Genomic DNA, 144,179 nt, shown 5'->3' on the forward strand with positions numbered 1-144,179 from the left:
TGAAAGAAATAATGGAAAAATTCGAAGCCTACTGAAGCCCTAGGAAAACATCGCGTGTGAAAGATACCGATTTTTTTAGATACACGCAAGGCAATGACAACGTTAGTCAGTACATAAATGAGCTGAGAAAACGAGCTAAATCATGTGAATTTGGAGAGCTTAAAGAATCACTCACCCGAAGTAGAATAATTTGTGGAATCACAAATGACGCTTTGAGAGAACGGCTTTTGAGAGAAGTTGATCTCATGCTGGAGAAAGCAATAAATATCTGCAGGGCGGCAGAGACAATGAAATGCCATATTAAGCAGGTGACAGAAGATGATAAGCTGCACACGGTCAAGCAGTTAGATGCAGTTAAACAGAAACAGCCCCAGGAAAGAACAAATAGACAGTCCGAATGTAAAAAGAACAAAACTGCTATTGGAACATTCAAATGCAGCCGATATGGATTGGAGCATTTACCACATAGTTGCCCAGCCTACGGAAAGCAGTGTAAGAACTGTGATAAACTGAATCACTTCACTAAGATGTGTAAATCAAAATAAGTGCGCACAATTGATGCTGACGCTGGTCAGGATTTTCCGGCCTCCTCTGCGGGCGAGATGGTGTCCCAGCAGGATTGGAAGATCCCGACGGCAGGCGGGCATGGAAAATCCCACCCTCTGAAAATGAACTTTCCGTTGGTGCAGTAACAACAAATTCCAAAGAAGACGAATGGATGGTTGATTTAAAAATTGCCAACATGATGGTGAATTTCAAGCTTGGCATAGGTGCACAAGCAAATGTCATCCCCATAAGCCTGTATCATAAGATAAGCAAAGAGAAACAGCTAACTAAAACAAAAGTGAAGCTGTCTACTTATACAGGTGAAAAACTTGCAGTCGAAGGCAAGTACACACATTTGAAATGAACAATAAAAACAATCTCAAGCAGTTCCATTCATCGTGGTGAAAACTGATGCAAAATCCATTCTTGGTAGCAAAGGTTTTGAAAATCTGAAGCTAATCAGGAGAATAATGACTGTCACCGCTGATTACATCCTGACTGAGTATAAAGATGTGATCCAGGGATTGGTTGCCTAAAAGGAGAACACACCATCGAGACTGATGGAACTGTGACACCCAAAATTGCACCCGGCCAGGAAAATAGCAGTAATGTTAAGAGGCCAACTGAAAACAGAGTTGGACAGAATGGAGAAATTTCAGATCATCAAGAAAGTTAAAAACCAACCAAGTGGATTAATCCAATTGTAATTGTAGAAAAATCAGATGGGAGTCCGCGAGTCTGCTTGGATTCCAAAGACCTAAAACAGGTAGTACAAAGAGAAAATTACCAGCTATCCACAGTAGAAGAGATCATGTGTAAGCTAGCTGATGTTAAATACTATTCAGTCTTGGATGTGAGTTCAGGCTTCTGGCAGGTCAGGCTGGATGAAAACAGCTCCTATCTCTCTACCTTCAACACACCACATGGGCGATACAGGTGTTTACACTTACCTTTTGGTATTAATTCAGCTCCAGAGGTGTTCTACAGGACAGTGTAGCAGCTGTTTGAGGGGTTAGAGAGCATGGAAACCTATATAGAGGATGTGCTGGTCTGGGAAGCTTCATGAGAAGAACATGACCACAGAGCGAGGCAGATGCTGGCCAGAGCTAGAGAAAGGAACCTGAAGCTGAAGAAGGAAAAGCACAAAATGGGTCTTCACAAAATCAAGTACTTGGGACATGTACTAACTAGTGCGAGATTGAAGCTAGACCCGAGTAAAATCAAAGGAGTTGTGAACATGCCCCCCCAGAATGTAAGAAATACTTGGAGAGGTTTTTGGGAATGGTGACCTATCTCGGGAAATTCATTATGAACATGTCAGACCTGACAACACCTCTTAGAGGACTTCTACAAAATGATGTGGGATGGTATTGAGAACAAAGTCACCAGGAAGCTTTGACCAGCCTGAAGAGAACACCGACCCAGGCACCAGTGTTACGATGTTGGTCAACCAGTCAACCCAGTGGACGCTTCAAAGCCTGGCCTGGGAGCTGCCCTCTTGCAAAATGAGGCACCAGTGACTTATGCTTCAAAGGCAATGACTGAAATACAGCAGCGATATGCTCCAAATAGAGAAAGAAATGCTGGCAATTGTGTTTGGCCTAGAACACTTCCATCAATTTGTCTATGGCAAAAACATAGAGGTAGAGTCTGAACGTAAGCCTTTGGAAGCTATACTTAAAAAGCCCCTGAACTGTGCACCACCAAAAATCCAAAGATTAATAATGCGTCTGCAGAAGTACCAGGCTTAAATACAAACCGGGCAATGAAATTCACATCGCAGACACTCTGTCACGTGCATACCTACCCAACACGGAGGAAGAGGATAAAGAAATGGAAGCACAGGTTCACATGCTGACAAAGAACTTACCTGTGGCTGTGACCAAACTGGATGAGATCAGGGAAGCGACCAAGAATGACACAACCCTGAGAAAAGTGCAGCAGATTGTGCAAACTGTCTGGACCACACATCGGAGCGGAGCCCCTTCTGCTGTACAAGAGGACTGGAACTTCTGTGAGGAACTTCATGTAGCAGAAGAAATACTTTTCAAGGAAGAAAAGATCATGATTCCTGCAACACTGAGGAAAGAAATGCTGCAGCACATACATGAAAATCACCTCGGCACAGAAACATGCAGGAGAAGAGTTTGAGATGTAATGTATTGGCCTGGAATGGGAACACAAATTGGGGAAATGGTGAATGCATGTGCAGTGTACCAAAAGTACAGTAAATCACAACAAAAAGAACCATTTCAACTGCACAGTGTTCCAGAGAGGCCCTGGCAGAAAATTTGAGTGGACTTGTTCACATTTAATAACAGTGAGTACCTACCAGCAGTAGATTATTACTCAAACTATGCTGCTGAGAAATGATAGTAAGAGCATCACTGTAATACATTATTTAAAATCAATTTTTGCTTAGCATGGCATACCTGAAGTGCTCATCTCAGGTACGGTCCACAATTCTCAGGCATTGAGTTTCCCAAATTTGCACAGGATTGGGAGTTTTGCCAAACTACATCAAATCCCAAATATTCACAATCCAACGGAATGGTGGAACGTACCGTGTAAACCTTAAAACACCTGTTGAAGAAGGCAAAGGTGGACAAAAGAGACCGCTACCTGGCTCTGCTGGATTTCAGGAAGGGAGGGCATCAGAGGGCATTGGGTCATCTCCAGCACAGCTTCTGATGGGGAGAAGACTAAGAACCAAGCTTCCAGCTGTGCCCCAACTGTTATTTCCAAAGCCAGTGAGGTACAGCATGTAGGATCAGCTCAAACTGAGACAGCAGAAGCAGAAACAGCACTTTGATCAAGGCACCCGACCTCTGCCTGACCTGAACATTGGAGAGACAGTGAGGATTCAGCATGAAGGGATCTGGAATCCTGCTGTTGTCTCAGGAATTTCAGGAATCACAGGAGAACCAAGGTCTTACATAGTGCAGACTCCAAACGGACAACAGTACAGGAGAAACAGGAAATTCTTATGGAAAACAAATGAAGAACTACCCTGCTCTGAACCAGAAAGTGTGGCTGAAGATCAAAAACCAGAATGTACCAGGGAAGCAACAGATAACCAGACAAAGCCTGAGAGTCCTGAAAACTATCCAAGGGGTGATAGTGACACAGAGCTGGAGAAAGCCACTTGTCCTTCAAAACCACCACTGTCACCATTCAAAACATCCAGAGGAAGAATTGTGAAAGAAACCATAAAGAAACAGAGATGAGTAAAAGACAAAACAGACTGATCAAAACAGAATGAGAAAGAATAGATAACAGACTTTGTGTACTTGAGTTGTATAGAAATTTTTTTAAAAAATGGGAATGTCCTGACAATAGTTGATTGTGGTGGTGGACTCCAGTGTTAGATACTGTATGGTACTCTGCACTAGATGGGAGTCACCTGACAAGGGAGTTGAAGGTCAGATAGCACATGTTGGAGCCTGTCTTGATAGAATTCAGTTACCGCAGATATGTGTCTATGTTAGGAAAATGTATTAGCAATAAAGTTAACACAGCTACGATGTCGACAGCCTGTGTGCATCATTGAGACAAAAAACAAGACAATACTCACCTCTACCATAGTTGCCCTTAATACAATGGTGAAGAATATTTTCCTTTGATGTCTGTTGTATGGATACTAGGCAATAATCTTCTTATATCCATTTTAGGAATACCAAGGGAAGCTGGGAGTTAGAAGTTGCAGAAATGACTATCGTTGTGCACGATAATAAACTTTATTGTCTGGACATATTCAAAATCTACAAGCTTTGTTAAAAAACATCACAGCTACAATATTAAATATGCATAAAATTTGTAACTTATTATATTATATTATAGATGATGTCCCAAAATTGGGAGCGAGGGGAATGTTTACTTTAGTGCACAGTGTGTACAAGCTTGGTCACATTCTGATACCTTACACTGTTTACCTATTGACACAATAGAAAGACCTGGAAACATAGAAATTTACAGAAGGAGGCCATTTGGTCCATTGTGTTGTACACAATAGTAGGAGATGCATGGTCAGAAGCAGGTAAATATTGTAAAAATAAACTTATTGTTGTCCCCAGCAGATGGAAAGGGTCACACCACTGGGATTTTCTTTTTTACCCCAGCACCTCTCCTTAATTCACTGATCTCTCCTCGAATTGAATCATTGTGAGCCTGAACAGTGAGTGTCAGTCAGTCACATCCCTATCAGGTGTATGCACACACATGCACACACACACTTAGACGTGCACACACGCATGTACATGCACGCACACACGCACACACACGCACGCGCACACCCACATACATGCACGCACACGCACACACACAAACACACACACACAAACATACACACACATACACACACACACACACACACACACACACACACACACACACACACACACACACCTTTTAAGGATTGGCAGGGCAGCAATCAGGAACGGCTGAATCTTTTCCCTCACCCTAACCACTGGGCTCTGAGGCCAACTGTAGCACCTTTTCCGGCTTCAGTTGACTTAGCATCGGCTGAGAATCAAACCTGATGTATTGCTTCTCTGCAAGGCATAGGTCTACACTGGTAGTACCCACTGAACCACTGGAAGAGCAAAGGTGTTAAAATGACTTCCAATGCAACCTGATCACTTGCAAAATTCAGTATTTACAACGGAAAATAGAAGTCAGTCACAAAGCAGGTTCAGATTGTGTTGCTGTTGACTCTCTAATGCACTTCTTACATTCAAGGACTTAACAGCTCACAGCATTCAATGTTATACTTGGCTTGTCAAGACCTGCCCTTACATGTGTCCCTTACATGTGGCTGTCTCCAACACCTGTTTCTCCTTCGCTGCTCTCAGACACACTAGTCTGGGTGAACTGCTCCATTGGGATGGTTCTGTGTGCCTGCATCTCCATCATGGGCGTTGTGCTCAGTTGCATGCTAGAAGTTCTGGTATCACTGTAGTAGGAGCTGCTGCAGATATAACTGTTAGACCTGGGTTTCGGGCATTTCCCCAGTGATTTGAAGTGCTTTCCAAAAACGCAGCCATTACATTCAAAGTGATTTACCAACAGCCAGCACCTCCACCGCATTTTCAATTCTGCTTGAACCTGCCGGAAAAATATAAAAGAGCAAGTGGTTGATTTGAGATTCTGGACATAACTAATTATGCAGAGCATCAACTAAAGTGGAAATAGTTTCAATCAAATATGAATGCTAAGAACATTGATGAAATTTCAAAGCATGGCTTTCTAATGCTGCAATTTAGCAGTCCATGATTTCCACACATTCACAGGATTGGGAAACCTTAGCCATAAGTGTAGGCTCTATTTTGCAGTCAGAATAATGGTGAGGCTATCACCATTCTTAAAGTGCAAATCAGACAGCAACTTCCAATGACTGTGCATGTGCAGCTAAATGCAGAAATCAGAAAGTTGCTGTCTGAGCTGCCATGCTCCTCCAGAGGTTTTGCTATGACAGTATCTTGCTGAGAGACTCAACGTTGAAATACATGCAATGGTGTGAATTTGCTGTCCTCACCAACTAATAACCATGCCAGAAAACATTAGGGCAGATCCATTCCAGTGTAAATAAATTTATAACAACTTGGTAGGGTTTAGCTGTCTTATTCAGGAAAGTCAGGTGGTAAAGGATAGAACTGGAACCAATGTTTAGACACTTTTATAAGCATTTTTATACAGTGGTATGCATGACAAATATGCACTTCTTAAAACAACAACTGCAATTTCAGTCTGTTTCTATTTATACCTCTTGATCCAACCAGAAGGTTGCCAGTAAAGAGAAACTAAGTTCCCCTTTTGAAAGGGGCACAACTAATATACTGTAACAAAAAGAAATCCCCCAAAACATTAATCTGATTAGCTAAGCTTCCCTTTAAAGTGACGCTCTCAAAGTTGATGATATACTCCAGTCCACCCGCCTCCACACACCCCCCCACCACCCCCCACCCCCACCACTGACTCCCACACCCCAAACCCTGGTGCCCACTTGTCACTGAAGGCCTCAAGCATGTTGGTGGACACCACAAGCTCCCTCTCCATCGATACCTGGACGAGAGGCAGGCAGTCAGGCCAAGTGACTCCCTCTATTGCCCATTACCTGGACCTACTGATGACCTGTTTTTATTCATAGGGGATTAAGTGAATCCCAGTTAATGCCTATAATCCATGCATATTAAATACACTTAACATACAATGAACATTAACCTCTCTGGCACTGAAAATTAACTTTAACAAATGTGGAAGTCCCGTTCCTTCAGATTTTAATTATTGTTGCAGATCTTAAAAAATAAAAAAACATGTTTTTTTTTTACTTTTTCTTTTAGCTCTCTCCCTTAATCCCATCTTTCTTTCTCTCTCTTTATTTTGCTTTCCATGCATGATTTTACATTGAATTAAATATTCTAGCTGACAATTCGAGTTTCAGACTTTGCACTCTGCATTAACTATTCTTCAGTTTGATGAATTAAGGAGGTACAAAGTTCACACAGATGAGATCCTCTATAAAAGGCATTGTACCAAAATGGCTTACCAAGCAGAGCAAGTACCAGCGCAAAAACCACAACAATGACAGCTTGTATTTATGTAGCATATTTACTGCAGTAAAATATCTAAGGCACTTCACAGGAGAGGTACTCAACAAAATTTGACACCAGGTCGCAAGGGGCTGCTGACCAAAAGTTTGGTTAAAGAAGTAGGTTTTAATGAGAGCCTTAATGTAGGGAAAAGGATGAAAAAAGGCAAAGCGGTTCAGGGAGGGAATTCCAGATCTCGGGGCCTTGGCAATTGAAGGCCACCAATGATGGAATGATTAAAATCAGAGACACTCAAGAGGTCAGGATTACAGGAGCTCAGACATCTGGGAGAGTTGTGGTGCTGGAGGAGATTACGGAGAAACGGAGGGACAAGGGCATGGATGGATTTAGAAACATGGATGAGAATGTTAAAGCTTAACTGGGAGCCAATGAAGTCAGGGAGCAGAGGTGAGAGGTGAATGGGACTTGGTGCAAATTAGGATAGGGGCAGCAGAGTTTTGGATGACTTCAAGTTTACAAAGGGTAGATGATGGGAAGCTGGCCAGGAATGTGTTGTAATAGTCAAGTCAAGAGGTAGCAAAGGCATGGAGGAGAATTTCAGCAGCTGATGCAGGAGCAGGGAAGTGTTATGGAAGTGAAAATAGGCGGTCTTAGTGATGGTGTAGATGAATGGTCGGAGATCCAACTCTGGTCTAATATGACACCAAATTTGCAAATAACCTGGTTAAGCCTTGGACAGTTGCTCGGGAGAAGGATGGAGTGGGTGAATAGGGAACAGAATTTGTGACAGAAGCTGAAGAAAATGGCTTCAGTCTTCCAAATATTGAGATAGACAGTGGGGGGGGGGGGGGGGTTGGTGTTGAGACAATGGCGGCAAGGTAGAGTTGGGTATTGTTGGTGTGCATGTGGTGCTGTGTTTTTGGCTGATTTGATCTAAGAACAGTAACATATAGTAGTGAGCAAGGATAGATCTTTGGGAGACACCAGAGGTATTAGTGGGGGTTGGTTAACTCAGTTGGCAAGATGGTTAGAGTGTACTGCAGAAGGGAGCTAACAGCACAGGTTCAATTTCCGTATTGGGAACCAAATCCCATATCAAGAATCAACCCGAGTTAGCAACTGCCTGGCCCCCAGAATGAAAATCTGGCTGTTCGGGGAAGCTTCTCCCAAGTCATGTTTGCAGAGTTGGGAAATTTCCTCGCTCTGCTCACCTGACTCAGGAGTGAAAACTTGTACCAGGGAGTCTGGAGAAATGGATCATTACCAGGTTAGCAAACTGTAACCAGTGGAGTGCCACAGGGATCAGTGCTGAGATCTCAACTAATTACAATCTATAGTAATGACTTGGATGAAGGGATCAATTCTATTGTAGCCAAATTTGCTTATGATACAAACATAAGAAAGTAAGTTGTGAGGAGGACACAAAGAGTTTGCAGAGGGACATAGATAAGTTAGTGGGCAAAAATCTGGCAGATGGAGTATAATTTGGGAAATTGTAAGGTTGTCCACTTTTTTGGGAAGAATAAAGAAGCAGAATATTATTTATTTAGACATAGACCAGAAAATGCTGCAGAACAGAGGAATCTGGGTGTCCTTGTACATGTATCAGAAAAACTTAATATGTAGAAACAGCCAGTGATTAGGAAAGCAAATGGAATCTTTGGCTTTATTGCAAGGGGGATGGAATATAAATGTAGGGAAGTCTTGCTACAACTGTGCAGAGCATTGGTGAGACCACACCTGAAATACTGCATACCGTTTTAAATCTCCTTGCTTGAGGTGGGATATATTTGCATTGGAGGCAGTTCAGAGAAGGTCCATTAGGTTGATTCCTGGGATGAAAAGGGTTGTCCTATCAGGAAAGGCTGAGTCTATACTCATTGGAGTTTAGAAGAATGAGAGGTTATCTTATTGAAACATATAAAACAAGATTTGATAGAGGTATTCAAAATCATGAGGATTCTGGACAGAGTAGATAGGGAGAAACGTCCTACCCGTGAAAGGATTGAGAATGAAAGGGTACAGATTTAAAATAATTGGGAAAAGAAGGAAAGACAAGATGAGGGAAAAAATATCTTCACGTGACGAGTGGTTAAGGTCTGGAAGCATTGCCCCAGAGTACGGTAGAGGCAGGTTCAATCAAAGCATTCAAAAGGGGGATTTTAATATATAGATAGACTGAAAAAATCAGGTGAGCAAAGAGTTTCTATAGATAATTAAATAGGAAAAGAGTTAACAAGTGAGTGTTGGACCTGTACAAAGTGAGTCTGGGGAATTCATAATGGAAAGTAAGGACATGACAGATGAATTGATGTATTTTGCATTGATCTTCATTATAGAGGAGACAAGTAACATCCCAGAAATAGCTGTAAATCAGGAAGTGGAAGGGAGGGAGGAACTCAGGAAAATTACAATCACCAGTGAAGTGGTATTGAGAAAATTGTTGGAACAGCAAGCTGACAAATCCTCAGATCCTGATGTACTTCGTCCTAGGGTCTTGAAAGGAGTGTTTAGCAAAATAATTGATAGATTAGTTTTAATTTTCCAAAATTTCCTAGATTTGGGGAAGCTTCCATTAGATTAGAAAATAACTAATGTAACTCCTTGATTCAAAAAGGGAGGCAGACAGAAAGCAGGAAACTACAGGCCAGTTAGCTTAACATCTGTCAGAGGAAAAATGCTAGAAGCTATTATTAAATGTGTTATAGCAGGGCACTTGGAAAAAACTCAAGTTAATCAGGCGAAGTCAACATGGCTTTTGTGAAAGGGAAATCATGTTTAACCAATTTATTGGAGTTCTTTGAAGGAGTCACATATGCCATGGATACAAGGGAACTGGTGGATACACTGTACTTCGATTTCTAGAAGGCATTTGATAAAGTGCCACATCAAAGATTATAATGGAAAATAAAAGCTCATGGTGTAGGGGGTAACATATTGGTATGGATAGGAGATTGGCTAGCTAACAGGAAGCAGAGAGTAGCCATAAGTGTGTCTTCTTCTGTTGGGCAGGATGTAACGAGTTGTGTGCCACAGAGATCAGTGCTGGGACCTCAGATTTTTCACAATTTATATAAATGACTTGGATGAAGGGACAGATGGTTTGATTGCTAAGTTTGCTGATGACACAAAGATAAGTAGGAAAGTAAGTTGTGAAGAGGATATAAGGAGGTTGCTAAGTGACATCGATGGGTTCAGTGAGTGGGCAAAGATCTGGCAAATGGAGTATATTGTGGGTGAATGTTAAATTGTTCATTTTGGCAGGAAGAATAAAAAGGAAGCTTATTATCTAAATGGTGAGAGATTGCAGAGCTCTGAGATTTAGAGGGATCGGAGTGTTGTAATGCATGAGTCATAAAAGGTTAGTATGAAGGTACAGCAAGTAATTAGGAAAGTTAATAGAATGTTATCACTTATTATGAGGGGAATTGATTACAAAAGTAGGGATGTTACGCTTCAGTTATACAGGGCACTGGTGAGACCACGTCTGGAGTATTGTGTACAGTACTGGTCTCCTTGTTTAAAGAAAGATGTAAATGCTTTAGAAGCAGTTCCGAGGAGGTTTACTAGACTAATACCAGAAATAGACGGGTTATCTTATGAGGAAAGGCTGGTCAGGTTAGGCTTGTACTCACTGGAATTTAGAAGAGTAAGAGGTGACTTAATTGAAACTTTTAATGTCCTGAGGGGTCTTGACAGGGTGGATGTGGAGAGCATGTTTCCTCTTGTGAGAGAATCTAGAATTAGGGGTCACTGTTTGAAAATAAGGGGTCGCTCATTAAAGACAGAGATGAGGAGAATTTTTTTCTTTCAGAGGGTTGTGAGTCTTTGGAAATCTCTTATGCAAAAGGCAGTGGGAGCAGAGTCTTTGACTATTCTTAAGGCAAAGCTAGATAGATTCTTAATTTACAAGGGGGTGAAAGGTTATCGGGGTAGGCAGGAGGTTACAAATCAGATCAGTATGATCTTATTGAAGGCGGAGCAGGCTTGAACAACCGAGTGACCCACTCCTGCTCCGTGTTTGTATGTTTGTATGTTTGTTTGGAATTTGACTGTCATATGAAAAGGAAGATTGTGCAGGGTTACGGGAAGAAGGCCAGTGAATGGCACTAGATGAATTGCTCATTCAGAGAGCTAGTGCAAACATGATGGGCTGAATGGCTGTAATAATTATGTGGTTCTGTGATTGTACTGAAATTCTGAGGGGGCATGACAGGGTACATGCTGAGAGGATGTTTCCCCTCGTGGGGGAATCTAGAACTAGGGGGCACAGTTTCAAATTAAAGGGTCTCCCTTTTAAGACTGAGGTGAGGAGGAATTTCTTCTCTCAGAGTGTTGTTAATTTTTGGAATTTTCTACCACAGAAAGCAGTGGAGACTGGGTCGTTGAATATATTATCAAAGGTCAATTAGAAAGATTTTTGACCTACAAGGGAATTGAAGGTTATGCAGGACAGGCAGGAAAGTGAAAGTGAGGCCAGAATCAGACCAGCCATTATCTTATTGAATGGCTGAGCAGACCTCGATGGGCCTACTCCTGCCCCTATTTTCAGGATGATCCCAGAATATTGAGCAGTTTTGCCAGAGAGTGAGAAAATGCTTTACGGTATTTGTGTGGTTGGTCGAGAACAAGGATTTTAAGGGGCTGGAACACCGAGATTCTCAAAGGAGCTGAAAGTGCGAGAGAGTGCACAAGAGGCAGACCAAGGTGTGATTTAGCAATAAGAGCCACAACACAGTCATGACAGTCTCAGTAGGGCAAGTGGGGGTAGGTTTAGCCAGGTAGGGAGGCTTCATTTAGGGGGAATTGTATCCAGCCTTGGTGAGACCTGAAATATTGGGCACAGTTTTGGTCTCCTTATCTAAAGAAGGATGTACTTGCCATAGAGGGAGTTCAACAGAGATTCACCAGACTAATCCCTGGGATGACAGGATTGTCTTATGTGGAAAAATTGAGGGAACTGGGCCTGTATTCCCTCCAGTTTCAAAGAATGAGGTGATCTCTTTGAAACTTACAAAATCCTTACAGGGGGAATGTGGATAGGGTGTGTCCCCTGACTAGTGAGTCTAGAACCTGGGGACACAGTCTCAGAATAAGGGGAAGGCCATTTGAAACTGAGATGAGGAGGAATTTCTTCATTCCGGCAGTGGTGAATCTTTGGAATTCTCTAGCCCACAGGGCTGCGGAGACTCAATCACTGGGCATGTTCAGGACAGAAATTGATAGATGTTTGGATATATAATGGCACCAGGGGATATGGGGGTAGTGGGGAAAAATGGCATAGAGGCAGATGATCAGCCACGCTCTGCCTGAATGGTGGAAAAGGCTCGACAGGCCAAATGGCCGACTCCCGCTCCTATCAAAGTGTCATCACCCCTCAGCCAGGTTTCTGTCAAGGTCATACGATGTGGATGCAATCACCAATGCTGAGCTCATGGAAGGCAAGGGCCTCATTCACAATTGAATGGACATTCTGGAGGGAGACGTAGAGAGAGGGGGTAATAGCTGATCCTCCAGCAGGGCTTATAGGGCCAGAAGTGGAAGGGGTGAGTTGGACAGGGAAGGAGATTAGGCCCTAATTGCACTGGGTTGGGAAAGTCAGCAAGAGAGTAGGCTGGGCATCTGGGGTTGCTGCTCATGCAGAGGCAGCGATGAGCCCTTGATGGGCCCTTTGAAGGATGTCAAGAGGGAAACATTGTTAGCTTATCTAAGAGGGAGTCAAGCTTGGGATAGGGGCAGAGGAGTAGGAAGGTCAGGGCCTATTGAAGGTTTGAGGTAGGAATTTGGGAGGGCAGAGCACCTGGGTGGGGGGAAATGAAAGGAGGCATGATACCAGGGAAGATGGGCCTAGGAAGGATGAAGAGAAGAGTACAAAGTGCAGATAAAATCATGGTCAGAATTTTACGCTCTGCCCACCGCCCACCCCCCCCCCCCCCAGTGGGTTTTGAGGCTGGTGGGGGGAGGTGGACTGTGAAATTGTATGGATGGGGTTCCCGCTTCCCGCCCACCCTGATCTCGCTGTGATGGGGTGGGCAAGGCCTCAGCCAGGAGTTAATGGCCACTTAAAGGGCTGTTTACCGCCCAGCCTCAACTTTTAGGTTGGTGGGCAGATCGAAGCTCTGTGGGGAAACCCAGAAATAAAGAAAGTTAGACCTCGGGCAGGAAGGGAGGGTGGGGTGTGCCTCCATCAGAAGCCCCCAATGACTGGGGGTGCCCTCCCCTTAAGGCCCAGTGACCCCCGGACTCCCCTCACCTACCCCACTGAGACCCCTATCACCCCACTCACAACCCTCCAGGCCTTCCCAACCCTCCCCGCCCTGGGACCCCTGACACTTACCTGGGTCTCCGGTTCCTGGGATGTGGCCTCAGGCAGGCCCATGCAGTTCCTCTTCTGGCCACTGCAGTGCTGTTGCTGCAGGGACTGGCGAGCTGCCGGCCAATCAGGTTGGCTGGCAGCTCTCCAAGGTGGGACTTTCTCCCAAGTGAGGGGCCAAAGTCCTGCCTGCTGCCAATCAGTGCTCATGTGAGCGTAAAATGGCTGTGGGGCAGCCGGAGTCGGCAAGGATGTGTTCCGAGCCCCCAGCATCCTAAAATTTCAGGCCCATGGCTCAGGTCCAGGATGGCAGCAAAATCCTGTGGGTTAATGGACACAGGAAAAGCTCATAAAAACAAAAAAACTGCGGATGCTGGAAATCCAAAACAAAAACAGAATTACCTGGAAAAACTCAGCAGGTCTGGCAGCATCGGCGGAGAAGAAAAGAGTTGACGTTTCGAGTCCTCATGACCCTTCAAGGGTCATGAGGACTCGAAACGTCAACTCTTTTCTTCTCCGCCGATGCTGCCAGACCTGCTGAGTTTTTCCAGGAAAAGCTCAACTTACATAGGCTCGGTTAAGTAGCAAAATTAGGAAACATATACTGGTTGTAAAAGGGAAATAGAGAGGAGATAATAGGAATGATTCCAGAGCAGCATGAAGTTGACCTAGGTAGAGTTCGGAGAGCGAGTGAAGCCATGAAGCTATTTGAAAGGGAGAGTATCGGAGGGCAGGCTGCTTGCCATCCCACGGAAAGTCTGTGGGCAAGTAATGAACAGCTGGCAAAGTATGCTTGCCGCTGGAAGCAATATTCTGCCTGAGTAAAGGGTGCAGGTTTATGGGATGTAATGAGTTGAGTCCTCTAGAGGGAGCTCTTGCACAGGACATGCAGGTGAACACAAAGAGACGCAGAATGATAGACATGGAGAAAGAGGCAGGCAGACACACTAACATACAAGAACAGTCCAGCTTTATTTTGTTCTTAGACAGAAATTGCTGACAGCAAGATCACTGTGAAAATGTATTATGTGGCTTGCGTTAACATCAGTAAATAAGCACACCGATGAACCAAATACTGATGAAATATTTGGTACACCTTCAGGCAAGTACAACTTCAGGCCTATCTACAGCATGTCCAAAAATATGTTCCAAAATCCGAAAAAAAAACCTTGGATCTGCTTAATGTTAATACAGGTTTTGAAGTACAAGGGCCTTGCATTTCAGGCATACTCTTCCACTAATTACTGACTCATTTCCCTCTCCTTGACCCAGGGCACTGAGGCCAAGCCTCAGCTGAATCAGCTGACTTAGTGCCAATCAAGAGTGAAACCTGGAGTAGTCTTGGTTCACTGTTAAGGAACACAAATATTATCGTCACGATAAACACTCTTATTATCATGGAGACTCTCTTACAACGAGACTGCATTCGGTCAGTTCCTTACCTCTCCATTGGCAAAACAGTACAGCAAAGCCACCAGGAAACCCTGCAGAGGAAGAAACGAGTGTACTTTGAATTATCGCTATAGGCTCTCCTTATTACAGTGAATATGGCACAGATTAGTCAATTATAGTTTTCCACAAACTGAAGATATCAACAGTAATACATATTTTGCTCCTTCACAGCTCATTATTGCATTCCTAGGGCAACTAAGGAGAGGCAATAAATGTAACCATGCATCCCACATTCTAAGATCAAATGTAAAAAAACGACCCAGCAGGCATCCGCCTGTCGTAGCAGGCTTGTATTGTAACTACAATCCCATTTTACCACTTTAAAAAAAAATCAACCAGGTTTAAGCAAGTGTCCCAGAAGCCCCTGGCTTTTCTTACTTTGTTATTACCGTAACCATAATGTTCAATTTCCTACAACCTACATAAGTGAAACATGGGGCAGAATTTTGCCCTTGGCGGGCGGGAGCAGGTGGGAAGCTGACTGCCGCCTGCAATCGGCATCGCACCCGCAATTTCATGCCCAGCGTCAAACGCGAGCGGCAGCGCTGAGCGCTGCCTGTGAAGCGGGGTTGGGGGGGTGGGGGTGGAGAAAGTGCGTGTGGCTGATCACTGCATCATCTCCCTGAGGCATGGAGCTGCCTTGGGGAGATGATGAAATATATTGAAAAAAATTTTAACAATAAAAATGTAATAAAACATGTCCCCTCATGTGACTCTGCCACATGAGCAGGGACATGTCATCCATGAAAAATTAAACTTTTTATTTTATTTTTATTTGCTTCTGGAGACCTTATCCCGCCCGTGGATGAGGTTTCCAAAAAAACACAAAGGCCCCTTGGCCTTTTTGCCTGCCCTGCCCACCATAAGGTTGAACAGGCAGCAAAAACTTTATGTTAATTGGTCAATTAACTTTATGTTAATTGATAACTTAATGGCCTTAAGAGGCCTTTCGATTGTCGGTGGATGTGCGCTGGAGACGGCAGCGCGCCCGCTGACTGAACTATCGCGCGGCTGCACATTGACGTTGGCATGCTCGGCTGATGTTAATGCCCGTCATTTCACGCTCGAGTGGGTCAGGCGCGCGCCTGCTAGCCCAGCAAAAATTTCTGCCCATGGAGTCATCTATTATCATGTTCTCACTGACACAGTCTTCGGTTTAGTTTGGACTAAAGTTATCAGCCAAAGGTTCAAAGTGTGACGCATATCACTTAACAACTGTCAAGTGTTTCTAACCCACCGAGAAAAACTCTATGATGGTGCAATGGCACAAGATGTAAGGATCAAATCTGCTCCAAATGTTCATAATTCCAATTCAGTGATCAACTATCAGCTGCTTATTAAGGGAGTATAAATACTGCTACTTTCTGTATGCTGTGGAACTGATGGATAATGCCTAAATAGCAATAAAAGGTACAATGAACACTTCAGTCAAGTTGTAAGGCTCTCCATAAGTTGGCAGAAGCCCTGACTACAGCATCAACTTAATGTCAAAGTTGATGTGTCAGCCTTGGTTCAATTAATAACACTCTTGCCTCTGGGTCAGAAGGTTTAACTAAATAATCCAGCTGACATTTCAGTGCAGCAGTGCTGCACTATTTGGAAGTGCTATCTTTAAACTGAGGCCCAATTCGTGTGCTCAAATAGATGTAAAAGATCCCAGTGCACCATTCAAAGAAGAGCAGTGGAGTTCACCCAGTCAACCAATACCACTAATAGACATTATCCAATCATTTATGTCATTGCTGTTTATGAGACTTTGTGCTGTTTGCAAGTTGGCTGCTGTGGTTACAACAATGACGTTACTTTAAAAGATACCTCATCAGCTGTGAAGCGCTTTAGGAAGTCCTGAGGATGTGAGAAGTCCTATCTCTGTAAATACAAGTCCTCTCTTATAGAGTTAACCATGGCTAAACAATGTGTTAGTCCTTTGAGTTACCCTTTTGGAGGACAATGCTGACTAATAACTAAAAGCAAAATACTGCAATGCTGGAGATCTGAGATAAAAGCAGAAAGTGCGAGAAAAACTCAGCAGGTCTGGCAGTATCTATGGAGAGAGAAACAGAGTTAACATTTCAAGTCCAATACTCTTCTTTGGAACGTGAAAAAAGTCACATTAGACTTGAAATGTTAACTCTGTTTCTCTCCCCGCAGATGCTGCTAGACCTGACTCATAACTAGCCCCACATCTTTTTACTTCATCTAAATTGTTCCAAAATCACTCAAGATTTTGATGAAGGATGTTTGCAGAGGGCCAGATGTTTGTAACATGGTCGCTGCAGATCAGTGCAAATAACAATCGTTAACTAGTGCCTTTTGTTTAAAAACTGTTGTTGAATTGTGATGTCCTAAGCGAGATGGACACGGTCAAAGTACTTAAATGGTGGGATGGACCATCACTGCCCACAGAGGCAATGGCTTCCATATGACGTGTTCGTTTTCTTGATGACTTTGCATGTACTAGCATTGCTGTGCAGAGGCGAGGAACATAATTTACCAAATTCAATTATGAAATGTAAAAGGGTGCTATCCTTTTATTCACTTCTTCCAATGTAGTGACAGTTGATTTTATTGGCTACTTTTAACTGAATGGGTAGGATTTTTACTTCGTCGGGCAGGTGTGGTGGGCAGACCCGATAGTGGACGCGATATCGACCGCTGCCTGCGATCGGGCCCCGGCCACAATTTCACGCTGGTTGGCCAATTAACAGCCCAGCCAGCGTGAATCGCGTGCTGTAGCGCTCAGTGCTGCCGGGGTGGGGGGGTGGGAGGAGGACGAGCGCGGGAGTTTGTACAGGCACGTGGGAGTGCACGCAATGAAAGCTCCCTGAAGGCACAGAGCTGCCTCAGGGAGCTGAAGGTTTATAACATCACAAATAAAGATTTAAAAAAATAAAGGTTAACATGTCCCTTCGTTTGACTCTGTCACATGAGCAGGGACATGTTATAAATGAGACTTAAACATTTTTATTTTACTTTTAATTCTTGTTGGAAACCTCATCCCACTCGCTGAGATAAAAATTCCTTCCGGCCTATGATTCTTTTTGGATTTTTTCCACCCCCCTGGACTTCTTCAGTCCACACACAGCCTGTGACTGAGATGATACCAAACAGCTTCTTCGCGATGATTCAATTTACCTTTATAGATAGGATTAAAATCAAGCACCAGTGAGAGGTTTGTGTCAGAATTAAAAGAATCTTTGACTTCACTCACATGATGGTACTGATCTAATTTTTATTGAGTTATTCCTTATCTAACATTGCCTACTTTGCTATTAAGATTGCAAGCCTAGTGGTTTGACATCTGTTGGTACTGTGTACCACAGAGGGAATATGGTCTGTCAAATAAACATACTAGTGTTACTGCATTTCTTCAGTAAATGGATCCCACAAGTGCACAACATCAAAGGGTGAATATTCCACCAGTTTAGTTGGATTGCATAGAGCGTGCAGTCCCTCTTAATAATCTTTCCCTGCTGATGCTCACAGGTGACTGGAGAGGTTTTTTTTTTCAATATTTTTTGGGAATATGAATTTCAGTGCTGGTGGGATGCCAGGCACATAGGCCATACATCCCAACAACTGGCAGATTTGTATCAAATAGCATGACCCTTCAGCCGCTCACAATAGGCAGAGTACTGACTGGACTCTGTACACTGCTTGCAAAACTCAGAACATAATGCCTAATATTAGATGTGATTCTGCAATTGCACTTATTGAACAATCACGAGTGTGCTAGGAATTGCACTAATAGCCAATTTAAGATTATCAGGCAGGCTCACAATGTAGCTCACTTATGCTTGTTGGAAGCTACATATATTCATACGCAGGGACCTGTCTTCTGCAGGCAAAAGGAACATGTCCAGGCATGTCAAAGCCTTGGGGCTAATAGTTTTATGGTGCATTCCCCATGGCAACACTTCAACCAATTAGAGTCAACTAGCCAAGCAATCAGCACCCTTTTCTCATGTAGTATAAAATGCTACTCCCTTTGAAATTTGGCATTCTTGAATCTGTCCTGATGAGTGCAAGATGAAACGCTTTGACAGCATGTCTCTTTTTTGAGCAATACTTAATATGTGTTCTTGGGATATTGACATTGCTAGCAAGGCCACATCCCTAGCCACACAGAAAGAGTGGTGATTGCTTTTACAAGTACTTAACCAGCCAGGCTACTTTAGAGAGCATTAACGGGCGATCACTCAGTGTGAAACTGGAAACATATGCAGGCCAAACCAGATAAGGATAGCAGGCGGTAATGGATAGGTGTGAACCAGTCGGGGTTTAAGAAAATTTCTAACACACTTTGTGCTTATTTTTTTCCTGGTGCAAAGTTATAGATTACCATTTTTTTGGGGTGTTCAATTTCATAACTTGTCATGGTTGCTTTTGAAATGATGACTTCTAGGTTGTACCATAGCTGCACAGCTACTGCATCTCAACTGTTTAGTCCCTCATTTGAGAAAAGGTTAAACATCAACAACCCCCATTATACTGTGGTTGCAGTTTGTACTATCAGTACAATGCATGGCAGTAACTTGCTTCCTGAGCTACACCTCCCAAATCCATGACCTCTGTAACCTAGAAGGACAAAGTTACAGGTGCTTGGAAAGACCATTGTGCCAAAGATCTCCTCCAAGTCTGGCACCATCCTGACTTGGACATACCGTGTCTTGTGTAAAAAAGAAACTGTTGTCAAATTGTGATGCCATAAGTGAGATGGACATGGTCAAAGCAGGCCAACACCACCGCTGGGATCTTCTGGCCCTGTCGCTGGTGGGACCCAGCCGGATGTCCATTGACTTGTGACGGGATCAGAAGATCACGCTGGAGGGTGGGTGTGGAAAATCCCCTTGCACATATCACCATCCCTTCTTTGTCACTGAGTCAAAATCCTAGAACACCCTACTGAGAAATATTATGGGAGCATCTTCACCACAAAAACTGCATCAGTTCAAGAGGAAGGCCCCAGTCTCACAATCTCAAGATCAACTAGGATTAGGCAATATGGGTCTTGCTAGCCACTTCCACATCCCAAGAATGAATAAAGCAAATAAATCATTTTCACCCTTGAACATATATTAATCTAGGAACCACGGTTGAAATATGAGCCCATGATCCCTTAACAGAAAGATAAAATAAACAGCCCTCTGCCACTCTTAAAATTGCGGGTAAGGAATGAATTCCCATAATGCACATAAAACCGCCAAGGCTATTGTTGAAGAATTCTTGCTTGTACCTGAAAGGAGCTGATCGCTAGCTGAAGAAAGAGTCGGATATGTCGCAGGAAACCCTGAACTTGCTCGTCTGTCAGGAAGATGAATACAAACTCGTGGATCCCAAGCAATGGTATCAGCACCAAAGTCGATCTGGCCAATCTAAAATATTGGGGGGAAAAAATGATTTTTTTTTGGGCGGATTCTTTATTTTATTTTGGAAGTCTCAATTCTGGAAAAATTGCACATTTTGAAATACTCCCTTTGACAACGGCCATATCCATGTTGGGGAAGTGCATCACTTGAGTAACTGTTCAACTCTATTTCCAGAGCTAGTAATATACTATTCCAAGATAGCGATGCCAATCAAACAGCAAAATACGGAAATATCCTGAAACTCAGCCAAGATCATTTCCTCTAAAATTTATGGTTCTAGTTGTTACCAGTCATTTTGCTGTAAGCATATTCTGCAAAAACTGTTCTACATGTTTTAATGATAAATTACAGATTCCTCTTGTAGTTTATACATGGATAATAAACACCAAAGCCTTGAGAATATTTATTTTCCTCCCTTTTGCTTCTCAAGTGATTGACTCATTCCTGGGCCTTGGTTCCACAGTGTTGCAGCTGTTTGGCATCTCACATGAGTGGCCATACTTCATGCATGAACTTGAACAGTGAGATAGGCTATGAGGGCCACTATGGCAATGCCTGTACATGCCTTCTCCCGCTTGTGCCACTGATACGTGATGTGAAGTGAGGGCTGAACTTGCCCTTCCCATGATCTGGAGTGGCACTTGCATTCAGCATCTTTTGACCGTTAGCAACTGAGTGAAGCTGACATGAAGGCTGTCCAAGGTTAAAATGGAGGAAAAACACAAGCATTGCTTCTTGGAGCTTTCAGTTATAATGTAATCCTATCATTGGTATTTGGCATCTGGCACTGACTTCATCAAAATTTCCCCAAATGCTCTCCCTTCACTCTATTCTCTTAAGGCGAGAACATTACTAAGAAGGAATAAACCATATCAACCCACACAGCACAGGACATTGGTATGTGAAGCAGAGAGACTGTGTGGAGGTTAAATTCAAGGGCCCCTAAAACTGGGCTCTGGAATTGTGAATGATTAACCTGTGCCTGTCAACAACAACATAGGTAGCATATGAACTTCATGCGACCTGCTGTTTTAAATGATTTCAGCAGCCTCGCCAATGCTAACCACGCTGTTGATTGGCTGGATGCTGGAGCAGAGGGCCAACGTCGTGAGTGGCCAGGGTGGGAGTTGAATCTGACCTGGGAAATAATGGCAAAAAAATTGGGTAAGAGTGCGCTCCAAAGTTTTATGACATTTGTGCTGGATGCTTTAGTGAAGGAGATGTAAAGGAGGAGAGGTGTTCTGTATCTGCAGGAGGCTAGGAGGTCTGCCAGACACATGCTCAAGAAGCCGTGGGAGCAGATAGCTGTGGAGGTCAATGCCAGGACTAAAGCTACAAGGACTTGGATGCAGTGCTGCAAGAAGTTCAATGACCTCACACGAGTGGTCAAGGTCAGTGAATGCAATTTCAAATGCCATATCCTGCCAACTTGTGCAATTAGCATCAAAACTGCTTCTCGCACCACTGCCACATCACTTACCTAGAAACAATCTCTATCAATCAGGATTCAGACATGACATTCACTTACTACACCTCAACCTTACACACATAGCTCTGCTACAAGCCTCACACCCAATTCTCACAGCTTGCACACGCCAGGGACAGCCTCACCAGCTGAACAGATTGCCCGACAGTCACTGATACACTTCCCTCTTTCTTGCAGGGCAAGGTGGCGCCCAATTGGAAACAACAGAGGGATCATCATCTGCATATCCTGACTCTCATGGAGGAGAGAGTGCCTTGGATGCTCATTTTTGAGACTATGGCCAGTGAAGGTGCTAAAACCATTAAAAATGATGATATTTTCATACCTAATAATCCTCTCGCAACTCGTCTGCCATTCATCCCTCTCACCACAACCCTACTCCTGTGCTTTTCTCTTTTCACATGCCCACGAAATGTAATCTGGCCAGGAAGTGCACGAGGCACAGGAACATCAAGAAGGTGGTGATGATAAACCATCACTTGATCAGCTCTGACACTGACGCTGGGTGTAATTTAGAGGATAGAAAGCTGTGGCCATTTCTGGAAGCCGTGATGGAATTAAATGTCAACCAGACCTACCATCAGGATTTCCACACCTTTAAAGGCACAGGAACCCGCCTCCAACAGCTGTCAGCCAACCAGAGCGCTGGCATCTCTTTAGTCCCAACAGGGCCACAGGGATTGGTGGCCACTTCTGGTACTGCAACAGGCCACAGAGCAGCCACCATGGAGGAAGCTCCAGAAGACAGATGAATGGTTCGGGCCGCCACTCAGGCAGGCTCCGACATAGGGGAGGGGATGTCGGTGTGTGCAGGGCAGCGGGGGTATTCTTTCAGCAGGGGTGGTCCTCCATGGGCCACAGGATGCCCGATCAGGAAGGCGCCTCAACCCTTCAGGGAGGCCACCAGTGTAAGGCCAGTGGAATACCAGTGGCAGTGGAAGGAGGCCCTTAAGGGCCTGAATTGGCCATGCCCTCCTACCCAATTACACACCCGCTGCAACCCGGCTACCTAAATCCCAACCTGCTCCCGGGGGAGGGGGTTGGTGGTTGGGTGGGGGGAGGGGGGGGGGGATTAGTTAAATTCAGCTCGGTGAGACACGAGGCATGAATGATCTGGAGTCAGGGCAGGCGGTAGTATTGCAATAGCTGGAGGGCAAGGCCACACATGAGTTCTTCTGCAGAGGGCTGGGATAAGCAGTTTGATGGGGCTTGTGTACAGAAGGATGATGGACGTACAAAACAGAATGCTTTGTGTATTAGGAAGCCTGCCAGAAAGCCTGCATTCAACTTTGAGCATGGCTGGGTGGGGGCGGAGGGGGGGGGGGGGGGGGGGGGGGGGGGGGGGGGCGTCTGGCACCAACATGGCGCAGGGCTTTGTGCACAGCTTGTGGACTATCTGTTCCAGGGTGGAATTGGTGGCTAGCTCCATCTGCCCACTTGCGGACTCAGCCATAATGCAGCATCTGTTGGCCGATGACGTAATTCCACAGCGGCACCAGCAACCACAGAAGTCTCAGTGTCGCAGTGCAAGCTCAGACCGCAGGCATGCATGATCAGCTTGCTGCTATTCAAGCTCAGACTGCTTCCATCATTACTGTGGGATGGAGTTTGTCAAGGCACTTGCAGGGAGTCACAACGGTCCAGCAATCCGTCCTCCAACCAAGATTGCTGAGGCACTGCCCCAGGAGAGAGGCAGTGGCTTCATGGTGTACAGGTTTGGTGTCCTCTCTCAGGCTCAGGTAGACAGTGTTTGTCCTGCTACTCTGCCAGTGTCCCTGCTGTTGCCTGTCAGCTAGCCCAGACTGCTGCTGCCCATGCTGAGATGGTGCAATTTGATACACAAATTTACACCGGAGTGTTCATTTTGTGGTAGCTTTCATTTCTGTATTGTGGCCAAGTGGGTTTTGTGATGGTCAGTGACAGAGGAAAGACAAGGTGTAGGACTGTTGGTGAGTGGGGAATTAGGATTTTGAAACCTGATATCACACTCCGATGGGTTCTTCCCAGACAGCCCAGGAAGAAAGGGGCTGTTAATGTTGCCTCTTCCCTTCCTCTTCATTCTCCTTCTACTCCTCCTCCTTATGCACCTACTCCTCCTCCTGAGCTCTTTGTCTTATTGCTGGTGGCAAGAGCTTGTCCCCTCAAGATGGCGAGGTCGTGCAGCAAACCACAGTGAATCTTGATGCCCGCTTGGCTGAGTACTGCAGGGTTCTTGGGGAATGGTCTAGACGAAGGAAGCATTGATTCAGCACACCAACGGTCTGCTCTGCCACATTTTGTGTGACAAGCATGGCTTTCATTGTATGCATGTTGGCTACGTGTGCATGGGTTGCACATCAGAGTTATCAGCAATGTGAATGGTGGATAATCCTTGATGCCCATCAGCCACCCTTTGGTTACTTGTGCTGGCTCAGATGCTGATGGCACAGAGGGTTGCCACAGAATGAAGGCATCATTACTGCTGTCAGGATACTGTGAATCGGCCTGCGTGATTCTCAGCAACTGGACTCCGAGAAAATGGAATCTCTTTTGCTTGTGGTATGGAGCAAAAGTGACATGTCAAAGTACGCAGTTAATTGTACCCTACATCTTGTGGAAGCCTGCAATTCTCACAAAGCTGCATGCTCACTCTGTCTGCTTCTCTTTGGCAGGAGAGAGTGAAATGTAACAGATCTAAATAAGCACATCCGTACTGTAGTGTAGACATTGCACACATTGTTTCTCTCTGAGATCGCTCCTTGTTTTCCTTTACTATTAACTTGCTCCCTCCCCCCCTCCCCCCACCTCCTCACCTTTGGATATTATGTGGACAACCAAGTGGACAAATGAGTGGCTGCTTGAGAAGGCCGGTGTTATGAGGAATTTGTTTGAGGCAGTGATATGAAGGAAGCTCACAGATTTTGGACACGTGATGTCAACAGGAGGGGAGTGTTTGGAAAAAGAGGTAATGCAAAGCAAAACACATGGAAAACATGCACAAGGAAGACACAAGTTGACCTGGATGGATAATATCAGAACATGGACTGGTCTCTGTATGGGACAGGCAGTGAGGACAGCGGAGAATAGAAATCAGTGGAGGAAGATCGTTCAAACTGCGGCCAACCCTTGGAAAAGGATGAATAAAAGAAGATCTCTTTGGAAGGTATCAACATGTTGCTGGATTCAGTTCCATAAGATACATGTCGACCTTCAATATCAGTCTAAAGGATACATGTGAGCTACATAGTCGGTGTAACCAGGCAGCTCAAATTTCAAATATATGCATTTTTACCTGATCTTGGTCAGCAATCAAGGCAGAAAATCTGACCAAAATTCCTCTCCTTAATCCAAGGACGCAGCATACAATTATACAGTCCTTACTGCCAGCTTCTAACCTGATACAGGCTGGAGTGCAGTTCCTCACTGCTGTGACCAGCTGAGCTTAGGATAACCATATCCTTCAATTGTTACCAGACAAGGAGTGGTTGGGTTGATAGAACAGCATGAATACCCTTGAAACCTCACCCACCTAATTAAACAATTATCAGAAGAAGCCTTAAAACATTTCAAAGGAGAAAGGACGTTTTGAAATTTGGTTTTAAATCAATTTGAAATTTGGTTAGTACAGTGTCTGCATTGGGCAGGAGGGTCCCGGCTTTGAACCCTAGTCTATACTGGGTCAGCTGATCCTAGCAAGGCCACTCAACATTCTGGGTTAGAAAGGGGAGAGAAAAAGAAAATTAGTGAGGACTCATGCCCTGATTATTATCCAGTCACCTCTTCTGGAAGATACGCCAGGAGACATCCAGTGAAGGTGTAAATGGCTGCATTGTTCCCCTCCCCACCCATGATTTAACAGGATTCTGACACTCATACGTGAAGATAAAAGTAAAATACTGCAGATGCTGGAAATCTGAAACAAAAACAGAAAATTCTGGAAAGACCCAGCAGGTCTGACAGCATCTGTGGAGAGAGAAACCGAGTTAATGTTTCCAGTCAGTATGACTTATCATACAGGTTTGAACATTAACTCTGTTCCTTGCTCCACAGACACTTCCAGACCTGCTCAGTTTTTCCAGCATTTTCTGTTTTTATTAATTCATACATGAAGGATGGGCATGAGGCCATGATATTGGATGGTAGCTATTGCCTGAGGAACCATAACCTAGTGAAAATTAGCACCTTAGAGAGTGAAGGAGACGGGATCTTTGAGGATTCTTTTATTGTGTCTGTGATGTGGGTACATCCTAGTTTCCATTATAAAGATGGTTAGCTCAGTTGGCTAGATGGCTGGCGTGGTTCAGAATATTGGCCACAGTGAATGCTAAATTCCTTTTCCAGTTGTGGTAGACTTGGGTCGTGCTTCCTTGCCTTGCCCCATGCTTGATGCAGAGTGATCCCCTCAAGCTATGTAACCACTTGTCTCTCCCTAACAGAGAGAGATGGTCCCTCATGGACTGTGGCTAATTACCTACCCATCTATTATAAAGATAGTAAACCACATATAACCCTAAATGAAGGCACATACCTGTACTTGTAGTCACTGAATCGCATTTGTTGGGCTTTAAGTTTGGAAAGCAACATTTTCAAAATTTTTATGAAGATGTAGAAATTCATCTGCAAGAAAGAATAAAACACTCAGTTACCATTATTACATATTCATTTATTATGTAAATGAAGCAGCTACCATAAATAACTGTGAATGATAAGGGTGGAATATTGGTTAGGATATCGGGAGAATTTGTTCCTCTTCAAGTAGCACCGAGGAATCTTTAATATTCATCTGAAGCATTGGAACAAGTACTTTGGGGTAACATCTTATCCATAATAATGGATGTATTGACAATGCACCCCTGCCTTATATTGGAGAGTTAGGAGGAGGGCTTCAGGTCACAGTATTATGACTCAGAGGTGATGGTGTTTACTCCCAAGCCAAGTTGACACAACCAATGTAAGGAATTAGTGCAAATATTTTGAGCTTTGTTGGCAAAATGTTAGATTCAGTTGCTAAATTGCCAATAGTTTTTCTCTGATGGCACCTACAAGTTGTCACAAATTTGAAAAATATGAAGATTAGCTATGATAAAGTGACAGAGTCTTCTGACGCAGACCACTACTAGCCGTGTGAAAGCAGAGCACGGTCCAAAAGCATCCAATATTTATCTGTGGATTTTGAAGAGCCTTCCTTAAACTATATTATGACAAGAACACTTTCCCTGAACAGTAACAGCAGAATAGTAGGCTTGGATTGATAAGGAGAACGCAAAGTTCAATTTAAAATTACTACCAATGTTGTAAAGGTGAGAGCAAGTTAGACAGTGGATGAATATACTGTTTAGACATCTCCCACTGGCCACAAGCCAAGTTCATCTCACTGCTCCCCCTGGTCATAAATTGTGTCACTGAGTGTGATTCATTCCAGGGGTTTTCAAACAGGGGTCTCCGGCCCTCTAGAGGACTGACAGTCAGTTTCAAAGGGTTTGTCCCATTGCCTCATCACAAGGACAAAGTTCATCTCAATTAGTACAAAAATATTTAAACCCAATGGGCAAATTCTAAGCATAAGCTTCTATCAACAGAAATAATCTTTGTAAATCCTGCCATTCTGTGGCATTGATTGGCCAGTTTCCAGCCTGTTGAGGAGCTGGTGGGAAAATGGATTGGCTGCAGCACATGTCACTCAGTGTACCTACAGTTTCAACAACAAAAACTTGCATTGACATAGCACCTTTAATCCAGTAAGGCATCTAAAAACACTTCACATGAGCTCATCAAACAAAATATTGACACCGAACTACATAAGGTGATATTGGCACAAGTTTCTAAAAGATTAATCAGAAAGGAGGGTTTGAAGATATGTTTTAAGGGAATGAAGAGAGATGGAGACAGAGAATTTGAGGGAGGGAATTCCAGAGCTTTGGGACCAGCCAGCTAAAGGCACAGCTGCCAATAGTGCCACAGTGAAAATGCAGGATGTGCAAGAGGCTAACATTATAGGGCTGCAGAGATCTCAGATGGTTGCACAGCTGGATGAGGTTACAGAGGTAGAGAGGTACGAGGCCAGGGAGTGTTTTGTAAGCAAGCCAACAAATTTCACATTGGTTTGTTATATCCAATATTTAACGAGCAGAAGTTCTTTTCAATTAAATATTTGGGAGTCTGAGGGCGGAATGTTCCGTGCCTGTTTGTGCCGGTTGTCATGGCGAGCATGAGCGGACAATATGGCAGGAAAGCCAAAAATTGGTTTCACGACATCGTGAAACCAGTTTGCAATCGTCCGCTGCACCTGTCAATGACAGGCTGTGTTTTCTGTTGCTGCATATTGGAAATGTCATTTTAATATATCTGCATGTTATTTTAAACTCAGCTCACCAGAATCATCCCCCCAATGCTGGATCATCCGAGCATGCCGGTGTGATTGCACACCAACGTGTCTCACAACTGAACATAAACAAAGTGCACTTGGCGAGCTGCACTTCCCTCGAGACTTAGTGTCTACCTAGCTGTGGGCAGCACCTGTGGTCATCAATGCCAGGCTTCGCAGGCAGCACCACATCACTTATAGCGAGGCTCACGGGCAGGTCTCTACTTACCAGACCAGCTGTAAGATGGGGGTGGCTTTTCAGCGGCTGCATGGCTAGGGTTTGCTTGGGGAAGGGGGAGAAGAGACCTCAGGCAAAGAAAGAGGCTGCAAGGCTAGGGCATTACTGGGGAAGGGAAAATCCCAGCATGTGTGTGGGGGCACATGTTAATCTGTGCAAGTGGCCTCAAGAGGCTGAGGAGGCAGTCTCCAGAGGAGGTGAGGTCAGATGGAGATATGAGGTTGCGTGTGAAAGAGTGAGTGGTGATGTTTCTTGAACTGGCAGTGAGTGAGATGACAGTGAATGTGTGATGGCCTTGTGAGTGTGTGAGTTCAGGATGATGAGATGGTTGCCTTACCCTGGTGGCACGGATGAGATCAACCATCCTTTATCTGCACTGGATGGTGAACCTCTTCTATACAGGGTTGGCACTGACCATCTCTGCCACCGCCTCCCAAGGTGGACTGGTGGCTCTGATGGGTCTCCTGCGGCCAAGGCGGGAGTAGAGAGGGCATTGTGCAGGCTCCAGCGGTGTCCAGGAGGTGCCTCAAGGATGCGTCACTGAATTGTGGAGCTGCAGTCTTCTTGCCTATAGGGGCCATGTCTCTTGTGCAGCAGTCCTGGGCTGGAAGCACTGAGAGGTGTGCACATGGCTGCACTTTAAATATGGCACCCGGCGTGAGGAAGTAATGAGGTGACGGTGTGGCGGCTGAATTGGAGGCAGCCCGCCAGCGAAACAGCCTGTTTCCTGAAAATGCATGATTATTGAAGTGGGATTGGATCAATACGGCGTGAAAAGCCACCATTGCAGCCGGTGAGTAAAACTGGCCCACTATCACACTTAGTGCAAATCTGGGACAATTCCGCCCTGAAGCTATTGTATTTGGTCCCTGTCTCAAACACTCTTCACTTCCCTCCCCCTCCCTTGCAACTGTCTGAGGCTGAACCAAACTGTTGGTAACACTGTCATTCTACTTGACTGAGTTTCTTACTCTCTGTCCCCTCCACCACCAAGACTGTCTGATCCCCCATCTCTAACATGGTCATCTCCATTCTTGCCACTGCCCATCTGCTGCTGACAAACTCATCCATGCCCTTGTTACCACCAGACTTGACTGGTTCGATGCTCTCCTGGCTATCCTCCATCTACCTCCCTTCATTAGCTTAAGCCAATCCAAAGCCCTGATGTTAACACCCTTTAGTCCACTGTTAGTGGTTGTGCTTTCAGTCGCTGAGACCCTAAGCTTGGTAATTTTCTCCTTGCACCTCTCTATCTTTCCACTTCTCTCTTCATTTAAGTTATTTCTTAAAACATACCCCTTTGACAATCTTTTAGTCACCTCCCATAACATCTCTTGGTGTCCATGTGTGAAGTATCTTTGGATGTTTTACTACATTAAAGATGTTAAATAAATGAAAGTTGTTTACAACTTTCCAAAACAGAGTTTATCAGATGAATAGCATTCCCTCAGAGACTAATTACCCTCTAACTTCTGCATTTGTAGTTAAATAATATAGTCTGAATCAGTTCCAGATGACCAGGAAGTGATTGTACCAAGATTGCGACTGTTGTATATTGCTGATTCCCTCCAAGTCATACACCATCCTGGCTTGGAACTATATCATCATTCCTTGACTGTCACTCAGTCAAAGTCCCAGAACTCTCTCCCTAACAGCACTGTAGGTACGCCTACACGATATGGACTGCAGCGGTTCAAGGAGGTAGCTCACCACCACCTCAAGTCAGTTAGGGATGGGCAAGAAATGCTGATTTTGCTAGCGATGCTCATATCCCATGAACAAATAAAATAAAAATTGGATGACTCCCGGCAGCCAAAATGAATGGCAGGGCATTGAGGAGACTCCTCAGCAAAGGGACTGAAACGTTCTGTGAAAACAATGTCATAATGCGAACAGTGTAGTACAGTCAGGCGGGACCTAGAATCAGTGGAAAGAAGGACTGTAGATTAGGTTGAAAATTGCGTAGGCTATCCAACCATTATGGTATGTGCATATACACGTACAAACTGCTTAATCTTGACCAACCTTGGCCATCGTGCTTTGAGACGTTGGAAGCAGCAGGACTGATTGGAAATTGTTTTTCTCAAAATTGCTGAATTGTGACTTTTTGTCTTGAGGAGGAACTTGTTCCCCTACAAAGCTCATCAGGACTAGGACAAAAGAAGCTTATTAGAAAGCTTTAAAGTAGGCCTTGGAAATCTGGAAAGGTAGATGCGTGTGTGGCTCCCTGAGACTGTATAAGCACAACTAACTACCAGCTAACAACCAAATACCCTGGACAATTTCCCACATAGTCGGTCTGAACCAGGTTCTGCCAAAGAATATCTGGAAACTGAGGATCCATCACCAACTTAGTACATGGTGATTTTAACTATATAGAAAACAATCAATTTTGAATTTGGTTAGTGCAGTCAAGAGGGAGAAGTGATCCGGCCAATCACTGAAGCCTACAATCAGCATAGACCTGACGGCATGAATGCTTTGTAAGTATAAACTCCTTGCAACTTCATGGCCAGGATTTTATGCTTCCTCCCCACCACACGCTCCACCCCAGCGGGATCTGAGGCGGTGGGGGTGGCAGGGGGAGTGTGAAATTGCATGGTCAGGATTCCCTCCCACGCCGACCTTGGAGCGACTTTATGTTGGGGCGGGCAGGACTTGGGATGGGAAGCCAGCCTTGCCTCAGTTAAGGCCTTTGAGTGGCTGCCTAGCCCAGCCAGGCCTCAATTTCTAGGCTGGTGGGCGGTTAACAGCTCGGGGAGTTGGGGAAGGCCGTAAATAAAGATTGTTGGATCGGTGCGGAAAGGGGGGGTGTGTCTCCATCAGAAGCCCCCTTCTGCTGCTGGGCACCTACCTCTTAAGGCCTGATGACCTCCGGACCTCCCTCCATAACCCCCTGGCCTTTCTCCCCCCACCACAAGTCCCCGATCGCCTCCTATGGTAACCCTCCAGGCAATCCCGACACTCCCCTCCCTGGGACCCCTGCCACTTAACTTGTCCTCTGGATCCCGGGACTTAGTGCCAGGCAACTCCCTGCAGTGCCTCTTCCGGCCACTGTAACGCTGTGCCCGGAGGGACTGGAGAGCTGCCGGCCAACCTGATTGGATTTTGGATTTTGATCTCTGTTTTGTGTATGTGAATGTTGGAAGCTTTCTATGAACGCAAGTCTGTTCACCTCTGTGCATGTGTGTGCTCTTCTCTACAGAGCTGAAAGTTGTTAACCCTTTGTGGTCTTGCCTTGGATGTTGTTTTAAGTTTGTGGATTTGTCCATGTGAATACAAAAGCATGAATTTGATTGTTAAGTCTGATCATTTGAACTTAAGATCGTGCGTCCAGATTTGGAAAAATATAAAGCCTGAAATACATTTTAAATTAAAGTGGCTGGCTTGAGTGTTATTTTTATTTAAAATTTAGCTTTGTAACCGTGGAAAAGCACTGAACAGTTTGTCATGTAAGAAATAAGCTTCATTCTTGAAACTTGAAGATGCCTACCAGAAATCCGATTTGAACTTTACCATACATAAGTGACACTGCCCATCGAACAAACATGAAACGATAGGATGGGTGATGATTAAACTGTTCAAAAATGATTTTAATTGCATATATACCAAGAGAAGAATGCTTTGATACTCACTATAATTGCAAATATCACTGGTCCCCTGATGATCCACCAGATGCCCATGTGTCTGTTTATTCCCCAGCACCTAATACACAATAAATTTACCAGTAAATATAATCATTATTTCTTGTAAAATATTATGGCCTGAATTTAACCTTTGGTGGGCCTGGGATCGGATGGGAAACGGGCCCCCGACTACGATTGGCCCTCGACCACAATTTCGCACTGGCTAGACAATTAACGGCCAGTCAGTGTGACACGCGTGCTAAAAAGCTCAGAGGTGGGGGTGAGAAGGGGGTGGGCAATGATATTTCCGCGGGCGCTGCTGGGGTGGGAAGGGGGCGGACAATGATATTTCCGCGGGCGCTGCAGGGGTGGGGGTGGGCAATGATATTTCCGCGGGCGCTGCTGGGGTGGGGGCGGGCAATAATATTTCCGCGGGCGCTGCTGGGGTGGGAAGGGGGCGGGCAATGATATTTCCGCGGGCGCTGCTGGGGTGGGAAGGGGGCGGGCAATGATATTTCCGCGGGCGCTGCTGGGGTGGGGGCGGACAATGATATTTCCGCGGGCGCTGCTGGGGTGGGGGTGGGCAATGATATTTCCACGGGTGCTGCTGGGGTGGGGGTGGGCAATGATATTTCCGCGGGCGCTGCTGGGGTGGGGGCGGGCAATGATATTTCCGTGGGCGCTGCCAGGGTGGGGGTGGGCAATGATATTTCCGCGGGCGCTGCCAGGGTGGGGGACGGGCAATGATATTTCCGCGGGCGCTGCTGGGGTGGGGGCGGGCAATGATATTTCCGCGGGCGCTGCTGCGGTGGGAAGGGGGCGGGCAATGATACTTCCGCGGGCGCTGCCAGGGTGGGGGACGGGCAATGATATTTCCACGGGCGCTGCTGGGGTGGGGGCGGGCAATGATATTTCCGCGGGCGCTGCTGGGGTGGGGACAGGCAATGATATTTCCACAGGTGCAGGTGAGGGCTGCGAGAAAGCTCCCTGAAGGTGGACAGCTGCCTCAGGGTGCTGCATGCCTGAAAATGATCAAACAAAGGCTTTAAAAGCTGAAAAAAGGGTCCATGCGCCATGATCAATCATCTGAAAATACGGCTGATCGAAATGCTGCCCGCAGATATTTATTTTTATTTTATTTCATCACAGACATTTCATCCCGGCCCTTGGATGAGGTTTAACGAAGAAATGCAAAGGCTGCCAACCGTAAGGTTGGGTGGGCAGCGAAAAATCAGAATCAACGGCGCTGTCAATGCGCTTACTTGCTCTCTTAATTGTCGGCGGGTGCACTTCCGGCTTTTGCACTCGCCCGTCGTGCGAGTACACGATGACGTCGGGATGCTCGCCCGACATCTTCTCGCCCGATCGGGTCAGGCATGCGCCTGCCCATGGGATGTAAAATTCCGCCCTGTATCTTAGGAATTTTTAAAAAGAATTCACTGCCTTGCTGTTGTTAATTTTCTCCCCATGCCTTTTCCTCTCTGATGGTAAGCCAGCGTGGGCTCAATGGGACATATAGCCAACTTCTGTGCCGTAAATGAATCTATGACCCTATGACTCTCACATCGTGCTTTCCTTTCACACTTTGGACTCTGTGAGGAAGGTGGAGTTCAAGCAGATTAAGCAAGGTCGTATTGAATGGTTGAGCAGGCTTAAAGGACCAAATGGCCTGCTCCAGCCCCTATTTCTAATGTTCTCATATTCTTTGTGTATACTTGTGTGTGTGTGTATGTGTGTGTGTGTGTTAGTTCATTAGTGTCTACATGTCACAGCTAAGTTTACATATGATTTGATATCTGGTACATTAAAATTATGTGAAAGAAGAATATTTGAAGCAATGTAAACAACAGCGAATATCCAGATTCCGGAAATCTGAAATAAAAACGGAAAAACACTGGGAATATTCAGCAGGCCTGTCTGCATCCATGCAGAGAGAAACAGGTCGTGGACCTGAAATGTTAACTCTGTTTTTCTCTCCACAGATACTACCAGACCTGCTGAATTTTCATTATTTTATTAACTTTAAATATTATTATTTTAGCATTAATTTCCTCCAGTATTTTCTGTTTTTAAGCACATGAGCAACACCATATACGCAAAGTTTAGAAGGCCACCATTAAAATGTCTGGAAACATCTCTTGCTTGCTAAATGTCAACTTGGCTGTTTAAGTTCCCCAGTATCAGGCTAGGGAATCATCCTAAAACATATCTTCCAGCTGGCAACGTGAAAGTGAGAGACAACAGAAGAGAGAGTGGCTTGATGTGAGAGAGGGATCATTAATCAGATTAGACATCTTTACATTCAAGCGTCTGAGAGAATGTTCCAAGATTGTGTGTGTTTCAAGTAAAACAATAAACCAGTCCAATTATTAACAGAGTTACAAAGCAACAGATTTTCTTTTCAGTATATCTTACCATTCATTCTCATAGATAATCTTTGATATTGTCCAAGGTATAACAAAGAATAGTGGGCACCCTGAAAGAGAAAGAAGTTTGTTTTTGAGTTGCATCAAGACTTGTTGTGGAAGGATTCTACTCGAAGACCACTTGGTCCCGGTGTGGAGGTTCAACTGAAGTGCATACCTAGGTAACTGTGACATTTTATTCAGTGGGTATATTTAAGGATTCTTTCTTGAGACTGGAAACTTCAAAGCAATACCTTCAAGTGAAACTAGAAAATCCAGCCCCAGGGAGCAGGCCCCTCCCCCCCGCCCCCCACAATCCCCCGCCCCCCACAATCCCCCACCACCAACTCCCCTCAACAGGGATTTGTTACAGGGTCATGGGGAGGTCAAAGTGGCAGCTGGAAGTCCAACCAGCTCCAACTCCACCTTTACCACCCTGAATAGCTTGATAGAGCTTTCATCCGAGTTTTTCTAATTCTTCTGGTTCTACTCTGTAGAAGTGGAGAATATTGGTATTCAAAGTCAACCCAACCTCCAAAATGGATTATAACAAAGAAACACAATAGCTCTTGTCATTCTATATAATACTAGCAGATGTCCTTTGTCATTGCTCATAAATCAATAGATACATGGGGAATTTTTTTCTCTTGAGATCCATACTAAATACACCACAGGCCCAGCACATGGCAGGATGGGAAGTCAAAAGAAACCTGCATTTATATTACAACATTAATGCCAGGAATTGTCCCAAGGGTCTACACAGAAATGTAATCAGACAAAAACTGACACTGAGACAAAGAAGGAGATGTTAGGAGGGACAATTAAATGCTTGATCAAAGTGATAGGTTTTAACGTGCACCTTGAAGAGGAGAAGGAGGTGCAGAGGTTCTTCTCAAACTATAGTGCCTAAATGGCTGAAGGCAAATGGTGAAAGTAGTGGGAGATATACAAGATGTCAGAGGTGGAGGACTGGAGATGTAAGAGCTGACAGGTTACCAAAATAGGGCAGGGCAATGCCTTAAAGAGATAGTTAAACAGAAAAATATGAATTTTAAATTGTGGTGACTATAATCCTTGCACCTTTTTGGATAAATCCTAGATCAGGAGTACCATCAAATGATCACTGTCAACTTCACATTAAGATATACATACCTCAAAGACACTAATTGGCTCTGAAGAACTGATATAATTTTCCCTTAAGGAAAGACACCCCCTGAGAATATTACTGTCTTCCAGAAAGCCTTTTCTAAACATATTTTAGCCAGTATAATATCCCAGATATTAATAGGAGTCAGGAATCTCTTCTTAAGAATGTACCTCCCCAGCAGAGAGTGTCCAGAGTCAGATTCACGAGTTATGAGTTAGTGATACAGAATACTATGTGAGACAATATAAATTCTAAACTATATTGGAGCTTATGCAATTTATAGTTTGGTGGTACAGTAAATCGCAATTTGACTCTGTGTATTGCGAGGCTCTGTGGATCTGGATGTCCAAGAAAGTTCATCCAAATTCTGCAACTGCTTCATGATGATATGACTGCAACTGTCTTGGAGTGGGAAATCTGAAACAGACTTCAAAATCTGAACCCGTACTAAGCAAGGCTGTGTGATAGTCCCCAGGCTATTTACAATCAACCTGACAGTGACCAGACCTTTTCAAAAATCGACTGCCCTCTGGTATGTTAAGTATCTTCTAGATGGAAGTTCCTTAACCTCAGTTGCCTCCATGCCAAAACTAAATTTATCACTATAGACGTACATAATCTACAGTTTGCGGTTGATTGCAGTGTTGCTGTCCACCCTGCACCACATTTGCAAACCATTCTCGATCTCTTCAATTCTGCACGCAAGAGACTCAGCCTATCCTTGAACATTGTCAAAGCAAAACTCATAGATCAACTCACACCTGGTCAGTTAAATATTCAACATCCCATACAGTTGAAGGTGGGTCTCTGGAATATGTTGAGCAATTCCCATGCCTATGCAGTGATCTCCCTCAAAAGGCCACTTTTGATGAGCAGATCCAACACCGGATCAGCTGTACCAGCTCAGCCTTCTACAAACTATGGCAGTGAGCGTTTGAAAGCAAAGATGTCCACAAGTCAACAGAAGTCGTAGTGTTCATGCTCCTGTACTCCAATGAGACCTAGATTGTGTATTGGTGACGCATAAGAGTGCTGGAGAAATTTCACTAGCAATGACTTCACAGCGTCCACTTGATTCAATGGGAGGACCATTGAACAGATGTCAGTGTCCTTCTTGAAGACAGCTGCACAAGCATTTAGGCAAAACATCTGCAAAATCAACTTCGATGGACTGGACACTGTATCTGGATGGCCGAAAACCATCTCCTCTGCCAGATCCTGTTTCCTCAACTCTCAAATGGCCAACGTTCCAGGTGAGGACAAAGAATATGCTGCAAAGACACCCTGAGAGTCTCCGTGAAACATGGCAGCATTGATCTTAATGACTGGGAGGAGCCTGCTACCAACAGTGCAGAATGGCGACACCCTCTCCATCAAGCTGTATCAAGCTTTGAGTCCCAACGTCTTAATGATGAGGCAGAGCGGCGGCAGAGAAGGGAAGAAAAGGAAGCAAATCCTGCACTCTGGATCCCACTAGCTCGTGGGATGTCTCACCCCATGTGCTCAAAGATCTGCGGGTTGAAACTCAGCCAGTTCAATCGCATGAAGACCCATGGCATCATAATTGAATTGAGGGACAGCTGATGACAATGACATTTGGAAGAAGCATTAAACCAAGGCACTGTCTACCTTCTCAGTGAATGTAAAAGAATCCATAGCACTATTTTGAAGATGAGCAGGGGAGTTGTCCTTGTTGTCCTGGCCAATATTTATTCCTCAATCAACATCACAAAAGCGGAATATTTGGAGATTCTCGCTTTGCTGTTTGTTGGACCTTGCTCTGCGTATGTTGACTGCCACATTTCTTGTATTGCAACAGTGGCTACACTTCAAAAATACTTAATTGGCTGCAAAATGTTTTGGGACATCCAGTGATCAATAAAGGATCTATACAAATGTATTTCTTTCTTTTCTAACCTTTTTTTGGGTTTGGGGTGTCACAATTTGCAATCTGCCCACCCCTGTTCCACTAGTCACAGGCAGCACATAGGTTTGATGCTGCAACCTCATAACCATCTACCACACTCCTGACTTCACAATTCCCAGCTCACTCTTATTCTGCTACCTGGCATAATGAGCAATCTGCTCCTGGTGTGACCTCTTCCTTCCCACCCCATATCTGCTTCCCTCACATAAACCTGTTACAAGTGTGAGGTTTATGGGATTATTATTAAGTTTTGGGACTATATCCTCTGGTTTGTAAGAGTGTTATAGTTTGGGATCGTATCTTTAAATATCGGGTAAATGAAAGGGGTCATGTGACATGCTGGAATCTTACAGTAAACCTGAGGGTTTTAATTGTTAAAGATCAGAAGACTCAAATTGTGTTATTGAGATGGAGGTGCCAGGTGTTTACTCCTGGGGACAATGACAGCTGTTTCTAAGTCAACAATGAGGAGCCAAGACAGACATTCAGTGTCAAAGAGCATGCAAGAGTTCAGGCTCCAAGTTGACAGAGGACATCATGCAGAGGGAAGAGCTTGCCTTCCTCAGTCCTGGCTCCATCCCTCAGTTGTGCTGCAGACCCAGAGACAGTGTCACTGCTGCTCCCATATCTCTTCCAGCCTGTGTGTGGACAGGTCACCTACTCCCCTGAGATGCAACAACACTCCCTGACAAATCCAGCAACTAACCACAGCACCGCCAAATACACTGCACAGAACTTGCAGAGATGTGCCCATCCTGCAGCTCACTGCTTGATCTTCATAGACTGATGATTGACGGTGTTCAATGGGCCCACATGGACTGAATTAGGAAGTCTGATGTCACACCAGGCAGCGGAGCTGTAATGCCAGGGTAGTGCGGAAACAGTTGCCTTTGATCCATGCAGAGGACACCTGTGCAAGTGCTGCTCTCAAGAAAGTGCGATGTGCAGTCAATGCTGTAAGTGCTGGTGGCACAGAACGGCCCAGCACTCCCCATTACTACCCAGCACAACGCCAGCACAGCTCCAACAATCCCTGCATGCCCCAGCATTCCCCAGTGCAGCCCCATCACTCCCCAACATTCCCCAGCAATGCCTCAGCATAACCCTTAGCAAATCCACAGCACAGCCCCAGCACTCCCCAGCACTGCTCCAGCATGCCCAACATTCTCCAGCATGTTTCAGAATATCCCAGCATGCCCCAGCATGCCCCAGCATGCTCCAGCACATCCCAGCATGCCCCACCCAGAAGGAAAAAACAGTTCTGACCAGTATTCTTATTTCCCAGTTTCAATGTTTTTTCATTCTGGGCCGCACCTCCCAGCAAAAGGCAGCTGGGCTTCCATAGCGCTGTCTTCAGCTGGTTTATGGAAACCCTTCGTCCATGTTAAGATCCATCTGCACTTATCTCAAATTGTTGTTACTAACAGATCTTGCTGCCCTGATATAGGGTTATTCCATCAACAAAGCATCAGTATTAAGACCAACTCTTCAAAATTAAAACAAAGAAGAAGCTGCATAGAAGAAATATAACTGCAAATAGAGGTCTGAGTAGCCTTGTCATTCAGGCTAGTTGTGCTCTATGACCTGTAGCTTTGACTTCCTAAGCTAGAGCCTTGGTGGCTTCAGGAGAACCAAAGGTGGGGGTGGAGTGGGGAGCAGATAGATGACAGGCAGTGTCCTGGAGGTGGGATATGACAGACTTGGGGCGGAATCACCCCAGATTTGCCTGGCCATGCTGGTGGGTTTTCACACCATATCGCCCTAAACCCCCACATTATTTATGCATTCCCGGGAAAGGTGCTGTTTTGATGCCGGGCGAGCTCTCATTCACCCACCCGCCCGCCATCACCTTACCACTTCATCATGCTGGGCGCCATATCTAAAGTCCAGCCATGCTCACCACATCTCAGTGTTTCCAGCCCACGACTGCTGCAGGGAAGATATCCTTGAAAGGCAAAAAGACTACAGCCCTCGGGTTTAGTGATGCTTATCTGGGACATCTTTTGGACGCCATGGAGACCCCCTGGGATGACCTCGGGCTGCAGGATGGGCAGCAGTGTGATGAACCAAGCTTGGGAAGCGGTAGCAGCGGTGGTCAGCACCAAGGCCCTTCAAAAGAGGACAGTGCCACAAGAGGATGTATGATCTCCTCTGTTCCACCAGGGTAAGTCACTCATTTCATTACTCTCAACTCACACACTCACAAACCCATCACACATCCACAGGGCCCTTACTCACTGCCGGTTTAAGGGGCATCACCATTCACTCTCTCACACACACCGTCATTGTCCTCATCCCATCCATGGGGCCACTCAGCACCTACACATGCCAGGCATACTTATCATCTGGCCTGGCGGGCGTCCTGCTTACACTCTCTCCATCTCTATCCATGCAGGACAAGCTGGTGCTCAACAAACGAGGTCGCAGACTGGTGGAGGAATGCCTGAAATCAAGCTCTTGACAGACTTTGAAAACAGAGTCATCCAGCTGACTGGCAACGATCTGGATCGATCCTGTGCTGACGGTGAGGTCGGCGATGATCTACCAAGCGAGGATCCAGCAGTGCAACATCCATCAGGAACTGTGCTGTGAGTGATGTGTCCTTTTTCACAGGCACACCTGGGAAACAGCCGACTGAGTCCATGACCCAGGGCCTCCAGTCAAGCCCTGAAGAAACCTCTGAAGAGGAATCTGGAAGCACCCTCCTTGAAGTCCTGTCACAGCGCTCACCCACGCCCTCCACCAATGCAGAGACACACACCTCAGTGGGACCTAGCTTCAGAGTAGCCTCGGGATCACAATCTGGTGAGTGCATCGCACTGTCTGATCCACTCCAGTGACTTCCCTGGTGTCCTGCAGGCTGAGGCCAGAGATTTGCTGAGTCCGAGTCAGATGATGAGCCTCTGGACTCGATCATGTCACAGTTGCTGGAGCTGCAAAGTCAAGCTCGGGAACATCAGGAAGGGATGTCCGCTGCACTCCTCAGATTGCAAGGCACGATGGAGAACTGCGTCTGCCTTCGTGATAACACTGGCATGTCAACGCACCGAGGTCAACACTGGTAGGATGAAGGCCACCATGGGGACCTTGGTCCAGGACTGCTCCTGCACTGCTGCGCAGGCTCATCTCCATCGTTGATGTCATGGTTGGCCTCCAATGGTGTGTACATGAGAGGGGTGCTGGGCACCTTGATCTCACTCCAAGTATCCCCTCCCCTCAAGGAGTCAGCCTGGGGCCCTCGGGCACTCCCAGGGAGGAGGATAGCAGGTGCACACCCTGGGGCCATCCACCCAGGTGACTCTGGGAGTGTCCGGCCCATCTGAATCTCCTCCTCCTGTGACCACAGAGCTCCAGTTCCACAGGACAAGGAGGTGCCACTGCCACACAGCAGGACCCCAAAAGCAGGCTGGGACCCTCCAGGTCTCGGCCCTCCAGAGGATGCCCCCCCCATCATCACAGATGGGGCTTCGCAGTCAACAGGCTGCATCCACCTCCACTGTGGATGTCCGGGGAGCACCAAGACATAGCGGCAGGGTTAGGAATGTTAAGAAGAATTAATTGCATAGCCTGGGCATGGGTGTTAATCATTTATATGTAATGCTCACTATTGTCAATAAACTCCCAAGAATGTCTCCCTGCCTGTGGCTCCTTGTTCTGATGAGCAGTGTTCTTGTCTCTCAGATGTGAAACCTTTCTGCACAAAATAAAGGCAGGTGTCTCAGTCCAGGGCCTCTTCCCTGTGTCTGTGCAGCCTTCAGACCAAAGTGATGGTCCAGCCTCACACTCCCTGGATACATTACTGATGCCTGCACCTTGCAAATGTTTGTCATTGCTGCCAGAATGTCGTGGGCAGGTGTCACAAAGTTCCATCATTCTCTCTGTTTGCTCTCAGCACCTTTAATGTGGGGCCGGCCCCCATCTCCTCAGCATCTGTGACCAGTGATGCTGTGCTCCTGAAGGGCTCAGGTGCTGCAGGCGGACAAAGGATCAGATGCTTCTAAAGTTTCATGGATGTGTCTCTATGATATGACCCTGATCACAAACGAGTTGCCCTCGGCCAGACAGGAGTCAGACATTCTCAGAGGCTATGTGAAGATCTGTGGAGTGTTCTCACTGCATGTCATCATCATCCTCCTGCGACTATTAGGTCCTCCACTGTGTCTCCATGACAGGAGCATTCTCACAAAGGGTGTGCATGCTGCCATAAGCCAGACTGGAGTCAAACGTTCACAGATGCAATGGGGTCCCCTCACAGCATGTTGTCATCATCGCCCACAAATCTGGCAGCATGAGGGTCTCCCGAGTGTGCCTGCCTTGTCTAGCCAGTGCGAGGCCTCATCCCCGTCACCATCGCCTTCGAAGACCTCCTCACCCTCATCCCCATCGGCATCCTCCATCTCGGAGGAGACCTCCAGCTCTTCCATCTCCTCCTCAGCCAGCTCATCTCCCCATTGGAGTGCCAGGTTGTAAAGGGCGCAGCAACTGGGAGAGGAGGGAGATGGTTTGCTCCACTAATTTGTGGGTTGCAGCACGAGCCTCATTATACCTTCACTCTGCTGGAGTCTGAGGCTGCCACACGGGTGTCATCAGCCACGGACCCTTGTCCCCGAGGAGCCTGCCCCAGAGTTTCTGTGGTCCCTGGAAGAATTCAGGGATCTGTGACCGACTGAGGATATAGGAGTTGTGCACACTCCCTGGAAAGCATGCGCACACTTGCAGGATGCGTTTCTGATGGTTGCACATTCAGTGAATGGAAGCCCTTGTGGCTGATGTAATTGTCCATGGTCGTGACAGAGACCTGAGCGAGTGCAGTTAACCACACCCTGCACCTGTGGAGACCTGAGATCTGGGTGAATCCAATTGCTCTTGCATCCTGGCTGTCCTGGTCCCAGGGGAAATGCACAAAGTTGTGTGCTCTTGAGAAGATGGCCTCATGGATAGACTTGTGGCTGGGGCCTTGTGATATCCCACAGAGGTCACCTGTGGAGCCCTGAAAGGAACCACTGGCGTTGAAATTGAGCGCTGTGGTCACTTTCACGGCCACTGGCAGTGGATGCCCTCCATGCCCCCATGGCACCAAATCCTGCAGCAGGTGGCAGATGTGACCGACCAGTTCCCTAGACATGCACTGTCTTTGGCAACACTGGTTCTTGGTCATCTGTAGGAATGAAAGGTGGGGTCTATAGACTCTGGGTGTGGTTAGGCGCCAACCAGTGACGGCTTGCTGTAGCTCTTCAGTGGCGTGTGCCAGAGCTCCAGCCACCCTTTCTTCCTGAGGATGCTGCTTCTCCCTCTGGGCAGCCAGGAGCCTCATCCGCTCTCTCCTCCATTGTCTTCACTCTATGTAGGCCATCAGGCATCCAGCTAATTCACCAGGCTCCATGAGCCTGATGTACTCCTCCCGCAGGATGAGAAAGAGAGACTTGTGTAGTCAATGCATTTTTTAAATTAATTCATGGGATGTGGGCATCACTGGCTAGGCCAGCATTTATTGCCCATCCCTAATTGCATTTGTTTACAAGGCACTTAAGAGTCAATTCCATTGCTATAGGCCTGAAGTAAAGTAGGTTAGGTGAGACCAGGTAAGGACAGCAGATTCCTCCCCTAAAGGGAATTAGCCCTTTAGTGAATGGACCAGCAATGAACCAGATGGGTTTTTAACAACAATTGGCATGGTTGCATGGTCATCAACAGACTCTTAACTTCAGATTTTTATTGAATTCAAGTTTCACTATTTGCTGTGGTGGGATTTGAACCCAGGTCCCCAGAGCATTACCCTGTGACAAGACCACTATGCCACTGCCTCCCCCTTGCTTGCTGGTACACACACATGACTCTGTCCAATGCTAGACTGACTCTGGGTGCATGTCATGTGCTATTTTACATCAACATGTGGGCAGTACTGTACTCAGTCCCACATTAACCCTATATGTGCCAGACCCTTCTACTACACCACTGAGCCAAGACTAACACTTTACCATTCCTCTTTGAGAAGCATTTGTGCAGTTCTCAAAATTTCCCCCAGTCAAGAAATTAGACTTGCATAAAGAGGGGCTTGGGACCGGGGTAAATTGCCTCAACCTGAATATTCAGGAGCGGTAATTAACATGCATGGGCACCACCAAAAGTAAGGAAATTAAATGTGTTCACCATTTTAAAAATTAAGTTTTAGACTTGAGCTTCACTCACCCCATCCTATCAGGATGTATTGTTTTAACAGCCTTTTCTCTGCAAGGACAGCCAGGACTATCATTTTATGAAGATAAATTCCTTCCACCAAAAGCCAAAAGAAGTTGGCTCCAACAAAATAATGCATGAAAACTTGGGCCATTTTACATCCATTTGAAACCTGGAAGAGAGAGAGAGAGTGCAAATTTGACTAGCAGCTGCTTCAATAAGACTTTAAAATAGATAGTGAAATATTCAGTTTTGAATTGGTGGTGTCCCAGTACTGGCTAGTTTTACTTATGAGGGGACTATGAGTTCACTTGGTAGCATTTGAGTGGACTAGTTTTCAAGAAACCCAGTCATTGTGCTGCCACTTTGATAAGGGCTTGTCATACTGCAGCAGAATTTTGACAGTGCATTACGTGCATTTTTCGTTTCACGTTAAGAAATCTGGGTGAAGAGGGTCAAGCCGAATGGGAACTTTTGAAAAGAAGGGATAATGGTTCAGTCGCTCCAGGTGTAGGATTAAAAGAGCTCTGAGATTATGGAATTCTCTTTCTAGATGTAGCAAGTGCATTGCAGGACTCCTGACTATAACATTGTTCTCTTCTTTAGTGTTTTTTTAAATAAATATGTTCTTTAAATAATTAGCTTTAAAGGACTGGAACCTTTATAGCCTGGTTGGCTCAGTATTACAGCAGGCACTGTGATTGTATCTTTTTTCTAGTATAAGACAAGGCCATGCAGGAAACCTTTTGTGCTACAAAGAGGTGCTTGGAGAATATATTGCTAGTGAGTGAGCAACAGTTCCTATATTTGAAGGTTTGGACCATTCGCTTTATGGTGGGAGAATGGAATCCTCTAAATAACTGTCTGAAGATCAATAGTGAACAAGATATCACTCATTTGGCTGTGGACTCGTTCCTTTAAAAATCACTATTTTACTTAAAACAATGAGCAATTTGAAAAGAGACAATTGTACAAACAGAAGGAGAGAAGAAGAAATAGAAAGGAAGAAGACATGGTCCCTGGCTGAACAAAAAAGAGACAGGCATATATGACAGTGATTTTATTGGTTTAAAAATCTGTCGCAGAAGATACAGGATATCAAGCTTACCTCGGTGTCAAAAAAGGTCTTCCAGCCCATTTCATCATCTGGATGTTTGGAGTAAGTGTTGCTTAGGAAAATATCTTTTATGAGAACAGCCAGTGCTCGCAGAATAAAGGAAGAAAATAAATTAATGTGGATGTAGTTTCGAGTACAATGCAGCTTCCTACAGAAAAAAAGGGGAAAGATGCCAAGATTATCCAGATATCAGGACTCTCTTTGGATTACACCTAAAAATGCAGCTCACACAAAACAAGCATTCTCTTAGAAATTCTTCCAACATACTTGTTTCAATATTTTCTTATGTGCTGTATTGTTATTAGGTTAATTAACATAGACACACAAAGAAAGTTGTTGGCCTTAGTTGCTATCTTATACAATATTCATAGCATTTGCTAAATCCTCTGTACAGTCTGAAGAGCTGTTATAAGGGCATGTTCAGAATCATTTCACTTGCCTCAAGTTAATGCCTTAACTTGGAGGCAAAGTGCACAATGTGGAACACAATTCTGTTTTGGGGGTGAACAGGGAGAATGTTTGTATTATAGGGAGGATTCCAATCCTGCATGAGGTCTGTGGAGTTTTATTTTTAAGAATGCATCCAAGATTGGTTCCTCGATCAAAATATTCCTTGTCGAACAAAGAAAATAAGCATTGCTTTATTTAATGTAGTCTAGAGAAATGAAATTGGGAAACTAGCTGTTGAGTGATTAGAAGGACAAATGGGAACAATCGGCAGTCACAACATAATTAGATTCAAGGTGAAAACAGCACAGTTTAATGAAGAATAGTGACACCAACTAGGAAAAGACAAAGATCAAAAAGAGGTAAGAAGTGATCTGGCTCAAACTAACTGGGCAGAAAAATTCGAACATGGTCAATGGGTCAGCAGTGGGGAATTTTCAAAATGAGCTGATAGATTACAAAATAGATATATACCTATTAGATAAAAAGGGAGCATCAAAGAATGGGACTCTGAAGAAAAATGAATAGATTGAAACTAAATTGAAATAAAAAAAAAGTATTAACAATAATGAGAGGAAGGAGAAGAAGATAGAGCCATGGGGAGAGAGCAGCACGATGGGATTAGTTTTGCTTTGCTCCAGCAACAGCATGCACAGATTTGATGGGCAAAAATAGTTTTAGTTTCGGCATTGTAATTGGTATATTTAGTCCTCATCACTGCTGGACAATAAAACTCAGATTCCAATTTTATGTTGAAGAAAGAAATTATATTTAATAACTTTCACACTACTTCACATGTGATACATGGTCAATATAAGTGAGCTGTAAACATTTTAACAATATTACCCAGGCCCTGGGATGTGTAAACTGCTTGTTATACAGTGGAGTTTTACCTTTATAATATCAGAAAAAGTTATAGCTTTGTGAAACTTCCTCATTTTCCCCGTTTCTCATCTCTGCTGTCATGCCATTTGGAGTCTCATGGCAGACACAACAGATAGTTCCTTTGTATAACACACCATTAGGACAGAAATGATACAGTCAGAAGGGGCAATGGGGATTGTGTTACTGGCTCATGCAAAGGATGTCATATAGTACTAATCATTTATGCTGTACCCTGATATCAGTATGCCCTTGCCTCATGTTATAAAACAGTGTCAAGAGATAGGACAGTAAAGCTATAAGAATATCATTAAATATAACTAATTAAAACTATGATCTTAGCCTAAGTACACTTTAAGAGTGCTCGACATGAGCAGAAAACAGACCTAAGCCACAGCAGTATCAGCACGGCCAATGAGAGTGAGGCCAATGAGAGTGAGTAACCCACGGTGTAGATCAATTGCAGGGCTTTCAGTAACCCATGCTGATTCTTCTGCAAAGATACAACAAAACAAAATAACATGTCATTATTAAGAACAGTATGAGTTGTGCTTCCCTGTAGTTCCGAATAACTGGTAACAAGATTATCCAACAAATGCAACTTCCTAGTTACAAAAGAGTCAACCTATTCTTCTAAACGTTTATTGTGAAATCTAGCTGAGGGGCCAGGGCTCATAATTTTTTTACATTAATTCTCAGGATTTGAGTTGCACTGGCAATATCAGTATTTATTAGCCAGCCCTTGAGAAGGTGTTGGGTGGCCTCCTTCTTGAAACACTGCAGACCTGTTAGGTAGGGAGTTCCAGAATTTTGGCACTCTGACAATGAAAGAATGGCAAAAGATATCAAAGTCAGGATGGTTTGAGACAGGGAAAACGTGGAGGTGGTGCTGTCCCCATGAAACTACTGACCATGTCCTTCTCAGTGACGAAGGTCGCGGGCTTGAGGAGTCAGGAGGTGAGCCACTCTACAGGGAATACCTAAACACAATGTTTATGTAGCCATTCAGTTCAATTTCTGATCAAAGATAACCCCTCCGGAATGTTGATGGTGGAAACATTGGGGATGGTAATGCCACTGAAAGGCTGTCTTTTGTTGGGTATGGTCATTGCCTGGCACTTGGGTGGTGCAAATGTCACTTGCATAGTGCAGAATACCATCAACTGGTTGAAAAGAGTGAGAGAAGATGAGGTGAGTCAAAAAGCAGTTTTCATAAAGGTAATATCCTGAGTAACTTTCAGAGAAGTTAATGGTGGCCAGGAACTTGCCTTTCTCCAGCACATATCAAAAAACCTTGGTACTGTGTTTCTGATGTTCTGAAGAATATTGGGGTGGGCAAGGGCCTGTTTCATCCACACATATCCAGAAAATTACATCCACTGTATGCAAACAATTCAAAGGTTTATGTTGATGAGAGTTATTCCCTTTCATTATATATTTTTACAAATGCTTAGAGGTTTTCAAAATACTTATTAACCAAGATACTGTTTCTAGGTACATCAGTGTACATCTGTACAGTAAACTCCACAAACTTTGGAAGATTAAAAGAAATTCCCTATCAGCCATGTTGGTGATAGGAATTATACAATAATCATTATTTGATAAGTTCTTGCTCTTTAGTTTTCCAGTGGCTCCTTGTGGAAATTGTAGACACAGGATAATCCCACAAATAATTTGCTGCCTCTCATCACCTTACACACGAGAAATTACTAATAGGCAGTGAAGGAGCATAGAAACATTTAACTCCTGGTATCAGTTTAATGATTCAATGAGATCACAGATGATCTGCAACTTAACTCTATGGGCGGAATCGTCTGCTCCCATGGCAGTGGGTGTCATTGCAGGTGTGAGTGGCAGGCGAGAAGGCTAAAAATCGGTTTTATGCTATCGTGAAACCAGATTGTGACCGTTCGCTTCACCCGTCACAGCGGGTTTGACGCTGCCACATTTTATTATAAGCCCTGCTCACCAGAATCATCCCCCACACTGGATCTCCTGGGCACGTCAGTGTGTAATCACAACTTTATATAAGAGACGTGCACCTGGTGAGCTGCACTTCACTCGGGACTTCGAGGTTTGTTTGCCTACCTTGCTTCGGGCAGCACTCGTGGTCATCAGTGCCAGGCAGGTCTCTAGCTAACAGACCTGCTGTAAGGCGGAGGTGGCTTTTCAATGGCTACAGGGCGAAGGCTTGCTTGGGGAAGGGGGAAGAAGAGACCTCAGGCAAGGGAAGAGGCTGCAGGATGAGGGCTGTACTGGGGAAGGGGGGGGGGGGGGGGGGGGGGGTATCCCAGGGTGTGTGTGGGGGCACGTGTTGATCTGTACAAGTGGCCTCAAGAGGGTGGGGGCTGAGGAGGCAGTCTCCAGAGGAGATGAGGCCAGATGGAGATATGAGGGTGTGTGTGAGAGAGTGAGTGGTGGCGTCCCTTGAGTTGGTAATGAGTGAGATGCTAGTCAATGTATGATGGTCTTGTGAGTGTGTGAGTTTAGAGTGATGGGATGGTTGCCTTACCCTGGAGGCCTGGATGAGATCATTCATCCTCTTTCTGCGCTGAATGGCGAACCTCTTCTGTGCAGCGTTGGCACTGACCTCCTGCCATTGCCTACCAAGCTGGAGTGGGGAGATTGCTGGACCTGCTGTGTCCAGAACAGGGGTAGAGGACATCATGGCAGGCCTCCAAAAGTCACTGAACTCTTCTTGGCTTTCAGAGCCAAGTCTTCACTGCAGCAGTCCTGGGCTGCAAGCTTGAGATCTGTGTACATGGCTGCAGTTTAGATATGGCACCTGAAGTGAGGAAACGGTGAAGTAACAGCATGGCAGGCAATTCAGAGGCTGCCCGCCAGCGAGCCAGCGTGTACCCTCTGGCTGCATAATTAATGAGGTGGGAAGGGGACGATACGGTGTGAAAATCCACCATTGCGGCCAACGGGTAAAATGTCTTTTTTCAGGCTCGCTGCTGCACTTAGTGCAAATCCCGGATGATTCTGCTCTACATACCTGCCTTTGCCCCAAATACTTTAGTACAGTGATTCCCAAACTATGGGTCGTGACCCCAAATGGAGTCTCATAAACAGTGAATGGGGTCATATTAAATTGACCAGCCTGCAGACAAATCCTGCTGCTCTGAAGCCATGAAGGAATGAATGAGGTTTTTGAGAGCTATATTACGGATGAAACCTTTTGGGTTGATACCACTTGATAATTGCTGATTTTATTCTAAAAATAATAACTACTATAAATTCAATATTGGAGGAAAGCCTCACAGTGTCTCCAAAATGTTGAGGACAGTTTCATGTGACCATTAGCAGGAGTTAAGGAGCTGTGAACATAGACCAGAAAGCCTTCTCTGTGCTTTACTTCTGTGGGCTTTTGACAGCCTGATGCAACTGTGCATCATGCACGTTCAACATTCCCAATTCACCAGCTCTTCCAGGCCATTGAGATAGCAGCTGGAGAGAACTGCTGAAATCTTACACCCAAGTGATGTCCGAGATCCAGCTTTATTATGAATGGAGTTAGCACGTGTCCAGGGTGAGTGTCTGGCCATGTGCCATCATGGGCGGAATCATTTCAGATTTGCACAAAATGCAGTAGCGGGTGGGAAAAAGGATATTTTACCCCCCCCAGCTGCAATGGCTGCTTTTCACTCCATATTGTCCCAGTCCCAGCACATCCCACCTCATTAATAATGCATTCACGGGGAACACACAGGATCGCTGGCGGGCAAGCTCGGATTTGCCTGCCATGTTGTGACCTCAGCCTTTCCTCGCTCCAGGTGCCATATGTACAGTGCACCAGAGCACATGCCTACTTTGTGTCTTCAGACGAGGACCAGTCCAGGCAACAGGTAGCCCCAAAAGCAAAGAAAATGGCAGCCTCTAAATTTAGTGACGCCTCTCTGGGGTACCTGCTGGACACAGTGGGCGGCCACCACGATGTTCTCTACCCTCGCTCTGGCCGCAGGAGGTCCACCAGAGTCACAATCTGGCCTGGGAGGTGGTGGCAGTGGTGGTCAGCACCAGAGGAGGTCAGGCATCCAGTGCAGGAAGTGGATGAATGATCACATCTGTTCCACCAGGGTAAGCCAACCACCTCATCACTCTCAACTCACACACTCAAAAACCTGTCACACATCCACAGGGATCTCAAACCTCAAGGGACAACACCACTAACTCTCACACACACCCTCACATCTCTATCAGATTCATATCTTCTGGAGCTCCTGCCCATGGCTCCACTCTCCACACAGATATTCCACGCAGTGCCATGTGTCCTGCTCACACTCTCTCCATCTGTCTTCATACAGGAGAAGCTGGCTCACAACAGCGGGCTGGAAGTGGAGTGGTCCACGTTAGGCCCCTCACTCACTTTGAGGAGTGTGTCATTGCGCTGACTGGTGAGGACGTGGACCATGCCTGAGGCAACAGTGAGATCAGCGGCAAACACCCTCGTGAGGATCCTGCACCACATCATCCCTCTCTCAACACAACTCTCTCTCCTGCTTTTGACTCTGCTGACATGCACTAATTATCTCTACTTTGGTTCACAGGGAGCTCTGCCAAGTGACCGACACCCTCAGCCAGGCAATCCCTCAGCTCCATCCAGGTCCTCACCTCCAGCCAAGAGCTGGAAATAAACCGCCTGGAAGGATTGTCACGGTGCTTACCCACATCCTCTACCAGGCCAGAGACACACATTTTGGTGGGACCCAGATCTAGAGCAGCCTCGGGTTCACAACCTGGTGGTCACTGCATGGACATGTGTCCGCAGCAGGAGGAGGCAGGTTCAGCCGAGTTCCCTGGCACTCGGAGGACCGCTGGGGAAGAGGCATCTGTGAGGTCCGAGTCAGATGAAGAGCCTCCGGGTTTGGCCTTCCAACTCATCGTGGAGAATCAGTATTTTGTCACTTTATAATCTGAAAATATATTCACTTTCGCTGAATAATGTGTAACGTTGTCTTTCAGCTTCATTGACAGGCTTCGAGCACCCGCTGCTCCAACAGCAGTTCAGCTGCACACAGCCGTACCACCAGTGATTCTGGGGGGACAACTTGGAGCCTCGTGCAAACTCTCCCACGTAGGCGGAGCCTTCCTCCATTACACTCACCTCAATGTCCCGAGCATTTTCAATGCTGTCTGCTGGGGTTCTCTTTCAGTCGTCCATCTGAGCTGACCCTCATCTCCGCCCACCCACTGATCACACTCCCAAGCAGCACCTGTGCCCGTCCAACATGAGGCTCCGCCCACTTTCAATTTCGACAGCCGTATCGGTCATTAAGATTCAGATCAGCTCCCCTGTCCTTTCCCCTCCCCCTGTCACCCATGTCCTTTCCCCCATCACTGTTGACCTCTCTGATGTCACCTTCCACCTCCCCACCATCACCTGCCTACCAGAACCCTTTTCTCTCTGGGATGTCCAGGTGAACGTATATGTTCCCTACCTTCCCGAGAATCCCACCCCTATCCACATTGAACTCCCGACCTCCCCCTTCCCACTCTCAGGGTCCATGTCTGCCTCCAAGTCCCTAGCAATTACCCTCGCCGTCCCTTCTACCACGACTGATGCACGCTCACCCTCCCACCCTTCCGGCTCACTCTGACCCTCTCATATTCATCATTCCTTCCTACCATGCTCATGCTTAGTTCGCTCCCCAGGAGGCAGTCATTGACTCCACAGACCCCTCCCTTGCATGTTCACCTGGACATCACCCCACATATTCCCTCCTCCACCCGTAGTCCCTCCTCCCCTGGACACCTTCCTCCCTCTGGACTCCTTCCCCTCTCCTAACTCCTTCCTCCCCCAGCCACCTTCATCCCCATGGACACCTTCCTTCCCTGCAGACTCCATCCCCCTTCCGAACTCCTTCCCCCCTTCCGAACTCCTTCCTCCCTCCGAACTCTTCCCCTTACACTTTCCTTCCTCCTTAAGCCTAACTTTCCACTTGCCGCATTCTCCCCATTACACCCACCTGCCCCGTACTTCCTTCCACCCCCAACCAATGTCACACCCCCAACACCTTCATTCCCCCCCTTAGCCTCACTCCCACCCCCTGTCACCTTTGTTCCCCCCACCCCAAGCTCAACCCCCCCACTACCCAGTACACCTTCCTTTCCCACTCACAGCTGGATCTTCCTCTCCCCCTTCCTCTCACTGATCATCCCACAGCAGCCCACGGTCAAGACCATGATGTCCCGAAGTGGAGGCCTGACATCAACGGAGACCCCCCACCTTCTGTGAGCTGCTTCGCGGCAGAGCCACATCGGTGAGAATTCACCCAGCATGCAATGCATGTATTCCTCCAGGGTCCCCGTAGCTAAAGGATTCCAGCATCTTCTGCTCCTCAGATGTCTGCGATCTGAGCAAGGCCCTAACAGTAAGTCCCGGCTTCTGCACGTCACCCAGACGTGTTCTGGGCTGATGTGGTTTCCCGTCGGCGTAATGGTAAATCTGGCGTTGGGGGACAATTCCGGTCGGGCCCTACTTTGCATCCCATCAACGGGATGTAAGGAAGGGTTCATGCCGGCCTCCAGCAGGATTGGCGTTCCACCATGGCAGACCCCATCGGATGATCCCGCTCTGCTTTCACACCGGCGTGAAACCAATGTTTGGCCTTCTTGCCATATTGTCCCCGCCCGCCCGCCGTGACGCTCAACTGTCAAAGGGGCCGTAAAATTCTGGCTCATGAGCGTAATGGAGATGAATGGTGACTGATGGTTTCAGTATTCTGGTTCAGCATAAAGACTGACTATTCTGATATTGCAATATACCCATTGAGAGTGATGGTCCCTTTTGTATTTGTATGAACCTGGATGTGGCACATTTGTCTGCGTCGAATCTTGATATCGATCAACGCTGGATGTCACATTGGAGATTAGAGGTGCACATTGCCAGGTTTTGAGAAACTGCATTGAAACAGGCCCACCTGTTTCACTGGGCTTGGTAAGGACATAGAATAATAGCATTTTTAAAAGGAGTACCTTAAAAACACAGATTTTCACATTTATATGATGTATTATATGTTAACCAATAATGTAAACTTTAATTATTATGTACTAAACGTCACTATGCTGGTTTATTGCTGTTCTGTTGGCATCTGGGTCGTGTTAATTTTAATTTTCATGTATTAAAATGGGGTCATTTTGGAAAATAACTTGAGAAGCATTGCCTTCATACTTTTGGATAACAAAAATCCTATCTATCTCAGTTTTTAAATTAACAATCGATTGAGCATCAATTGCCATTTTTGGAAGAGTTCTGAGCTTCTAATGCACTTTGCTTCTGACCACGCCCATTGTTCAGCATAGCAGTGGAACAGTGCAGCAACAGAACCATATAAGAATGCAATGGAAGCATATACAAACAAAACTTTATGGCATCGAAACTGTGCTTGAGTCAGCATTTTCATGAGAGACTGTGAACAAATATGAACATATTTTCTTTACAGTGAAAGGCTTTATCAGATACGGCAAAAATTTCACATTCTGTTTGAACACGGGTGCTGGACCAAAGTTAACATTTTTAGGAGTTCTGGCAGGATGAAGGGCAGATGGAAATGTAGATTTTCTGAAACTTTCTGTAATGTGGGGAAGAATATTGAGCTCGGCAGAGCGTAAAATAACGCACGATGAGGTCGGGCGAGTGTCCCAATGTCGCCACGTAGTCCTGCGAAATTTTCTTTGGCGGGTGCACGCTGGAGTTGGCAGCACGCCCGCCGACAATTTAAAGGTCTATTGAGGCCCTTAAATAGGTAATTAAATTCAAATTTACGCTGCTGGTCCAACCGTATGGTTGGCGGGCAGGCGAAAACGCCAAGCGGCCTTTGCACTTTTCAGGAAACCACATCCATGGGCAGGATGAGGTTTCCTAAAGCAAATAAAAATAAAATAAAAATTTTATACTTGAATTAAAAACATGTCCCTGCTCATGTGACAGAGTCATATGAGGAGACATGTTTTATTTCTTTTTAATTTGGTTCATTAGTTTTTTCAAACAGCGCTCCATCTACCTGAGGCAGCTCCGTGCCTCGGGGAGATTGAAGTGTATGCACGAAGTTCGTACTAGGCCCGCTTGGTGTCCTCCCCCCTGCCCGCACAGACAGCGCTGAGTGCTGCCGCTTACAATCCACGCTGGGCGGACCTTAATTGGCCCGCCCGTGTAAAATTGTGGTGCGGTGCCGATCGCGGGCTGTGGTCGGCTTCCCGATCCCTCCTCCCCCACCTCGCCCCCCCGCCGAGCACCCCCGCCAAAGGCAAAATATTGCCCATGGGTTTTCCTGAACTAACCAATGGCACTGGGCGGCTACGCGTGTGTTCAGAGGGAGTCTGTATGCAGAACAGTCTTCAGTTCTTGATGACTAAGAAAACAGGAATTGCTGTTGCAAAACAAATTTACAAATATCCCGATGGCTTACCTTTTGCTGGACATCCTGGCTGTCTTCGAAACATTCAGAATGATCCCGCCAGATAACAGTAGAATTTGAGAGAGTCATCCAACTGCCATTGTCCAGGCAGTACCTGTACACCCTTCTTATGCTTCCTGCAAAGAAGGAAAATGAGATGAATTATCTTGGGGACACCAAGGTTGAGTTTTAAAAATTGTAGATTATAGGTAGAAGATTGATGAAGGTGCCGAATTACAGTTCTAAGGCCTTAAGGAAGACGCATCTCCTGGAACAAGTTTTTCTTATTTGACTGGGTAAGGAAATAATTTTCCAGAACATCTTTTACCTTACTAGCCATTGTATTTTCCTTTGTTTTCCCATGAGATTCAATGGCTAAAACCAAAATAGGAGGGGTAAGCAATTGGGAAGTGCCTGGAATGTTGTCCTGGTCATCATGGGATGTGAGGTGGGCCTGATGTACTTGATGTACCAGTTAATCATTTCCTGTCTGTCAATTTTATATGTTCGTATGTTTGATAGATATTGCTATTATTATCACAACTGGGTTCTGGCTGTCTTCGATGGAAGCAAGCTGGAAACCATGCTCATGCAAACTAGTGAACATTTATTAACTATTTACACTATTTACAGAGATGGAATTTATCAGGACCCCATTGGAACCTTTTCCCCTCAGGTTCCAGTTACATCACCGATGATACACTCTAGCTATTAGCAAAATAGCTATTAACCCTTTATACTACATCTACCCCACTCCCAGTCTTTTGTTCTACTCATTAACATTAACTATTCACACACTCATCCTATTTCTACACCCCACGCCCCCATCGCCCCAGTCTCTTGTGCTGATGGTGTCAATCTTATACTGTGTTTTAGGCTCTCCTTGAGGATGTGGAGGACTTATGCTCTTCATAATCTTCTCCTTGGAAGGCGCCGACCTCTGCATTAACCCTTTATAATACACTAACAAAGAAGCTTTGCTGCAGGTAAAGTATTTCCTCAGCGAGTAACTGGGTTACTTTATATGGTACCGAACTAAACAGATGATGAAAATTGACCCTGTTTCATGTGGAGTCAGTTCATCTGAACTGGGGCTACAATGGAGGTGTTACAGATGAATGCTGTTCCTTGGATTAAAATTAGGCATGGTGACTATTCAAAGCTGGTCTGTGTGCAACAAGCTTGGTTGCACTGGCTGCAGTGCTTAAATTGTTTGGCAATGTTCATTCTCACATGTGGTTGGCCACTTAAACCTGCGAAATATTACTATTTCGCACCTTCAGAACTCGAAAGTATGGTTACTCCATGTTCTTGGATGGCCTGAGTGTTCCATGGAAAGGTGGGAAGTGTGTGTGGGAAGCTTATGGTCCCAGCTGGCACATGGGATTAAAAAAAATTAATTTGGTATTGGATTGACGCAGAGGTCCATGGCTGTTTTATTTCTTGTAATTGTATGTGCTGTGTGAGTGCATTTTACACCAACATGCACAGGCTATTTTGAAAGCTGCCTTTTCTTGTAATAAATTCTGCAAGAAGCCAATTTAATACAGGCTACCAATCACTGATTCAGAATTTAAGAGCACTCCTGAAGAGGATTGGGTATAAACTGTATATTACATTGACAGCATAACATAATCATTTTAGAAAAATATACTGACGTTTTAACACTCTAATGTATTGTAAAATAAAACAGACTCATGATGCAGCGTGTCGGTGTATCCGTACATGGTGTCATGGTGGGGGTGTATAGGGGTGTGTGGGCGGTGGGGGGGGTGTTAGATGGGCTTGATGTTGCTCTACTGAATTCTGAGCAGCATTTCTCAGGGTTAGCATCAAGGCAGGTCAGGATTCTCATACTCAGTGGGGAGGAAATCAGATGGACAGTCATCAACAGGTTACAGAATTACCTGGAAAAACTCAGCAGGTCTGGCAGCATCGGCGGAGAAGAAAAGAGTTGACGTTTCGAGTCCTCATGACCCTTCAACAGGACTCGAAACATCAACTCTTTTCTTCTCCACTGATGCTGCCAGACCTGCTGAGTTATTCCAGGTAATTCTGTTTTTGTTTTGGATTTCCAGCATCCGCAGTTTTTTGTTTTTATAGTCATCAGCAGGTTGCTTTGTGTTTCCTGTCTGTGTGACATTGTCATGCATTTTGTTGCTTCAAGATGCATCGCCCACAATTGGCACAGAGCTCAATGGGAACCAAAGGAAAATAACATTCAGGGATACTTTTTTCCTTAGATGTAGATGCAAGATTAAAATACTCTGAGAAATAAAGCGAAATTTGCTTGAAGATTACCTGATTTAATCCAAGGGAGGTACCAAGGGCAGGGTTCTGACACATTTCCTGGGTATGATTCTGGCCAGCAGGCAAATTGGTCAAAACTTTCATTACAAAATATTCCTATTTGGAAACAAATGTAACTTAATTATTCAAACTGTTGCAAACTAGCTATTTCTAAAGGTATAATTTATAAGAAAAATAGAAAATAGAGTCTTATGTCTGATAAGCTTCAAGATCTGAGACTTAATTTTGTAAGACTTCTCCAGGTTGATCATTCATTTTGGACTTCAAGTCAGATGAATTATGATAGTCTCAATCAAACTCTAGCAAAGGTGAATCCACAGTATAAACCACTATTAGGCTGCAAAAAAGCCCATGAGAATGGCTATTGTATGAAATGGAATATTAGGTTTGAGGTTCTGCGGTGAAGTTAAGGTACATTTGGGGGCACTGTGGAGGACATGGTCATGAAAGTTTTACTCTGCATTTCCTGTAAGACACTGCACCACACTATTCAATGCTAAATTGATGCTTCTGTTTATTAGGTACAGGATATTAATTCTGGGGATTGGAAGAGCTTTCATACTGATGGTTCATTCTCAATGTCCTTAACAGTTTATTGGTCAGATGGGTGTCGATACATTGCTTAGGTTCAAATTATAAAAGAACCATTCAGCATGACTATGAATGAAGGACAGTTCAATGAAAATAGAACATAAGGCACAATTAGTTAAGCGTTGGATTTGTTAACTCATTGTATTGACTATCTACTAGTTTGACTTATATGAAAATATTTTTATTTTTAGTGCTTTAGACCTTGAGATTTAGTATTGTTTAATTTGTAAGAGTTCAGATGAAATCTTGTCATATTTATTGTGTATCCTTTTGTTCTCCAATTTAAGTTTAATTTAAGTTTTAAGCTGGGAGAAAAATTTAGTCGATAATTTCACTTTTGCTTGCCAACGTTAAATAATTATGGCATTAGCACATTAGAAAGGGATAACCCAAGTTCAGGAAACCAGGGGCAGAATTTTGCCCTTGGCGTGTGGGATTGGCGGGGGTGGTCTGGGGCAGTCGGGAAGCTGACCTCCGCCCGTGATCCACAGCGGACCATGACTTTACACAGCATGATATGTGAGCTGCAGCGCTGAGCGTTGCCTGTGCAGGTGGAGTGCGAGCGGGCCTAGCACATACTTATCACGTGCGTGCGAAAGAACACTGAGTAATCTCCCCGAGGCACAGAGCTGCCTCAGTGGGAGATAAAGAAAATATTGAAAACATTATTAAACATCAGAAAAATTTAATAAAACATGTCCCCTCATGTGACATGAGCAAGGACACGTTTCGAATTAAAAATTAAAGTTTTTATTTCATTGGTATTTGCTTTTGGAAACCACATCCCGCCCATGGATGAGATTTCCAAAAAATGCAAAGGCCACTTGGTTGAACAGGCAGTGAAAAATTCAGGACAACTGATTACTTAATGGCCTTAACAGGCCTTTTAATTGTCGGCGGGCGTGCTGCCAGCTCTGGCGCACGACCACCAACTGAACTATCGCGTGACTACATGTTGACATCGGCATGCTCAACCAACGTCAACACGCGTCATTTCATGCTCGGTCAGGTCAGGCACACGGTCACCTGCCGAGCTAAAAATTCTGGCCCAGGATGTAGATGTGGTTTGGGTGGAGATGAGGAATGATAAAGGCAAGAAGTCACTTGTGGGAGTGGTGTATAGGTCTCCCAATTGTAACTACGCAGTAGGATAGAGTATTAAAGAAGAGATAATGGGAACTTTCCAGAAAGGTGCAGCAATAATCATGTGGGATTTTAATCTACCTATAGACTGGAAAAATCAGATGGGCAAAGGCAGCGTAGATGAGGGGTTAATGTTTTTGGGATAGTTTCTTAGAACTTTCTCGAGCCAACCAGAGGGCAGGCTATACTAGAACTGGTATTGAGCAATGAGGTAGGATTAATTGATAAGCTCCTAGTGAAGGCACTCCTAAGTAGCAGTGATCATAATATGATTGAATTTTACATTCATTTTGAGGTGTGTCCAAAGTTGTATTTTACACTTATATAAGGGCAATTATGAAAGCTTGAAAGCAGAGCTAGCTAAAGTGAGCTGGCAAATGAGGTTAAGGGATATGTCAATAGGAGTTCAGTTGAAGACATTTAAAGGGATATTTCAGAGTACACAATACATACGCTTCAATGAGAAAGAAAAATTCCAACGGGAGGGCCCACCATCTGTGGTTAACTAAAAAAGTTAAGAGTATCAAACTTAAAGGAAAAACATATAATTATGCAAAGACAGATAGAAGGTCAAAAGATTGGAAAGAATATAAAGATCAGCAAAGAATGACAAAAAGGCTAATAAGGAGGGAAAAGTTAGAGTATGAGAGAAATCTAGCAAGTAACATAAAGATGGATAGTAAGAGTTTCTATAGATATTTAAATAAGAAAAGGGTTAACAAAGTGAGCGTTGGTCCTAAAGAGAGTGCGTCTGGGGAACTGATAATAAAATGTAGGAAGATGGCGGTTGAATTAAACAAGCATTTTGCTTCGGTCTTCACTGTAGAAGACACAAGTAACATTCTGTAAATAGCTGTAAATCAGGAAATGGAAGGTAGGGAGGAACTCAGGAAAATTACAATCACCAGTGAAGTGGTATTGAGCAAATTGTCGGGACTGAGGGCTGACAAATCCCCAGGTCCAGAAGGACTTCACCCTAAGGTCTTGAGAGAAATGGCTAGTGAGATAGTTGATGCATTGGTTTTAATTTTCAAAAATTCCCTAGATTCGGAGAGGCTTCTGCCAGATTGGAAAATAGCAAATATTCAAAAAGAGAGGGAGACAGAAAGCAGGAAACTATAGGCCAGTTAGCCTAACATCATGACATAGGGAAAATTTTAGAAGTTATTATTAAAGATGTAATAGCAGGGCACTTAGATAAATTCAAGGCAATCAGGAAGAGTCAACATGGTTTTGTAAGAGGGAATTCATGTTTAACCAATTTATTGGAGTTCTTCAAAGGAGTCATATATGCTGTGGATAAAGGGGAACCAGTGGATGTCCTGTACTTAGATTTCCAGAAGGCAGTTGATAGACTGACACATCAAAGGTTATTGCAGAAAATAAAAGTTCATGGTGTAGGGGATAACATATTAGAATGGAAAGAAGATTGGCTAGCTAACACGAAGCAGAGAGTTGGCATAAATGGATCTTTTTCTGGTTGGCAGAATGTGACGAGTGGTGTGCCACACGGATCAGTGCTGGGGCCTCAACTTTTTACCATTTGTATAAAAGACTTGGATGAAGGGACCTAAGGAATGGTGGCTAAATTTGCTGATGACACAAAGATAGGTAGGATGGCAAATTGTAAAGAAGATGTAAGGAGGCAACAAAGTCACATAGATAGGTTAAGTGAGTGGGCAAAGATCTGACAAATGGAGTATAATGTGGGCAAATTTGAAATTGTTCATTTTGGCAGGAAGAATAAAAAAGCTTATTATCCAAATGGTGAGAGATTGCAGAACTCTGAGATTCAAATGGATCTGGGTTTCCTCGTGCATGAATTGCAAAAGGTTAGTAATCATGTACAGCAGGTAATTAATAAAGCTAATAAAACGTTATCATTTATTGTGAGGGGAATTGAATACAAAAGTAGGGAGGTTATGCTTCAGTTGCACAGGGCATTGGTGAGACCACATCTGGAGTATTATGTATAGTACTGGTCTCCGTATTTAAAGAAAGATGTAAATGCATTAGAAGCAGTTTAGAGAAAGTTTATTAGACTAATACCAGGAATAGATGGGTTGTCCTATGAGGAAAGGCTGGGCAGGTTAGGCTTGTGTCCACTGGAGTTTAGTAGAGTAAGAGGCGACTTGATTGAAACCTTTAATATCCTGAGGGGCCTTGGCAGGGTGGATGTGGAGAGAAGATTTCCTCTTGTGGGAGAATCTAAAACTAGGGGTCACTGTTTAAAAATAAGGTGTCACCCATTTAGGACAGAGATGAGGAGGCTTTTTTTCTCTCAGAGTGTTGTGAGTCTTTGGAACTCTCTTCCTGAAAAGACGGTGCAAGCAGAGTCTTTGAATATCTTTAAGGCAGAGCTAGATAGATTCTTGATTAACAAGGGGTGAAAGGTTATCGGGAGCAGACAGGAATTTGGGGTTGAGGTCACATTCAGATCAGCCATGATCTTATTGAATGATGGAGCAGGCTGGAGGGGCCGAGTGGCCTACTCCTGCTCCTAATTCGTATGTTCATATGTTCACATACCTTTACTCTAATCTTTTGTATAATTTCACACAAAGAGGTTTAGAAATAATGAACTAGGTTTTGAATGATAACTGAGACTTTATTCATCTGCTACAATTTTCAGTATATGTTTCAACAGCTATGGAATACTGGCCTGTATTGTTTTAGTCCTGTAATCAACTTTAATTTTAGTCCGATCTCTTTTTCTCATTTTGATGCTGTATTTCTATTTTAGTCTTGACAAGATAGTTAGTTTTCTTTTCAACTTGACTGGCTGAATTGCAATTACATTTTCTCCCCATTTTACTCATCTAAAACAACGATACTGCTTTCAATAAGGAACTGAAGTGATTGTTTGTTCAACAAGTGTAGAGGATTACAGTTTGATGTCAAGATAGGAATAAGATGAATCTTGAATTGAAATCAATGAAAAGTGACATCAGATGGGCTGAATGATTTTTTTCTAGTTGCGTGCTCTTGTAATCTTCATATCACTAGTTACTCACTTAGTCAATTTAAAGACAATCAAGATTATTTTAAAACAATTTATTATAAATCAAGAGTGTAATATAACAATGTTCTGGCATCATATGATTAAACATTTAATCCATTTATTTTTGGAAGCCAACAGTAGATTAATGTAAAATAAACATTTTCAGATTTGTGCCTCGAGTGGATAGGGAGGGTTATTCTCTGCAAAATATTTGATTAGGTTTTTTTTCTAAAATAAGGGATTACTTTATCATGGGGAGAAATAAGCCCTTGAAAAAACAATCTATTGATATATTTATTGGATTGTTCTGGCTGAGGTAAACAAGAAAACTAAAATATAAGCCAGGGTCCAGATGTTTCTCAAAGCATTGAGGAGATATGTTATCAATCAACCAATTTTGACATTTAAATAAGAATAAATCATAAAAGATCTTCCATTTCTGTAATATTTCATTGTTCATATAAAATCAATGACAAAAATTCAAGATTTAACCCAAAAGGTTCCTTTTTTTAATCCAAACCTTTTTAGTGTAATTAATTTCAGAACATAAACTGCAAAATGAGAAAATGCCATTAAGCTGAATTCCATCCAGATGCATGATTATTCTACTATGAACTCCTATTTTACAGAAAACCAAGGGGTAGATATTCAACTTGCAGCCTAGGTGTAAGACTGGTGCTAAGGCCTGAATTTTACCCGTGTCAGGCAGGCTTGGTGAGAGCGGGCGGGGATGGTCAGGAACCTGATTGCCGCCCATGATCGGCTCTGCACCGCCATTTTACACGGGCGGGCCAACTAAGGACCCACCCGGCATAATATGCAAGTGGTAGCGGAGTGCGGGCGGGGGCAGGAGGGGGATCATCGTTGGCTTCAGGAAACCTCATCCCGCTCATGGATGAGGTTTCTTTAAAAAAGTACAAGCCGCTTGGCCTTTTCGCCTGCCTGCCAACCGTTAGGCCATTTTCCCCCAATGCTGCAACTTTCCTGGCTTCACATGCGTGGTGTTGGGAGTCCGACAATGCTGAGGAGGCTTCCTATCACTGGCAGCTCAGAGGGCCATAGTGACGGAATTAATTGACAGCATTGGCGAGCTGCAATGCCTCCTGCAGCTGCAGATACTCTGCCAGGAGGGTCAACCCTCTGCCAGAGAACCTCCTGTTGACGCCCACAGTACTTTGTGATCTTTTTCACCACTGCAGACTTTGTGAGCACCTCCATGTTGAAGTGCTCCCTTGGTCTCCCTCTTCCCCAGCCACACTCGCCTCTCCTAGTGGGGTTTCTGGATTGACATTGCTGTGGGCTCTTCGATTGTGCCTTCCACATTGCTGGTCTGCCCACCATCCTTTACTGGACAGCAAATCCAAGACAAATGGGTAGAAACAGCTAGGGCAACATTCATGCCAACAGGTTAAAAATAAATTAACCAAAGGATACAAAATGCTACCTGTAACATTCAAGTCCGTTTAAATGACCATCCAGCTGAGGATTCATCCCTAGAAACCCTTTAGATCAAGTATTCTAGGCAACCAGCAGACACAAAAAATGGATCAGGGGGCTGCTAGACACCCTTTTAAAAACACACATAAACCTCTTGCTAGCTTCAGATGGGAAGCCCAATGGGAGAATATAGTGTGGCCCAAAATGGACAATAATCAGTTAGAACTTGCTAATTCCACTGATCTCTATGCCTTACATGTGCCAATGTTTGGTGTTATGGGCACCTAAAAAGGCTCCATAGAGTTTTCCACTAAAGTGATTATGTAACTCATGTATTTCACATCACCAACTAAACATACAAAGAAACATATAGAGAGATTGTGGCTTTTACCTGTGAGGGACTGTAAAATAAATTATGTTGCTACAAAAAAATGTTATTACCTGACCACAATTAGGAAGTTATCACATTGCAACTTATTTATTGGCTGTAGAACATAAAGGAACCATTGCACCTTCTGCTAAGACGCAGAGTACATACAAAATTCTAGGAATCCACACATTTGTACTTGGTTCTATGTTCTAGTGTAACAAAGTAACAAGGAGCCATTTCCTGGCCGATCATTTATCTAATTCTTGTAATCTCAACTGATTATTAAGAGCTTTAGCCAATTTGAAACTCGATTAAATCATTTCACCCTTTGCAAAGGATGGACATTATCAAATTACACTAGGAGGGCTGAGGCAGTTGTGTGGCAAACTAGATAGGGACATTTTCTGGATAGGTTTCGATGAAATTATAGCAGGTCAAATGCTCAATGAATGTGGAAGATTTGCCAAATGTAATATGTTCAAGATGTTGCTCAAGGCACTGATCAGATCATGGCCGCTTAACTGTGATTTCAAACAAAAGTGAATCATCAATTCAGAGCTGAGCTCTGACTGGAAAATTTCAACCAATAATATCCTCATTATGTGCTGTTCCTTTTTCTTAATTCAGCCTTTTGGTTCAAAATAAATCTTAGAGTTGCAATATACATGGAATGTCAGAAAACAGTAGCTGCACTTCAGTGCTGAGCTGGTTTTCTTAGTACTTATTTTCCATTTTAAAATAAAATGAAAGCAATTCCATCCAGATTTACAACCTATCCCATTTTAAAGCAACCTTTCTCTTCCATGTTTGGTGTATCTCTGCACACCCCCCTCCCCAAAAACAAGGGCCGATAAGGAAATGATCCCTGCTTTTGTTCCTCATCAGTTGCTTTCTAAAGGAATATAATTTTCCTTTAGTGCACTTAGTGTTTAAATCAGAATTGATTCTTTCCTGTTTTTTTGACTGGGTTTATTCATAACACAGAGATGAGGAGAATTTTTTTCTCTCAGAGGGTTGTGTGACTTTGGACCTCTCTACTCCAGAAGGTGGTGGAAGCAGGATCATTGAATATTTTTAAGGCAGGGGTAGATAAATTCTTGTTAGGCAAGGGAATGGAAGGTTATCAGGGTTAGATGGGAATGTGGAAATCGAAACACAAGAAGACCAGGCATGATCTTATTGAATGGCAGAGTAGGCTCAAGGGGCCAAATGATCTACTCCTGTTCCTATTTCATATGTTCTTAACACACTCTTGAAGCTGGGAGGCATTGCAACTAATGGAGCACTAAGAAAATTACACACTTATTAACCTCCTCTATTAGCATCAGCTTTGACTGGCAATTGTGGCATTTTAATTTGACTTTTCTCCATGCCTCGTTTTTCAGTTGGACTGTCCATCGTTGAGATGATACTGCGGTATTGTAACCGACCAAAGTGCCAACATACAACACAATTAATTCTCCCAACATGTTGAGCTTCAAGGTCAGCTACACTGCTGAGGGAATATACCTGGGAGAAACCAAGCCACTTTCCAAAACAGAAGGTGTAAACACACTCCCTGAGCAGGGTTGGAGATCTAGGGTAATGTAAATAACGTGTCAAATAGAGTCAGAGACTTGGAGAGATGCAGGATAATGTAAATAATGTGTTGAATAGAGTCAGACACTTCGGGAGATGTAGGATAATGTAAATAATGTGTTGAATAGAGTCGGAGACTTGGGGGGAGAGAAGTAGTGTAATGTTAAATATGTAAATAGACAATTTACATAATCAGTGATGTAAGCACATGACAACAGAGTGCACTGAGGGATGGTTTTGTATGAAGCCTTGTGCTAAACCTTGTCATGTATATAGTTAGAACAATGTTTAATAAAAGATAAAGTTTGCCAATTGCCTTGCCCCAGCATTTCTTATTATCCTAACCAAGGACAACCTAAGCTAAGACACATGAGGCAGGATTTTACGCATCGGTGAGCAGTGGTGATGCGCGGTGATGTTGGGGGGAGCTCCTGACGTCACCGTGCCCCTTTAAAATTTTCAGGAAGGTGGGGGGGGCACAGTGAAATCAGCTGCGCGCCTGCCGACTTGTCAATGGCTAATTGAGGCCATTGACAGAGTCAATTATGTAATTAAAGAATCTGTCTGTCCAACCTTAGGGTTAGCGGGCAGACCAGGAGCCCCGGTGCAAACAGGAAAAAGCGTGAAACCTCATCCAGGGGCGGGATGAGGTTTCATGAAGGTTTTAAAAAATTTTAATAAGGTTTATGTGAAAATTGTGGACATGTCCCAACTCATGTGTCACATTGTCACATGAGGGGACATGTTAGGGAAATTTTACTTTTCTATTTTTAGGTTTTGTACATTTTGAGCCCATCTCCCTGAGGCTGCACATTTCCTTGGGGGGATGAGTGCGCTTTTTCGTGCACATGTGCAAAAGGGCGCACTCTCGATTTTGGGATTCCACACCCACCCTCCCCCCCCCCACCCCGCCTGTACAGGGAGCGCATAGCGCTTCCCACCGGGTGTCACACTGGGTAGGCCTTCATTGGCCCGCCCATGTAAAATGGCGCCGTGCCTCCGATCGAGGGCGCCGATCGGAAGCGCACCTATGTGCGCCCGCCCTTCAACTTCACCACCCCCCCCCCGCCCCACAGGGGGAAAATCCAGCCCACAAAGATGATAGCAGAGGAGCCATGTGTTTGAGTCAGGCTGGAGGCCTGCAGGCAGTGCAGTGCAACATGGCAGAGCCTTATCAACAAGCCAGTTTCCCATTCTCCGGCATTGGGATGGCAAAATATTATCACTGGAGAACACTTTTACTGGGGGACAGGGAGTAAATACCAGCCTTGCCAGACTTGTGTGAAATGAAAACTGAATCAAAATATCTTGTTTTCAATCTCCTTGGATTGATGCAAATTACAGTTCTTGTGTTTGATCCAGTTGGCTGCATTTGAAACATTGAATTTTTTGTTTAAAATGCGCTGGAAAACTACTTTAAATCTTTGACTAAGTCACACAGAACTCTCCATACAAAGTATAGTTTTATTGCACAAAATTCCTGAGTATGAATACGTCTTGCATTGCGAAAAAAAACGAATGCCATAAAACCATCAGCCCTTGGGTGTTTATCTGGAATAGTTATTAACAATCAGGATCCACTTAAAGCACACAGCCTTTATCTTCCCAATATTAAAAACAGCCCACTTCAATATTATTGTTACTATTAAACAGCCATAAAAGCCCAACACTGAAACACATGTGGTCATTTTCTGATGTCACATTTCTAGTGGGGCACCTCATCCATCAGGGTATAGTTTTCAGCTGTACTTTGCAGCTGATTTTCTTAGTATTTCAATTCATTGCGGGTGCCACGTGCGCCAATTTACAATATGTATGTATTCCTGGTGGCTGAGACCCACTCAATGGGAGAGTAGGGTTGAAAATTTAGCCCTTTAAACCAGCAATAGAGTTCTTTCAGTCTGAAATAAATCATGAATGGAAGAAATGCTATTTTGGACCTCCTGTCCATCTCCTGGTTTAACTGCTGGTTTAACCTTCTATTTCAATTCATTCCTCTAGTCTCTTAATATTGTTAAATTGTGAAGCTTCATTGACTCCATCCACCATCTTGCATCTTACCGTACACGTGTGGGAGATCAATGTGGGCTATTTTGGATTGTTGCTAGGCCAATTGCCCATGAGAGGCACCATGGCTAAAATGGCTTCTGCCCTTCCCGTACTTGACATCTGAATTGGAAACACTGGATGGCGATCAGGAGCAGGAACCTTCAATTTTATTTTCTCCCCTTTCCCAGCCCATGGTTGTTCCAATCAATTGTGAAGCCCCGGCTGCCTCTCACTTCAGAGCAGTGAACTCAGTATGAATCAGACGTGGGATTGCTATATTTTGTTCCACTCTAGGCAAAGCATTTAACAATTAAACTATTAGGATAGCCAAGGTTTCCTCTTATAAATGAGGAACGTGGCATAATGAAAACAATAGACTTTTCCACAAGTATATGGGACAGGACAGATCTTGGGGTGTTCGTTTCTGAGATAAAGCACCACAACGTTGCCTAGTTACATTTTGCTGAGGTATGCTAGGTGAATAGGCTTGAAATCACAATATCTAATCACAGATGAGTGCATAAAATGCTGGTATGATGGTCTTCTTCTTGTTATTTTAACTAAGATATTAACCACTTAAAATTACTCAATTAGCAAATAAAATATCAGATGAATGTTAATCATTCGCCTGATTTTATCACCAATAGCAATTTTGAGCCTTTAGGAATGAGTCACGTTGGACTCTAATGTTTTGTTCCAATGTTTGAGACAAAGTAAAGTAAGAATGTGTCAAACTAAGCAAAGCTCACTGCAGTTTCTGACTAAATGCTATTGGAACTTTGTCAGACTCAGGGAAAGAGCCAAGAACCCTGGACTATAAGGATAGTCATCCAGTGATTCCATCTAACTCCTACAGTGAACTTCTGAAACTTAATCTATAAAGGTAGTTCAAGTTGAGATATTGACCCAAGATGGAAGTCTACCAGTTTAATTTGCAAATACTTGGTTACCTGTGCAAACTTCTTCTAAGCTCATAAATTGAGTATTGGGGGCAGGGGCGGGGGTGGGCGTGGGGTGTATTGTGAGCACTGTCTCCTCTTCTTTGCTCGAACTTTTTGCCTTCTTGTCAATGGGTGGTTTTAGGGAAGCCTAAAACTAAAACTGTGGAGATAGTGGAGGACGTAACATAAAATAAAACATATGATGCTTTAAGAATTTGCACAGATTTGTGACCTGGTGCCCAGAAAGGCATTCCCCCTAAAAGAGGCTTCTCCCAGTAAGGCTAAAGGTTAAAATGTTTAAACAGAATAACTTTCCTATAAATAAATCTTAATATCAAGTTAGGTTGCTCACCAGTTTTATTACTGGCCTTGGTTAGGTTTTGCAAACACTGATCTTTATACAAGGACCAGTTACTGACCGTGTCTTCCAGCATCGAGCCACTGACCTGCAGAATAAACAGGATGGAACATGTAAACAAGCCCCTGTAAGGAAAGTTAAACAACCAAATTCTTTGTGAATTACTAAAGGAGAAGATTACTGCTGTAAGGTTGATTTGTGTGAAAAGAATGTAGTCAATTCCAGCTGAAGTGAATACCTAAACATCATTCCTGATTTATCTCTTCTTCTAGTCTTCAACCCTTGTAGTGTCATGCATTATATCTTTGGCAATTATCTAAGTTTCTCAAAAAAATGTATCAGCTACATTAAGAGAATGATGCAGGATAAAAATAAAATTTGTGAAAACTTCAGTCTCAAGGTCCTGATTGAACAATCAGCTTCACAAAATTAAAGCCAGTTAATTTTAACAATTTATTATCTAGCAAGCAATATCATTTTAGTTTCTCAGGTTACTAGATCACCCCAGAATGAAATAAATGTGGCCCCACTAAACTATACTTTGAACTGTTTTCTTTTAAATAACACCTCCCAACAATTGTTAAGGATAAACTTTTAGATGATTCAGTCACTTCAAAAGTAAATCAGCATTGATGGCTTATACAAGTCCAGAATCAAAACAAATTATTACATGCACACAAATGATTCTCATTTCAGAACGTTGAGACATCTCACCTTCCTTAACTGCTCTGTTTATTTCAATATTTAATTGCAAATCATAACCAGCACCACTAGATTAATATCTCAAATTTCATTTTTAAAACATGGGGTCCCAGAAACATTCCTCATATTTTGTTGTTAACATTCTATGATTCTGTTTGTTTCTTCAGGTAGGTGGAAATTCTTACTTTTAATATGCAAAAAAGCTGAAAGAGCTGCTTTCCTCTCTAATTAGGCTTCATTGGGTTTAAGTGATTGAATTCTGTTTTTATTGGAAATTCAGGAACTTATTAGTGTGTTTGGGATTGTTATTCTGCTGTCGGATGTTGGATACCATTTGGGAGGTCTTTATGAAATCATCGTAGTCTTAAGTAGGTTAACTGCATGTATTTATTAACTACAAGAACTATGTACATATTTACAGTAAAAGTTTCAAGCAAGGAGCTGACTCCATGCTTGCTTGTGCACATGGCTCTGTCCAACACTAGACTGACCCCTAGGTGTGGGCAACGTGTTCTCTTCCATCACTGTGTGGGCGGTACTGGACTCAGTCTAACTTTAACCAATATGCACCAGACCCTTATACAACACAGCCCCCTAAGTTTTTACCCAATGTATTTCAATTTATTCTAGTTTACCCCATGTATTTACTTTGTTATTACTACCCTATCTCCCCCCCCTTTCAGGTCCCTGAGTTCATAAATTAAGGCGGCCTGGAGGCCTAATAACTCTTCCGCGGCCAGGATATTGAGGTCGGTGAGCAGGCACTCACCGACACGTAAAATGAAGCGGGATGAAGTCGGGCGGAACTCCCGATGTCACCCCGTGTCATTTCAATTTTCAGGTTGGTGGGGGCGCAGCCAAATCAGCTGTGCACTTGCCGACCTGTCAACAGCCAACTGAGGCCGTTTAAAAACTAATTGAACTCGTTAAAGGACCTGCCCGCCTAACCTTGAGATTGGTGGACAGGCCGGGAGCCCTGGCGGGCTTCAGAAAAAGCAGGAAACCTCATCCATGGGTGGGATGAGGTTTCATGTAGGTTTTTAAAAATTTAATAAAAGTTTGAACGACAGTGATAGATATGTCTCCTCATGTGACCGTGTCAAATGAGGGGACATGTCAGGGAAATTTTAATTTTGTGCATTGACCATTTTTGAATTTGGCGCTGATCAACCTGAAGCAGCACTTAGCCTCAGGGAGATGAGTGTGCTCATTCATGCGCATGCACACTCCCGGCTGAGGGAATTTCCCTCCCAGCGCCTGCACACGGAGCGCATAGCGCTTCCTGGTGGATGTCATGATGGGTGGGCCTTAATTGGCCCGCCCACGTAAAGTGGCGGCACGCCCCCAATTGGGGGCGCTGATCAGAGGTGTGCCTGCACACGCCTGCTCCTGAACTTCCCCCCAGTGGGGGGAGAATTCTTCCCCATATCTCATTCACTCTACTGTCGGAGGAGTTGTAAGTTGCAGGTAAATTCTGTTGATTTGGAGGTTGTCCTGGCATCTGGGTATCTTATATCCTCTTTCTCAGTTCCTTTGTATTGAACAGCTCTTTGTCGATTCTGTTGTTGTGGTGATAGGTGATTGTTGTTCCATCCCATTTCTTGCAGGTTGGATGAACATTTTGCTCTTCTCCATGTTGTTTTTTTCCTCCTCTTCCTTCATTGTGTGAGTCATCGTGACGTCCTCTGTGATGGAAGTGGCCATCCGTTATGAGGATGTGTTTTTTTTTTAGTAAGCTCACCATTATGTTTGGCTGTGTGGTGCTGTCAGTAATGGGGCTGCTACTTGGTTCTGTGGCACTGTCATGCTGGTTGGGACTTGCAGCATTTGCTCTGTGGTCACAGTGTTGACATCATCAACAGTTATCGGAGCCGGAGGTTGAGGCTCTTCCGCTTGTTGGTTGCTCCCTTGTCTATGCTCCACTGGAAGCATCATGGTAACCATCTGAGTGGTTGGCTGGTCTGACCAATGAGGGCTTTCTAGTACCTGTAATGAAAATGAACAAACCTGCTCTGGAAAGAGAGCAGACAGTCCAGAGCTGAAGTCCTAGTCAGGATACTCTTTCTGGTTCACACTCCCAGGAACTTGCAGTTCTGCATCATTTACGACAGTGGTTGTCTTGGCATCTTCTGCCATTTTGAGGAGATTCAGAGCTACACAGACATCTCTGCTCAAGAGAGAAAAAGACTGGATGACGTACATCAGCTCGAAGATTTGTTTGCTGACATACATTAGTGGTTCCAGAATCATGCCTATGACCAGAAGTCGATTCCTCCGGGCCCGTAGAGTGGTGTGTCTCTAGTTCAAAGCCAGGGGTCTCTCGGTCAGATAGAACTGTAACACTGGCTCCCATGTCCAATTTAAAGTTTATGAAATGGCCATTAACTGAAATGCCCGCATTCCAATATGAAAATCCAGGATCTTTGACCTCACCCAAGAAGTCTGGCTGTGTGTCGACTTGCTGTACAATCTTGACCTCATAAATCACCTTTGGGTCTTCTGTGTGTTTAGATGTTTTGGTCCTGCACAGTTTGCCAAGGTGTCCAATTATGTTACATTGAAAGCATTGGGCTGAAATTGCAGGACCTTGAGCACGTCTGTGGGGGCGCTTTGCCCCACAGTGCTGGCATGGTCGCTCTGTTGGTCGGTTAGGGTATATGTTCCCTTGGCCTGGAGTGTCCCTGTTTCTGTACTATTTAACTAACGGGACTGTGGGTTTCCTTTGTATCTAACCATGGTATAAAGGAAATGGACCTGGGCTGCACATGGAGTTCAGACTGCCGAACAATCTGGATAGCTTTCTCGAGAGTCAGATCTCCTTTTGCTTGCAGCATGTCTGAGAGTGCATCACCCGCTACTCCTGCAACCATTCTATCCCTGATAGGTTCAGGCTTTAAGGGTGGAATTTTCACAGATTTGCTCTAAATGCGATAGTGGGCCGGCCACGTTGGCAGCTTTTCACATCGTATCATCCCAAACTCACCTCATTATTTATGCATTCTCGGGAAACACACCGTTTCCATGGTGAGCGGTCTGTCATTCACCCTCCGGTCATCACCCTGCCATTGCATCACGCCAGCCGCCATGTTTAAAAGGCAGCCACCAGCACAGCGCTCATCGCCACCAGCTCACCACTGCTGACCGAGAGACATTGCCAGCAAAGGCAAAAAGACGGCAGCACCCCCCTCCCCGCCCCACCCCCGACTGGTTTAATGACGGGTCCCTCGAGTGACTGCTGGATGCCGTGGAGACCCGCCGGGATGCCCATTACCCCCGCTCTGGCCGCAGGATCGGCAGCAAAGTGACCAATCCTGTTTGGGAGGCAGTGGCAGCGATGGTCAGCACCAACACCCTTCAGAAGAGGACAGCCACCCAGTGCGGCAAGAGGATGAATGATCTCTGTTCAGCCAGGGTAAGTTACTCTTCTCATCACTCTCAACTCACACACTCACAAACCCATCACACATCCACAGGGCCCTCACTCACTGCCAGTTCAAGGGACATCACCATTCACTCTCTCACACACATCTTCATTGACCTCAGCCTGTCCATGGGACCATTCATCACCCACACAGGCCAGGCACATCTGTCATCTGGGCAAGCAGGCATCCATCTCCATCTCTATCCATGCAGGACAAGCTGGCACACAACAAGAGGGGTCGCAGACCGGTGGTGGAATGCTCGAAATCAAGGTCCTCACAGACTTTGAAAACTGAGCCATCTAGCTGGCCAGTGAGAATCTGGACTGTTCGTGGGCTGAGGGTGAGGTCAGCGGTGCTCTATCAAGTGAGGATCCAGCAGTGCAACATCCATCAGACCACCATGCTGTGAGTAATGTGTCCTGTTTCACAGGCCATTGCCATGCACTAATTATCTCCCCTTGCTTCCACAGGCACAACTGGAAGACAGCCAAGAGAGTCCATGACTGAGGACCTCCAGTCAAGCCCCGAAGAGACCTCTGAAGTGGAATCTGGAGGCACCCTCCCTGAAGTTCTGTCACAGCGCTCACCCACACCCTCCACCAACACAGAGACAAACACTGCGGTGGGACCTAGCTTTAGAGTAGCCCTGGGATCACAATCTGGTGAGCACATTGCACTGTCTGATCCACAGCAGGTGGAGACAGGGACTTCCCAGGTGTCCGGCTTTTGGAGGACTGCTGGAGGCCAGAACATTGCTGAGTCCGAGTCAGATGATGAGCCTCTGGATTCGGTCATGTCACAGTTGCTGCAGATGCAAAGGCAAACTCGGGAACATCAGGAAGGGATGTCCGCTGCACTCCTCAGATTGCAAGGCACGATGGAGGAGTCTGTCTGCCTTCAGACTGAAGTGATAGTGCCAGCATGCCAATGCATCAAGATCAACACTAGTATGATGACGGCCAGCATGGAGACCTTGGTGCAAGACCTCGCTTCTGCTCTGCTGCATGGGCTATACTCCATCGCTGACATCATAGTTGGCCTGCAACAGTGTGTATGTGAGAGGGGTGCTGTGCAGGTCAGCCTCACTCCAGCCACCTCTTCCCCTCAAGGTGTCAGCCAGGGGCCTGCAGGCACCCACAGGGAGGAGGTTCAGCAGGTGCACACTCCAGGCCCATCCACCCAGGTGACTCTGGGAGTGACCGGCCCATTTGAATCCCTCTTCCTGTCACTTCAGCAGCTCCAGCTTCACAGGCTGAGGAGGGTGCCACTGCCACTCAGCAGGACCTCGAAAGCAGTCTGGGGCTCTCCAAATCTCGGCCCTCCAGAGGACACCCATCAAAGACATCACAGACAGAGCGCCATAGTCAGTAGGCCGCCTCCATCGCTGCAGTGATGTCCAGTTAAGGAGAATTAGTTGCACAGCCTGTGCACGGGTGTTAGTCACTGTACATACTGTTCACTATTGTCAATAAACTCTATAGAATGTCTCCCTGCCTATGGCTCCTTGTTTTGATGAGCAGTGTTCTTATCATTCAGATGTGAAACCTTTCTGCACAAGATAAGGGCAGGTGTCTCAGTCCAGGGCCTCTTCTCTAAGTTCTGTGCAGCCTTCAGACCAAAGCGATGGACCCACCTCACACTCCCTGGCAACATTACTAATGCCTGTACTTGTCATTCATGCCAGAATGTAGTGGGCAGGCACCACAGAGTTCTCTCATTCTCTCGATATGCTCTCAGCACCTTTAAGGTGGGGCTGGACCCCATCTCTTCAGCATCTGTGATCACTGATGCTGTGCTCCAGCTCCTGACGGGCTCAGGTGCTGAAGGCAGACAAAGCATCAGATGCTTCTAAAGTTTCTTGGCTGCCTCTCTATGATATGGCCCTGATCACGGAACGCAAGTGAGCTACTCTTGGCCAGACAGGAGCCAGATATTCTCAGAGGCTACTTGAAGATTTATGGAGTGCCCTCACTGCATGTCGTCTTCATCATCCTCCTGCAATCGAGCGACTATTAGGGCCTCCACTGCATCTCCATGACAGCAGCCTTATCACAGAGAGTATGCGTGCTGCCATAAGCCAGACTTGAGTCAAACATCCATAGATTGTTGGCTGGTGTCTTTCTGATATTTGCATGTGCTCGCCGAGCGAAATATTGCGCGAGCATGGGATGACGTTGGGACACTCATCTAACATATTCTTGTGCAATTTTTCATCAGATTGGGTCAGGCTTGTGTCCACCCATAGAATGTAAAATCTGGTTTTTCTGCCTGATTTTAAATGGCAATTTCTGACCATGAGCTATTTGTAAGTTTCTCAGGACTTCCTGTATCCTGGAATTTAAAAGTTTTAGCTCACCCTACTAGTTCTGCTGGCTCTGCACACAGGGAATTGAAGCTGGACTTCCAACAGATCCTATGGAGTTTTCTGCTGCAGTGAGGAATTTTAAATTCCTGCCTTCAGCTTTCAAGCCTTTTTTTTTGGGAGCTTTTTCCTAGCAATTTTCCTCTTCAGGTCAGAATGCTTCTTCGAATTTTTCTTCAGTCTTGCATGATTTTAGGTTTTCTCTGCATTTTTTGCAAGGTTTGGGGTTTTTCCATTCATTGCCACCATGTTGTAGGGTTTGGTAGTTCTTAATGAAGTCTTTGTCGTCTTAAGTAGGTTAACTGTATGTATTTATTAACTACAAGACTTATGTACTTATATAATGTAAAGGATTCAAGCTAAGAGCTGTCTCCATGCTTGCTTGTACACACAGCTCTGTCCAACACATAAACTGACCCCTCGGTGTGGGTCATATGTTCTCTTGCATAACTGTGTAGGTGGTACTTAACTCAGTCCCATGTTAAACCTAAATGTACCTGACCCTTATACTACATTTTCCATCTGTTTCATTTGTAGAAACCAGAACACACTAAGTTATAGAGTTATGGTTCACATTTCACCTTTGCCATTTCCAGCATTAGTGACCCTATTGATGGCATTGCTATTGGCAGTGTAGCTCTTCAGGCCATTGAGGCATGCAAGGCCAGAACAGCTGGGCCAAATGGCCTGTTTTAAGTTTGCAATTTACACATAATTTGATGTAAGAATGCCCTTCACAGTGTCTATAGGAGGCCAAATGAATGCCAGTTCCACTTCTGGGAGAAGTTGGTCACCATTCAAGTACTATTTGATCATCCTATACATGGAACATGAATGTTAGGCCTAAAGGATTATGAATCTGCAGAATTGCTAAGCAGTGGTTCGATGCCGTGCAGTAAGATGAAAGGGGCTGTGAGCTATAACTTTGACATTCGCAGATTGCCCTTACAACTTCAATTACCAGCTTGCCTTGGAGAGCTGTGGGAGTATGGAGTGAGTGACTCAAGAGTGGTGGCCGATGTTCTCTCAAAATCTTTTCCTGCTGTACATGGCCTGTTCATTTCAATGCATGGTATATTTACATTTGGTTGCAGCGGATGTGCACATAGGCTGTAATGAAAAGGTTAATTTTTGAGCATGCTGGACAGTACGTTCCAGATTGAGGAGCCTCTGGGCACGCTCGCATCTTGGAGGGAACATTGGTGGTGACCAGGGCTATAAATCTGCACATAGCTTATCCAGCACCCTCATGTCAGGTTGTTGAAGCTGCAGCACCCTTTGACCCTATCTATTGTATATGCTCATGGGAAGAGGGCAAAAGAAAATGTCTCTAAACATCGCCAATCTCTTGCCAGTTAACTAGTTGGTTGGTCATCATTTACACTGTTGTGTTGACAGTTCAGTCAACTTCAATTAACTAGTATTCAGCAAAATTTTCAGTCAACAACATTAATTAGTTCATTTAAATTAAATAAAGAAAAGCACAGATAGCATTGTAAAATGATCATGACAGATGTGACATGCTTGCAACACATGGACTCATGAACAAAAATGACATTTTTTCTTCATTTCTGTTTTATTTTGGTTAATTTCAATACAAGTCTTGCCAAAATAAACTTAGATAAATAAAAGAAAAGCAGGCAATTGAAGGGAATTTCATAGCTAAATCATTCTTGATAGCAGTGAAACCATTGGCTTTTTGGCTCCAAAGTATAAGGAAGCCTTAACTATTTTAGTTCTTAGCACAATGCTGGACAAGTATCTACAGGACCTGAGCTAATAATATCTGACCTATAACCAACTGGTAAAGTGATGATGAAGTGGGACGTTTCTATTTTAGCTTACTCTCCTTTGATCAAATACCTCAAAGCATCTTGGTAATAAGGGGAAAAATTATCTCCCCCGTTGTGGGGGTGGGGGACGTGCAAGAGCGGGTGCGTGGCCCCCCGATCGGAGGCGTGCCACCATTTTACGTGGGTGGGCCAATTAAGGCCTGCCCAGCATGATGCCCGCAAGGAAGCGCTATGCGCTCCCTGTGTGGGTGGGGTGGGAGATTCCCCAAAAGCGAGAGTGTGCTCTTTTGCACACGCCTGCGAAACAGCGCACTGATCTCCCTGAGGCTAAGCGCTGCCTCAGGGAGATTGGCGCCAAATTTAAAAATGTTAAAAGTAGAAAAATAAAATTTCCCTGACATGTCCCCTCATGTGACACTGTCAGACATGGGGGATGGGCAGGTCTGTTCACGAGTTCAATTAGTTTTTAAATGGCCTCAATTGGCTGTTGACAGGTCGGTGGGCGCACAGCTGATTCGGCTGCACCCCCGCCAACCTGAAATTGGAAATGACGCGGGGTTCTGCCCAACATCAATTCGTGTCATTTTAAGCGTCGGCGAACGGGCCCTCCCTCCCGCTTGCTGACCTCAATATCCTGCCCAAGGTGTCCAATTCATTCTTTATGGGGTGGGAAGGATGGCAGGAGGTATGCTGTACACAACTAAACAAGTTTGAACTAACTCGTATGAGGAGTATTCTGCCAAGGTTAGCTCCTGAAACATTTCTGACCTATCCATTTCCACCATCGCCATATTGATCACTCTGCTGTCAGGGAGCTTTCTCTCAGCGCTTGCCCATGTCCGCATTGGCATCATCACCTGCCCTCCTCCTGTCCCCAGCCCAGCAGCGCTGAGCTTTGCAGCATGTGCTTCACACTGGCTGTCCATTAATTGGCCGGCCAGGGTGAAATCACAGTCGTGGCCCGATTGTGGTCAGCGGTCTGTTTCTTGGCTGATCCCAGGCCTGCCGATCACGTCCGCCCGCCAAGCTAAAAATCCGGGCCCATGGCCACTTGGTACCAAGGGTGATTGTCATTTCACTAGGACAATCATGTCTCTTTAAATGGAATCACACCCATTGCTCAACCAATCACGGTCACTGCATGCTAAAGTGCAATGTGGGGGCAGAAATTTTTGTCCAGCGGGTGGGTGCTCACCTGACTCGCTGGAGCGTGAAAGGACGTGCGTTGATGTTGGCCGAGGCTTGTTAAGGCCATTAAATAATCAATTAACTTAAACTTTTTGCTGCCTGTCCAACCTTATGGTTGGTGGGCAGGTGAAAAGGCCAAGTGGTCTTTTCCACGGGCAGGATGAGGTTTACAAAAGCAAATGAAGATAAAATAAAAGTTTTAAAATTGATCTAATAACGTGTCCCTGCTGAAGCGACAGAGTCACATGACAGGACGTTTCGTTACATTCTTATTTACTTCTATTTCTTTTCTCAACAGCGCTTCGTATCCCTGAGGCGGCTCTGTGCCGCGGAGATTATGAAGCACTCACTCGCCCGCATGCGTAAAGTTCGCACTTGGACCGCTCGTCCTCCTTCCACCCCCACCCCCCACCCTCCCCCCCACCCGCACAGACAGCACTCAGCACTGCTGCTCCCGTTTCACGCTGGGTGGGCCTCAGTTGGACCGCCCTGCGTGAAATCGGGGTCCGGTGCCGATTGCGGGCGGTGGCCGGCTTCCTGACCATCTCTGCCGAGCCCGCCCAACAAGGGCAAAACTCTGCCCGTGTTGTGTAACAACTAAACCGAGTTCAGGGTTCTGACTGATGTTAAGCAGACTTAGCGCTGATCAAAGAACGATGTGCAGCCCATATGGTTATTGTAGATAAATACCAGAAGCCCTGTCGCTCCCTGCAGTTCATCTGACTGAATTCATAGAAATTCAGAGATAACAAACCATAACTTTATATCTTGTACCTCAGCTATTTTTACATTGCCGACTGACACCTTTGTTATAACAAACTGTGTCATTCAATAAAATTCATCAGGTCCGTGACTACTGCTAGTCATTTCCCAGTGCAGCTTCCACTCCTCAGGTGGCAGTGTTATTCTGCAATAACACTTTCCTTAAAGCGTATCTGGAGCTCATTTCCCACCTGCTTGTCCTTCTGATGGTCCCCCCTAACAGTTATTCAGTCCTAAAGCAAGCTGCAGTTAGAAGCAGGTGTCCATGGACAGAGGTTTACAACTAAATCCCCTTTTCCTTTCAGCTGTAGTCCGCTTGTGCCTCAACAGACAACAGAAACCACCAAAGCTGAACCTGGTGGAGTTAGGGGCACGGGCAAGACTTTTATCTGTGCATTGGATGTACTGATTTTGTAAACCCATGCATTGTTAAAGGGTTTATGATTTGGCTAACAATATGACATTCTGGAATTCTCTTCATTCTCCCCTGATGTTCTTTATTAGAATTCCCCAGGGAACCTTATAGCTCAGGAAGAACACACGCATTTAAATATTTGCTGATTTGCTCTTGTAACTAACTGCAATGCCAATATCTAGTTTGTGACATCTTTGACATCACCTTCTAGATCTGCAAAGTTTATGAAACACTTTTGTAATAAATAGTGGGGGGGAGGCGGAAAGGGGAGTTAAGGCAGCAATCGGATCAGCCATTATCTTATTGAATGGTGGAGCAGGCTCCTATTTCTTATGTTCTTATGCTCCTTCACATGCATTTTCAGTGGCCATCACATCTAACATCATGAATATAATGAAAGCAAAATACTGAGAATGCTGGAAATAATGATGTGTACAAATGCAAAATAATAGAAAAACACATGTCGCGCAATAATCAGGTTGATTTGTGCAATTTATAAAAGGGTTTCAAAGTCGTGCTGATTTCTCTGTATCAGTTAACAACGAACCAGGCTTTGTTGCAGCAGGACAATCATCTGCTGTTAGTCAGACTTGTCCCTACACCCTTCAGCTCAAAACTTTCTTTGTCCACTAAGTTGCTGAATGCATGAGCTGATGACGGAGGAGAGACGGAGACAGGGCCAGAGTGAACAGGGAAACCAACGGGATACCTCCTTAACACATGAGATTTAGGCCTGAATTTTCAGGCCCAGGTTGGGACAATTCCCGGCTCCACAAACCTGACCAATGAGAAAGTACCCTGGAAGGTCCAATTTTTGCTCTGGGGTGGGAGGAATATGTGTGTCAGGTGTCGGGGGGAGGGGGTGTGGGGCGGGGCAGAGATGTTATGGGAGTCATGGCGGGCAACACCAGGATGAGTGCGGAGGCTACCGGGTGAGGAGGTGGGCTGGGCGGGAGGTCTGCCTCAGTGCACTGGCACTTTGTGAAAGATATAAAAAGAGTACAACATAAAAGAGTGCTCATCCCTCACCACTTACACTCCTCTCCCACAACACACTCCACATGCCCCATCCATTCCAACTCATCATAGCTCATGTCTCACACTCTCCCCCATGGCCCTTCATCCCCTCCATGCCAACCTATGCCCCACCATCCATCAGTTTATAAGCACTTTGAGCTATTAATCAAACTGTTAACTGACAGGCACCCCACTAATAATGGATGGTTGTGAAATTACTCATGCAGCTTTAATCCTATAATGAATGCCCCCGCCCCCAACCCCAACCCCGGCTTATGTCAACAGAGAGTGAAATAGTAAGAATTGATTTTTTTTAACACTGCAGAAAGCTTTTTCCCCCCAAATATTTAAAGGGCAGAAGTTTTAAATGCCTTGACAGTTTGGCAGCTCCTTTTGACAGCTTCTTTTGATGACTCCTTTTGATAGCTCCTTTTATCAGCTCTGTTGATAGCTCCCTTGACAGTTCCAATGAGCTTGAAAGTTCCAATGGGTTTATGCACCTTTTACGCACATTCATGTCCAATTTCAAGGGCAGCTTACCTCTCTCAAAGGGCACCTGACTCTCCAAAAGGAAAGCTTACCTCTTCCAAATGGCAACTGACCTCCCCCATAGATGTCCCTGGATCAGATTCAGAAGGGCACCCTAATTCTCCAAAAGGGTACCTTACCTCTCTAAATAACTCCAGCAGCTTTGGACATTCTCCTACCAAATCTAAAATGCATAAGTCATGGTTTGTACATCCCACTAACGAAAATGAGATCGCTCTAAGGCTTAGCATTTGAGGTTGTTTCTGTGAACCATGGGTGTGCAACTTAGAACCCACCCTGACCCCAGTCCCTGCATAAATGGTAGGTGCCATGTTCAGGGGCTCAACTTCTGGATTCAGGCCTCTGTCGCCATTTCCATAATGATGGTGAGACTTTCTGTCTTTATGAAAATTCAGGCTTTAGTGATTGGGAAACAAACAGCGGAAGAACTGGGAAGGAGGGTGAATTCAATGTCAAATCAAATAAATAAAAAGGTGGAAGAAAGATTGCATTAAGAGAGAGAGAGAGAGAGCAAAAAAAGAGGCATCAAGAGAAAGTGAGAAAAAAAAATTGATGTTTTAAATTCTACCTAAATCGATTCACAACACGAAGGAAGGAGATTCCACACCTATATAGTTCATTTTTGTTTCCAGGGAGGTTGATTGGTCATCATTAACATTCATTATATCATTAAAATGGCAATGACACTTGCCATTACTAGCTCTAACTATCTATCTCCAGTTTAGTTCATACCGAGCGTGCAAATACAATAACTTCATGACATTGCATGCACTCCTTTGCCGAGACAAACAGAAAGATGCTGTTTTCATGAAGTTAATAGTGGAGAAGGGCAGCTCAGACAGCAACATATTCGGATTTAACTTTGCACCTGCTGCCCACCTGACTCTGCTGCACCATTTATGTATAAATAATGGTGATTGCCATTAGCCTCACTGTTATTTTGATAGGAGGCTTGTCCCAATCTCTTTCAGTTCTATGCCATTGGGATATTTCAATCAGTAAGTGAATATTTAAGAATTAGTTTTTTTTCTGGTATCAGTTCAGGTAAAATCCAAATGGAATAGAAAATATATTTGACTGTATATGCCTGTGTCCAATGAAATACAGAAATGCTTATAATCTGATCACACAACCTTAACTACCAATAATTAATGCTTGTTATATTAAATTAATTAAAAGATACAATCAATTCCACCACTGTTCTGTATTGCAGCTGAAGACTTTTTGATTTTCAAAACCATCTAACAGCTTTAAAATGGACTCATGTGAATTCTTAAACAATAACACCACAGTGCTAATGACATTTCGTACTTCATAGAATTGGTGGACTATGTTTAATGGATGCAAAAATATTGCTGCAGTCCTCAAAATGATAAACAGAATTCACAGGATAAATGTAAATGAGGGAGGTCACTTCACCCATCATAATACATCTATCTATAATAAAAGATGACTCAATTTCCCTACCTCTTCACATCATAATTGGCTCTTGAATAACTCTAAGGCTTCTCATCCACTCCTTTGTCTGGGAGCCCAATTTAGATGATGTTACCGTTTGTTTTTTCTATCTGACCTAAATTCATCCCACATTGGTTTAAACCTCTGCCTATGGCTTTACTTTATCTAAAAATAATCCTTCAGATTTCCCTTTCCTCTCTCATTTAGTATCCTACACATCTGAGAGATCTCCTCTTTTCCAACTCCCACCAATGCTAAATATAGCCTCAGTTTTTCTAATTTACCCTTGTAGCTTAGGTCTGTGATGCTGGTTTATAGCCCTATGGATCTTCTTTGCAACACTTGCAGATTTCAATTGTGCCCGGCTGTACTGGGTAAAAATGGAACTTGCATTTACATAGCATCTTTTACAACCTCAGTAAGTCCCAACATGGTTCACTACCTATGAAGTACATTTGAAATGTTGTTACTAATGTCATATTGTAGGAAACAGGACAGCCAATTTACACACAGTAAGATGCTACAACTGGCAATGAGGTAATGATCCAATCATGTGTTTCTGTGATGTTGGTTGTGGGATATTTTTTGGGCCAGGAGAATGGGAACTCCACTACTTTTTTCATAAATCGCATAGAATCATTGGCATTTCTCTGAGTGACATCAATTTAATTCAGTCTCATCTGAAAAATGGCACCTCCAACAGTGTAGCACTGCCTCAACACTGCAGTGAAACATCACCCTAAATCATGCACTTGAATTATGGACTGGGATTTGAAATCATGCCTTTCTAACTAAAGGCAAGAGAACTACCACTTGGTCAAGGCTGACACCTAGAGTACGAATGAACAGGAAGAAACATATCTACTCACAGGGAGAACAACAAAGCTACGCATTATTAGGCAACCTACCAACCTGGGGGGGGGGGAAGAGAGGGAGTCAGTGCCAAGGACTGGTTGATGAACTCAACCATAATATTTTGCCATTATCACTAATGTTTGTGTGCTGAATCATGATGCATGCACAGTGCTGACAATGTGCAAATGACCAGTGAATCTCCAAGCTTTTGATCATAAGCTGTTCACAGGAAACGTAGACAGTTTATGAGTGTGGTTAGTTCCAAACCATTGCCCAAACTTTAACAATTTCCAATCCGCACTCTTGTTCTTGACTTGTTCTGCACTGGTCAAATCAGTTCAAACACCCTCTCTGAGTATTCTGCATAAGCACAGCTTATCATAACAGGGGCTGTGAACTTGCTCATAGAATCATACAGCACAGAAGGAGACCATTCAGCCTATCCTACCTGGGCTGGCTCTTTGATGGAGCTATCTAATTAGCCCACTCTCCTGCTCTTTTGCTATAGTCCTGCAGACCATTCCTTTTTTGTATATTTATACAATTCCCTTTGGAAAGATACTGTGCAATCTGCTTCCACCATACTTTCAAGCGGTACATCCCAGCTCATAGAAACTCACTCCACAAAAATCTCCCCCCTCAACTCTTTCATCTATTACCTTAAATTTCTATCCTCAGGTTACTGACCTGTTGGTTGAAAATAGATTCTCCCCCACCACATTTACTCGACCAAAACCCTCATGATTTTGTACACCTCTGTTAAACCTCCCTGCTCTGAGGAGAACAATCTCAGCTAAAAAAAAACAATACTCGAGAAATCGTATTGAGTATTTCTGGAAAAACGCGGAGAGTGATGTGGATCTGTGTTCAAATGGTGAAAGTGGCAACTGGAATTGTTCTGTCGAGATCTCTAGTGTAGCACCATCTGGTGTAAAGGCTGAATTGTGGTCAGCAAGCAGCAGTCATTGTCAAGGCTAAGTGCAGTATCTGATGCTTTCTAGTTGGAAACACAACTTTGGAGCTCTCCCTGCTGTCATTAAGGAAAAAAATACAAAGCCGTAAGCAAGTTTTTTAAAAAATTCCTATCAAGGGGGAGTCATCATCAGGAGGCTATCTGATTCATAAATTGAAAGATCGCCAGAATCTCTCTGCCGAGCTCCAACATTTTTGATTGACATAATGACCCAAAGAAATGCGAAACGTTGGCAATTCCATAAAGGATCCCAGAGACAAATGAGAAAAAAACAGAATAATCAAGATAAAGCTGAAAGAAGAGAAAATTGGTGTAAACGAGTTAGTTAATTAAAAAAACCCAGGTGGTTTGTGGTATGGGATACTTTAGTTGCCCAGGAAAATAGCTATTATAATAAAATAGCTTATATGCTACATTTCTTATATCAGTGTCAATTGCATTTGACAGAGCAATCAATTTAGTGAGTGGAGAGAGATAGAGGAACAATGGAAAGAGGAACAAAGACTAGAAAGAAAACGTGAGGCTAAGAAAAGCAAGGAGGCAGAAAGTGTCAATGAGAGAAAAAGAACACATAAAAAGAGGTAGAGAGGGATTTTTTTTTTGTTCTGACCTAACGTTCAATATTGCCCTGATCTGTTCTTGCATCAGACAATAGTGAGGGAGCAGAGGCACATATCTCATGTTTGTTATCATTTATAAATTGCTCAAAAAGTCATGAAGGTAGCTGCTGACCTGGTGCGATAGTGTAAAATAGGAGACAGCAAATTAGCACCTTGTTTTGCATCTTTTCAATTGACTTCACTGGAAATGAAAATTGAGAGTGATGTAAAACGGCTGCTGACTATCACTCATCTCGTACTAGCGCACATAATCAACATATACCTTGTAAAGTTTAAAAACCTTTCATTCATGGCCAATAACTACAGTCACTTCAAGCTGTTCAACAGCACAATTACCGAATCAATAAGAAAAATTGAATTAACTTTCAGTTCAACTTCTCAAGAAAAGGCATAACTGAATTTCAAACGACGATAACAATCTCATCTCAATTTACATATAAGACAAGACTTTTAGATCAAACATTAATTTAGTTGAATTATTTGCAAAAGATTATGTTTTTAATTAACTAGTGAAGAATATCATTCAACTTCCTCTTAAACTATTTAAATGTCCTGCCCTTTGAACACTGTATGCAATATTTGAATCTTCCAAGATTTGTTGATCACTTATACTTAAACTGAATTTGTTTTGATAACAATTAATTATTCTAAATGTTGATCTGATCAGATTTTTTTCCTTTATTTCTGCATGATGGTGAAAAATGCAAGTTCTCTGTAGTCTAGAACCACTTGATGCAGTGTTTTGAGTATCCAACTTACTGCTGATGATCTATTGACTTACAATCTGTTTGAAATCAAGACTCTCTAATGTTGGCTGCATTTTACACTGGGAAATTTCTATTCAAGTCACTGAACTCCCAGTTGAAGTGACAGTATGTCCAGACATTTAAGTAGGAGCTGAAGCCGGCTCCTTATAATGTGGAAATATTCTCTGCATTGACCAATATCAAATGCTCGAGTTTCAAAACAGCAATCAATCTCAACAATGAATGATTTTTATTCTTGTTCCGCTGATCTCAATTCTCCTTTTCCTAGAATGGTAGTGGAGTGGTTATGTTATTAGAGCAATAATCCTGCACTAATAATTCAGAGCTCAAATTCCAGCACAAACCTGAGTTTGTAAGCACTGGGTTCTTTTCATAATATAAACTCTTTGCCTTTTGCTAAAGATTTTTGAGAAGAGAATGGATTTTGAAAAATGTTTATAGCTGTCTGGACAGCTCTGTTGGTGCAATACTATCCTTTTAACCATGAGGGTCTAAGGTTCAATTGCTTACGCAGCTGCTGGCTTTGATCTCCCCCTCCTCATTCCTTAGGTCTGGCCAGCAATTTACCGAAAGAGGGACATGCGAGGGCTTCATAACTCACTTGTGTCCAAAACAGTTGTCTGCTATTTGAAAAACAATACACATAATGGGAAATATTCAAGAAAAACATATTTAGAAATAAAAACTTGAGGGTTTTGTTTTCTCCAATGTGCGCTAATGAAATTCCCTGTGGGTTTTTTTTAACACAAATTTCATCTATTTAACTAGATTAAGGACTTAGTCACCAAGTGCAAACAAGGATGTAACGCAAATATACTAGAAATCACAGATAACATTAAAACTTTGTATGTTAGAGGGAAAAATGCTGCAAAATCCTGCGACACTTATCCTGTCTTTGAACTGACAAGTAGATATAATCAGAAAACTAGGTTAAACTATTCACTGTGGGTTTTTTTTGATGTGGTTTTGTTTGTACAAAGCACTTTTCTTCCTCTAGATAGTCAGTTTGAATATACTCAGACGCACTCACCTGCATTACTTGTAGCAATGTCGCAAAGAGAACTGAAGTTTGTAAACGATGTAGCCACAGGTTCGAATTTAATCCCTCATCCGTGTTTCCATTGAAGATTTTCATTGCAGTTTGCCTCAGCAAAGTCGCCAAAGAAAATGCAATTCTCTTCCCAGCCCAAAATGTTCTGCACTTTATCCAAATGCTGCCTTATTGAATCATTCCGGTTGCAGCAGCTCCCGTTAGACAGCTTCTTTCTTTATATCAATTGGATGTTTCAAGATCTCTAACCCCTAATGTCATGAATTAATGTAAGTTTTTATTCATATCCAATCCTGCTTCAAAGCTTATTTATTGAGGCAGAAAGTCTAAAAAAATGTTGTGGGATTCCAGTGAAGTCTTGAATCCCTGGAGAGAAAAGTCCAGCGTCTGTCTCTGCAGTATGTGCACTGCCAGAATCTGCTTTCTGTATCATACTCCTCCCGATTCCTAAACTTCTCTCTACCAATCATAGCCAAAAAACAGTCACCATAGAAACATACCTACACAATCACATTTGCATAGAAAGTGACCATCTCTGTCACACACTGATGTACTGAATAATTCGGACAAAACACAGGAACCTTTAAAATCAGACTTTACTCATCCCGGTGAAGAACTTCATAGAATCACAGAATCACGCCTTGCAGAAGAGGCCCTTCGGCCCATCGAGTCTGCACCGACACATGAGAAACACCTGACCTACCTACCTAACCCCATTTACCAGCACTTGGCCTATAGCCTTGAATGTTATGACGTGCCAAGTGCTCATCCAGGTACTTTTTAAAGGATGTGAGGCAACCCGCCTCCACCACCCTCCCAGGCAGCACATTCCAGACCGTCACCACCCTCTGGGTAAAAAAGTTTTCCCTCACATTCCCCCTCAGCCTCCTGCCCCTCACCTTGAACTTATGTCACCCCCCCCCACCGTGATTGACCCTTCAACTAAGGGGAACAGCTGCTTCCTATCCACCCTGTCTATGTCCCTCATAATCTTGAACACCTTGATCAGGTCGCCCCCCCTTAGTCTTCTCTACTCCAATGAAGATAACCCAAGTCTATCCAACCTCTCTTCATAACTTAAATGTTTCATTCCAGGCAACATCCTGGTGAATCTCCTCTGCACCCCCTCCAGTGCAATCACATCCTTCCTATAATGTAGCGACTAGAACTGCACACAGTACTCCAGCTGTGGCCTCACCAAGGTACAACTCCAACATGACCTCCATACTTTTGTAATCTATGCCTTGATTGATAAAGGCAAGTGTCCCATATGCCTTTTTCACCACCCCACCAACATGCCTTTCTGCCTTCAGAGATCTATGGACACACACACCAAGGTCCCTTTGTTCCTCAGAACTTCCTAGTGTCATTGAATACTTCCTTGTCAAATTACTCCTTCCAAAGTGTATCATCTCATACTTTTCAGGGTTAAATTCCACCTGCCATTCCGTCTATGTCTTCCTGTAGCCCAAGACACTCAACCTCATTGTTAACCATCTGTCCAATCTTTGTGTCATCTGCAAACTTACTAATCCCACCCCCCACATAGTCATCTATGTCATTTATATAAATAACAAATAATAGGGGACCCAGCACAGATCCCTGTGGTACGCCACTGGACACTGGCTTCCAGTCACTAAAGCAGCCTCCTGTTATCACCATCTGTCTCCTACAACTAAATCAATTTTGAACCCACCTTATCAAATTACCCTGTATCCCAGGTGCATTTGACTTCTTTATAAGTCTCCCATGTGGGACCTTGTCAAAGGCTTTGCTGAAATCCATATAAACTACATCAACTACACTACGCTCATCTACACACCTAGTCACCTCCTCAAAAATATCAATAAAATTTGTTAGGCATGATCTCTCTCTGACAAAGCCATGCTGACTATCCTTGATCAAACCTTGTCTCTCCAAATGGAGATAGATTCTCTCCTTCAGAATTTTCTCCAATAGTTTCCCTACCACTGACGTGAGACTCACTGGTCTGTAATGCCCTGGCTTATCTCTACAACCCTTCTTAAATAGAGGAACCACATTAGCTGTTCTCCTGTCCTCTGCACCTCCCCCGTGGCCAGAGAAGAATGAAAAATTTGCAGAGCCCCTGCAATATCCTCCCTTGCCTCCCTCAGCAGTCTGGGATACAAATCATCTGGACCTGGAGATTTGTCCACTTTTAAGCCTGCCAACACCTCCAATACCTTGTCACTCCCTATATCAATTTGCTTAAGAACCTCGCAGTCTCTATCCCTGAGTTCCATACCTTCAACCTCATTCTCTTGGGTGAAGATGGATGTGAAGTATTCGTTCAACACTTTACTGATGTCCTCTGGCTCCATCCATAGATTGCCCCCTTGGTCCCTAATGGGCCCTATTCTTTCCCTGGTTATCCTCTTCCCATTGATATACTTACAGAATATCTTGAGATTTTTCCTACTTTTACCAGCCAGAGCTTTCTCATATCCTCTCTTTGCTCTCCTAATTGCTTTCTTAAGCTCCACCCTGCACTCTCTGTACTCCACTAATGCCTCTGCTGATTTGCTCCCCTTGTATCTGCTAAAAGCCTCTCTTTTCCTTCTCATCATATCCTGAATATCTCTGGTCATCCATGGTTCTCCGGGCTTGTTACTCCTTCCTATCACCCTAGAGGGAACATATTGAGCCTGTACCCTCTGCATTCCCTTTTTGAATGCCCCCCACTGCTCTTCTGTAGATTTCCCCACAAGTAGCTGTTCCCAGTCTACCTTGGCCAAATCCTGCCTTATTTCACTAAAATCAACTCTCCCCCAGTCCAAAACATTTTTTTGCAACTTGTCTATTTCTTTGTCCATAACAAGCTTAAATTGTACTATAACAAAAACAGAAACAGAAATACCTGGAAAAACTCAGCAGGTTTGGCAGCATCGGTGGAGAGGAGCACAACTGATGTTTTGAGTCCTCATGACCCTTCAACAGAACTAAGTAAAAATAGGAAAGGGGTGAAATATAAGCTGGTTCAAGGGGGAGGGGGGGTGGGGAAGGGGGGGCGGTGGTGATTGTTGGTACAAGCAGCCAGTGATAGGAGGAGATAACCAAAAGATGTCACAGACAAAAGAACAAAAAGGTGTTGAAGGTGGTGATATTATCTAATGGAATGTGCTAATTAAGAGTGGAGAGCAGGACAAGCAAGGTACAGATAGCCCTAGTGGGGGTGGGGTGAAATAAGACTGAAAGAGCATAAAAGGTATAGATAAACGATGTTTGGAAATAAAAATATTAGAATTAGGTGAGAAAAGAAAAATCTATATAAATTATTGGAAAAAAACAAAAAGGAGGGGGAAGAAATGGAAAGGGGGTGGGGATGGAGGAAAGAGTTCAAGATCTAAAATTGTTGAACTCAATATTCAGTCCAGAAGGCTGTAAAGTGCCTAGTCGGAAGATGAAGTTCTGTTCCTCCAGTTTGCATTGAGCTTCACTGGCACAATGCAGCAAGCCAAGGACAGACATGTGGGCAAGAGAGCAGGGTGGAGTGTTGAAATGGCAAGCGACAGGGAGGTTTGGGTAATGCTTGTGGACAGACCGAAGGTGTTCTGCAAAGCGGTCACCCAGTCTGCGTTTGGTCTCTCCAATGTAGAGGAAACCCCATTGGGAGCAATGAATGCAGTAGACTAAGTTGAGGGAAGTGCAAGTGAAATGCTGCTTCACTTGAGAGGAGTGTTTGGGCCCTTGGACAGTAAGGAGAAAGGAAATGAAGAGGCAGGTGTTGCATCTTCTGCGTTTGCATGGGGAGGTGCCATGGGAGGGGGTTGGTGAGTAGGGGGCGATGAAGGTGTGGACCAGGTTGGCACGGAGGGAACGATCCCTACGGAATGCCGCCGGGGGTGGGGGGTGGGGGTGGTGGGGGGGTGGGGGGGAGGTGAAGAGATGATGTGTTTGGTGGTGGAATCATGCTGGAGTTGACGGAAATGGCGGAGGATGATCCTTTGAATGTGGAAGCTGGTGGGGTGATAAGTGAGGACAAGGAGGACCCTATTGTGTTTCTGGGAGGGAAAAGAAGGTGTGAGAGCGGATGCGCGGAAGATGGGCTGGACACGGTTGAGGGCCCTGTCAACTACCGTGGGTGGAAAACCTCGGTTAAGGAAGAAGGAGGACATGTCAGAGGAACTGTTTTTGAAGGTAGCATCATCGGAACAGATGCAACGGAGGCAAAGGAACTGAGAGAATGGGATGGAGTCCTTACAGGAAGCGGGGTGTGAGGAGCTGTAGTCGAGGTAGCTGTGGGAGTCGGTAGGCTTGTAATGGATAGCGATGGACAATCTATCACCAGAAATTGAGACAGAGAGGTCAAGGAAGGGAAGGGAAGTGTCAGAGATGGACCATCTGAAAATGATGGAGGGGTGGAGATTGGAAGCAAAATTAATAAATTTTTCCAGCTCCCGACGAGAGCATGAAGCAGCACCGAAGTAATCAAAGATGTACCGGAGAAAGAGTTGTGGGAGGGGACTGGAGTAGGACTGGAACAAGGAATGTTCCACATACCCCATAAAGAGACAGGCATAGCTGGGGCCCATGCGGTTACCCATAGCCACACCTTTTATTTGGAGGAAATGAGAAGAGTTAAAGAAGAAATTGTTCAGTGTGAGAACAAGTTCAGCCAGATGGAGGAGAGTAGTGGTGGACGCCTTCGTCTCCATGCTCACTTCTTTGGGCAGGAGTCCTCTCCCCGTTCAATGGATCCTTTTACCCACCTCCAATATTCTCCCTCCACCTGGACGCCTCACTCTAGATTCTTACCTTCTCTTGATCTTTTCATTGAGAACTGTCGGCATGACATTAGTCATCTCAATTCCTCTGCTCCTCTCACCCATTCTAACCTGTCTCTCTCTGAACTTACTGCATTCCGTTCTCTCAAGTCCAACCCTAACGTTGTCATCAAACCCGCTGACAAGGGTGGTGCTGTTGTTGTCTGGCGCACTGACCTCTACCTCGCGGAGGCTGAGCGTCCACTTGCAGACACTTACTCCTACCTCTCCCTGGACCATGACCCCACCACTAAACATCAAGCCATTGCTTCCAGGACTGTCACTGACCTCATCTCCTCTGGAGATCTTCCTTCCACAGCTTCCAACCTGATAGTTGCCTAACCTCAGACGGCCCGCTTCTACCTCCAAATAAAAGGTGTGGCTATGGGTACCCGCATGGGCCCCAGTTATGCCTGTCTCTTTATGGGGTATGTGGAACATTCCTAGTTCCAGTCCTACTCCAGTCCCCTCCCACAACTCTTTCTCCGGTACGTCAATGATTAATTCGGTGCTGCTTCATGCTCTCGTCGGGACTTGGAAAAATGTATTAATTTTGCTTCCAATCTCCACCCCTCCATCATTTTCAGATGGTCCATCTCTGACACTTCCCTTCCATTCCTTGACCTCTCTGTCTCAATTTCTGATGATAGACTGTCCATCGCTATCCATTACAAGCCTACCGACTCCCACAGCTACCTTGACTACAGCTCCTCACATCCTGCTTCCTGTAAGGACTCCATCCCATTCTCTCAGTTCCTTCGCCTCCGTCGCATCTGTTCTGATGATGCTACCTTCAAAAACAGTTCCTCTGACATGTCCTCCTTCTTCCTTAACTGAGGTTTTCCACCCACGATAGTTGACAGGGCCCTCAACCGTGTCCAGCCCATCTCCCGCGCATCTGCCCTCACGCATTCTCCTCCCTTCCAGAAACATGATAGGGTCCCACTTATGCTCACTTATCACTCTACCAGCCTCTGCATTCAAAGGATCATCCTTTGCCATTTCCTCCAACTCCAGCATGATGCCACCACCAAATACATCTTTCCTTCACCCCCCTGGCGGCATTCCGTAGGGATCGTTCTCTCCGGGACACCCTGGTCCACTCCTCCATCACCCCCTACTCATCAACCCCCTCCCACGGCACCTCCCCATGCAAATGCAGAAGATCCAACACCTGCCCCTTCATTTCCTCTCTCCTCACTGTCCAAGGGCCCAAACACTCCTTTCAAGTGAAGCAGCATTTCACTTGCACTTCCCTCAACTTAGTCTACTGCATTCGTTGCTCCCAATACGGTTTCCTCTACATTGGAGAGACCAAATGCAGACTGGGTGACTGCTTTGCAGAACACCTTCGGTCTGTCCACAAGCATTAACCAGACCTCCCTGTCACTTGCCATTTTAACACTCCACCCTGCTCTTTTGCCCACATGTCTGTCCTTGGCCTGCTGCATTGTTCCAGTGAAGCTCAACGCAAACTGGAGGAACACACCTCATCATCCGACTAGGCACTTTACAGCCTTCTGGACTGAATATTGAGTTCAACAATTTTAGATCTTGAACTCTTTCCTCCATCCCCACCCCCTTTCCTTTTCTTCCCCCTCCTTTCTGTTTTTTCCAATAATTTATATAGATTTTTCTTTTCCCACCTATTTCCATTATTTTTATTTCCACCCATCGTTTATCTATACCTTTTATGCCCTTTTAGTCTTATTTCCCCCACCCCCACTAGACCTATCTGTACCTTGCTTGTCCTGCTCTCCACTCTTAATTAGCACATTCCATTAGATAATATCACCACCTTCAACACCTATTTGTTCTTTTGTCTGTGACATTATCTCCATGTGTGGTTATCTCCACCTATCACTGGCTGCTTGTCCCAACAACACCCCCCCCCCCACCCCCATTCCCCTTAAACCAGCTTATATTTCACCCCTTTCCTATTTTTACTTAGTTCTGTTGAAGGGTCATAAGGACTTAAAATGTCAACTGTGCTCTTCTCCGCCGATGCTGCCAGACCTGCTGAGTTTTTCCAGGTATTTCTGTTTCTGTTTTTGTTTTGGATTTCCAGCATCCGCAGTTTTTTTTATTTTTAAATTGTACCATGTTGTGGTCACTATCACTAAAATGCTCCCCACCACCACCTCAGCCACCTGTCTGGCTTCATTCCCCAGAATTAGGTCCAGCACTGCGCCTTCCCTTTTTGGACCCTCTACATATTGACCTAAAAAGTTCTCCTGTACACATTTCAAGAAATCCACTCCATCCAAGCCCTTAACACTTTGTCAATCCCAATTACTGTTGGGAAAGTTGAAATCATCTAATACAGTTACCCTATTGTTATTGTTTTTACACACCTCCACAAATTGTGTACATATTTGCTCCTCAATTTCCCGCTGACTACCTGGGGGTCTATAATAAACACCTAACAATGTGGCTGCCTATTTTTTATTCCTAAACTCTATCCACAAAGCTTCATTTGATGCCCCCTCTCTCCTTACTGCAGTAGCTGACTCCTTAACCAGTAATGCAATGCCTCCTCCTCTTTTACCCCCTCCAATGTCTCGCCTGAAGATTCTATATCCAAGAATGTTGAGCTGCCAATCCTGCCCCTCCATCAACCACAACTCTGTGATGGCTATTATATCACAATTCCACATGTCAATCCTCACAATTAACTCATCCGTTTTATCTGTAATACTCCTGGCATTAATGTAGGGGCCATCCAGCCTTGCCTTACTCCCTTGAAACTTAATGCAGCTGTGCTCCCTCTGACTTGATTGTTTTACTGTATTATGATGTGTCCCTATTCTGCTACCATTCTCTGTCCCCTCCCCTGCTGAATTAGTTTAAACTCCTCCCAACAACACTAGCAAACCCGCCCGCAAGGATGTTAGTCCCGCTCTGGTTCAGATGTGGACCCTCCTGCTCGTACAAGTCCCACCTTAAAGATTTTATTTAGGTGGTAAGTTGATAAAGACTGATTTTCTTCCATATTGGGAGCGAACCCTCTGAAATTTCCTATGCTTTTCTTATTAAAAATCATGTACCACAAGCATTTGCATTACACCTTAAAGAGAGAAAGAACTTAAGTATAGCTGAAAAAAGAGACATGTCCAAGCTTTTTGGCTTGCACTCACCAGGGCACATTACAAGAATACCAATATAAGGGGAAAATAACAATTTTATACTGTACCTGAAGAGCGTGCTGATCGGTTGGCAAGTGGCATCGCCATGGAGAATGCATCAAGATTATGACTGACATTTAACTGGCAAGCATCGTTTGAAGTTCAAACCAAGCAGTTTGACCCTGGTTGGTTAAGGCATTGCCCTGAGGAACAAGTCAGCAAATGGTTGTCACTTATTTTGTTTATCTGAAACAGGCTCAATGTGTGTACATGTCCTTTCTGTCTGCAAAGAACAAGGTCCTGTGTATTAATAAATGTAGTTTCCAGTACTTGCAAATGTGCCACATTGTGAGCTTGACTGACAGTCTTAAATTGGTTGTCAGTGTAATTCTCAGCACACTGAGGAAGATTTAACAGATGTTGCCCATTTGCGGAATCACACCGAATGTTGAACACTGTGATTTGGGTTTTCCAGGCATGGGTTGGTTGGGTATGGTCTGTACCTTGCCCATTGTGAACAGCAGCTGAGACATGCTGTTTGCTATGATCTGCCAGTCTTTGGGGCATACGGCCTACATACCTAGCATCACACTGGCACTGAAATTCATATACCACATTACTCATTTGTGTGATTGGCTTGATGGCAGCACCTTGTTAGTGGCAAATACCACTCGTGTTGCTTCTGTATAGTAGCAGCGTGAAACAGCTAGCTTCACCTGTTGTTCAAATTTCTTCCAGCAAATGTCTTACAGCATTGCGAGGCCTTAAGACCAACCTGAACATACACATCAATAAACTAACAAAGAGATGGGAATAGTCATCCTTAACAAGTGTGACTATGTCAACAAAATTCACGCCATTCTTAATGACAGGTCCAAATTTGTGTCCATTCAGCCTGCCGCTCAACATGGTTGAACAGCCTTGCTCGAAAGTATGCTAAAAAAACGTTTGCTGAACTTGTGTAAGATTGATGATCTGCCATGTGATATATATGACAGGGTTCTTCCTCGCGGTTCACTACGTCCGTCTATGTATGAGCTGCCTAAGACACAAAAGTGATGTCTCTTTATGTCCCATCCTATCTATGACCAGTTCTGCACAACATGAATAGGTCAAATGGTTGGGTGAATTGTTACATCCAGTTTTGACCAAGTTTGCCACTTACACGGTGAAGGATTCCTTCACATTGGCAAAGACTATACAAGACTTGAATATCGATAGCAATGCTGCAACCATGTGCTCATTTGAAATTGCTAGCCTATTCACCAATGTTCCACTTAAGGAAGCCATAGATATTTGCACTGTAGCATTATATCTTGGCAACCTAGACCTGCCACCATTGTGTGACTCAGTGTTCATTGAACTTATGAACTCGGCAACCCATGCAATTGAGTTCAGTTTTGATGACACCATGTCGGCCCAGATAGATGGTGTTGCCATGGGATCCCCTCTAGGCCCAGCTGATGGGTTCCATGAGAAACGTGTCTTTGATGGAATGACACCTAATCTCCTATCCCTTGTATATTTCCTATATGTGGATGAAAGGTTTGCTATATTTAAATCTGTAGCAGCATGTGATAATTTCCTTAGATGTCTTAATGGACTCTATCCTGCACTCGAATTGACTTTTGAACTGGAGCAGCTAAATGAACTCCCCTTCCTTGACACGCTAATGGAGAAATCTGCCAGGGGTTCTCTACTGCGGTCAACCACAAACCTACCTTCACTGGTCAATGTACGTAATGAAAGACTATAAGATTGACCTTATTGGCAACCTTGTAAATAGGGCCCAAGCTACTTGCTCAACATGCAAGCTTAAAGCTAGAATAGGGTGCATCAAAGACATCTGGCATGATAACGGCTGCCTTGGTCAGGTCTTTTTGTGCTGTATATCATGCAAACTCATGAACGGGACTGAGGCTGGCACCTCTGGCCCTGAGAAGTGCCCAGTCTGCCCTAGGTTACCCTGGAAGGGCAAGGTATTTCAAATGTTTGAGCAACAGGTGAAGCTAGCTGTTTCACGCTGCGATTATGCAATAACAACACGTGTTGTGCTCATCGCTAACAGGATGCTGCCATTCAGCCAAAAAGACGCTCTGCCTAACACACAAATGAGTAAAGTGGTATATGAATTTCAGTGCCAGTGTGATGCTAGGTATGTAGGTTGTATGTCCCAAAGGCTGGCAGATCGTATCAAACAGCATGCCCAAGCTACTGTTCGCAACAGGCAAGGTACAGACTGTACCTAACCAGCTTGTGCTTGCAAACCTCAAAGCAGTGTCCAACGATAGATGTGATTCCGTGACTGGACAGCATTTGCTAAATCTTCTTCAGGGTGCTAAGAATTATGCTGAAAACCAATTTAAGATTGCCAGTTGGGCTCATAGTGTGGCGCATTTGTGTATACTGGGAGCTACATATATTAATACATGGGACCCTGTTCTTTGCAGGCAGAAATAACATGTACACACATTGTGCCTGTTTCAGCTAAACAAAATAAGTGACAGCCATTCACTGATTCATTCGTCAGGGCAATTCCTTGATCAATCAGGGTCAAGCTGCCTGGTTTAAATTTCAAATACTGTTTGGTAGTTAACTATCAGTCACCATTACTGGTGCATTCTCCATGGTGACGTCACTTGCCAACCAACAGCACTCTCTTCACATCCGGTATAAATTGTTAATTTCCCCTTATATTGGTACTCTTGTGAAGTGTCCTGATGAGTGCAAGACGAAAAGCTTTGACATGTCCCTTTTTTCAGCAATACTCAAGTTCTGTACTACCAAATGACTATTAACTTACTCTTATCTAGAGTCCTCTTCACCTCAGAATGTTCCAATATGTTTTATAGTCCAACAATTGTTTTTGCAGGATAGTCACTGATGTAACGTAGGGAACCAAGGCAGTTAATTTGTGCACAGGAAACTCCCACAGATAGCAACATAATAACTCACCACAAAATCTGTTTTTAGCCAGTAATGTCAGCACAGGTATTGATGAATCTTGGTAATGACCACGGTGATTGTGTTGACAAAATGGATACACTGCATACAATAAGCGTAAGTTACTGCTGATAATGTTAGCTGTAAAATGGCATTTTAACATCAACAAGTTCATATTGCAACCAGACTTTAAAAATATTTGTGCCTTGCAATACAATGATGGGGATGTGTAATTATATATTGAAAATGCCTGCCGTTCAATGTATATAATATAAGAATATGTTCAAGCATTGTGCCTTTTTTTGAATTACTCACAAGCACTAGAAGCCTTTAGCTGCTCGGTCCATGGCAATTCCTCGGCCAATCGGAGTCAGCTTGCCAAACATGCAGCACCACTTTTCTCCATTATTTTAAATTGTTCTGATTGTTTGAAATTTGGCATTCTTGCATTTGTCCTGATGAGTGCAAGGTGAAAAGCTTTGGCAAAATGTCTCTCTTTACAGCAATATCCATTGAACTATATTACCAATGGCCCAGACTTTACTGGAGAGGGCATCATGTGCTTGTCCTGTCTGTTAACACTTTCGCCCTCACTATTCAGTTCAGCAATATTTTGCTGGGCAAATTGTTGGAAGTGTGAGCTGATACCAGCCCAGTGAGGGCAATAGACATCTGATACCTTGGTGAATAAAAGGAACCAAAAATCTAGGTCCTTAACCAATAAAAAATAAAGATTGAGAAAGAACCAAAGGGAAGACAGAAAAGGAAATAGGGAGTATTAGAGTCAAATCAAATAAAGAAAGAGACTAAAAGAAAGATTGGATTGAAAGAGAGAGAGAGAAAGGAGACAGAAAGGAAAATTAAAGTGACAAATTACATTTTAAAATCTCTAATAACATTTTACTATCTGTAGGTGTGAGTCTCCACAATTTAACTGGTTTCTTTTTTGAGCTAGAGGGGTCAAGTGGCACTGCAGGTAGATAAATTGCTGCATTAAAAGCCCCACTAATTACCAGCCCCAATTTCCTGAAGCTTATTTAATTGATATACTGAGCAAATGCAGCAATTTGTTGAAACCCATGGGGCAGTTAAGGATGAGCTGTCATGTTCGCAAGGCTAACATTGGAACTGCGTAAACTGTCCAGCAATTTGTGGTGATTCATAATTCGCCTGGTGCCTCTTCATAGCCACAAATTGCTGGATGATTTACTGGTGTGCACATTAAACCTGGAGATAGTTTGGCATCAAAATTTGGATCATTGTGTTTAACCTCCGGAGTAACTTGACAGTGTTTTGTGATCATGGAAACTTATACTGTCCCCGCCAATTTTTGCACATTGGTGTCAACATGATTTACCTGCTTTTTGATATAGCTAGTTTTTCTAAATTTAAAAAAGGAAGGAGATACAGATGCCGGAAAGAAGACCCAAAAGATAATATCAGCAGATACTTATTAATAGTGGCTTCATTGATTCAAAGGAAATGGCAGCAAAATTATCTCATTAAAAAGTGATTCGCTTTCAAGTCATTAAATGTCTATATTTAGGTTTGCAATACCTCTTCAAAGGAATTTGAAATCTTATGGCTAAACACAAGTACAAAAAGCATATTTGTGCTCAGAACCAGAAGATCAAAAAGCCTGCTTTGCAAAGCTGTTAAATGGTCAATACAGAAAAATAAGGTAATTAATTTAACAAGGTGTGAAGAGCTTAAAGGATAGCTTAACACTTTTGAGTGCAATTAATTTCTAATGGTTTGGCAAATGATTATTATTAGTTGCCCAGTGCAGATGGTTGCCCATCATAATATGGGCAGTATAAGTAGTGGGGACTATGTTATGTTATTTTTGGAACTGTGTAAAAAATGATGTTACCTTGGCTGAGCTTCATAGTCCCTTGCTTATGTTATTCTGATTTTTTTTCTAAGTAAAAACTGATTTACTCTTTTGTTCTGTGCTCTAATTCTACCCTCCCCCCAAAATTGCCCCCTTTTTTAACGCTTCAAGTGGAAACTGAGAAAACCTGCGTTTGAAATTAGCTGTTGGTATGAAAGGCAAATACTTAGCTTGGAGGTCGGAAACTCCAGTTCCTAATGAGCCTTGGGCCTTTTTGTACATGTACCGGCTGGGAAATGGTTGCACGTATGCAGTTTGTTTATTTTAGCACCTTCAGGCTGTGAAGCAGCCCTGCACACCTGTGCAGAAGAAAAGGACAAATGGCGTGAAAAGCAGCACAAATGACCTGGAACCAGAGCACCATTCCTGAGGAGGTGTCCCAGGGGGCAGGACACATGGAGGGGGACAGGGAGAGGTTGCAGAAGAGAGTCACAGGCAGGGGCCAGAGTTTCCCGTGCCTGCTGGCATCAGGAGTGTTTGGTGGCGTGAGTGGACTATGTGGCAAGAAGGCCAAAAATTGGTTTCACGACGTCGTAAAACCAGTTTGTGATCGTCCGCTCAGTCCATTGATGGTGGGTTGCGTTCCCCACCACTGGACATCAGAAATCTCATTGTAACACATCAGCATATCATTATTAGGCCAGCCCGCTGGACTCATCCACCCCCTGCCCAACCCCTCCCACTGGATCGTCCACCCACATTGGGCGGAAAAACACGCCGGTGCTGACACGTTGTGACAGCTCATGTGCAGAAGTCGGGACTTACCACCAGGGCCATTGTGGACATCCGAGGAGCAGAAGATGCTGGAGCCCGACAGCAACAGGTTCCTGGAGGAGTGTCCATGGCATGCTCGTGGACCTGGGTCTGCTGCAAGGCAGCTCATGGCAGTTTGAAAGTCACAGTTGATGCTCACAATGGATGATGGTCGAGGGAGTGGGAGAGGGAGGTTTAGGGTCGACTTGGAGAGGAAGAGGTATTGGTGGGTGTAAAGTTTGGGGGGGGATTGAAGGTGTCGGAGGATGAGGTTGTGGGAGGGAATGAAGATGTTGGGGGATTGAGTTTGGGGGGTATGAATGTGTTGGGGGTTGAGGTTGGGGTGGTGGAATGAAGGTGACAGGGATGAGACTGGTGGGGGGGGCGGGATGAAGGTGTCAGGGGGAGAGGTGGGTAGGTGAGGGAATATAGCTGCAGGAGCGGGTAACAGGGGAGAAGATGGCAACTAGGAAGGTAGGTGTAAAGAGGTGTGTGGAAGGTGCAAGGGAAAGAGTTTGGAGGGGGGAAGGGGTGTGGAGAGGGGAGGGAGTCCAGGGGAGGAAGAAGTAAGGCTGGAGGAAGGGGTTGAGAAGGAGTAAAGCTGGAGGAAAAAGTGAGGGTGTTTGAGGGAGGCAGGATGGGGGAAGGAGCTTGGGGGGAGGAAGGATTAAGGGTGGCAGAAGAAGTAAGGGCATCTGCGGGGCTCTGGAAGGAAGAGGGGCTAAGGTGGCTGGAGGACTAAGGTGGGGGGGTGGTGGTGAAGGGGTTCCGGCGGGAGGTGGTGGAAGGGGTTCTGGGGAGAAGGGGTATGGAGGTGTGGATGCCCAGGTGAAATTGCAAGGGAGAGGTCTGATGGGTCCATGTCTGTCTCCTGGGGAGTGAGCTGAGAGTGGACATGGTATGAGGAAATGGTGAGAATGACCGAGGGCAGAGTGAGGTGGTAGGATGAGGGGGTGAGGGTTTGACGCTAGCGGTAGAAGGCAAGGCAAGGCTGGTTGGTGGGGGCTCAGAGGCAGACATGGACCCTGGGCGGGGTGGGGGCTGGTGGGAACAAGGAGGTCGGGCGGGTTAATGTGGAGGTGGGATTTTCAGGAAGGAAGGGAATATGCACATTCACTTGGACACAACCGAAAGTAAATGGTTGTGGCTGGTAGATCACGGAGGGGAGGTGGAAGATGGTGCCTTGGTGGGGGGGGCCAACAGTGATTGGGGGGAGAGAAAATGGGTGACTGGGGGAAGGGAAAATATGGGGGAGCGCACAAAAAACCGAATCCAGACCATGCTGTCCAAATTGAAAGTGAAACAATAGTCGTGGTGGGCGAGATCGGGTGCTGCATGGGAGTGTGATCAGTGGGTGGGCGGAGATGCGGGTCAGCTCAGATGGACAACTGAAAGTGAACCCCAGCAGGCAGCATTGAAAATGCTCAGGACATTGAGGTGAATGTGTTGGGGAAAGGATCCACGTGTGTGGGAGAGTGCTTGCATGAGGCTCTGAAAGGCCCTGCCACACACAACCACTTCTCCCTCCAGAATCATTTGTTGACCAGCTGCTCCCTCTGCGGTGAGAGAGGACGAGGTTGAGTGGCTCACAGACAAAGGGGACTCAGAGGGAGAGCACAGCCTCTGAGATTGCTGTGTGAATGACCCAGGGGTGGCCAGCTGCCACTCATCCTCCTTTCGGGGACCAAGGACCCCCGGCCTGAATCCTTGAGGGGAAGGGGCACCAAGAGGGATGTTGAGGTGCCGCGCTTCCCTCTCGTGTTGCCACTGCAGAAACTCGCCCATGGATCCCGTGATGGAGTGCAGGTCTGCACACATCTCCATGTTCTGCTGGACAAGGGTCTCCATGGTGTCCACCATCCTTCCCATGGAGACCTATATCCACACACATGTGGGCACCACTTCACCAGAAAGCAGGAGCACACACTCCCCCGACTCGTGTGCCACTCTGCTGAAGGCTTCCAATAGCTCTGCGTGATGTTCCCATGCCTTCCGCTAACTCTCCAAGATGAGTTGGAAGGCCAAATCTAGAGGCTCGTCATCTGACTCGGACCTCACAGATACCTGAGCCCCAGCGGTCCTCCATGTGCTGGGGAGCTTGCACGAACCTGCCTCCTGTTGCTGCAGACACATGCCCATGTGGTGACCACCAGACTGTGAACCCTAGCCTGCTCTAGATCTAGGTCCCACTGAGGTGTGTGGCTTTGCGCTGGTGGAGGGTGTGGGTAAGCGCTGTGAAGGGTCTTCCAGGCTGCTGATTTCCAGCTCTTCAATGGAGGTGGTGTCCTCTTGGCTGGAGGTGAGGACCTGAATGGAGCTGAGGGACTGGTTGGCTGAGGGTGTTGGTTGCTTGGCAGAGCTCCCTGTGAACCAAAGTAGAGATAAGTAGTGCATGCAGCAGAGTCAAAAGCAGGAGAGAGAGAGCACTCACAGTTGTGTTGAGAGATGGATGATATGGTGCAGGATCCTTACGAGGGTGTTTGCCTCTGACCTCACTGTCACTGCAGCCACGGTCCACAGTCTCACCAGTCAGCGCAATGGCACAGATCTCAAAGTGAGTGAGGGACCTAATGTAGGCCATTCCACCCCTGGTCTGGGACCTGTCCCTGCTGATGTGAGCAGGCTTCTCCTGCATGAAAAGAGATGGAGAGTGTGTGAGCAGGACACATGGCACTGTGTGGAATATTTGTGTGGTGAGTGGAGCCATGGACAGGATGAGGATGCGAGATCAAGAGGATTTGAGCCTGATGGAGATGTGAGGGTGTGTGTGGGAGTTAGTGGTGTTGTCCCTTGAGATGTAAGATCCCTGTGGACGTGTGATGGCTTTTTGAGTGTGTGAGTTGAGAGTGATGAGGAAAGTGAATTACCCTGGTGGAACAGATGAGGCCATTCATCCTGTAGCGTCACTGGGTGGTTGTCCTCTTTTGCAGGGCATTGGCACTGACCACCACTGCCAACGCCTCCTAAAGCTGGATTAGTGAGGTTTCTACTCATTCTGTGGCCAAAGCGGGGGTAGAGGTCATCATAGCAAGCCTCCACTGTGTCCAAAAGATGCTCGAGGGATGCATCATTGAACCTGGTGGCTGCAGTCTTTTTACCTTTGGGGCCATGTCTTCTTTGCAGCAGTCATGGGCTGGAAGCGCTGAGAGCTGTGTGCATGGCTAGACTTTAAATATGGTGCCCGGTGTGATGAAGTGTCGAGTTGATGGCATGACAGGCGATTGAGAGCCCACCTACCATGGAAATGGCATGTTTCACAGGAATGCATAATAAACGTGAAAGGTATGGGACAATATGACCTGAAAAGCCATTAGGTAAAAGGGTTTACCTGCCAGCTACCACACTTAGTGCAAACCTGGAATGATTCCATTCAGCGGTCAGAAAGAGGTCCCAGAAGTCAATTAAAGAAAGGGACAGAGCAATCAGCTCTGAGTCAAAGAGAGACCTGCGAGGAGCTGACTGAAATGAAACAGGTTTGAGAGAAGCCCTGAAGATCCGAGGAGACGACTGAAGTTTGGTGACTCCTCACTGTGGGCTTTGAATCAATGTTGTTCTGCTTGGCAGAGCCAAAGATTTGAAAGTGTGCTTGGAAAATGAAGCTTGAGTGTACTCGGAGAGCTGGGGAAAGGAATCTCGGAAGGCAAGATTGAAACACTGGAGATGGTTGCTTGTTGAAGCCGTACCAGTGGGAGCGACATTTGGAGAGAATTCCAAGATGAGTTCTTCAAATGTGGAGATTGGAAACCTTCGTGAGAAAGATGAAGTTTCCATGAGACTGGTTAGCTCACAATGTTACAAACGTCTGGGTGGGTTGCTGAGAAACTCTTGGAACCTGCTTTGGTCGCATCTACCATTTACTTTGGAATCTAGTGAGTCTGACCACAGTTCATCTGTTAATTCACATGTACCTCATATTTACCCTGAATAAAGTATAAGATATGTCTGTAAAGATATTGTTGGGGTAAAAGAATAATGTGATTTGAATCATTTTCCCGTGTTGCTATTGAGATTTTTCCAACCTTTTTGCCTGGTATAATGCAGTTCATTTTGCTTGTTTAATAAATATTTTATTCTTAGTGTTAAAAGTTCATCAGCAGACTCTTGTGCATTTGTTCAGTAACTTCCCTCCAGGGTTTTAAAAAAAGGATCTATCAAGCCAAGCTTCGCTCTGGGATTTGACTTGTCCAGTATTAACATCAGCTGGGATTGTAATAGACCATTGTAAAGACCAACTTTAAAGGCCCCTATCAACACCTCATGTACAGCTTTTCAATTATCGTGCCGTGGTGGATATGCAAAGGGAACGCATTGCTGCCTGTATCTTTAGGTAGAACGTAACAAATCCATTCATGTTATTGCTGTTGGGCATTGGATTCTGTTTGGTAGGTCTTAATTAAGCCTTTGTAGTCTTAAGTAGATTATCTCTATGTATTTATTAAGTACAAGAAATATGTACATATATAAATGGATCAAGCTAGAACCTGTCTCCATGTTTGTGCGTGCACACGACTCTGTCCAACATCAGACTGACGCTGAGGTGCAGGTCATATGTTCTGTTACATCACTGTGTGCGCGATACTGTACTCAGTCCCATGTTAACCCTTTATGTGCCAGACCCTTATACTACAGTTATGGCAGGAAGAGCGTAGCCAGGAAATAGTTGCTGCTGGTATTAGCATACAGGTTCTTGACATGTTGAACTGACATGTCACTGTCTGTGATTTTGATGACAAGGTTACCCAATTAAGTGTTCATAAGGCAATCCTCCAGCTATTTTAGAGGAATAATTAACTTGTTTAGTTCAAGTAGGATGATGTCACTGCTAAAAAAGCAGAGGAATGTCATATGAACACCTTGTGCAAGTAATTATTTACTAAAATCGCTAACAGCTATTCCTGAATGTACAAAATATAGCCGTTTATCAATGATTTGAAAGGGAGGACAGAATTTTCCCACCCAGGTGGAGGTAGGGTTCAGGTGTGTGCTGGGTGGAACTCCAAGAAAATTATGTCAGTTTGGGATCCCAAAGTCATTCCACCCTCTTCTGGCTTTCTTCGGCTTGGATTCTGAGTTCAGTGGGACCCCCAACCATTTTTCCAGTAGGATAGGAGTCGGGGTGATTAAGAAAGCAATTAAGAACTTTTCCAACCCTGGATTCTGTCATTCTCATCAAAGCACAGCTTCCATGCTGTGTCTGCACCTCACCAGCGTCACTGAGACAAGTGCATAACAGGAAGAACTTCCTCATTGAAACTGACAAGCTGGGAAGGCTTTGATCAATCACACTGAAGAGCTCCAGCAGTGGCCATTGACAGAGTAATGTTCAAAGCACTTCTTCTCTCAGAGGGTGCATTCACTGCTGGACAGGTGATTGCCAACTCCATGGAAGGTACATTCCCAGTCTGGCTAATCACTCACCTCCAGCTGCAGTTCCCTGCTGTCAACCTTCACTCCGGCGTGGGAATGGCTTGTGCAGCTCCACTTTCCACCGTTGCTGAGGGGCAAGAGCAGAAGCCACACCACCCCAAACAACAGCATCAGGAGCAACAGCACCACCAGCAGCACCTTCAACCCCACCAAAGTCCAGCTGATAGGAGGCAAGAGCCACAACACAGGGACTACAGGCAGAGGATTAGTGCCCTCAGCATAATTGAGCACCAATGCCTCAGGAGGCTTAGGGTCTCATGACAGGTCACTGCTGACATCTGCAGCATCCTGGAACAAGGTGTCTTTCCTAGTGGACCAGGTGGGATCATCTTGCCAATGGCCAACAAGGAGCCTGTCACTGAAGAGCTACCACCCTACTGTGTCTCTGCCTCTCACCAAGTTGTGTACTGTCTTCTCCAGCAAGGAGAGAAAACAGAGAGGGGTGAGTGTTTGTAATGGCTTGCATGGAGAGGAAGCAATGACAACAGTTGTGGAGGGTGACTGTGAGGTATGGGTGTGAGAGGGCTGCTCAGATGGAGATCTGGAGAGAGAGGAATGAATGGAGCTGCAAGGTGCATTGACTTGAGGAGGGCTTTGCAGGAGAATTCTGAGAAAGTTAGAGTACAAGGTTTGGCACTTGAAAGTCTTATGTTATGCCCTCCCCACGCTCTGATACAATTCAAGTATTATTTTTGGAATTAATAACTCAGTGCGCATAGTTTTTCATAACACACGTGATACCGGAACACCAGTGAAATCATCAGTTAGTTCACTGTCTACTTGTGGTGTATATATGTTTGTGTGTGTATATACAGACAAACATATATATGCATATATCTTTATATATAATATATACACTTATTACTCATACACACCCACGCACATGCACACACACGCACACACACACACACACACATACGCACACACACATATTTATTGAATATACATGTCTCTCATATAGACATATACACAACTTCCTTCATGGAATTTCTCTGTCATCTGCAGTGGGGTCAAATTCCTTCACTTGTTTTAGTGAAAAATATTGCCAAAACTATGGTATGAAAAGTATGAAATTAGCACATTGTTTTACACACTCATTGGCCTTTCATTTGACCAAGGGAGGAAATATACGAAGATGTTGCCTGTCCTGGAGAACATGGTTATTTGTTAACATAGGAATATAAGAATAGGAGCATGCCACTCAGTCTCACAAACCAGTTTCACCATTCAATGAGACAATGGCTGATTTGTGTTTCAATTGCATCTGCCTTCTATATCCTTTAATTCCCTTGTTCAGCAAAAAAAATCAATCTCCTATTTTAAGTTATTAATGATGCCCAAAATTAACTGCTTTGTGTGGGAGAGAATTCCACACTTCTACCATCCTTTTCGTGAAGAAGCTTTTCCTAATTTCTCTCGCCAATGGCTTCGCTCGGATTTTTAGGTTATAACCCCATTCCCTAAACTCTTGACCATTAGCTCTTCCATCAATTTCTTTCAAAACCCCAAAAAGCCTCAATCAAATCATCTGTTAACCTTGACAATACAGGGAATACAAGCTGAATGTATGGACTCCCTTGTAAAAATCTACCTCGCACACCTTGAGTACAACTCTGGTAGATCTGCTGTGCACTACTATCAAGGCCATTAATTCTAAGGTGCACTGCCCAGAACTGCATTATGTGCTCCAAATGTGGAGTAACCAGAGCTTGACATCCCAAGCTCAGGGCCCAGGTTTTTAACTTCACTTGCACCCTCTTCAATTTAGTCTACTGTATTTGCTACTCTCAATATGGTCTCCTCTACAATGGGGAGACTAAATACAGACTGGCTGACCACTTTGCGGAACATCTCCACTCAGTCTGCAAGCATGACCCAAGCCTTTCTGTCGCTTGCCATTTGAACACACCACTTTGGTCTCATGCTCACATGTATGTCCTTGGCCTGCTGCAATGTTCCAGTGAAGCCCAACACAAACTGGAGGAACAGCTCCTCATCTTCCGACTAGGCACTTTGCAACCTTCCGGGCTTAACGTTGAGTTCAATAGCTTCATACCATGAACTGTCTCCTCCATCTTTACCCCTTTTTAAATCCAATTATTTTTTAAAATTTTATTTACTTATTGATTAATTTTTTAAAAAATCACCTTTCCCCAACAGACCACCCCCACCCGCACCCACAACACAGGGCCACCTGTCACTTGTTTTTATATTTTGCTTTCGCAGATCATTGACCCTTGTTCTGCTATTAACACATTCCGCTATCTTACCTTTATGCCACAATCAGCACCTTCTTTAGTCTTTAACACTAACACTTGCACTTCCTTTGACCTGTGTCCATGACATCTTTGTCAAATTTCTCCTTAGTTCCCACCTATCCCTGATCTTCTATTTTGTTCCACCTGCTCTGAAACAGCATAAAATCCATCTAATTTCTACTTGAAGAAGAGTCGTATGGACTCAAAACATTAACTATGTTTCTTTCTCCACAGATGCTACCTGTTGAGCTTTTCCAGCATTTTCTGTTTTTATTTCAGATTTTTAATACTGGCTTTGGAATAAACCAGAGGGTGCGTTTGATGAAGCAACATCATGAACACATTTTCTATAAACTCATTTATAATTTCATTACATCAAGCATGCAGAGACATTCTCCCTACATTTGAGGATGTGACACTACACAAAACTGGCATCAAATTCATCACACTGAACTGGACCAATGTCTCAAACATAAACAGGAAAGATTGAAAATGTGCAGCAAGTTAGTCGACAGTGGAAGCAGAAAAATATTGGCAGAAGTTTTAGGCCATTCCAGAGAAGTATTTATCTTCCAAATGCTTATTGACTTTCTGAGCCCTCACAGCTTATTCTGTTTCCATTTCAGATTTCCACCATTAACAAATATTCCTCTTTTTATCTTCGATAACTTCTAGTGCAGCTGTAAATCATAGCCCCAGCTATCACTTTGCCATCATATAACTTACCATAAGCACAGAATACAACACTGGGAGGAATCATCCCAGATTTGCACTAAGTGTGGTAGTGTGTGGGAAAAAGGATGTTTACCCACTAAACCACAATGGCAGGTTTTTGCGCCGTATCATCCCAATTCCTCCTCATTAATCGTGTATTTGTGGGAAACACGCTGGTGGTGCTGGTGGGCGGCCTCCGATTCACTCGCCATGCCATCACTGTGCCACTTCCTCATGCCGGGTGCTATATTTAAACTGCCTCCTCGCGCACACCTCTCAGTGCTTCCAGCCCAGGAGGGCACTGGTGAAGACATGGCCCCAAAAGCCAGGATGAGTGCGACCTCCCCGATTCAGTGATCCATCTCTGGGATGCCTTCAAGACACTGTTGGAGCCCGCCACGATGTCCTCTAACCCCGCCCTGGCTGCAGGAGGCTCATCAGTGTTACCACTCCAGCTTGGGAGGTGGTGGCAGAGGTGGTCAGTACCAACGCTTCACACAAGAGGCTTGCCATCCAGTGTAGAAAGGGAATTAGTGATCTCATCCATGCTGCCAGGGTAAGGCAACCATCTCATCACTCTAAACTCACACAATCTCAAGCCCATCACACATCCACTGGCATTTCACTCACTGCCAACTCAAGGGACATCACCACTCACTCTCTCACACACCTTCACATCTCCATCTGGCCTCATCTCCTCTGGAGGCTGCTCCCTCAGCCCTCATCCTCTTGAGGCCACTTACATAGATAAACATGTGACCCCACACACATCCTGGGATACTTCCCTTCCCCAGTAATGCGCTAGCCCTGCAGCCTCTTCCCTTGCCTGAGACCACTTCTCCCTCTTCCCCAAGCAAGCCCTTGCCCTGCAGCCATTGAAAAGCACCCCTGCCTTACAGCTGATCTCGTAAGTAGAGACTTGCCTGTGAGCCTCCCTAAAAGTGATGTGGTGCTGTCTGTGAAGCTTGGCGCTGATGACTGTGAGTAGTGACCGAAGCAAGGTAGGTAAACAAGCCTCAAAGTCCCGAGTGAAGTGCAGCTCGCCAGGTGCATGTCACTTATGTTCAGTTGTGATATCCAGTGAGGGGGTTGATTCTGGCGAGCAGGGCTGATAATGATACCCAGATGTATTGCAGTGAAGTTCTCGATATGTGGCCGCAGGAAACGTGACTCGCTGTTGATGGACGATGCAGGCTATTGCAAACTGGTTTCACGATATCATTAAACTGATTTTTGGCCTTCCCGCCATATTGTCTGCCCACGCCGCCAAGCAGACCGCCGCCAATGAAAGCGGACGATTCTGCCTAATATCTTGTTCTAAGTCAAATTGACTAGTGTCCAGAAATGTAAGTTATTCTTGCTAAATTAGTCTTACAACTGGGCTCAAGTATTCTACAGGTAGTGTAAATATTGTCAGTGATATCAATCTGGGGTTTCATTGGCTGATCAAACATATATTGAACTGTTTAAAAAGGACTTCTTAAAAGCAAGAAAAGACACCAACTCATGATGGCTGCCATAAATCACCTGACGTCTGGTGTTGTAGGTTGGCCAGTTTTGTGGAAAGTTTCAATGGGAATTATAATTCAGACATGCCACAACATGCTTCTCTGGAATTTCATGCTTCTTGATGTCAATAACTTCTTCAAAAATATATACTGACAACTGCACTGGACCTCACATTTTCAGGTCTCTAAAGCTACCTCTCAAGCAGAGACAGAAAGTCTACTGGGACAATCTCTATATGGAAAGGTATTCTGGATATTGGATATTCGGGTGTTAATGCCTGGAGCATTACAGAACCTTATCACCCTGGCCATGAAAGAAAAGCCATGGCCGGTTCAGACATCAGCAAAGCAAATACCTTCTGAAATGGTCATGGGGAGAGATGGTTATTTGGCTCTAGTAACCATTTTTGAGTTATCTTTCAGAACACATAGCAAGCTGCTAAAACAGGAGTCTGGAGAAACTGCCAATGAAGTAGCAATGAGCTCCCTTTTCTGCACCTTCAAGTCAAGGCCCTATCTCTGTTATTTAAAAAGTCCAGCATTGAGAATTTAGCAAATCAGGTGCAAAAATCATTGACTTCTGGAAGAGACAGATTGCAATTTTAAAAAGAAATTGTCTCTAGCCATTGCAGTTATATATGAGCTTCCACTCCTTGAACTTCAAGATCACCATGGAGAAAAATCTGCCGCAGCCATAAGCAGTGAACTCCCAGTTTGTTTTACCTTTCAGCGTTGGACTTGCTGAGAAAGTAAATACCTACAACATAACTTGTACATTTTGTGTGTATGTGTGTGTGTGTGTGTGTTGCGAAGATTGAGATGTTGGTTTATCATGTTTGAATTTTTAAATATTTTTACCTGGGGTGACTTTAAACAATAAAAACGAACCCCTGATTGTTTTAAACTCACGGAAGTCTGCCACACTAGTTTCTTTGCAATCAGCACACATATGGTTAAGCACAGGCATTGAGTAAATACCTTCATCCTTACAAATTCAAAAAGAAAATCCAGTTTAGGTCAGACTTGGAGTGGTAAACTAGGAGAATCATTTTTACCCCTCATCACGTGGCCGTATGCTGTATCCAGACACAATAGCAATGGTATCATAGATATAGTTTGTAATGTTCCTGACAGATTCTGAGCAGCAGCAAATATTTGAATGATGATATCCCAGCATGGCAATCAAAGTTGCACGTTCAGTCACTAATTCCTTCTTACTGCTGTGAGTGAATGGCCTTAACACTGTGTTGCATAATATCTGGGACCACTAGGACACCAATAGTATTCGGTAAGCTCTTGTCCTGTTTGCTCTTGCTACCCTTGCGTCACGGAAACAAATTTAATGATTTGCTTAATTGAACGATGCATTAGTAACATAAACAGTTATAAAGACCAAGATACACCTCTTAATTTGCCATATATAAATCTTGTCTCTTAAAGGCAATGACGCACACTACAACCCGGCTACTCACGAGCCGGCAGCTCTCCAGTACTGCTGGACCCTGGATTCACAGACGAAGACTCCAGTCAGTCAGTCAATGAACTAGGGCGGGTACAAATTAGAGGTTTGAGTTACAAAATTCAGTTCCTGGTATCATTATTTTTGGCACTAGGAAAACTGTTTTGACTACACAATGGCACATATGATACAAATGCACTCTTGCGGCCCGAGTTGCGTCAGAAGTCATTTTAGTGAGGGCCTTAGTGTGTGTGTGCAGGGGACATACACAGGAAGAATGCAGAGTAGACAGGTAGAGATGCCACTTGGCATGAAACGCTGATTGGACTCCAGCACCGCTATTTTGGAGCTCAAAACTTCAGTCATTGCCAATTGGTTGCCAGTCAGGAAATAAAGGGTAGGAATAAATGGGTCTTTTTTCCGAATGGCAGGCTGTGACTAGTGGGGTACTGCAGGGATTGGTGCTGGGATCCCAGTTATTCACCATATATATTAATGATTTAGATGAGGGAATTAAATGTAATATCTCCAAATTTGCAGATGACACAAAGCTGGGTGGGAGGGTGAGCTGTGAGGAGGATGCAGAGATGCTTCAGTGTGATTTGGACAAGCTGAGTGAGTGGGCAAATGCATGGCAGATGCAGTATAATGTGGATAAATGTGAGGTTATCCACTTTGGCAGTAAAAACAGGAAGGCAGATTATTATGTGGATGGCTATAAATTGAGAGAGGGGAATGTGCAACGAGACTTGGGTGTCCTTGTACACCAGTCGCTGAAGGAAAGCATACAGGTGCAGCAGGCGGTAAAGAAGGCAAATGGCATGTTGGCCTTCATAGCCAGAGGATTCGAGTACAGGAGCAGGGATGTCTTGCTGCAATTATACAGGGCCTTGGTGAGACCACACCTGGAATATTGTGTGCAGTTTTGGTCTCCTTATCTGAGGAAGGATGTACTTGCTATAGAGGGAGTGCAGCGAAGGTTTACCCGACTGATTCCTGGGATGGTGGGACTGACATATGAGGAGAGATTGAGTCAATTAGGATTATATTCGCTGGAGTTCAGAAGAATGAGGAGGGATCTCATAGAAACCTATAAAATTCTAACAGGACTAGACAGGGTAGATGCAGGAAGGATGTTTCCTAGTGCCAAAAATAATGATGGTGGGGGAGTCCAGAACCAGGGGTCACAATCTGAGGATATGGGGTAGACCATTTAGGACTGAGATGAGGAGAAATTTCTTCACCCAGAGAGTGGTGAGCCTGTGGAATTCGTTACCACAGAAAGTAGTTGAGACCAAAACATTGTATGTTTTCAAGAAGGAGTTAGATATAGCTCTTGGGGTGAAAGGGATCAAAGGGTATGGGGGGAAAGCGGGAGCAGGCTATTGAATTGGATGATCAGCCATGATCATAATGAATGGCGGAGCAGGCTCGAAGGGATGAATGGCCTACTCCTGCTCCTAGTTTCTATGTGTCTATGTTTCTAGCCCTTAACCTCACACAGGTGAACATGCATTCAGCAGCAGGAAGGACAACCCCCAACTGCCACCAGCATTATTTAATGAGATAATCAACTACTTACAGTTGAGTTTTTGATTTATTTCTACTGAATGTTGATGCAATTGTAGAAGGGTTTGAAGGTTTCTAGAGCTTTATGAAGTGTGCTGAAGAACTTTGTCCTGACTTCAACAATTTTACACAAATCACTTGCTCCCAGTGTGCTGCAGTATGCATTCTCCTTTCATTAGAGGGAGAAAAAGCAGAAATAGCACAAAGCAGGGGAAGCAGCAGGAAGAGGGAGGTGGAGGAGCCGAGGTGTTCTCAGTAGGGGACCATATGGCCAGACTGTTCAAAGAGCAATTCACCTACCTGAACTTAAGTGAGCTTAATAGAGGTTAGCACTGCTGTGAGTGTGTCCTAACTGAAATCTGCCCCTGCTGCAGCCAGAACTGTAACCTCAAAGCAGGGTGAGGATGGCATTGTCAGTGGCTGTGAGGATGACAATGTCGATGAAACTTTATGCATCAGACTCTTTCCAGGCTGGAACAGAAGGTGTTTGCAACATTTTGCACTTGCCCATGCACTGTTGCACAAAGGAAGTCGATAACGCTCTGTATTCTAAGACAGCTCAATACATGTCATTAGCTCTTGCCAGAGAGAAGCAGGCAGATTGAGCATGTGGTTTCATGAAGCTTATAGATTTCCCCATGATGCAGGTTGCTATTGGCTGTACACATGTTGCTTTATGGGTCTTGCATATCAGCTCTCAGATGCATTGCAACCAAAGGCGATGCCATTCCCTCAAATAGCAGTCGTACACAGAATATCACATAAGTTAATCCCTGGTATCTTGGCAGCAGTCACGATGCCTTCTTTCTGTGGAAGCCTGCTGTGCCATCTGCATTTGACCCTCCATGACAAACCAGAGTGTGACCATTGGGTGATCTGAGTCATCCACTGATCAAACATCTTATGATGCCAATGTGCAGCCCATGCACACATGAAGAGCATGTGTAAAATGAAAGATGTCACAGGATAGAGAGGATGACTGGCATGCTGAAACAGTGTTTCTGCTACCTGGATACTCTGGAGGAGTCCTTCTGCACTGTCCTTGCCACAAGCTACATGGCAACCAGCTGAGGAGGAGGATGAGAAGGAAGTGAGGGGGCAACTTAGATAGCACCTTTTTGGCTGAACTGTCCATGAAGAACTATTTTGAATGTAACACTAGTAAATACAACCCAATTCCCCATTCACCCGCAGTCCCAAACATACCCTTCAATCCCTCACTGATCATCACCATGTCCACTTGGTCACAACTCAAAATTAAAAACCAACACAAAATCAATATTCCAAATCAAATTTAGAAATAAAGCCATGCCATTTTTGCATGCAAAAGTCAACTAATCAGCCCTGTGTATTTCCTTGGTGCCTTTGTCTGTCCTGGTATTATACATGGTGCTATCTGAGTGACTGCAGCAGACTGGGTAGAAGGTTGCTGACTCTCAATGGGGGTGAGTGTCAATTGCTTTGGAGGACAAGCTTGAGCCTAGAAGGCCCAGCTTCTGACTGCACAATCCTGACATGCATGGCAGCAGTGTGGGCTGGCTAACTGACAGGCAATAGCAAGGGCATTGGCAGAGTTGCAGGGGTGCTGTCATCTTGAGAGGGAGAGGAAAGCAGGTTCATGCTTCAGGGAGACAAATTCCACTCCCAAGGGGTCACGCCTCAGCAATGCTAGTGCTCTGTTGGGGATTACTGAAAAGCTATGCCACCCTGCAAACCCCTTTGAATACTGGTATCTGCAGCCATGATGGGGAAATCTATAATCTGAACTTGTGATACAGCAGCTGAACTTTCTTGAGAGTAGCCTGGTTGTCCAGGGCAGCAAGGTCACCTTTGCATTACAGCAGCCTGAGCTTCCACTGTAGTACTCAGACAGTGGGTGGCTTCTGCTTGTGCTGCTGAGATATCAGCTATTTGGCGCTGCATCATGGTTGTGCCCACAAGTCTGCTAATGGAACTGGGCACCATTTCCACATTGCAAAGACTGGTCTCCAAGCTCGGAGCAAAGCCCTGTGCCAAGTTGGTATCGGAATCCTCCATGCTCCTTGACCTTGCAATTATGTTTTCTAGCAGGCCCGCCAATACACCAAGCATTTCATTGTGTAAAACCATCTGCACTTTTTCAATGGACTGCCCCATCAAAGTCCTCATCTAAGTCCTTTGCAACAGAATTCAGGTGTGACCTCACTATCTGGTAAGTGTACCCATACCCCTGCCCTGGCTGCAGGCCACTTGCACCTGCTGTCTCACCAAATGCAAATCTTGCCTCTAGGATAGTCTTTAAAATAGGCCTGGTGTCAATATCTATGACTGTGAAAGTGGGTGAGTTTGTTTCTTCCTCATCATTGTCTTCTTGATCTTCCACCTCTTAATTTTCTACCGCTGTCTGGCCCGGTGCAGTACTGGGTATCTGAAAGAAGAAATACTCAATGTTAAGTTGTGGTGAAGTGAAGGGGTTGTGGGTTGTGAAGGTAAGGGGTATATGGTTCCAATAACCTGCAACTTCTAAATCAGCAGAGATTGTGAGATGAGAGGGAAGTTGGATTTAGGAAGGAGGATTGAGGGATTGGGTGGAAGGATACTGCCATCTTCAATGATTTCAGCCTGAGTGATGACTACACTAAGGATGTTGAGCATTTTCTCCTCCATAGGGATAAGGACACTGTTATGACACAGCAGTTGGTAAAGGCTGAATTATTTAAAATCCCAGAGGGACACTTTAAACAACTGTCATAATCTATATTTTCAAGTGGTATGTTTGAGAGGCAGCTCTAAGTTCAGGAATAAGATCACCAGTTCTCAAGAGGTTTATTAATTTGCAACACAATAAAAACATGCACATGGCTACAAATTACTACTATCATAACTTTGTATAAATTCCCAAACTAATCTCCACTAAGGCAACAATAACCCATAAACTTTCAGCAGACACCAGGCAAAGTATTATCACCTTACAAATTCAAAATGAGGTTCCTTTTACTTTGGTTCTTTTGCAGACAGTTGTAGGCTTACAGCTGCTTTGATGTTACATGCCTCTGCCCTGCACACACAAAATTCCTTTCTGTTATACCCAGCACTTCTCTTTGAATGTAAATTCTCATTGCGTCATCGGGCCCTTTGACCTCCTTTCATAGTACCAATTTTATTGGTAATATAAACATTGCTTGGCATCTCCTAGCTAGGTGAAAGATTCCACTCCCCTTCTTTGAATACTCCATTCAACAAAATGCAAATGTCCTCTACCTCTGTGTTTATATCTCAAAACTACTATGCATCAAAGCACCCAGACTAGCTGGCTCTAATCTAATTAAAGCACACATAGCCACAGCCACAGGCTAAACCTTTATTTAAAAAAAAATAATTTCCAAAAACATTATATACATTAACAGCTTCATGAAAACATACAATCATTCCTGGCCCCCGGAAGTTTGCTCTTGAACACATTTGAAACAAAATCAAAATACCGCAGATGCTGGAAGTCTGAAATAAACCATTGTCTTTTTTCAGTCTTTCATGGGATGTGGGCACACTGGCAAGGCCAGCATTTGTTACCTATCCCCAATTGCCCTTCAACTTAGTGGCTTGCTCAGCCATTTCAGGGGGCAGTTAAGAGTCAACTACATTTTTGTGGGTCTGGAATCACATGCAGGCCAGGCCTGGTAAGGATGACAGATTTCCTTCCCTCTATGGACATTAGTGAACCTGATGGTTTTTTACAACAATCAATCATGGTTACCATTACTTAGACTAGCTTTCCAATTCCAGATTTTTTGTTTAATTTATTCGGCAGAATATTGCCCTTGGTGGGTGGGCAGGCCAGCCAAACTCTGCCACCGAAACGGGTGGACAGCCAAACTTTGCCACCGAAATGGGGCCCGCCGCCATTTTGAGTGGGTGGGCCAATTAAGGCCCGCCCAGCAGCCTGCCCGACAGGAAGCGCTATGCGCCATGTGCGTAAAAGAGTTCACTGCTCCCTGAGACCAAGTGCTCTCTCAGGGAGATTACTGACAGGTAAAAAAACTTCGAAAATAAAAAAGTATTAAAATTATTAACATGTCCCCCTCATGTGACAATGTCATGTGAGATGGGACATGTTAATAAGAAACACATACATTTTATTAAACTTTTAAAAAACTGATATGAAATCTCATCCCGCCAGTGGATGAGGTTTCATGTATTATCAGAAACCCACTTGGACTCCTGGCCTGCCCGCCAGCCTTAAGGTTGGACGGGCAGGGCCCTTAATTATCTTAGTTAGCCTGTCAATGGCCTCAATTGGCCATTGACAGGTCGGCGGGCGGACAGCTGATTTTGCAGTCCGCCCACCTTACTGAAAATTTAAAGGGACCGGGATGATGTCGGGGGTTTCTCCCAACGTCATCCCGCATCATTTTCCTGTCGGTGAGCGGGCCCCGCCCCCAAATCGCCAACGGGAAAATCCTGGCCATTGAATCTAAATCCCACCAGCATTCTCCAGAGAATTAGCTTGGGCCTCTGGATTATTAGCTCAGTGACATTGTTACCATGGCACCATGCATCTCTCCATAAAAAAAATGCTGGGGGAAACATCATCAGCCTGAAGCGTTAACTCTGTTTCTCTCTCCTCATATACTGCCTGACCTGTCGACTGCTTCCAACATCTCTTGTTTTTATCATTGGATTGACTTTATAGGCTCCTCAACATAATATTTCTTTGCCTCATTGGCTAGTTTTTTGTTGATCACTTCTATCCTTTTTAGCCAGCAGGCAATAATGATTTGCTATTGAGTTCTCTTCCTCTCTTTGAGGAAAAGCAACAGAGCTTCCTTTGGCAATCTCCCTCATTAAGTAGACTGGATTGGGAAATCACATGAGGGGAAAAGTTGGCGGAAACTAGAACCTGTTACTGGGGCTGGCATTAAATTCATTACTGGGTTAACGTTTTTCTCAAGATAAAAGGAAAATTTATTCACAGATCATAGAAAGACATCACACCAACGTCTATGGGCTGACCAAGGGTCTGAGACTTTGATTGAAGATGTTTCTGGAATGTGACCAATGCATACAGAAAAATGATAAACCAGCCCATCACATCACCATCACCTGTTTTCTAAAGGAGGAGAAATCTTCAAACCAACACTAGAGCTTTCTCACTATCAGGGAATTATTATTCAGGCCAATTTACCCAGTACTTTTTATTCATGTTTGTAGCTGGCTGCAGCAAATCTGCATTTCCTATTAACTTAATGCATCTGGTGAATGGAGGTAACATGCTTTAGGATTAACATTATGCCCTGTACTACATGGGTATGCAGGAGAAGTCAGGAAGGTTGTTCATCACATATTCTTCATCTTCAACAAGTATTCCCATGTTGCTAGACCTTATAAATCCAGGTTAAAACTGCACAAATAGTTTACCAGAATAAATAAGTTTACATTCAAGCAAAATAAACCAGCAGAGAAATGAGGTACCTTACATCTATACCTGAAATTGTTTTCAAAACTAAAATAACAAAGTGCTTGAATCCTCTCGGTTGATAATGCTTTTGTGAATATTTAGTTCATAATTCATAAGTTTTAGAATATCACTTTTAGTTTTTGGGATTAAAGCTTTAACTGTAGGAAATTGGGGGCATCTGTTTGAGAAAACAACTCTGACGAAATGCAACTGAACCAAGCCTGGGTTTATTCCAGTTAAAAGATAGCTTGTGCTTATCTTGCAAGATCTAAATTGATAGTGAAAAAACTTGAACAATGAATGTTCACTAAGCTTGCAATGGATCCAGGGAGTCTGGAGAGTGGGCAATCACATCCAATAGAAATATATATTTTTCATGTGGGTTACAGAATCAAAGAGTTGTGCATTTCTGTTTGGATTATTCCAAAGCAGTGAAGCCTTGTTTAGAAGGACCTTTTGTTTAATTCATCTGTGTGTGTTTGCTGACAGAACAAGCCAGCTCAGTTTGGGGACGATAGAGGCAGTTGCAGATTTGGTCTTGTGTGGGCTGCAACTCACTGAGCTGGGAGAGCCAAAGGGGCTGAATGTTAGTCAGGCCTGCATTAAAGCAGAGAAAATACAATCTTTATCATTCATCGTGTGAAATGTGGATGGGGGCTCAATCTCAATTTGAGATTCTTGAGGGGAAAGATGCTGGAAGATTTACCTAGTTTAAGCTACTGGAAGAAATCTACATGGTCCTCATAAAGCTTTGTGACAGAAACCAGTTGTATAGAAGCAGTGGGAGCAGACTGGGAAAAAGTAATCGATGTATGTCCAGAGTCAGGACAAGAAGCTAAAGAGTCCACAGACTTTGAGGTCTTTAAAGAATATTGAAGGGTTGCTTAGCCAAAAGCAAATGGAGGATTTGCATAAAACTTGTACTTTGGAGAAAGCTGGAACACTGAGGAGAATTATGGGGGAGTATGACAACGGGGGACTTTGGGTTGATCCCAGGAAAAGTGAATGAACCATCAAGATTATTGCAATGTATAGAGGCACTCTTGTTGGGGAGTGGGGAAGCAACAAGTAGAATTAAATTTATAGCATAAATCTTTATAAGTAGTAATGTTGTTAGTGGCGCTTGCATGGTTTAATTCCTCTTTATGTACAATAAAGTCTGTTTTTGTTTGAATGCAAGAAATCTCATGGTATAATTTCTGTCAGTTAATTACAGAGTGTTGGGATTTCTCTTTAAACCTTAATGGCCCTTAACAGGGCTGTAACAATGCACCATTCCATAACGCACCAAAAAGGTAGAAATATTGCACTACTGCACGCTGTACCATAAAGGTGGCAATATTGCATGCCATCAGACAGTGAAAGGTTGTTGGAAGCCTATTGTGTGTCCAACAATTATACAATGTGGAGAGGAAGGGTGGGAGGGCATAGGGCAAGGAGGGAATGTTTGACCAGAAAACTGGCATTCCCATGTTACACGCATTTAGGCAGGTAACCAATAAGCAATGATCAAGGAAGTAAAGCACATACAACAATCAAAAAAGGCTCTCACACTCTGTTTTTGTTTTACTGTTTTTCCATTTTACCAAACAACACACAAAAAGTTAAAGTATGCATCATCCACTGTGTGTATTCGAGCATTGAGGTCACATGTTCAATGTTGGTGCTTTTTACTCCTTTTTTAATTTACTGATCAGATCAATTAGCTACACTTGGATTCTCAATTATCCACATGACTAGTCGCTAATGTATTGGACAACATTGGCCCCCTGTGTCATAGTGGTAGATTGTTTTCATTGCCCCAGTGTCTCAGGTACGTACAGGAACTGGTTGGACCACATACACATCAATGCCAGCTTTTCTGTGGTACCTCCTTGAGTAATTAATACCTTTGTACAATGTGTACTGCTTGATTGATGGTTCTGAAACAAATTTTAATCAGATTTTAAATACACACATATGGTGATTGCATTAATGTGAGTTAGCATGCCAATTTTACCTAGGAACAGAGCTTTCCAGGATCAAGCTTGTCCTAAATAGGTCACTCCAAGCTTATGAATACAAGCAGACGTGGCAGACCAGCGTTTGTAGCAAACTGTATAGGCCACTTTTCTTGAGGCTGTTCTGTTCTCAGTGAGATCAAGGATGTCAGTGTTGAGCAATAGAATACGTTTCTTCAGCTTTTAAGTGCACAGTTCTGGTTTAAATTTCCTGGATCAGATCATTGTGACACAGCAGCACTGAGCGTCAGAGCACTACTGCTCTGAGCTCAGCTTGGTTCAGCCCTGATCTGATAGCAACCAAGGCAAACGCTGAATAACAATCCATACCCGAAGAGTCTGACAATTTCCATTCCTGGCCCTCGCTGCAATAGGGGGCCAGGCACACCCAAGCAGAGTCAAGGCAGCTTAAATTTACCTCTCTCAATATGGGTTTTGGGGATATCAGAAGGCACCATCAGGTCTATGTGGCTCTTTATGGTTTAAGGAGGCCTAAAAGCAGGCACACACAGGTACTTAACTGACCTTGTGATCCTTGCTGCTGAAAAAAATTCCTATCGGTAATTTTCCATCTTGAACTCACCCCAACATTTTCATAAAAATTATTAAAAAGGAATTTCATCCCCAAGGCCTGGCGAGCGTTTATGAGAATAGACAAATTAAGCAAAAGTAGTATTATAAAGAACATTATAACATGGAACAAAGATGAGGTGAAGCTACCTCAATAGACTGAATTCTCCCTCGGATATCAGGAAACCTCATGAGGGGAGGAGGTGGCGTAGTGGCATTATCACTGGACTAGTAATTCAGAGCCCCAGGGTAATGTTCAAATCCCACCACAGCAGATAGTGGAATTTGAATTCAATACAAATCTGGAATTAAAAGTCTAAAGGTTTCAAAACCTTGAAACCATCGTTGATTGTTGTAAAAGCCCATCTGGTTACCAAATGCCCTTTAGGAAAGGAAATCTACTGTCTTTAGCTGGTCTGGTCTGACCTACATGTGACTGCAGTCCCACCATATTGTGTTTGATTCTTAAATGCCCACTCAGTTGTGTCAAACTGCTACAAAGCCAATAAAAAGGAATGAAACCCAACCGCGCATTCAGCACCAACCTAGGCCCAGGAAATGACAAGGGCAAACTCAGCCCTGTTGTCCCTGCAAAGTGCTACCTACTAGCATCTGGGGTCTTATGCCAAAATTGGGAGAGCTGTCTGATAGACTAGCCAAGCAACAGCCTGACATAGTCATACTCACAGAACCACATATTACAGATAATGTCCCAGGCACCACCATCACCATCCCTGGGTATGTCCTGTCCCACTAACAGCAGAGGTGGTAGCACAGTGATATACAGTGGGGATGGAGTTGCCCTGGGAGTCCTCAACATTGACTCTGGGCCACATGAAGTCTCATGGCGCCAGGTCAAATATGGGAAAGGAAACCTCCCCCCTGAATCACCCCTCCCTGTGAATCAGTACTCCTACATATTAAACACCACTTGGAGGGTGGCAAGGCTGCAAACAGGCCGAACTGGCCATAGCTGCTGGACTGGGTCTGCAGCAGGTGGTGAGGAAACCAACAAGAGGGAAAAACGTACCTGACCTAATCCTCACCAGCATGCCTGCTGCAGATGCATCTGTCCATGACAGTATTGGTAGGAGTGACCACTACACAGTCTTTGTGGAGATGAAGTTCCATCTTCACATCCCTCGTGTTCTATGGTACTGCCACCGTGCTAAATGAGATAGGTTTTGAACAGATCTAGCAACTCAATACTGGGCATCCATGTGGTGCTGTGAGCCTTCAGCAGCAGCAGAATTGTACTCAACCACAATCTGTAACCTCATGGTCCGGCATACCTCCCCATTCTAGCATTACCATCAAGCCAGGGGATCAACCCTTGTTCAATGAAAAGTGCAGGAGGGCGTGCCAGGAGCAGAACCAGGCATACCTGAAAATGAGGTGTCAACCAGGTGAAGCTTCAACACAGGACTACTTGCATGCCAACAGCATAAGCAGCAAGCAATAGACAGAGCTAAGCAATTCCATTGCCAACGGATCTAAGATCTACAGTCCTGCCATATCGAATTGTGAATAGTGGTGGACAATTAAACAATTCACTGGAGGAGGAGGCTCCACAAATATCCCCATCCTCAATGATGGGGGAGCCCAGCACATCAGTGCAAAAGATAAGGCTGAAGCATACTTAACAATCTTCAGCCAGAAGTTCTGAGTGGATGATCCACCTCGGCCTCTTCCGGAGGTCCCCAGCATCACAGATGCCAGTCTTCAACTAATTCGATTCACTCCATGTCATATCAAGGAATGACAGAAGGCACTGGAAAGGCTATGGGTCCTGACAATATTCCGGCAATAGTACTGAAGACTTGCACTCCAGAACTTGCTGCGCCCCTACCCAAGCTGTTCCAGCACAGCAACAACACTGGCATCTACTCAGCAATGTGGAAATTTGACCAGGTATGTCCTGTATGCAAAAAGCAGGACAAATCCAACCCAGCCAATTACCGCCCCAACGGTCTACTCTCGATCATCAATAAAGTGATAGATGAGATCATCAACAGTGCTATCAAGCAGCACTTGCTTAGTAATAACCTGCTCACTGACACTCAGTTTGGGTTCCAGCAGGGCCACTCAGCTACTGACGTCATTACAGTCCTAGTTCAAATACGGACAAAAGAGCTAAACTCCCAAGGTAAGGTGGAAGTTACTGCTCTTGACATCAAGATAGCATTTGGCTGAGTGTGGCATCAAGGAGCCCCAGCAAAACTGGAATCAATGGGAATCAGGGGAAAACTCTTCACTGGTTGGAGTCATACCTAATACAAAGGAAGTTGGTTGTGGTTGTTGGAGGTGACATCACTGCAGGACTTCCTCAGGGTAGTGCCTTAGGCCTGATGACCTTCAGCAGCTTCATCAATGACCTTCCTTCCATCATAAGGTCAGAAGTAGGGATGTTCGCTGATGATTCCACGATGTTCAGCACCATTCGTGACTCCGCAGTTACTGAAGCAGTCCATGTCCAAATGTAGCAAGGCCTGGACAACATCCAGTTTTGGGCTGACAAGTGGCAAGTAACATTTGTGCCACACAAGTGCCAGGCAATGACCATCTCCAACAAGAGAGAATCTAACCATCGCCCCGTGACATTCAATGGCATCCCCATCACTGAATCCCCCACTATCAACATCCTGGGGGTTACAACTGACCGAACATGAAGTGGACTAGCCTTATAAATACTGTGGCTACAAGGGCAAGTCAGAGGCTAGGAATCCTGTGGTGAGTAACTCACCTTCTGACTCCCCAAAGTTTGTTCACCATCTACAAGGCACAAGTCCACAGTGTGACAGAACACTCTCAACTTGCCTGGCTGAGTGCAGTTCCAACAATACTCAAGAAGCTTGGTGCTATCCAGGACATAGCAAACGGCTTGTTTGGCATCCCATCCAGGAATATTCGTTACCGCAACCACAGACCCACAGTGACAGCAGTGTGTACCATCTACAAAATATGCTGGTGGGACTCACCAAGCCGCCTGAGACAGCAACTTCCAAACCCACGACCACTACCATCTAGAAGGACAAGGGCAGCAGACACATGGGAACACCACCACTTGGAAGTTCCCCTCCAAGCCACTCACCATCCTGACTTGGAAATACATCTCCGTTCACTCACTGTCGTTGGGTCAAATTCCTGGAACTCTCTCCCTAACAGCACTGTGGGTGTACCTACACCACAGGAACTGCAGCGGTTCAAGAAGGCAGCTCACCACATTCTCAAGGGGCAATTAGGGATGAGCAATAAATGCTGGCCCGGCAGTGTTACTCACATCCTGTGAAAGAATTAAAAAAACCCTGATATCAGGATCATTTCTGAGACCCAAAGCTGCTGGTGTCTGATCACTGCCTCCCAGCATGATCCTATGGGAATCAGGCTATTAAAATGCAACCTCTGTGTTCTCTGTCCTTACAATGAAGTAGAAGGCCCAATCAGGGGACCTGCAGCACTTGGCAGCTGACAGCCCTACTGGGTGCTTTTGAGGCAGAAAAGGGGGTTCAATTAAGGGCACCTCAAAATGGTGGTGCTTTTGAATGCCTGCAGAGAATTCAAAATAAAGAAGGCTCACGGCTGTGAGGGCCATGAGTATGGAGGGGGAACTCCAAAACTACCTTGATTATAACCATTTCCTCCTTGTGATTCCTCACTGGGGAATTGAGAGGAGGCTTTGATACGCTTGGCTTGTTGCCGGGAGGTTGACTTTGAGCATCTGCCAGCTATTGGGCTCAGCGGGAGTCTGTATGATGCCAGGATAATATTGGCAGGTGCTGAAAATGCCTCTAAATGGGGCCTTAATTGTCCAAATTGCCTACCAGCTTCTGTGGAGCCGGTGGCTGGTTCCCATGGCAGCCTTCCACTGGGAAACTCACCTGGAAATCGGACAGTATCAGGAATCTGTCCTGATGGACAACTGTTGCCACTTTCCCAATCCTGCTCCCCGCCTTCAAAGCTGCTTTGACAGGGGCCTGACTCCTCCCAATGTGACTTAATCACAACAACATGTAATAGAGCACCACCACTGTGGGTAGTTGAGGTAATGGAAACTCTCCTACTGTTGAGATGGTGGTTTCAGTTCTGAGGTTGACTATTGTGATGACTTCCAATTTTGTGCTTGTTCCAAGGTTCTGTTTTGCAACAGTGATCCCTTGGGCCACTTTTAAGTTGCAAGTCTGTAGCTGGAATCTATAATTCCGCTGAGCACCACTGAGTAACATGAAGAAACGGATTCCCTGGGCAGAAGAGTCCCAGATTTGCACTAAGTGCGGTAGCGGGCAGGACAAAGGACATTTTACCTGCCGGATGCAAAGGCGGATTTTTCGCCCTATCATTCCATTCCCGGCACGTCCTGCTTCATTAATAATGCACTGGAAATACGCCGGTCACTCCTCAGCTATGGGAGCTGCAAAGGTAAGCTCAGGAACGTCAGGAAGGGATGTCCACGGCACTCCCCAGATTGTGGAGCATGATGGAGGAGGCTGTCTGCCTTCGCACTGAGGTGATAGTGCTGGCATGCCAATGCACCGAGGTCAACACTGGTAAGTTGGCGGCTGCCATGGAAACCTTTGTCCAGGACATTGTGTCCTGCACTGCTGCGCGGGCTGAACTCCATCGCTGATGCCATAACTGACCTCCAACAGTGTGTACGCAAGAGGAGTGCGGCGTAGCTCGATCTCGTTCTAGTTTCCCCTTCTCCTCAAGGAGTCAGCCAAGGGCCCTTGGGCACCCATAGGGAGGAGAATCAGCAGATGCACACCCCGGGGCCATCCACCCAGGTGTCTCCGGGGCTGTCCGGCCAGTCCGAATCCCCTCTTCCTGTGACCCCAGCAGGCCAAGGAAGGTGTCACTGCCACATAGCAGGCCCCAAAAGTAAGTTGGGGCCCTCCAGGTCTTGGTCCTCCAGAAGACACCCGTCAGGGTCATTACAGACAGGGTGTAGCAGTCAGCAGGCTGCCACAGCTCCGCTGTGGATGTTGGAGGAGCACCAAAATGTAGCGGCAGAATTAGGAAGGTTAAAGAGATGTAGTTGCACGGCCTGGATATTAATCACTTGTACATACTGTTCACTATTGTAAATAAACTCCCAAGAATGTCTCCTTGTCTATAGCTCCTTGTGATGGTCAGCAGTATTTGTGTCACTCAGAAGTGAAACCTTGGTTCCTGAACAAGATAAAGGCAGGCGTCTCAGTCCAGGGCCTCCTCACTGTGCAGTGTGTAACCTTCAGACCAAAGTAATGGTCTCGGCACACTCTGACTGGATACATCAATGATGCCTGCACCTTGATGGTTCTTATCATTGCTGCCATAATGTTTTGGACAGACATCACAGAGTTTTGGCATTCTCTCTGTGTGCTCTCAGCAGCTTTGAGGTGGGGCTGGGCTCCCATCTCATCAGCATCTGTGACTGATAATGCTGTGCTCCTGATGGGCTCAGGTGCTGAAGGCTGTCAAAGGATCAGGTGCATTTAAAGTTTCACAACAGTGTATCCATAATATGACCCTGATCACAGAGCACAAGCAAGCTGCACTCAGCCAGACAGCAGTCAGACATTCACAGAGGCAATGTTAAGATCTGTAGAGTGTCCTCACCGCATATCGTCATCATCCTCCTGGAATCTAGCAGCTGTTAGGGCCTCCCCATGGCATGACCCTGAGCACTGAGGGTATGTACACTACCATCAGAAACACAGGAGACAAACGTTCACAGATTCAAGGTGAGGATGTCCGGAGTGTCCTCACTGCATCATGTCATCAACCTCCATGAGCCTTGTGGATATGAGCACCTCCTGAGCGCGCCTGCCTTGTCCGGCCAGTGTGATGGCCTCATCGCCAGTATCTTCGCCTTCGAGGACCTCAGCACTTTGACATCCTCCTCATCGGAGGATACGTTTAGCTCCTCCATCTCCTCCTCAGTCAGGTCCTCCACCCTTTGCAGCGCCAGGTTTTGGCATGCGCAGCAAGCAATAATGGTGCAAAACACCTTTTTGGGGAATGTATTGCAGTGCTCCACTGGACCTGTCAAGGCAGTGGTACCTCATTTTCGAAATGCAAATCGTTTGCTCCATCAAAGTCTGGGTTGCAGCATGAGCCTCAGTTTAGCGTCACTCTGCTGCAGTCTGAGGCTGCTGCACAGGGGTCATCGGCCCATCCTCTGTGGGCAACCCTTGTACAACCCTGCAGTCTCTCTGGACCCTGGATGATGTCAGGGATCTGTGACCTGCTAAGGATGTACGAGTTGTGTATGCTTCCTGGGAATCATGTGCAGGCCTTTAGGATGTGCTTGTGGTGGTTGCACACCAGCTGAACATTCAGCCCTTGGTGCTTGACGCAGTTGACTGCTTGTTGCCATGGTGATCTAAGTGCCATGTGAGTGCAGTCGCTGACACCCTGCACCTGTGGAAAACCTGAGATCTGCGCAAATCCCAGCACTCTTGCTTCTTGGCTTTCCTGATCCCAGGCGAAATGCACAAAGTCCTGTGCCTTCACAAAGATGCATCCGTGACCTCCTGGATACACTTTTGTGTGGAGGTTTGTGAGATCCCGCACAGGTCACCTGTGGAGCTTTGGAAGGAGCCAGTGGCATAAAAATTGGGCTCTGTGGTCACTTTCATGGCTGTTGGGCAGTGGATGCCCTCTATGTCCACGTGGCACCAGATCCTGCAGGAGGATGCAAATGTGACTGACCAGTTCTCTAGGCATGCGCAGTCTTCGGCAGCACTGCTTATCAGTCATCTGCAGGAACGACCAGCGCCAACTATAGACCCTGAGTCTAGCGGATGCCTACAAGCGATGGCTCACTGTGGACTTTCAGCTGCGTGTGGAGTAGGCTCTGCTGCCCCTTCTTCTAGAGGGCGATGCTCCTCCCTTTGTCGAGCCAGGTCCCTCCACCAAACTCCTCTTGCTCTTCTCTGCTCTCTGTAAACCATGAGGCATACCGCTAAATTACCAGGCTCCATGACCCTGATGTTCTCCTCCTGCAGGATCAAAGACAGAGATGTGTGGGTTAGCATGTGTGTACTAAAAACCTCTCTTGGTTAAGTCTGAATGTCCCTTCACACATGTAGGAGAGTGCTGGCCACCACTTGGATGGCCAGTGTGTAATGTATTCATTGGCTGCCCAAAACCCCACCCAGCTCAGCCCCACTCCACTTGGCTGATTGGCAGCAGCTTTGCCCATTGGACTGCGTGCTGTGCCCTCAGCTCAGGCACAGACATTCTCCTAACTCACATTGTAAGGCCGCACTTTTAACTTCAACCGTTATGGATACTGGTCCACACATTAATAAAGATATTGCAAGGGGCAGTGAGCACCTCCACCAGTGGCTGTACCATGCCCGCCTTTCGCAGAGCATTGTATTACTTGTCAAGTTGGCCAATTGCTCTGCTGCCCCCTAAAAGGCACATTAATTTGCAGTCTGCGCCCGAGGGGTGAAAAGTTCTGGAGCATTTGCATTGCTTGAGTGGACAGAAAAGCTTCAGAGGCCTGACTCCAAACATATCAATGGAGCTACAGCTGAGCAGTCTCAACAACGAAAGAATGCTCACTTTTTACCAGCTTTGCCAAGTGCGTGACCTCTTCCCTCACCAGCCCCCCCCTGCTACCTCCCAACCTCAGTGTATGCTTGAGTGTTTCCTTCAGTCTGTCTGTGCTGCCTTTCCCCTCACCCCACCCCCTCCCACCCCACCCCCCACCCCAGGTCTGACCTGCACTGGAGCCCTTGCGTTGGAACCGCACTGAAAGTCAGCCGGGAAACGATTTGCCTGTGCCCCCTTAATGTCCTATGGGTGATGCTTGTGAATGCTGCACAAGGGTTGCCAGGTTGTAGTTGTTTTAAAAATCACAATTGGAAGATTCTTAAACTACAGATACATTCACCCTGAAAGTAAAAGCAAGGATTCCTGCTATTTTCAATGGCTGGGGCCTACTCTGGTTGGACACGGGCAAGTCAAAGCCATGAAGCACATTGTTCTGAAGTCACGCCAGTGCGGGCAGTAAATTTGACGTCAGGGGGGCGCGGGGGGGTGCGGGGGGGTTGGTGGTGGGTGGTGGGGGCTGATTCCAGCAAGCAGGGCTTATAATTAGATGCAAATGTATTAAAATGATGTTCCCAACGGTGGGAAACGCAACCTGCCATTGAGGGGTGGAGAGGACAATTGCAAACTGGTTTCACGACCGTGTAAAACCAATTTTTGGCCTTCACACCATCTTGGCCCCTCCCCCCACACCCCCACCCGGTCCCTATGTTTATTTCTAAAGAAAATGGCTCTGCTAATCATCAGTTCACAGATGGGCCTCTGGCTTCATGCTGACTCTCAAAAACTCAAGCCTTTTACACTCTGATGTGTAGCCAACACTAGTTGGATGGTGCTCCCAAAATTCAAGACATAATGATATGCCAGGGTACAGAGAGGGGGCAATGATCCAAATGGACAAAATGGTACCAGATTACTGACTATACTGCTGCTAGAAATTAAACAATGTACATCCAATTTAAACAGTCCACTCCACTGGAATGGACTGTTTAATTTTCACTGGGTATATAAGTTAGCTATTACATTCTTACTGCTTTAACTGGAAGAAGACTGCTGCCTTAGTTCCCATCTTCTCTCTGGCAGTACTCACAGATCCTCAGGCTTTTCTTCCAGGAATATTTTCTTCACTACGCTCTCTTCACAATAGCCTTGTATTTCCATCCCGTGTGCCAACAAAACAATGGAAATCAATGATGCATTTAGTGAAATGTCATTCTAAAGTAAAGCAGCACAATTCTTATGACTTGCCTATGTCCAACCAGAGTAGGCCCCAGCCATTGAAAATAGCAGGAATCCTTGCTTTTACTTTCAGGGTGAATGTATCTGTAGTTTAAGAATCTTCCAATTGTGATTTTTAAAACCACTACAGTTAGGGGCTGGAATACCAGGGTTGTTTCCCCGTGAAACTAAGGTAATATGACAGCAGTGAAGTGGAACTGTAATGATTGATTCCATTTCACCTTGTGTAAACAGAGACTATTTTGCTGCATCACTGGTCCTGAAGACATTCAGAGAATACACTTAACTGTAAAATATTTGGATGGCTGAGCCTTATCTGTATTGATCCAGTGATCTTAACACATTTACTGGAGAATGGAAAGACTCAAAGTGAGCAAATAGTACCACAGCAGCAGACAAGAATCATGGGAAACAATGTCATGCCATGTCGAGTTTATGGGATAGATTCTCATCCATCACCCAGATGATAATGTGATGGGACAGATTGCTTGTCCATTACAGAATCCTGTTGGGTTACATTCCGTTTGTTTCTGCCCCACCAGAATACTGCACATGTAATGAGAATGAAAATGTCTCCCTTGCTTAATCTCAGTGCTAATTCTAACATAGATCACGGGTAATAATCTCACGTCTCTGTTATTATTCCCCCAGGTATTCTGAAGTCAAAAATTAAAATCTTAAACAAAGACACACCAAGATCTGGTTAAACTGGCAGTTCTTTTCTTATTCAAATATTTTGGGGAACTTTCCATGTCCTTTAAATGTTAAACCAAAGACTCATGTACCCTCTCAGGTGGGTGTAAAAGATCCCATGGCACTATTTCAAGAGCAGGGACTCCTGATGTTCTGACCAATATTTATCCCTCCAAAAACATCACATAGAAAGAGAAGATCTGGTCATTATCACATTGCTGTTTGTGGGATCTTGCTGTACACAAATTGGCTACTGTGTTTCCTACCTTACAACAGTGACTACACATCCGTAAAAAAGACTACTTCATTGGCTGTAAAGTACTTTGAGACATCCAGTGGTCTTGGTAAGTGCTATATAAATGCAGGTCTTTTTTACTTTCTTTTGACAGGTTACAGTGTTGTAGAACGGAATCTCTTTCCACTTTGGTACGAATGAACTCCAGGTCACATAATCTATTAGAAAGTCCATTCTATTCCTCAATGCCATGGCATCTTCTGAGTTCAGTTAAATTCCCTGAGGAAGACAGTTAAACACAGCTACCATGTAGAAAAGGCTTTTCAGGATTTGCTCCTACTGTGTTCCAGTGAAATTTAATACTTACAATGCCTGGAAGTGGGGAATGATTCCAACTCCTCACTTATATCAGTGCAGTAAAAACTCATTCTGTAAAAAAGCTGTCAGGTCTATCAGATTCTATTAAAATGTATTTAAGTAGGCTGCTTTTCTGCTCCTTTGATGATACAGTATACAGCTCTGTTTAGTGTACAGATAATGTTTCAAAGATCCCTGCTGGTACAGGGAAAGAGCTGCCAACATTCTGTAGCATTAGCTCAAGAGGTTCCTCCTTCAACTTACATGTCGCCTTTGGAAAAGATAGACAATTGGAAAGGTGCTTCTGTTCTTACAGAGTGGCATGCACTTGTTGCTTCTCAAACTCTGAACATAACCCATTACAGTCGAGTGCAGTTATGTGGTAGATTAAAAGGGAATATATTTCCATACAAAACTAGCCTTGAGGATTAAAGGGAAGCTCCCCATTACTTCTTCACCCAGAGAGCAGTGAAACTTGTAACCACAAGGGGTAATTGAAGTGACTAACACAGATACACTTGAGGGGAAGTTAGGAGAGAAAGGAAAAGGAGATTATGTAGAGAGCCAAAGAGGGTGGGAGGAGGCTGCCCTTAGAACAGAAATACAGTCATGGTCCAGTTATATCTATGATTCAAGTGTATATAGGCCATTTAACAAAGTTCCAAGGTGCTTAAAAGGAGTAATATCAATAGAAACATTTTTCACATTTTTGACATTTTTAAAACATTCATTACCTGAATGTGGGCTTCGCTGGCTGTGCCAGCATTTATTGCCCATCCCTAGTTGCCCTTGAGAAGGTGGTGGTGAGCTCCTTCTTGAACCGCTGCAGTCCATGTGCTGTAGGTACACCCACATTGCTGTTAGGAAGGGAGTTCCAGGATTTTGACCCAGTGACAGTGAAGGAACGGTGATATATTTCTAACTCAGGGTGGTGAGTGATTTGGAGGGGAACTTCCAGGTGGTGGTGTTCCCATCTATCTGCTGCCCTTGTCCTTCTAAGTGGTAGTGGTTGTGGGTTTAGAATGTGCTGTTTAAGGAGCCTTGGTGAATTCCTGCAGTGTCTTTTGTAGATGGTACACAGTGCTGCTACTGTGTGTCAGTGGTGGAGGAAGCGAATGTTTGTGGATGTGGTGCCAATCAAACGGGCTGCTTTGTCCTGGACAGTGTCCAGATTCTTCAGTGTTGTGGTAGCTGCACTCATCCAGGCACAAGAGGAATATTCCATCACACTCCTGCCTTGTACCTTGTAGATGGTGGACAGGCTTTGGGGAGTCAGGAGGTGAATTACTCGTCGCACAATTCCTAGCCTCTGACCTGCCCTTGTAGCCACAGCATTAAAATGGCTAGTCCAGTTCAGTTTCTGGTCAATCCTAATCCCCAGGATGTTAATAGTGGGGGATTCAATGATGGTAATGCTTTGAACATTAAGGGGCGATGGTTGGATTCTCTCTTGTTGGAGATGGTCATTGCCTGACACTTGTGTGGCATGAATGTTGCTTGCCACTTGTCAGCCTAAGTCTGGATATTTTCCAGGTCTTGCTGCATTTGGACATGGACTGCTTCAGTGTCTGAGGAGTCGCGAATGGTGCTGAACATTGTGCAATCATCAGCGAACATCTCCATTTCTGACCTTATGACGGAAGGAAGGTCATTGATGAAGCAGCTGAAGATGGTTGGGCCGAGGACATTATCCTGAGGAACTCCTGCACTTTCTCCTTCAATGCTCAAGTCACAAGTCTGACCTTAAAGAAACGTGGTGTCACCCGAAGATCCACATAAATCTTGGCCTGCAGGCCTTTTAACTTCCCTAGTTCATCCCAAAATACCATGTTGCACTTCCTTAGCAGTTCAGGAACTCCTCCAGTTTTCAGGTGAAATATCTCAGACCAGTCAAGCTTGATCTTCTGTAACCAGACTTGCCCTAAAAGACCGGGTCCTTCTCCTTTCACTATTATCACAGGGAGCTGGGCTGTCTGTTGCCTATAAGACACCGGTACTGTGGCAATGCCCTTTACCTGAATAGATTCCCCAGTGTATGCCTTTAACTTAGTGGTTGTTCGCTCCAGATTTATTGGCTGTCAACATCATTAAACTATTTGAAAGTGTGCGCTCCCACCACTGTAGTTGAGGCACCCGTATCCACCTCGGAGCAGGCTCGAGGGGCTGAATGGCCAACTCCTGCTCTTTGTCCGTATGTTTGTATTATTAGTGGCTTCTCCTGAACTTGGATTGTGACAGTGATAGTTTCAGTCTTTACAGCAGTGACGTGAAACAGGCAATAAATGTTGGTATTGGCAGCTATAGGTTCTGCTATATTTTTTAATTCAATTATGTTGGTTTGCTGCTTTACGGACTGCTTTGATGTTGCCCTGAAATGCCTTACTACGTGACCTCTCTTATGGCAGTAATGGCATTCTGCATCCTTGAATTTACAGGTGTCCTGTCAGCGGTCACCCCCACATCTATAACAAATTAACCTTGGAGTCACTGCTGACGTGTTTCTGCTCTGCCTGTTCATGTTTCACCAGCAGACATTGCATCTCACTTTGATGCTGTGGGTCTGGTTTTCATGCCACGCTCAGCAGCAGGTTCCTGCCCCATATGAAGAAGGGCACCATGCTGTATGTGTTGCAAAGCCTGCGAGTCTTTCACAGTGTTTTCCATGGTGAGGGAGATTTCCAGGGAACGATTAAAGTTGATGTCGACCTCTGCGAGTAAACGGTGCTGTTTGGCGTCATCCTGAACTCCACAAACTAATCGCTCCCGCAGCATGTCATTTAACATGTCCCCAAAGTTGCAGTGTTCTGTCAACTGCTTAAGGTTCATTACATAAGTTGTTATGGACTCTCCCGGGGCCCTGACTCTGGAATGAAACTGAAAACACTGCATTATTATGGATGGCTTCAGCTGGAAATGTGTTTTCACAAGGTCCACTAATTCACTATAGGACTGAGAATTAGGTGCACTCGGGACGGTCAAGTTGTGGATGAGATTATATGTCTTACAGCCACATACACTCAGCAGGATGGCTTTCTGCTTTTCCTCCACAGTAATTTTGTTTGTTACGAAATAAAAAGCAAGGTTGTCTCCGTACTGGCTCCCGTCTTCCATAGTTGCATCGTAAGGATCGATTCTGCTGAAGAGTGGCATGTCTGGTGAGTAGTCTTTTCTTTTCCATCCGATTTGATGTACTTATGATAACGAGGCGAGGTGCGCGTTGGAGCTATTTTGCTCTTGTCGCCAAATGTAATGACTTGACGAGGCAGAAAGGTTTCAATAGCGAACGGGTAAACTTTATTACAGAGAGTTTTTCAGGCGCTACATGCCCCATCAGGACTCTCATCAGGAAGCCCCACCGCTCTGGTTTGCCCGCACCCAGGCTTATTGGTTGGAGCCTCGCGGAACATCACATGACCCCGATAGGCAGCAGGAAAGGCTATACCCGCAGTTACTACAGATACCTAAAAACGCAGTTTTAATCTGGTGAAGCTACAACACAGGACTGCATGTTTCTTAAGCCACAGAAGCAGCATGTGATAGACCAAACAAACCAAACGTAATGAATGAGATTAAGACCTGAACTTCTTGCTTGTCAGGTGCGCGCGATTGGCAGGCCCAGGAGCAGACGGGAAACAGGCCCTTGACTGGCGATCAGCTCCTGGCTGCAATTTCAGGCTGGATGGCCAATTAACGGCTGGCACTGAGAGAGGCTCAGAGCTGCCGGTGGGGGCGGGAAGAGGGCGGGTGCCGATGTCACCGCGGGTGCTGGTGAGTGCTTCCACCGAGCTCCCTGAAGGCAGACAGCTGCCTCTAGGAGCTGCAGACCTCCACAGAATAAAAGAAACGACAAAAAAGCTGCAAAATGTGTCCATGCTGCACAATCAAGCACCTGAAAGCAAACCTCATAAGAAAAAAACAGCCCCCAGATATTTCTTTATACTCTATCTCCCCTATGGAGATTTCATGCCGCCCTGGATTGAGACTTGAGGAAAAATGTAAAGGCCGTTTGGCCGCTTGGCCCATCTGCCAACCATAAAAGTGGACGGGCAATGAATCATCGCTTTCAATTGCCTCCTTAATGGGCTTAATTACCCACTTAATTGTCGACGGGCATGCTTCCAGCTGCTGTGCATGCCCACCGAGAGAGGTATCGCGTGAGTGCCGGATGACTTCAGGAAACTCGCCCAATGTCATCTCGTGCTATTTCGCAGCCGGACAGGTCAGGCACGCGCCCACCCACGGGGATGTAAAATTCTGGCCTAAAGCTCTGCAGTCCTACCATGTACAGTCTTGAATGGTGGTGGAGAACCAAACAACTATCTGGAGGAGGCTCCATAACTATCACCTTCCTCAAAGATTGGGGAGAGCAGCACATCAGTGCAAAAGTTGTTGCTGAGGCATTTGTATCCACCTTCAGCCAGAAGTGCTGAGTGGATGATTCATTTTGGTTTCCTCCTGAGGTCCCCAGCATCGCACATGCCAGTCTTCGGCCAATTCAATTCATTTCACATGAGGTCAAGAAATGGCTGAGGGCACTGGTTACAGGAAATACTATGGGCCCTGATAACATTGCAGAAAACTTGTGCTCCAGAACTTGCCGCATCCCTGGCCAAGCTGTTCCAGTACAGCTACAACACTGACATCTATCTGGCAATGTGGAAAATTGCCTAGGTATGTCCTGTCCACAAAAAGCAGCACAAATCCAATCAGGCCAATTACTACCCCATCTGTCAACTCTCAATCATCTGCAAAGTGATGGAAGGTGTCATTGACAGTGCTATCCAGCTGCACTTACACAACACAAACCTGCCTGTCGATGCTCAGTTTGGGTTCCGGCAGGTCCACTCAGCTCCTGATATCATTACAGCCTTGGTCCAAACATGGACAATGGAGCTGAATTCAAGAAGTGACGTGTGGGTAACTGCTCTTGACATCAAGGTAGCATTTGACTGTGTGTGGTGTCAAGGAGCCCGAGCAAAATTGGAGTCAATGGGAATTAGGGGTGAAACTCTCCACTGGTTAGAGTCATACCTGGGGAACAAAGGAAGTTGGTTCTGGTTGTTGAAGGTCAATAATCTGAGCTCCAGGACATCGCTGCAGGTTCCTCAGGGTAGTGGGCTCGGCCCTGCCATCTTCAGCTGCTTCAATAATGACCTTCCCTCCATCATGAGATCAGAGAATGTTCACTGATGACTACATCGTGCTCAGAACCATTTGCACCTCCTCAGATAATAAAACAATCCAGGCTTGTGTGCAGCGAGACCTGCGCAACATTACGGGTTGTGTTTAAAAGTGGCAAGTAACATTTACACTACACAAGTGTCAAGTAATGACGAGTTCCAATAAGAGAAAGTAACAATCTCCCCTTGACATTCATTGGCATTTTTGTCATTAGATCTCCCACCTTCAAAACCTAGGAATTAGCATTGACTGGAAAGTAACTGGGCCAGCCACATAAATACAATGACTACAAGAGCAGGTCAGAATCGGAAATTCAGTAGCAAGTAACTTGCCTCCTGATTCCCTAAACTCTTCCACCATCTACAAGGCACAAGTCAGGAGTGTGATGGAATATTCCCTACTTGCTTGGATGACTGTAGCTCCAACAACACTCAAGAAGCTCAATAGCATCCAGGATAAAGCAGTTCAATTGTTTGGCATGCCATCCACTACCTTAAACATTCCCTTACAGGCACAGTGTAGCTGATGTGCGTACAATCTGCATGATGAACTGAAGCAACTCCCAGGGCTCCTTCCTCAGGACCTTCCAAACCTGTAAACTCTACCACCTAGAAGAACAAGGACAGCTGGCTTATGGGAACACCACCAACTGCAAGTTCCTCTCAAAGTCACATAACATTCTGACTTGGAAGTATATCGCCGTTCTTTCACTGTCACTGGGTCAAAATCCTGGAACTCCCTTCCTAACAGCACTGTGGGTCTACCTACACCCCAAAGACTGCAGCAGTTCAAGATGACTGCTCACCACCAAAGCTGGAGGTAACCAAGGGCAATTAAGGATGGGTGATAAATGTTGGCTTAGCCAATGACAGCCACATTCGATGCTCCAGGAGAAAAAAGAGAGTTTTGGAGGAGGATGATGTGATCAACTGTATTGAAAGCATAAACCCTTCAAACATGGTGATAAATGTTAATTTATCATGATCATAGTCCTAAAGAATGTCACTTGTGACTTTACTATATGACCTTTTTCTGTGCTGTAGACCTGATGTAATTCTATGTATTGTTAGCTGTTATACATCAGGTATCACCAAATATGTTCTTATTATTATTTGGAAGGTGATAATGGAACCTGTAGACTGGATTTTGTAATAATTTGTAAGGACATTTCATACTTTAATCAGCACTTCTATGAATGATAAATCAGGCTTAAAATAGTAAACTTGCAAACATTTGTCCCACCAGCCAGTTCTGATCCTTCAGCGAACAATTCTCTTGGGGAAATTCTTTTCAATCTGAAACACTCCTCCTTCCATTTTAAACACAACAAAAATATCTCTTTAGAATAACCCAAACCTTGAACAGAGAAATTCCCAGCTTGTCCATCATTAAAATAATCTACTTAAGATCTACAATGTTGGATTGGACAGGAGCCACTTGAAGATGACAGTGTTCACCACCATTACTTTACTGAAAGCAACAGCAACTTTGGGAATCCACACATGCACAGGATAATGCAGAGATTCAGAAGTTGCTGTCAGTGATTCTACACTGCCCCAGAAGGGGCGATGCAACAAACTGGAATCCCTAAGCAATCAGTGAATTGATGAAAATTTTCACGTTTACACTGTTAGTCTCACTGTAAAAACCTTGAAAATGTTGAATGAGGTGCAACTGGTCTTTTAACCGTGTACTAACTTCATAATTACTGCTAAACATCCTGAAAAGTTAATTTTATATTTCTGGAATGTTAAATTGCTATGTATGGTAAAAAAATCCATGTATTAGTAAAATAATGTTTTAAAATTTGTTTATGATATTTCAGCTTCTATCCTAATCCAATCATTATTCATTTATTTTACCATCTGGAACACTAAATTAAAAATCAAGGATGAATGTACTTTTAACTTTCTGGTGTTGTCTTTAAGAAGACTACTATATGATTGGCTGCTTACCCTGCTTGCTGGCTGGTAGATCCCTGGAGATCCACATGATGCCAGGTTTAAATGGGAGATGCTGACGTAGTGGTTATGTCATTGGACTCGTAATCCAGAGGCTCAAGCTCACACTCTGGCAACATGAATTCGACTCCCACCACACAGCTGGTGGAATTTAAATTCAATTATTCAATTAATAAATCTGGAATCTAAAGCTGAAGGGAAAGAGGATGTGAACACACACACAATGATGACACATGGAGGGTCAAACATAGAATGACTTGTAAAATGTGAAGATGAGGATCAGGAAATGGTTAAAAGGTGGTAACGATCTGCACAGGACACAAAATTAATACAAAAATCAAAGAAATGAAAGACATATAAGGTATTGACCTTGACTTCATGCAATAGTGGAGAATGAGGGACATTGGAAAAGCCACAGTGGAAAAGGGACATGAGAAAGATGTCTCTACCTTAGAGTATAGGAGAAGGTAAAGAGGGTTAAACATTAAAACCTAGCAAAGGAGAACAGGTTCCAGTCAGCAGCCCAGAGGTCTTGTGGGAGAATGAAAGCAGGTCAACACCAAGGGCAGAATTTTCAGGTCAGTGTGTGGGCGTACGCCCAACCTGCTCGAGCGTGAAATTGCACATGATGACATCGGGCGAGTGGCCCAATGTCATAAAACAAAAACAGAAACAGAAATACCTGGAAAAACTCAGCAGGTCTGGCAGCATCAGAGGAGAAGAGCACAGCTGACGTTTCGAGTCCTCATGACCCTTCAACAGAACTGAGTTCTGTTATTTCTGTTTCTGTTTTTCTTTTGGATTTCCAGCATCCGCAGTTTTTTGTTTTTATTATTGTTTTGGCCCGATGTCATCCTGCGCTCACGCAATATTTCGATTGGTGGGCTTGCTCAAAATTTGGAAGCGCCCCCGCCGACAATTAAGAGGGCAATTAAGCCCATTAATAAAAGCTCAGATGTCTAAAATGCCAAGCAGAAATTTGTACTCAGTTGTTATGCTTGGATCAGCCCTCCTTAAAAATATATCTAAATGAATTTGACTTATATTGCAAAGGACTGAAAAATCATTGTGGCTAATTTTAAAAATGATTGGTGGATGGGTGAATTGGCCAGGCGGCTTTTGCATTTTTGATGAAACCTCATCCAAGGGTGGGATGATGTTTCCGTTTTAAATAATAAAAAAAAAATCAGAACTTTTATAATGTATATGTTCAGGTGTCTGTTTGTGCTGCTTGGATATTTTGTTCTGATTTTAAAATCTTTATTTATTACTTCTGAAGTCTTTAGCCGCCTAAGGCAGCTCTCTTTCTTCAGGGAGCTTTCATTCCGTGCTTGCCCACGCCCACGTTTCCGTCAGCGCCCACTCTCCTCCTGCTCCCACCCTGGCAGTGCTGAGCATTTTGGCGTGTGCTTCACGCTGGCAGGCTGTTAATTGGACAGTCAGCATGAAATTACGGTTGGGGGCCAATCGCCGTTCCCCCGGCCTCTCCCAGGCCCGCCAAACGTGCCCGCATACCAACTTAAAAATCCTGCCCCCAGAGCGTAGACCAGCCCACTGGCACAGTGTACTACAGCAGAGGCGATGGTGAGGGCTGTAACCCTTAACACCAACCAGCTTGCCTCTCATACCCCCATAAACACTGGTACACCCATCCTACACTTCCAGCACCTTCTACCAGAGAGAAAATGGGAGCTATATTTAGGGCCTGAACTTGTTAAAGTTGAGGGGACTGGGCCTGTGTTCTCTAGAGTTTTGAAAAATGAGGGGTGACCTCATTGAAACTTACAAAATTCTTACAGAGCATGACAGGGTGGATGTTAATAAGATGTTTCCCATGGCTGTGCATCTAAAACCAGGGGACATAATCTCAGGATAAGGGACTGACTATTTAACACAGATGAGGAGGAATTTCTTCACTCAGAGGGTGGTGAATGTTTGGAATTCTCTACAGATGGCTGTGGAAGCTCAATCATTGAGCATGTTAAAGACATTAATCAATAAATTTCTGGAGACTAATGACATCAAGGAAAATGGAGATAGTGCGGGAAAGTGTCGTTGAGGTAGGTGATCAGTCATGATCTAATTGAATGGTGGAGCAGGTTCAATGGGTCGAATGGCCTACTCCTATTCCTATGTTCCTACGTTCCTAAGTTAATACTAAAGCTCAGAGGGCTAAAATGCCAAGTAGAAATTTGTACTCAGTTGTTATGCTTGGATCGGCCCTCCTTAAAAATAAATCTACATGATTTTGACTTATATTGCAAAGGACTGAAGAAATATTGCGGTTAATTTTAAAAATGAATTTGTGCATCAAGTTCCAAATGATACATTTGACTACTGCATGTGTACACTATTACTGTGAGCATCCAAAATAAACTTTTCCTAACACTTTAGGTAATCAATCAAAAATGTCAGCTCATTTTCCATGGAATCCTGCCCAGAATCTGCAGGTTTCTAGGCCAACATCTTATCCACCATGCTCCAATTTCTTTTCTGCACAAATGATACAAATGAAATTAAAAAGAGATATCAAGGATGATTTTTGCCAGTCTACTGTTACACTGAAAAATGGAGGTGGAGGCATACCATAGCTTCATGCCAAAACCTTAGGGAAAAACAGCAGAAACTCAGCCAACTGAAAGCTGGAGCCGACCTTGAACAGTGCAACAGAATTAGCCGGCATACAGGGGTGAACTTCATTTCGACACTTGAATCAGGGCTGTAGAACTCTGATGTTAACTTCCAAGTCTGTTGGTGAAGGATAGAACTGGAGCCAATCTTTTGTGTAATTATATATTATTTTTGTACTTATATTTATATTTTATAGGAACATGGGAGCAAGAGTAGGCCATTCAGCCCCTTGATCCTGCTCTACCATTCAATTACATCGTGGCTGATCTTTTTTTCTTTAACATCATTTTTCCATACGTATCCCTTGATATCTTTAATATCCAGAAATCTATCAATCTCTGTCTCGAATATACTCAATGGGGTAAAGAATTCCAAAGATTTACCTCCCACTGATTAAAGAAATTCCTCCTCATCTCAGTCCTAAATGGCCTGCCTCTTATTCTGAGGCTGTGTCCTCTGTTTCTAGATCCCGCCCCAGCCAGGGAAACTTCCTTCCTGCATCTACCCTGTTGGGCCCTGTAAGAATTTTGCACACTTCAATGAGATCCCCTCTCATTCTTCTAAACTCTAGAGAATACAGGCTCAGTCTCCTGAATCTCTCCTCATAGGGCAATCCTGCCATCCCAGGAATCAGTCTGGTGAACTTTATTGCACACCCTCTATGGCAAGGAAATCCTTCCTTAGGTAATGAAACCAAAACTGTACACAATACTCCAGATGTGATTTTGCCAAGGCTCTATACAACTGCAACAAGGCTTCCTTACTCCTGTACTCAAATCATTTTGTAATAAAGGCTAACATGCCATTTGCCTTCTTTATTGCTTGTTGAACCTGCATTTGATTCATGAATAAGGAAACCCAGGTCCCTTTGGATGTCAACGCTTCCCAATCTTTCACCATTCAAGAAATGCTCTTTTGTCTTCCAAAGTGGGTAACTTCACATTTTTCCATGTTGTATTCCATCTGTCATGTTCTTGCCCATTCACTCAGCCTGTCTAAATCTCCTTGAAACCTCTTTGCATCCTCCTCACAACTCACATTCCCACCAAGTTTTGTGCCATCAGCAAACTTGGGAATATTACATCTGGTCCCCACATCCAAACTATAGATTGTGAATAGCTGGGGCCCAAGCATTGATCCATGTCGTACCCCATCATTCACAGATGGACATCCTGCGAATGACCCATTTATTCCTATTGGCTGTTTTCTGTCCGTTAAACAATCCTCAACCCATGTCAGTATACTACCCTCAATTCCATGGGCTTTAATTTTATTTACTAACCTCTTGGGTGGGACCTTATTGAAAGCCTTCTGAAAATCCAAGTATACCACATTCACTAGTTCGCCCTTATTTATTCTGCTAGTTACAATCTCAAAAAAAACTCACACAGGCTTATCAAACATGATTTCTATTTCACAAATTCATATTGATTACCAAATCCTACCATTACTTTTTAAGTGTAATGTTATCACATCCTTTATAATAGACTTGAGCATTTTTCCTATTATGGATGTAAGGCTAACAGGTCTATCATTCCCCGTTTTCTCTCTCCCTCCTATCTTAAATAGTGGGGTAACATTCGGAATTGTTCCAGAATCTACAGAATTTTGGATGATGACCACTAATGCAGTGACTATTTCAACATTCTGAGATGTAGATCATCAAGTCCAGGGGCTTTATTAACTTTCAGACCCATTAATTTCTCCAGTACCACATTTTTACCAATACTAATTTCTCTCATGTCCTCAATCTCGCTAGTCCCTTGGCTCTCTAGTATTTCCTGGAGGTTTTTTGCACACTGTGGGTGGAGTTTCCCACTCCCATTGGTGACGGGCATGTTTGTCAGTGTGAGCGGACAATATGGCAATAAAGCCAAAAATTTACACCATTGTGAAACCAGATTGCGATCATTCACTCCACCCGTCAATGGGCGGGCCACGTTTCCTGCTGCTCTACGTTGGGCACCTACTTTCAATAATTTAGCATCTCATTATAAACACTGCTCGCTGGAATCATCCCCCACGCTGGGTCACCTGGGATCGCGCCCATGTGTTTTACAACTGTACATAAGCAACGCGCTCCTGGTAAGCTGCACTTCCCTTGGGACTCCGAGGCTTGCTTGTCTACCTAGCTTCGGGCAGCACTTGTCAGCGTCAAGCTCCGCAGGCAACACCACATCACTTTTAGGGCGGGTTCATGGGCAGGTCTCTAACTACCAGGCCAGCTGTCTGGTGGGGGTGGCTTTTTAATGGCTGGTGGGCTAGGGCTTGCTTGGGGAAGGGGTAGAAGTGGCCTCAGGCAAGAGAAGAGGCTGCAGGGTGGGGGCTGTACTGGGAATTGAGGGTATCCCAATGTTTATTTGGGTCACATGATGACCTGTGCAAGTGGTCTCAAGACAATGAGGGCTGAGGAGGCAGTCTCCAGAGGAGGTGAGGCCAGATGGAGATGTGAGGGCGTGTGTGAGAGAGTGAGTGGTGATGTCCCTTGAGCTGGCAGTGAATGAGATGTCAGTGAATGTGTAATGCCTTGTGAGTGTGTGTGTTTAGAGTGATGGGATGGTTGCCTTATCCTGGCGGCCTGGATGAGATCATTCATCCTCTTTCTGCATTGGATGGCCAACCTCTTCTGTGCAGCATTGGCACTGACCACACTGCCATCGCCTACCAAGCCAGAGTGTGGGGATTGTTGGACCTCCTGCAGCCAGAGCAGGGGTGGAAGACATCACGGTGGGCCTCTGAAAGGTATTCCAGTGACAGGTCACTGAACTCTTCTTGGCTTTCAGGGCCCATGTCTTCTCTGGAGCAGTCCTGGGCTGCAAGCATTGAGAACTGTGTGTGCGGCTGTAGTTTAGATATGGCGCCCCGAGTGAGGAACTGGAGAGGTAACAGTGTGGCAGGTGATTCAGAGGCTGCCTGCCAGTGGAGACAGCGATTTCTTGTGGCTTCATAATTAAAGAGTTGGGAATGGGACGATACGGCGTGAAAACCTGTCATTGTGGCCAACGGGTAAAACGTCATTTTTAATGCCCACTATTGCACTTAGTGCAATACTGGGACGGTTCTGCCCTGTGTCAACAAAAATTGTCCGTGCAAGATGGCCACCAATAACCGTCTGCACATGTCACAATGATGTCACTCTGCTGCCTCCAGCCCCAGCCTACCATTACCCCTCTACACATGTGACAATGATGCCACCACACACGTAAGCAGTGACGTCAGTGCACCCTCGCATGTTCCTCCTCAGAGACACAGTGAGCCCATATAACGCTAAAGGCTCTGTCATGGAACTGATGCGTAATGAGATTACCATTTATCTTTTTACTGGTTGCTGGGGTTAATTGAAAGCCTGCTATACTGCAGCAATCTGTGTGAGATAATGATACATTTTGTGCAGAGCACTCCTCCCACTTGAAGATAATCACAGGGCAGCCTGGGCAGTTCTCAGAGATCTTCCACCCACATTAGTGCTCCCTGTACAAATTGGTTTTGGTTGAATACATATTCATAAAGTTAAGTTTAGGTATTTTCTCCATCTAGTGGATTTGGAACTGTTGTGTTAACTTATTGGAACCATTATGGAGGCCTTAAGGATGGTTTAAAGGGTGGTGCTGTCTAAGATAGAGCTGTGATGATTTGAGCCGTGCCATCTTTGGTCCTGGCCGTTGCCTACTCCTGTCGCGGAATAACATGCTCGAACTGCGCATGCACAGCGTTGGCAGCAAATGCAGCCTTTTTTGCATCCTCCCTCACAAAGGCTGATGCAAAGTATTT

At 44.8% G+C, this 144,179-nt stretch overlaps 1 protein-coding gene across 1 annotated transcript; it reads right to left on the reverse strand.

Annotated features, from left to right (window-relative positions):
• Nucleotides 1-1,264: 1,264 nt before the first annotated feature.
• LOC121293962 (glucagon-like peptide 2 receptor) lies at nt 1,265-71,152 on the reverse strand. Its single transcript, XM_041217451.1, has 17 exons — nt 71,009-71,152; nt 70,688-70,888; nt 68,195-68,288; nt 56,724-56,828; nt 54,435-54,559; nt 46,410-46,516; nt 44,686-44,842; nt 43,590-43,749; nt 34,337-34,397; nt 31,931-32,000; nt 26,222-26,310; nt 20,096-20,234; nt 14,850-14,891; nt 5,354-5,649; nt 5,030-5,137; nt 3,111-3,129; nt 1,265-1,303 (listed from the first exon to the last, which is right to left on the reverse strand). Exons 1-17 carry the CDS (start codon nt 71,150-71,152, stop codon nt 1,265-1,267), a joined length of 1,956 nt encoding a protein of 651 aa, XP_041073385.1.
• Nucleotides 71,153-144,179: the final 73,027 nt, after the last annotated feature.

This window comes from Carcharodon carcharias, chromosome 22 (genome assembly GCF_017639515.1).
Source record: "Carcharodon carcharias isolate sCarCar2 chromosome 22, sCarCar2.pri, whole genome shotgun sequence".
Classification (NCBI taxonomy): domain Eukaryota; kingdom Metazoa; phylum Chordata; class Chondrichthyes; order Lamniformes; family Lamnidae; genus Carcharodon; species Carcharodon carcharias.

Coding starts and splice junctions, on each gene's coding strand:
- LOC121293962 (XM_041217451.1), bottom strand. CDS start 71,152: ATGATTCTGGAACCACTAATGTATGTCAGCAAACAAATCTTCGAGCTG. Junction 54,560..56,723: donor CCTCCCTTGGATTAAATCAG/GTAATCTTCAAG, acceptor CCTTCTTTGCAG/GAAGCATAAGAAGGGTGTAC. Junction 46,517..54,434: donor GCCAGGATGTCCAGCAAAAG/GTAAGCCATCGG, acceptor GTATCTTTGCAG/AAGAATCAGCATGGGTTACT.